This window comes from Anser anser, assembly GCF_964211835.1.
Source record: "Anser anser genome assembly, chromosome: 15".
Lineage (NCBI taxonomy): Eukaryota > Metazoa > Chordata > Aves > Anseriformes > Anatidae > Anser > Anser anser.
This window is the reverse complement of record NC_139736.1, coordinates 7,340,381-7,469,012: the sequence shown is the minus strand read 5'-3', so window position 1 is coordinate 7,469,012 and position 128,632 is coordinate 7,340,381. Positions and strand designations below refer to the sequence as shown.

Below are 128,632 nucleotides of genomic sequence, written 5' to 3'. Positions count from 1 at the left end.
TATTCATAAAATTGTCGCTACAGTGTGTTCCAAAACTCCACATCCCTTAACCAAGAATCTTAGCGCTTCCAATAATGTCATCCACGTAACTAACGAAACTCTGACCCTTAAATTGAATTGTGCTGCCTTACATATACACATTGATTTGCTGTCTGCTGAGGAAGTAATAGCCTGCTCATCGTCTGACGACAATTCGGGCATTCTTGTCATTTTCTCTGTTGGTTTATCTGTACCTACCTACTGCGTAATACTCTTGGAGAGGACTTTTGCTCTACTGCAGTTCTGCAGCAGTCTTCGTGTAGTTCTTGGAGTCCCGTTTGTACGCCGTGTGAAATATTTCCTGTCAGTAGCCATTTATGCTTGGGCTCTAGTGAGACTGCTCACCTTGTCAAGTGCTTATCACCAGGTAATATGAAAAGTTCTGTATTTTAGAGAGAGGACATTGATCACTTCAGTTTTGTGTTAATAATAACTCTTTTCAAATCACCATGGATAAAGGATGTCCCAATTTTTTTCATTGCTGGCAAGAGAAGTATGCCTAGTCATTGCACTTAATTTCCGCTATGGTTGTAGCATCTTATACTGATGAAGTTCAGTCTTAATTTTTAGTTATCTCTGGATGTTTAAAAATTTGTTTGAACAGTTTTTAATCTAAGGTTTTGGTGCCGTCTAGAAGGACATTGCTCGCCTTTTCCAAATGTTCACAGAATTGTAAGGAATTCTGTGCTTTTGTACTTTCTTCCATCAGCACAGCTATGTCTGTCACTTACATCCAAATAATGTACGACCAGCTTGCTTTGCAACACAGAGGATCAGTATAGCGTGCTTACTGGTACAGATATGAATATTCAGTAGGGAATGTATGTTCTTGCGGTTTCTGCGGTCCTTGACCTGCGACACTGTGAATCTTGTGGCCTACAGATGTTTTCCAAATTGTGTGGTCCCTGTTTATGCCCATTTTGTTTGCTTCATGTAACTCATATTGCATCCTTTTCATCTTTAGACTCCATGGAAATAATTCTGGGGGCTGTTCAAATCGTAAGCGTCAAATCAGCCTCACACTCAGTTCCTCTCCCTGCTACCTCCAGCGTCCAGGTCTCGCTCTCTGCAGGTGAAACCAGCAGTACCATGGGAGGCTGCAGCCCTGTGTTAGCTCATGGTCCGGCTTTGCAATCTCTCCTTCTCACCTCTCCAGCCCTGGTGGCAGGCACAGCATTCAGGCAGTAAGTCGGTTTGGGGAGTGGACTCGGCTTGCTAATCGGGATCTGTCGTATGGCCGCGTTCTGCTGCTACAGAAATAGTTGTGTCAGCTCCAGGGGAGATGAGAGGCACAGGGGTGGGAATGAGCGCTTGGGATTGAGAGGCACTGCCTCTTCCCATCAGCTTTGCTGTTATGAATGGATTTGTTAGGCCAACCAACAAGCAGGAGATGTTCTCCAAGGAGGCTGCAGAGGTGGCCGGAGCCGGGCAGAGTGGGTTCTTAGATTTGAGAATTGCTCTACATTGTACATCGGTACTTCAACAGTTTTTGCCATGGGCAACAATTGTCTGAAAACATCATGCTTAAGAAGGTTCTCTCTCTTTTTTTTTTTTTAAATGAAAACAGGGCTGCTGAGGTCAGATCTACAGCTGAGCCATTATAGCACTACAATGTAGGCAGGAAAGGATTATTTTTTCCCTTTGCAGTCTCTTTCCATTTGTTTTTAGGAAGCACAGAAGCGTAGCTTTATTCATACCCAAAACAATGTGTTGTACCAGTATTGTCTATACTTTAACTGTAATTTTGGATGATGTTTAAAAACATGAGCAATACCTTTGTTATTCACATGCTTATTCTTTGCAAGTTTGTTTTCCCATAAAAAACACTGTTAGAACATTGTAAGAAATAAAACATAGTGAAGTAAAGTAAAGTATCCAGAACTAGCATGGCTATGACTGCACTGAGAAAAAGATGCCATGTTCATTTGGGAATTACCCTGTTTCTATTGCTGTTAAGTCTCTGAACATGTCCATGGTGATATATATACTTACATTTACAGAACTCTGAACAGTGTCTAACTGAGTTTCAGACTTATGTAGTTAATAAAAAAGCCAATTCTCTTCAGACAGCCTTGAATTCTTATTAAATGTATAAGTTTCCTTTTAGGCAGCAGGTTTCTACATACTGGATGCCTCAGGCTAAAGCAAAAAGAAAAGGGAACTTGTATACGTTCGTAAGTATAATGCAGAAAGGAAAATCTCCTGCTGCTGCCAAGGCTTCAGCTAATTCAGTTGTAAGGTGTTACCCCCTTCAGGAAGGGCAGCTAAGAAATACGACTTGTGGAGAACATCATTCTATTTCAGGCTCTCTCAAGTAACTAGTGTACTTCTAATTAGAAAAAGCAGTGAAGGGGGGAAAGCGACTGCTGCTTCTTAATGAACAATTTTATATGTCCTGCACAAAGAGCAATGGAAGTCCAATTGAGAATTTTCCCTAGAATTAATGGGACCAGTTGTAGAAATGATACTTAATATAAGAAATGAAAAAACGAGGTCTGAACTAATAAAGCCTCGCAGTAATACTGTGCGTTAAGTGTTGTTTCTTACACAGCTTGGAAACCAAGGCAAAGAGAAGTTACACAACTTGAATATAGCATGGGTTTTGTGGTAGAGCCAGGAAGAGAATCCAGATTATTAATTCTTGACAATGTCTTCCATCCCACTTAGAAAACAACTTTTTATAATGCTTCGAGGCGGTAAAATCATTGACATACTTGTGATAAAATTGCATGTTGACAGCATTGTCTTATTTCAAAAGCAGAACTGAATCAAATGCAGTAATACAATAAAAACTGCACTTCTAAATAGGATGCTCTTCACAGCAATACCAGAGTACTTGTAAAACCTACTAAAATCAGATTTTTCTTTAACTCAATTCAGAGAGCATATTGCTGAAAAGATACTCATAAATGAAGTGCTGCTGTGGGCTTTGCCATTCAGCTTAATTGCTTTCATTTCCAGGCCAAGTGGCTCTCCTGAATTCTGCATTGTTTCCCTGTGCCTAACGAATAGCTAGTATTAATTCCTCATGGAACCAATCCTGTATACCTGAAGGTAGGAGGGCAGGTGGGGATGGATGTTTTAAAATGGCTCAACCCACCTGCTGATGGGTGGTCGAAGTGACAGCAAATGTCTTGCCAAATAATTACGAGATACCTGTGTATCACCGGCACTTCTGGCTAAGGCTAAATACTTTAAGGTGCCCAACACAGCAGCAGTTCTTGAAGCAGTTACTGCTGTGAATACACACGTGACAGTCCTTATCTAAAATGTAAAAGTTAAAAAGTGCTTTGGAACCACTGAATCACTGAAATACTGTACAGGGGTTTAAATGCGAGGAGCAGAATCATTGTTCTGGTAGAGACTTTGCAGATGACGGTAGCAGAAGAAGGAACACTCACGAAAGGTGCAGAGCCTTATGGAGTGATTTGCTGAGAAACTGGATGTGACAACACTAGTCAGTCTAAAAAAATAACAGCCCACAAGTTAAAACAGTGGAACAGCTTTTCCTTAAAGTGTGGTGATGAAGACAAACAGACGAATGTAGGAGGAATAAAATAAATCAGCTGTTAACACCCTCTTTGAAAGCACTTTTAAAAGAAAATAAAATTACTTTTTAGTGCTTTTGAGAAATACTTTCAATTTTTCATCCTTTTAAAGAAGAAATTAAAGAAAGTATCTCTTAATTCTGTACATAATAAAAAAAAAATAGTTGCCCAATGCTGTGAGTATTTTCACATAATAAGAAGTGTTGTGTCAAAATGACAGCTGTTAGTTTTGAGAACAGATATCCTTCAGCCCTATTTTTAACAAATGCAGTAAGATGACTTAACTGCCATCAGCTATCACGACTTTGGCCTCCGGTCCAAATCCATTTCATGCAAAACTTTGAGGAGGAGATGGGCTTTATGCTGGGAAGAGAAAATTAACAAATTTGGGTCAGAGAGTACTTCAAGTTTGAGGGTTCTGTGCCAAAAACAGTTTGTAACTTTCTGCCTAGACTTTACAAATCAACACCAGCAGCTATAATTGGACTAGCAAACAAAAAAGAGCACAGCATAAATAGTCCTGATACAAGATGCTCAATAATGACAGTTCACATAAACAAATGATCCCATAATCTTTTCTAAATTCTAATGGGATTTTTTTTTTAACCTTATTTCCTCTCTATTTCTACCAAAACAAATGGTAGTATTGTTTTGGTTCTTATAATCTGTTCAACCCCAGAAAATCAGGGTTGTAAGCAACTACAGCATACATAAAGTTTTTTAGATGGTCTGTCTTTCCATGAAGATACTCTATGCAATATTAAAAATTATAATCATGCAACTGAAGCGATGTAAACTCCAGTTCTAAAGAAACAAAGGACAAATAAAGTGACTACAGCAGGGCTCAAAGCAGAATACACTAATCAGAACTTCCCCAGAGTTCAGAAATGGGTATATCGGTAGGGTTTTGCTTACTTCAGGTGTGATGAGAGTACCTGTTTAATTTTGAAATAGAAAATACTGTTACATTTTATTTTTTGAAACAAACCATTGAAAATTGAGTATCAAGACAGTGATTTGCTTTTTCATTCTGAGTCCTAAACTCACAGATTGATAATTACTTTGCAGCAATTGTCAAATTATTAAGGAGTGGAATATTTTTACCTGCCTGTGCTGATGAAAAGGGAAATGGTTATATTTTCTGATTTTGAGTATCTCAGAAGCTGTATAACTCCTTTAAACAATTGTGTTGCTACAGCCTATTGGGTACTTACAAAACTTCAGCAGCTTAAAATTACTTTCCCATCTTCAAATGCTGTATTTTGTTGTAGTAGTTGTTTTTTTGAGGGGGTAGTATCTCTTGTTTCAGTTTGCTGTGACGCATCTGCATTGAAAACATCATTTTACAATTTGGGGTATTTAAGACAGTACTCCTTCCTGCACCCGTACTTCTTTTCGAATAATTAGTAGAAGGGAGACATACCAGTATCACAAATAAACGCCTTTTAAATGATATTATAGACTCAGTTTTCAAAGGACGTGGCTAAAAAAATTAATATTCAGGCAGACATAACCAAAATCTGTTCTTTATCATCAGGATCCCTGAAAGTAGAACATCATAGACTTGCCTGAGCAATGAGGGAGGTTAGAAAAAGGAAAGAATAATTTGTCTCTGCACTGTGGAGGCAGCAGTGGGCATTAGGTAGGATGACCCTCACTGTGCTCAACTCTGCTGGTATGGAAACTTCAAGGGAGCCTCAGCTCGCCTGACTGGCCTCAGCTTGCACGTGCCTGAGCAGGACTGCTATGCCACCATCGTACATTGAGTTCTTGGTCGTCATTCCCCTCTCTGAAACCAGCCTGCTGGGGGGCTGTGTGAATAACTTGGCTAGTGTGCTGCTCTCAGTGCCCACTATGTATGTAAACATCTGCAGTTATTAATCAGGTTCTGTGCTTCATATTTTAATTCTGTAGTTTGTCATTTCAACAGAGATTTTCAAATCTAAGAGTATATTCCGGTAATTTTAACCAAATTTGTTGCTTACTGATTAAAAGGATGTGTATTTGGTCATTGTGTGGCAGATAAGGTAAAATGCCTGTGAGGTTGTATTGTGTTTTTGAAGTAGTTATGTAGATGTTTTATCTGATAACTGCTGGTTTGCTTTAGCTACATAGGGGTTGGTGGATTTCTTTTTGTTTGTTGTTGTTTTTTGTTTGTTTGTTTGTTTGCTAACTTGCAATCAAAACTAGAGACCCAGGTGTATCAGATGGCACCGATTAAGAATTGTAAATTGTGGCCCTGTATCTTTTAAATTAATACACTTGATCATAGCTCAGAAATGCATTAAGAAATTTAAACCTATGAATTAAGTGCATGAAAACATTGCTTAGAAGATCTTGCAAACTCTGTTCCACTGTGAACAAACTGCACCCATTATTAGCAGTGGGAAGGGCTGATTCTTACAGTGCTTTCTGCCGGAGGATTTAGAAAAGGTCTTTACATGGGATTGTTGTACCTCTTTGCAGGTGAGAAGGTTGAGACAGAGAGAAAAGAAGCAATTTATCCAAAGTCACCTAGAAAGCTAATAATACTGCAGAAGAAAAACCAATGAATCCTGAGGTGCACGCTGTTTTCCTTCCAACTGTTCCAAGTTTCCCGAGGAAACACACATCTCCACTGAAGTTTCCAATCAGCGTCTGGTAAGCATTCAGAGAAAATAGTTACTTCTGCTATGAATTCCTAGTTGTATTGTTTGATTCAGGCAACATTATACTGTTAATCACATTGTCTATTTTTTTTCTAATTGATACCATTATAATTCCAGTGCTGTTTTTTGAAATTAATTCAGTTATTTTTTATTCAGTTATTTTTTGCCAATGCAAGTGAAAGCACTTTATCACAGACTTTCTACATTAGAATTCCTAATGTTTAGTCTTTTAAAGAGATGCCTCCTGCTGCAATATATCTCACAATCTCTTTATATAAATAGAAATTCTGTCAAAAGCAAAAGTAGAGGAAAGGCCTTAATTTTACATTAAAGTTCTTATTCAGATTCAATTTATTAAAAAAAAAAAAAAGAATTACTTTTGTCATAGTTCTTGACTATACATGAAACTGTTCAATTTATTTCTGTGAATGGTATCCTGCTCCTTGGAGACTTCCTAGAACTGCCATATAAATCTGAATGTCACAAGGTCTGTTTACTCAAGACAATGCTGTTCTTACTATGTCAATAACAAAAGCTGCATTTATATTTTAAACTTCTGATGGAAACGTTGGTTAGAGTTGATTGAAATTTTTTTAACAAATAATTTTCATGGATTTAATGGAGCTGATAACTTCTTTTTTAGCTAGTCTAGCAGCCTCTAGGTCTACTGAGACTATTCAGCTCTGTCACTCTGTGATTCTGAGTAGTGTGTGTTAATGGACTTGCAGATGACTTTGCTAGGAATAAGGTAAGGTTGTCCCTGTGCACTGGCCACTCAGCTGTTGTAAGCAGTGTTAGTAACCACAAAGATTTGTAGACTTTCAGGCGGGATTATGTATGACTAATCATGCTCTCACTGGAATTGACTGACATTTTGGTAATGGCTTCAGTGCCGCAGAAGTAAGCCTTTAAGAATGAAATATTTTCTGTGTTATAAGGATACCCTTCCTATTACTGCAGCAAACCTAACACTGAGGAATGGCTGCTCCGTGCACTGAAAAAAGAGATCATGTGAGAACAAGGTAACAATGCAGTGTTTCGGCATATCCACAAGGTTTTGCTGAGTAAACACAGACAGATCTAATTCTGATGCCGTCTAACTTGTGGATACTTGACTTTGCATGCCAATAATACTTCTCAAGATAAACTGTGTGTACAATATGATCTGAAATTGATTAGCTGCCTTTCCTCGTCTACAATAACATACACAGAAGCATCTGGTCTGGCTGAAATGTACACGTTTGCCAGACATTTGCAAATGATGCATTTTGTATGCTTTGGAAATATAGTCTCAAAGTTTCCTTTTCTTTATTTTTCTGTACTGTGTTGTTCTCAGATCTGTTTTCTATAGAAAATTACTTTTTTTAGTATTTTGTAAAATAAATAGCAATAAAATGAGGTGAGCTTTCTAAGTTACACAGGAAATCAACGTTGTTGGTGTTTTTTCATTGAAAACCATTTAATTACTTTTTAAAGCTTTTTCAGTTATCTTGGCAATGTGTAGTGTATAACTAGAATATGTGACTCAGGAGAAAATGTGTTGTTACTCATTTTGAAAAAAAAAAAAAGTATTCAATTAAAACCTGAGCTGAGACCCAGGGGAGCAAACAGAACACTGCTCGTTACATAGTGGAGAAAATCTATAGCTGATGTAAATTTTCATAGCTGGATTGACATCAGTGAAGCTACACTGATTTACAGGAGTCAAATATTTTTTTTTTTGCATGGTGGCGGTATTTTCTTTATTTGAAATCCAGCTCTGCTTAATATTGGATAGAACAGCAAAATAATGTTCCCTGACCTGGCTTCCTGGCTTCAGTGAAGTTCACCTGAATTTACATTCATCAAACTGGGGGCAGAATCTGGTTCAATATATACAATATACTTTTTTTTTTTTTCCTCTTTACTGCTTTGAGTCACTTTGTTAGATCAAAGCTAGCTGAAAGCTGAGGTAACCAGATGGTTGTGGATTTCCCTGTGGAAGACTATCCTGGGGAGACATAGAACTAGAACGAGGGATAACTTGACAGGGGAGGTGCTGAGAAGCATTTGGCTAGAGTAATGCTGTGCACAGGTGATCGTAAACTGCTAGGATGATCCGGGGGGCTGGCATAATATAGAGCATCCCTAAAGCTGTCTTTTATTGCACTGGGACTGAGATTGATGTGGGAGTGCTGGATAGAGGATTGAACGTGCCCCCTCTTCTCCTAGCTGTGTGGGGTGCATCTCGGCTAAAATGAAAAATTCAGTCTATGAATTATAATTTTTACTTGAAAAGCTAGAGCTTTATATTTTCATTTTGAGGAGTACTATTTTGTATGCAAACCATCTCAAGGATCAAGATGAGACTATTCTCTAAGGTGTGTTACTGCTGCTTCAAGTACATGGCTTTGCAATTCATTAAACTCTGCTCTCTTCCATGAAAATGTTCAAATAAAATTCTGCTATGTGTATTTATAAACTGGCATGTATAACCATGTTGCATCTCTATTAATTACATGCTAGTTGTTATGCAATTTGTGAACTTAATGGATATTACAGGAAAAAGAATGTCCTTTTAGTGCCACTGAAAGAAACCTACGATGCTTTAAATTATGATTATTGCTGTTTTATTAGAAGAGCCCTACAACTATTTCCAATACCAATAAAGAAGTTTTTTAATGAGTCATTTATATTATTTTCTAATGGTTCAATTGGCATACTATTAAATCTCTGTGTCTAAGTCAATGTGTGAATTTAATCTATAATGACCCCAAAGTTTTGACTGTACCTATCAAAGAGACCACCTTACTCACCATGGCACATTGTGAGAGCTGAAATGTTCCAATAGTTTGAGCACGTAGTTATAACATGCAAATGGATGCCAGCTAACTTTTCAGCGAGAAGCCTATTGAATTGATGATGTATGTCATGTTGTGGGATGATGTAGGAAAATATATCAAACACAAATTTGATATATTTACAAAATTTTCTTCTCCTAACATTTGCATTGTTAAAAATTGTGCCTAAATTTAGATGCAATCAGCCTGTACTTCTGGTGTTTATATGAGTGTAAATTGGCGCAGATGTGATGGTCCTACCCTATGTACAATTAACAGGAGAAAGAATTTTGTGTTTTATAAGTTGAGTAAATGTAATTTTAAAAGTTGCATTTGGGCTGCTGTAAATGTTTACTGAAAATTTTGGCCAAGCACCTTACTTGGTGGTAGAGGGAGGGTCACCCTTAGAATAAGGACTAATGTACAATTCAATATTTATTCATACGTGCTTTTACTTTTAGCACATATCTATCGCATATAAATTCTTTATTCTCAAAGCGTAACATGATGCGCATCTGCAGGCTGGGTACCTGTTCAGGCAATATTTTTAGCTTTCCTTGAAGAATACTGATGTTGGCTTAGCTTTGGGAACCTCTGGACTAGAGATCATGGGAATGATGTTGAAAGTAGGTTGAGAATTCCCTTGTTGTTGACAGGGAGCAGTACGTAAGGAATAGTTCTGGTAAGTTTGTAAGCTGTTGCTCCTGGACCTGTCTGGTGTTTGGTGTTTTTTCTGAAAGAAACTACTGGAAATATCAAAATACATTTTTGCTTCGTTGTCTCAAGGCTGTTAAATGAATAACCCTTAGTAAGTTTTTATTGTGTTTCTTACAAAAATAAACCTGTGCACTGATGGCAAGCAAATTTTATCATCTCCACCTCATGTCAAATGTCATTTAAATTGTGCCCGTATACCTGCTGACCATAAACACCCCAGCATCTAAAATATTTTTGAAAACAAAACACTCGATTGCCTCTAGGTGAGATGATCTTACTCTGTGTTCTTTAAAAGGAAGACAACATGTTTTGAAGGTATTCAGCTTGCCACTGTTCCTTTTCTCAAAGCACGCATCTTCAGAGAAACTCAGGGCAGTGTTATTGAAGAAGGTGCTGTGTTGACCTGTATTTATCTTCAGGCTTGAGATGGTTGTCCCCAGTAGCAGCAGCCTAGACTTTCCTTCCAGTTCGATGCTCTGTAACCACCTGCCAATTGCCTCTGCACGACTCATGCATTGTTTGCCATTGCTTTTGTAAGTCTTTTGCACAGAGCTGGTCTGTATTGCAAATATTTGGCCCGAGCTTCCTTTTTCATTATTGTGATTTTTCCTTCTTTTGCTTTGTTCTTTTTGATGAAAACAAAATAATACTGTAATGAATCCTATATTTATAGAATACTAAACTGAGTAGTAATGTACTGTCTTACACTGAGGTGAGATTCGTGTCCTTTTTTCAGTTTTTTTTGAGTTCATAAGTTTATTTCACATTGTAAAGCTGTTAAAATTGTTAACTTACTTAAAACCTGCTATTGGCTTGGTTTCTGTGAGTCTGAATTTGAATTCTGTCAGTTGTCACTAAGGCATGAACAAGATTCTGCTGTTAGCACTTGGAATGCTATTCACCAGGGTGATTCTCTTTTTTAGTTTGTATAAATTTAGTTTGTTCTTCATTGACAGACTTATTGCCATAGGTATCAAGGTCTAATAGATTATTTTTTATCCGGTTCCTTCCCGTTTAGTTGTCTAAATCATGTAGGCTGTGAAGAAAAGACTTCGTTTTGTACAAGTCTGGGAATTGTTTGACCACAGAGCACTTCCCATTGCATCAAAGCCCAGCTTACAGGGGAGATACGTTACTGTAGCTGACTTTTTCTTGGTGTGCTTGAGGTTCAAAATTAGCAAGTGGCTCTAAGGACAAACACTGGGAGTACTCTAGAATTATGGCATCATGATTCTTTTGTGTCATGGGTAGCAGCAGCTAGTGAATCCAGAGGAAAAGAAGGGAAAAAAAAAAAGTCTTGCCTTAAATTTACAGTCTCAGTTTATACATAAATATATATAAATATATATTATATAGTTAGCTTATCTGTCAATGTGTACTTATAAAGACAATAATACATTTTAACTTACCTCTAACATGTGTAATGACAAGGATGACCCTATGGGAAGCAGTACTTTCTGTCATTATAATGTTCTAGCTGTTTCAACTCAAAGGGTTGATTCTGCCCCCGCCATGTTTTTTTGACTGGAAAGTGATTATTTCCTTCTCTGATGGGCATTTGCTTACAAACAAAAGGCAAGGAACATCAGTTTGACGTAGCAACTCTGTACAGGAACATCAGCTTCCTTCTAAGTGCTTTTAAATCCCTTGATTACCAACAGTAGCAATGCCCTAAAAGCAAGATTATTTAGCTTTCCTGAAGTCCTGGTGTAATGGCAGTACTGTAAAGCACTCATTAAAACTCATGTACTTCTACAGTGGATTAGAAAAGCTACATGATTCCACAGTCACTCTCAGTCAAAACATCTGTCTTCATATTAAATGAAAGTGCTTCTGCTTGTTAGGAAAACAGTGTCATGAAATGTGAGGACAGAATAATCACATCTCTAATACAGCGTTACAAAATTCCCTGCATTGAGAAAGGCAGATTTATACTAGCTTTATCTTATGTGGGTGTAAGAGATAATAGGAGTATAAATCTCAGGAGGAAAATGAAGTGTATAATTTAGAATCTCTTCATGAGATTAATGCTGTACAGGGTGGGTTTTGTTTTGTTGGTGGTGTTTGTTTTTTTTTAAACTTCATGAGATTGATGTTTTCATTGGTTACAGTTTCTTTGTCAATCAAACTAATCAATGGAACATATTCTAAAATTTTGGAATTAAAAAAACAAACAAACAAACTAGGTTTATAGTTTTGTAGGAATAAAATTGTCCCATAATAATTTTAGTGTAGACTCTTAAAACTCAATTTTTTATTTTTATTTTTTGCTTGCCAGGATTTTTTAGTTTAGGAATTGATGTTTTCTAGAAATATCTTACACTATGATAATGAAGTGGAAATACAAGGAGTAATAGGTGAAGGAGGAACATTTTACAGCATCAGTGTAAGCACTGGTTACCAACATGCTGTAAAAATACAGTACTTGTGTGAGACACTTTGTATCATTAAACCTATTACCAGATGTTCATGCTTCTAAAAATAAAAGCTATTGTGTCAATGAACTCTGCTCAGAGTGACCGAACATCAGAAACCCCTTGAAGGCCTTTGTTACTGCTCTGTGCTAAATGCTGGAAGGCAGCCTAACTCAGCGCTTGGTTGCTAAACTGGAACACGGGTCACTAGTCCTGGCCCTCCTCGGTGGCTTGGCATTTCACCCCGTTTTCTGTATTTAAGTTTACTCTGATGAAAGTAAGGAAAGCAGTACCAAGCTGCTTGATCCCAGTTGATCCCAGCAAAAATTAGAGGATGCTGTTCTACAATTGTGTTGCTAGGAGTTAGTGTTCAATGCGCTTCTCTTAATAAGGCCTCGTCCTGATTTTATTTACCTGTGTTGCAATGCTGCCTCTCCTTGCATGAGAATAGCCGCAGACAAGTGGTTCTTGTGGTCATTTCATCTTAAACTGTGCATTGCTTATTGTCTATTGTCTAATTTTATAAATGCTTTGCAATTGAATTGGATCTATTTCCTTTTTTATAGTTTGACAGTGGTTTCCCTTTGAGGTTTGACTGCCACATTAAATTTATAATTATGCCCATCCTGGAGTTCAGTTTTTATTTCTGAGGACAAGATCATTAGTAGGAAACCATTTCAGAATCTCCTCCTATATGCTTGTTGCTTGCCTGTTACATGTTCATTTAAACTACTGAAAAGAAAGGCATGCTTCAGTATTTTCTGGAACTTGACAGAATTTTAAAAATTTGTTTGATATCGAGTGGGAAGTGTGCTGCGGTACTCTCTTCTTAAAATGTTTTTTTCATTACTTCTTTTGCTGTAATCTTAGAGTTTAAAAACTTTATTTTCAGAACTCAGTAGAAGTATTTCTTAAATACCCTTCAGCAGAAGTGGGTGTGTGAAATATGCCGCAAAACTTCAGCAGTTCCAGCTAGTGGGAAGTATGTTTTGCGATGTCCAGGAAAGCATCTGAGTTATTACTCATGTTTTGGAGCACAACCGAGTGGTTGTAGCGTAGCCTTACGGGTATTGTGCTGCCCTGTCCGCTCCACCTCTCACCATCTTGGTTCATCAAGTGCCAGTGCTGCAGAAATCAGTTCTGAACAAAATTAACTGCAGTTCTGGCTGGGACAGAGGCTGCTTTCCCCACCAGGGCTGCCTCCAGCCCCCAGAGGCAGCAGGCAGCGGGTGGGACCCGGTGGGAATGCAGGGGGCATGGCTGGGCAGCTGGACTGCACCGACCGCGGGGACATTGCGTACTGTACGGCATCACGCTCAGCAAGGGAAGGCAGGGAAGGAGACGGAGAAGGGGGGCTCTAGTTATGAGAATGCCTGTCCCCCTGAGCAACTGCTACATGTATGCTATGCCTTGCTGCCCGAGACGTGGCCAGACATTGCTCGTTGGTGGGAAGCAGAGAATAATTGTTTTTTTTTTTTTCTCTCTATTTTCTTCTGTGTGGCTTTTATTTTCCTCTTTCTTTTCTCTTTAATTAAATTATTCTTATCTCAACCTGTGAGCTTTTTTCTTTCCCATCATACTTTCTTCCCCTACTCTCCCTTTGAGTCACAGAGCAGTTGTGGTGGAGTTTTGCTGTCCATCGGAGTGAAACCACCACACCATTATAATCTGATTATAGAGCAAGTAAAGGGATTGAACAGTCTCCTTGTTTCTCCACTTAAAGGAGATACTTTTTCAGAACCCTAAGCAGTGCTGCAAAGAAAACATTTTTGGGTATTGTGCAGAAAATAGTCATGGTTTGCCTTTGATCCTGAGAAACATACAGAATCTGAAAGAAAAGTGAAGTGGAGTTAGTTAGGAGTGATGTGTCTGGGAAAATGCTTTGAAAGTACCTGGCACATTGTGTATGCTGCGTTATTACAAATACAAAGGTTTATCCTTCATAAGTGAGCTTATGTTGAATATCATTTCTGGCAGAGCCCAGCTAACAGGATTAGAAGAATTGGAGATGCCATTGCAGACAAACAAATCCCTTTTCCTAAAATGGAAATTGAGAATACTCAGGTCTGCCTTTTAAGCATTAACACTGAATCCTGTGTCCAGGAATTAAACCAGACTTGCTTTGTGATGTTCTTCCAAGTATCATCTATAATATAGACCATGACCAGAAAAATGCTTCCAAACCACACTACTCAGGGTCTGAAAGTGTTTTTTTCCCCTAATTCTTCAATGCATCTCTGTTTCACAATTGCAAATTGCAGTAGCATAGTCTTTTAATCTTTCTTTCTGTTTATTCCATAAATGTGTCAGAAAAAAGTTGTACTAGCTTTTTGATACAAATTTTGCAACCTTTTCTTCTTTGATAATCTCAAAATTGAGTAATAATAATGGTTATACTGAGCTGTTTTGTTGTACTTGGTAAAAAAAAATGTGGTACAAATTAATGAGGGAAGGTTTAATGAATAGCATTGTTTTTCCTTCTGCATCTCATTGTGATAATTAAAATGGGTTTTATTTTTGTACTGTGAGAAGACACTGCATCAAGGCTAACAGAGTGTTTACAAAGAAGTGATATATGAGCTCTGTGTACCCATAAAATACAGTGAAGCAAGCTGACATTGACTTGGTTCTTACAAGTTTCTGTTATTACAGGTTTGTAATTCTACTTGGGAAACTGTGAAAGTTTATTTATATAAATGCCAGAGATGTTATTAATAATTGTGTCCAGGATCAACATAGTACAACATCGATCAAACCTGCTGCAGCTTTGTTTTAAATCAAATGTGAGATATTTGACAAGCTCATAACTGTCTACTATAGATTTTTTTTTCTGATATACCCCAGATATCCAAGTTAGAATTGCAAAAACATTGAAGAAAGAACTCCAATTTACAAATCTGTCAATAAAGGCAGCCACATCGTTATGATTGATGTAATATATTATAAGATTACATGGGGGGAACTCAGCACAAATGATTTCTGTAGCACTTGTCACTCCTGGATTTTACAAGTAGTAACATTTAGAATAATAACCATCTAATGCATTTTCCTGCGAAAATACAGATCATAAATTTCAGCTATTGGTTCAACTTACGAATTGGTAGCTCATATTCAGATATTTTCTGTTGACAATTCCTTTGGTCCTTTTAAGGGTTGAGGATTACAGTGTTTAATTTTAATATTGCAAACCATGTATTTGTCTTTGTAGAAGAACCCTTCTAGTCCAGTTTACCACGCAAACTGTATTGTTATGAGTGACCTGTCTTCACTTTTTTCTATTCTATCCACCCCTGCTCTTTTTGCAAACATTATCAGCTTCAATTCTATATTTGTAGTAAAAGAATACGTTATGTCACAGGTTGAGAATCAGTTCTCTAGGTAGATCTTCATCCTAAATAATTGATAACTACTCATTAAGAAATAGTATCAACAAAGTCTTTTCCAATTTGATATTGCCACATACCTTTTGAGTGTTTCTGTCTCTCAGAATCAGAAACTTGTGTGATATTGAGTTCAAAGCTTAAAACATGTTCAGAAATAATTTGTTAACAGTTGCTGTCAATTGTTGGTAGGAGTATTTGATTTGACAAGACTTGTCTTCCTCCAAAACCTGTTGGGTGCTATAAAATATAATGAATCCTTTAAAAGTAAGTAATAATGCTTAATCAGATATTATGATGATTTTATGATGAAATGATTTTACTTGAAATCAATATTGAGATGACTCAGCAGTAAAAGTCACGCTGTTTACACTTTTTAAATAGTGACAGAACAATGAAGTTCTTCTAGTTCTATGGATTTTTCCAAGATAGATTTATTCTATGGGAATTACATCTGTTTTCTGAAATTGAATAAACAGGAAAAAATATATCTTGAGATATGTCTAAGATGCTGTCTCTTAATGGCATTCTGAAGCAGTTGTGAGCAGTTGGATTTTGAATATTAATATTGAAAGTTTATATTGCCATAATCTTAATTATGGGTGCCTTTTATAGACAATGAAAACAATAGCTGGAGAATACAGGGAAGAAAACTGGCGTTATATACTTGTGCTTATGGAGTGTCAACAGCATTTGGAGGCAATGTTTGAAACACATGGAGCTATGGACATCCCAACATATGTCACTCCTCTCCGGCTGCCCTAGAATGTCCAGCTTCCCTAGCTCTCTCCTTGTTTTAGTGTGTGTAAGAAAATAGATTTCTGGCATACTGTATTCTTTTTTTTACGAATGAGTAAAAAAAAAAAAATCCCTGAGCTGGAAAATCAGCTGCCTTTCTTCACTGGTGAGAAGTGTTATGTATAGAGCTGCTAAAACCTTGGCACCTGTAATTGTGCCAGACTTGAGCGTGGCTGTAGCTGAACCCTGAATGAATTGATCTGTGACCTCTGCTCAGCACTCCTGAGAGAGTACAGAAGGAAGCTTTAAATTATAGTCACAGCATGTGATCCTTATGGCATTCTAGAGTGTTGGACCTTTTGTCCTCTATTTGAAGCCTTGTAATTTGTACTAGTGTCAGCAATCCCATTTAAGGGTTGCAGGTTTTAGAAACACTTTTCCCCACTCTCTTTTCTATGGTCACTTCCTGCACAGAGAACTAGTCACAGCGAAATGCAGATGTCTAATACTGAAGAAATCTTCCTTGGGAAAGTCTCACTTGGGCTAGCTTAAGTTTTTGAACCACAGAAGTCACTAAGTTTGGAGGGCCAGTGTTTTTCACAAAGGTGTAATCAAATTGGATTGTTAGAAACCTGTTGTCAACATCCAGTCTAACACTGATATTTTGATCCCACTTTAGCCAATGCATATCCTTGTCCACACCCACACTGCGTTGCTTTGACTTACTGCAATGAGATATTCATTTCAGTTGTAGACAATAGACAATAGTCTTGTCTTTGTCTTCTAACCTGCCTACTTGCCTCCATTGTATTAGAGATAACTGGCTTGTAACTTACTCCCCAGGTTAGAAGTCAGCTCCTAACAGTCCCTGGTTAGCCAGCCAGGTGCTGCCTCCTTCCCTCTGCTCCCACCCTTGGGGCCCACATGTATACTGGGCTGTGTTAGTTGTTCAGCATCTCTCAAAATGCTGACATCCATCTTAATGCATACCTTTCTTTTATACCAAGAATGTCCCAAATACGTGATGCTTTCTTTGTCTTTGTGCTTGCTGGACTAGGGAGCAGGGAACCCAATTCTTTACCAAAGTGGACTTTTTTTTTTTTTCAGTTTGTCAGTAAAAGAAGCCTGTCTTCACACACATGCATGCATATGCATGTCTGTGGCAATGTGCTTTCTGCTAGCAACTTGCCTGTGAACTGAGTAGAGATCGTAAGGATAACACAGTTTGCTTGTTTCTGGTCTGGCAAAAGGACCTGTGGTATTTATAGTGACTTGCTGTGTGGTTGGGAAGTTAACAGTTCCAGCCAGCGACCGGTGTGGGGCTGACAGCAGGAGGAGCGATATTTCATTATCACAGCCAGTTCTTACAGCCCCGTGATTTTTTTCTCTGTGGTCTTCTACACATCTATGAACCCATGAAGGATGATCCTGCTTAGCTTGGGAGTTCATAAGTCATACTCTTTGATTTTGATCCTTCTGGTTTTAAGACAAATTTATAAACAATATGGAAGGACTACATACTATTACAATTCTCTGTTTTCTTTCTTTATTATTATTATTATTTTTGTCTGTAAAGTACCCCTAAGGGTTCACAAGAGCTTTAGGAGTGCAGCTAGTTACATTTAATGTGATGTAGCTGCAGGCTGCTCCCAAACCATTCTGCTCCCATTTCCATCCGTAGCATTTCTGTTGCACCCCTTGCAGGAGGCGACTGTGCAGTGTCTGGGGGAGGATGGCGGATTTGTGGTGAGGGTGGGCTGGGAACAACAATTCAGGTCTGTTAGGTTGGAGTAAGTACGTAAAGCCGTGATCTTAGTGCTGTGAACTTACCTCTGTAGAGTGTGAACTATGAACAGAGCCACTCTGGGGCTCTTTATTCAAGTAACTAGACTAAGCCATTTTTATCTGAAGTGCATCACATCTCTTTAGGCTAGCTCCTCTGTTCCAGTGCAAGAAACTCTGTGTTTGTATATATAAACGTAGCATGTTTTATGTACGTAAGGAGGGAAGTCCCTGCTGGCAGAGGGCAGTATGATCCGTGCAGCAGAGGAGACCATTGCAGCTACCTGCTTGGCTTGCAGGAGAGGGCTGCATGTGGGTTTGCTAAGCCAGAAGTAGGCTCAAGATGACTTGGCTCTCCCAGCTGCGGAGCAAACCCGTCTGCCCTGGGCCTGCTGCGTGTTACAGGTTAGTGCTTTAATGTAGCTTGTCTGCTGGTGCTGGCCTGATGGTGATGAGATCATGGTCCACAAACTCATTTCCTCTGGGCTGTTTCCTACTCGCCTGCATCAGTGTGGGAACAGCCGCTGTGGAAAGAGGTCCCTTTTCCTGCACCTCGAGCCCTTTTAGATAGACAGTGAGAGCTACAGCCACCTTCAGATAGCATATTATATTTGGAGACAAATTCTTTTTCATCCATTGTTCATGTGAGGGGAAGAATTGTTTCTGAGCATTAATGAAGCCAAACACAGTGTTCTTTCTTTACAACCCATCCTTCCTCTTTTTTTTTTTTTCTTCCCTAAGTTACATCTCTAAGTTAGTCCCCGATGCACAGTGTAGATTTTGTTTTCCAGCTAAGTATAATTTGGTATTTTGCCAGGAGCATAGGTATCTGTAAAGTACAGGCTCTGACTTTTTTGAGAGATGCTCTGGGGTTTTGTAAATCAGATTCAGGGAAACTATACCTTATTACGTGTTTTTTTCCTCCCTTGCACGCAGGCTGGTTTTTTTTTTTTTTTTTTCTGAAGTATATCAGAACTAGAACATGACAGGGCAGTTACCTTTAATTTATTCAGTAATAATCGATAAGCAAACACTTTCCCATACCCACTCCACATGACTTGTATATCCTTTACCTTTTCCTGGCAGACTGCTGTCAAGTTAGAAGCTTCTACACCATTAGTAGGATCTCTTAATTAACATCTATTCATCTATTGTTAGGACTTTTATTATATAGTGTTAGCTGGAGCTGGGCCTATGTATTGGCTCTGACAAAGTGTTAGTTCTTGGATATTTGTTTTGTTTCTCCAGCCGATATTAAATGTAAACTGCATAGTTTGACTGTATCAATAATTAGCCAATGCTAAAATAGTTTTAGATTTCTATTCCATAATTTATGAATAATAGCATTATGTTTGTTTTTTCGCTTTCATCTGCATGTCCTTCAGCCATTTTTGTGCAGTAGAGTGAGTGCTGTGCAGGCAAGGCGGAGGTGCCCGCTCCTCACGACAGCCAAAGCTTTTCCTGGGCCAGTGGGAGATGCACTTTGCAGCCTGTCAGGTTAACGACCAAACTGAATCTGGGCCTCCTAGTATTTGAAGGGGTTTTCTGATCTCCAGACTGTTCCTGAAATGCACATATCAAAATAAGCACCCATTTCTTAAACGAAAACTTCACCAACTGTTCATTATCCCTGGTAGATGCCTTGAACGTAGCCTGAGATCAGCCCCCTCAGCAAACTGGACGGTAGAGCTGCTCGGCCTGGGTAAGCTGAGCTGTCTACAGAGGAGAGATTCTAAGTGTCTAGAAGGCTTTAATGTCAAAAGTAAATTGCACAGGAAATAGAGGTTCATGACTGGTGAGAAGGCAACTATGGCAAGACTGTTTTGGTTGGAGTTTGATACTGAGGTGCAGAATATTGGCCCAAATAGTACGGACTTCTTTTATAGAGTTTAGTGTATTTCAGGGCTGTCTGAAGGGTCACAGGGGAACCCGCGTTTGCTCTGAACAGTCATTTGCAAAGCATGCACAGTCAAACACCCCAGGCAGGCTTTTATGTGGAAAAAACGCGCTCTGTTCTGTTGGACCAGCAGTTAAACGGAACGATGTGAAATGCTTTATGGTGGCTTTGTTGGTGTAGAATGCATTCATGACACCAACCTGCCTCAGCAAGCCTAAATGTATCGTAGCATTTAACCTCAGGTACACATCGAAATCCCAAACCAAAAATGAGAGTGTGACATAGCACCTACCAGCCTGATCCAAGCAGACCTTAACAAGCCTCTTGCATCTCTGCCAGTCAGTCAGTCACTCGAAAGGACGATTGCGAACGGCTAGCTTGAATATTGCTGAATTTGAAATTCATTGGAGGAAAAAAAAATCAGCTATGGCTGTTGCCTTGCCAGTTCATCTTCATTCCAAATGGTAAACATGTTGGTAGATGTGAATGAAAAGCCCTCTAGAGTGTAAATAATAAATGCTTCTTCCAGCTGCACTGAGAGCTTTACGTTTTTGAAATGATGCCAGTATTTTTTTGCTTTTAAATGGATTTCTTTGTTACATTGTACTGTGCTCTGTGCTAGGCTGTGAAGGACTTTGTGTTCATAACTGTTGATTTTTTTATAATTACTAGCATAAAGCATCATATGCTGCAAATTAAACACAAACAAATGAAATGAATATTCAGGGAACTCTTAGCAATTTGTAGTATTCTGTATGAGCTTTTAGTGCAAATGCTTAGGAGTTTCTCAGTTCTTAACAAGTAATGCCTGAGTTTGTTCAAAATGTCTAGATTATAAATATATTCATGTGTTTTCATACTGGGGTAGTGTTTGTGCACTTAGCGTATCTAAATTACAATTATTACATTAAATCTCCACTAGTAACAGTGGAAAGGGGTCAGAAAACCACAAAGTGAAGTCTTGGGAGCAAAGATTGTATTAACCTTGGGTTTTCTTGGACAACCCCTGCAGTACGCTTTCTTTGCATCTGAGAGTTGGTCAGCAGTGGAAGTAGCTCATCTTTATGTTTCGGAGTCATGCTATTAGTACCTAATACTGAGTATTCGTAAGTAACAGTCACTAAGGTTGTATGCGTGGTTTGCAGCATTTAAAAATAGAAACATGGGCATTGAACATCTTAAGAAAGAGTTAAAATTGAATTATTTTCTCAAAGTAGTAAATGCGTATGACTGATCTTTTCAGAAAGGAGATCCAGCTGAGGACTGTTAACTAGTATTTATTGTCTGTCAGCATCCTGCTGAGATGCAGTTCAAAACAATGCATATTAAGCCAATGATAAGTTTCTGGGGTGAACTCCTCTTTATTCTTTGGCTGAAGTGAGAAGAGATAAGAGAAATATGCTGTGTGTTGGAGAATATTTTGTGGGGGTCATTAAATAACCAAGTCATAGCAAGTTTTAGCTTTTGAATGCTTTTCCCTTTTTAATGTGAATGAATTTATTGACTGCAGTTTTTTTCCTGAATTGTCTCTGCTTTAACCCGTGGATGAAATTCCAGTCACAGACAGTCGCCTTCATTTCCTGAATAAATGGGCATATAATAGGACTCAGTATTAAATAGTATCCGCAGATAGAAATGTGATAATGGCCTGATTATTGTCCCACAGAAGTCAATGGGTATTTGAGCCATCTCTTTCACTGGAAGTGTGATTAAAGCCAAAGTTTCTCAGAGAGGGCAAAGCTTCGGTGATGAATGAAGAATCCTGGCTGTCAGAATGCATTTGATATACAACTATATGGTGAGTTTAGAGCAGACATTCGATTACATTTTCTTCAATTAAGAAAAAAAAGAGCTTTCTTCTCTCTTTCTTAGGTATAGGGAAATCTCATGAGAAATGGGTCATACTTAGACTGCAGAATGAGGTGCTTAGCTGCTGTTTTGCTGCATCTGCTGCTCTCTGGACTTGTATTGCCTCTGGCTGTTCATTCTCAGCTCACCAAGGCATTGCAGCTCTCTCACAATTTCTTATATTTTTTTTGAGGGCAAATGTATTTGTTCTCTGCTTTGTGCAGTGCAGTGTTCTGGCCCTGTTTCATCATCATGAGTTAAATCCTCTTCAGACTCCTTCAAAACCTCAAAGAGTCTTGACACAGCAGAACTTTTGCAGCTGAACTGTATTGCGCACCAGGAGTGCATCCCTTGCTCTCTGCAGGAGCTTTCTTTTCCAGCACGGGGAGGTCTGGAGGAGTAGACAGCGCCTGTGCCGAGCCTGAAGGGAGCTCAAGAGTACGTGCGAGAGTTACTGGAACTGAGGGGCGGTTGTGGAATAAAAACACACAGTCAACATAGACAGTAAAATAATAGTTGCTGAATCTGTGAACTCACTTAGGATTTGGCTCAACAATAGCAGCAAATGGAAGCAGATGATAATCAGCTCCTGCACTGCTGGTGCAGAGGGTAATGAATGAACATTTACTGCTTCTGCTCTGAGAAGCCATACTGAGTTAGCAGCAGCATTTGGCCAGCTTGGCTTTGATTTTATTACAAGTGTCAGGAGCTTGTGTCTAGACTGGTGTTTTGGCAGCTAATTGATCTCCAGCATTTGATATGCTAATTATTTCTTTCATAATATGCTAATATGTGTACAGTGAAAAAGCACCTTTTAAATGCTAGGCGGGTATCTCAGAGACATATTTAGAAATGGAAAGTAAGACCTGTAAATCCTGGTGTGTATCAGAACAACATACAATGACCGAATGCTTCTTGTGGTGGGAACTTAGCTTAAAAAAGGGAGTGTTAGGCCAAACAAACGCTAGACAAGAATTTCCTTGAGTGATTCCGTATAATTTTGTTGCTTTGCTTTTTTATGGAAGGAATACACTGTTTTATCAGGATCAGATATTGTTTTATCATGCAATGACTGGACAGGGCATATATAACAGGCCATCCAGTACAGCCCAAGAGCAAGAAAATTGGTTTGGATGAGGGATGTGCAGTCCTTCTGTTCAACACACTTAACCTTAATAGAACTTGGCAACTTTTTTGTTGTTATTAATACACGGATGTTCCTTTTTGTGAGGTCAGTAATCCGGACGTCATAGTTTTTATTGTATTTCCTGCAGTTAGAGAATGAAGAGTCATGACAGAGAAACGTAAATGAGTCATCTCTCAGTTCTCCTTTGGGATAGAACGTGCCTCACTGCATTAAGAGCAGTTCTCTAGGTAGCTGAATAATTTGCTGGCCTTCTATGAATTCCTATCATTTGGCCATCCAAAAGTAGGTTTACTTTACTGCTTTCTGATGTGCTTGTATGAGAGATAGTTCAGCCCCAGTTATTCTGTCTGTTCACTCGTTGGGGTTCTCGTCACACTGTGGGTACTTGTAAAATAAAGTGTTATGTGACTCAGATATTAGCTTTCTATAGCTCCATGTGGAATTATAATTGCACACATTTTTCACTCTTAGAGAGAAAGGCGCCGTCAAGGGGAGTTTTTGTACACATTCTCCTTTGTCTGTCTCTATTCAGGTATTTTCAAAAATACTTTTATTGAATACAGAAAAACTTAAACATTTTCGAAAGCTGTCAAAGCAAACTGTGGAACCACTACTATTGAACAGCCTTCCTAGGATCTGAGTCAGAGCTGCAGGAACACGTTATCAGTTTGGTACAGAGCCCGAGACAGAACCAGGATCCTCACTGACCGCTGGAGATCAGCAGTAATCAGTTGCTATGGTTGGTGAATGAAGAATTTGATTTCTGTAAACAAGTAAAAAAAAAAAAAAAAAAAGGGAAAAAAGATTTTCTTTGTACCTATACGCACATCTTTTGCATAGACTGATAGTCTGTCCCAGTGCCATTAAGTGGATGGATTACTTACCTAATTAGTAATTAGATTACTAATATGTACTTAAAGTTTTACATAGTGGGAAAATATTTGATTTACATTTGGCTTCAGCCGCTGACAGCAGATTACATGAACACCCATCAAGTATTATAAGTGCATGAGCAGATTCTACAACTATTACTGGAAAAAAATTCCATGGCTCCTGTAGTAAGCTCGCCTGTATGCTCAAAGCCTCAATCACCCTCTTGTTGACTAGAGAGGACTGATTTTATCCAAAGGGGTGTACAAAACTGATTATTTAGCTCTACAGACCAACCAACCTGAATAAAAACATCCATTGATTTTACAGAGGAAAGTTAGTGAACTCATTACTGAAAATGAAGTCAATGGAGCTACACTTACTGAAGATTAAAGTGAGATCCTTTCTTAAATCAAAAGTTACTACCTACAGTTAAATTCATCCAACTACAAAATCCTGCAAATGATGTGTAACTACAATAGTTTTCTAGGCAAAGAGGGGGTGTATTTTTTGTACTGAAATTTACTGTGTTATATTTAGTTTCACTTTGGGCATCTTTAGAAGTGATGTAATGATCCCGACAGTAGAATTTCTTATCCTGACACAAGTTTAAATGATAAAAGGATCTGGTCTCCCATAAATGTCATACATTCCTTGTTCTGCTAGCTTACTTTTCATACATTTAATTTTCTTCACATTTATAACTGGTTTTTGGAAGCAGCAAGTATCTGACATCTAGAATCTCCCTCTTAAGGTGAGGTTCTTAAGGGAATAATTTTTATTGAAATTGTAGGATAAAATGTATTTTTCAAGGACTCATTGATATATGTTGTTTGTGGCCCTTCACTCCTGGTTTAGGAAACGATTTTCTGCAGGCACTCAAACCCTACAGCAATAGCTTTGAGAATTAATGCTTGGAATACATTGTGGGCTTTTTTGTCTTTAGCCCCATCTGGTTGAGGCAATATAGTTATGCTATAACTGCTTCTTTGAGGCTCCATTGATGAGGCTAAAACCTTTGCCTCTTTCATTTATCTGCATAGTATATTATAGATACCACATCATGTCTTAATATGCTTACTGATTATTCAAACATAGCACATGGAGATAAGGTTATTGATATAGATTTAACAAGGAATGTGCTCAAACTGGTTAGATTATTGAAATACACTTTAATAAGGGAAATAATTAAAACTTGAGATTTAAACAATGAAACGCAGTGACTTCACTACGAAGAAATTTGATGTTTCAGAAACCTCATGTAACTGAGTAGACTTAAAACAAATGTGTTTTGTGACTTTGAATGTTGAGTTGAATTTATTTTAGCCATGTTGGTGCCCCTTGCATTTGCTTTCTATAAATATTCCAAACAACAGGACTTACAAGTGGGAATGTTCACCAAAAAAAACCACAAAACAAACAAACAAAAAAAACACCATCACGGCATAACCTTTGTAAGCACAGCAATAGTTTCCATAAGATACAGCATCCATATAGAAGATTTGGTATGTTACATCCCATCAATAAGAACAAGTGTTTGTTATTCAAGTAGTAGCTAACTATTGGCATTTGGATTAATGGTACTCAATGGATTAATTAGGGACCGTCGGTGCAATACAGTCAGTGCTTTCTGACAGTTCAGTAATGCACCTAGGATATAGCAGCTTGTATCCTGTGGAACATAATTCCGAAATAATTTTCTCACGTGTGATTTTTAAATAGCACTTGAATTTTTAAACCTCTCTCAACAAATGCTTCCAGGTACTCCAGACTACCTTCAGATAAATTAGGGACTGTTTCTCTTGCTAATTGAGTTTGGAGCTACTCTGCTTTTCTTAGATGTGTGTTTAAGCTCATTCAATGTCTGTTGAGAAATGTATACGATATACCGAGTTATTTTTAGAAGACTGGAGTACTTCTGGATGAATAACAACGAGTAAATCAACCACATGATAGAACGATGTGTCTCTCTGAATGATCTAAGCTATGATTTGAGTTTAGGAAAAGGGATTGTTGAGTTGGCCTTAGCCTCAGTAGCTCTGTCCTGCAGGGTGGTAGCTTGCAGCATGCTGACCCAGGGGCTCAGACTCAGGTGAGTGTTTGCTGAGTGAGCATGGTTGAGAGGTAAATAAGCCTCAAAGTTTTACATGGCTCCTCAGGACATGAGTGTCACATTTGGCAGTACTCATGGTTTTGGATCAAATTGAAAAGAAATACCTGCAGTATGATGAAACCTGTTAAGACTGAATTTTAAACCATGACATTTCTTCTTCTATGTCACTGAATATTGTATAAATTTTACCCACCCTCCTTAGCAGCCACAAAGAGCTATGCTCTGCATAAGAATTCTTAAAGATGACAGACATTTTTTCAAGTGGTTCTCCTTGTCATAATCCAAAGCCCTCTGGTTGCTGCTCAGGCATCCTTTTTATTTCAAAATCCCATTTGTATATGCTTACTATAAAGATCGAGCTATTCATTCCAGAATCCCAGTGCTGCGGTCAGCAGTGATACACAAATCTTGGCCTTACTGCAGTTGTAGGGAAACTTTGGAGAAAATCTGATTTAGTAATGAACCTCCCTCTCACTGCCTTGCTCTGGAGCAGTACCTTGCATTTGTTCTCCTTCTGTTTTACTTTGTCTTTGTAGATCCTAAGTATCAAGAGCTTGTATCAAATCTGCATAGGACAAAAAGAAAAAACAGTTACCCCTCACTTGAAGTGTCTTTCTGACTACAAAGATATAATACAATCTCTAAAAAGAGTGCTTTAATCATCAGGAGCTAAGATGTTTAGTTTTCCCAGAAATTAATTTCACTGCTGTTGCATTAACGCTATCCTTTGGCTTGAAAAATGGAGGAACAGGCTGGTAACTTGGTGATTGAGCCCAAAACAGTGTGTTATAGACAACAGCTCTGAATTGTAGCACTGTGACAGGTAAGTTAGAAAAGATTTCAAGTACATTCTCTTTACTTTTCCCTTTATTTTATGAATCTTCCCTTTAGTGTCTTTCATTCATAAAGAATATTTTATGTAAGTACAACTGAGCAACACTAAAAAGTAAATGGGGGTGCAAATTAGTAATCACTATTGCAGCCTAATGTTTGTGGCACTTCTGAAAATGTTATTTTTCTTGCAAAAAAATAAATCCTTACTATTTCTTCATCTATCAGGGAAAAGATTCCAAAATACTCTCCTGGTTTTAAGAATTTCACTCATCTCTTCACAGCATGGTGATGGCACATCAAACTAGGCACATCTGTAACTCGTGGCACGCTACTGTGCCTGGCTGTCTTTGACTTCCCAGCTCACGCAGCTACGTACTCCTTTACCACTGCTCTGACTGAGTGTGGTCTTTGACACACAACCTGGGATCAGGATTTGAACTCACGCTTTTGGATTTGTAACATTTCCTTGAACAACTCTGACTCTAAGCCCTTTATCAGATCAAACAGCAGAAAAGAAATTATTTGGTCCATTTGACTGCAGTAGCTTGGTGGCTATGTATTGAATTATTTGCCATTGATCCAGACTAAAACAGTATCATATAAAGCTCACTTGTGTTGGGTAACTTCAAGCATAATTTTTGGAAGATGTCTGATTGCTGTCATTTCAAAAGCAGAAAGAAGTGAAGGTGATCCTTTCAGTCTCCTCTTTAAAATTTTAACAACCTGTGAAACCATGTTATACTTCCAAAATCACAGATAAAAATGAGTTTGATATGTATTTGATAATTCACAGTGTTAGTGAGATAAATCAATTAGTAAGGCTCTTAACATTATACAAACAGATTGATTGGGTTTTGATGTATAGACATCTCATTAATTAAAACTTTTGTAGGTAAGTGCTCTAATTTATCTTTGTTCATCATTACTATTAATGTTCCAGATAAGTTTTATGAGAGCTTAGACTTTGATGCGTTAATCTTCAGTTGTTTTTAATCATTTCATTTAGAAAGGGTTTAGCTTTGTAAGAGCTGCTATGAAAGTGATCTTTAGTTAAACCTGTGAAGTGTGAAAATCATCTGTCAAAGCAGATGTACAACATGTCTACTGTTAATATCTCTTTGGCCTTTAATCCTATTTTTCCGGCTTGTGTGGGCACTGACAGTTGACTCAAGTTTCAATCAAACCTAGACGAATAGGATTTTTCCTGCCCTACAGTCAGCTAGTCAGACAATCAGTGATTTTTTCACACTATTCACAAACTCATTAGACCTTTGTTCAGACTGGCTGAGGCACAGAAAAGATTTAGAATGTGCTCTTTCATAGTCCAGGATATTTTTGTAATACTTTTATTTTTCATTGCATTTGAAAATGAAATTATGTAATTTGCAACTACAAATTTTTGACATGCGTTATATAATACATCTAATAGATACAAACACGTTGAAGCTGGAACTGTTTCACAAATGAATTACCACAATGCCATTCATTTCACAATTCTTAGAATATTGCAAACCAATTAAATGCAAAGTATTGACATTTTTTACATTGCATTACTGCTGTTTTGGTATATGTTTTTAAATGAGTATACATCGTTCTGCAAAGAAAAATTTAGTCTGTGGCATCATTTCCTGATGGCACACTGTGAAACATACTGAATGAGGCAATTAATGTAAAATTATCAGTGAATTCAGGTCTTAGATAATGCAACTATACATGGGGTAACAACGTTATTATGCTGAGTATTTGTAGTTTATCTTAGTGGGGAATTAGCTGGGTGCTATAAAACACACAGGAAATGGGCAGTTGCTTCCCCAAAGATCTTGTCATCTTAAAAGATTAAAAAATAACAATGGATGGGTGAAACCAAAGAGAGCTGAAGGCATGTGGCAGAAGGGGTAAAGTAACTCTGTAACAAGCATTAAAATCAAATAAGTTCATTTGTATCTACCCCTCTGAAAATGCGATTGCAGCCGGATCAAATAGTATTCGTACAATGACAAGTAAATGCGTTGTTGACAATTCTAATCTGAAAAGGTTTGGGCTGGTTAACTTTCCTCACAAGTACCGCTTAGCACAGATAACCTTACCAGGCCAGGGGGTGAAATACCTACACAGGTCCATAGCGGAGCTGCCATTGATTGCAGTAAAGCCAAAATACTTCAAAATCTAACTGCCAGTGTAGCTAAACTAATCTCCAGATCCTCTACCAAATCTGCAACCTGGCCCCAGGTGTTTTATCTGAAACATACGTGGTGCAGAATCCTTAGCTGAAATTGCAAACCCCTTTATTTTGTAATTTTCTTCTGTCAATCTTCTTTCATCTGTGCACATTGTAGTTTCTTGCAAAAGTACCTTCACAGATGATGTTTGGTTTTTTTTTTTTGCCTACCAAAACTCTGGAAACTCTCCATGGATTGGTACTTTGTCACACTCATTAGAACTTGAGATGAAACCTGTTGAGGTGACTTATCTCATAACACCAGGTGCTTTGGCATTTCAGATGTTGTATGGGTCAAGACAATACAGCATCTCTAATAGTCAGCCACAGAATCAGACACAAAAATAGTGAAAGGAAGAAGGAAATCCCTGTAGAGAGAACTCAAGGTTATCACTCTAATTCTGACAGAATTGAAAAACTAACTCACCGGCGTGAAAAATTTAGCTTCTTCTATAGTAATGTTCTCTAATGGAAAAGCATTGAAAGTCATTCTGCCTTTTGTCCTGGATTTCTAATATCTCATGTATTCTTCCTTTCCCTGTCACAAGGTGGGTACATTACATTTTATTCTGTGAATTCTAGCTCTGAATCCAAGTGTGTATTTCTGGTGTGGTGACTTCAAAACTCTGTTTAACATATATATGTGAGCGTGTGCTTGCATCTAATACACCCATGCAGTAATGTAAATGAGTGATGTAAACGTGTATTTGTGCTTTACGTACCTTTACCACAGAAAAAAACACCTGTCTGATATCATCATAACAGTGAACCATCTGGTCAAAGGACACAATTTCCATCAGCAATAAGGAAACTGAAACTATTCACCTACCACTGGACTTCCTAGTGTGTAGGACTGAATGGATTTGAAGGGGCTAGCATGAGTGTATTGACTCTAGAAACCCACCAAGGCAGGCCCAAGTGTGGCCTGTACTAACTATCCATACGGCAGTATTTGGGGATGTAACAGGAGGTAATTTATCCTGCTCTGTACAGAGCACTGTGGCGCCTGCAATGGAGTTTAATAACCGTGTGCCATAGCTACCGCACTGCAAGCTGCAGTCCCTGCTGGAGGTGGTGCTAATGGGCTAGCACAGAGGAGATGCTTCTCACTTGTTACGGAAGGAAGTGCAATATTTGGTCTTTTCACAGTAGCATCTTATTTTGCAAATTCAAATCTAAGTAGACTATCAGCTTTGAAAAGAAACTTGCACAATAACTATGCAGTTCTGAACATGTAAAAGCACTTGATTCTTTTCTGTATGTCCACATGTAGACTTTAAAATGCATTAACGTGTATTCTGCATATTTCTAGCCAAACTCTGTATTCTGTGTTTTGTATTGCACTTGGAATCGGGGAAAATTCTTTCACCTTCAGGAAGATATGCATTAATGACTATTGAGTAATAAAAGCCAGCGAAGGTCTCAGCGTTTGTTCTCCATGCAGGTAACCTATTTCATTTCTCAAATGTATTTCTAAGCTTGGCATTTAGGGCTAAATGTCTGTAGAGTACCAGGAGATAACGGGTCCTGCAGAAGCTGACCCACCGTTTCTCAGGTTGGTGATTAGTACCACAGGGTGACAGACAGCTTGTGTGCATTCACTGCAAGGTCTCCTACTCCTGGCCTCTAGTCACCAGCAGGAAATGGGAATGCTAGAGGCAGCAAGATCTCTTTTAAGTGTCTTGTGTTCTTTGAAAGTTCCTGCAGTGATTCTCCCTGACAAAGGTAGTATCTGCAGTGATTACCTCTAGAGTAGGTTCTGTTTTCCTTCTGCCAGAAGCAAGATTGTCCTAATTAATGATTCGCAGAAAGGTAATGTATCATCTAGATGATCTAGAGAAAACCTGAATTTATTCAGATCAATGGCAAAAATCCTGTTGAGTTAAAAGGGAATACATTTTTCATTTATGATTTTCATAGAACTGTCTAGGATATGGAAAGAATAAGGGAGTATGTCTCTTAACGATTGGTTTCTTCTAATATTCTATCTATCTTTTATCCATAGAAGCTTTATAAGATGGGAATATTAAGAACATCTAAAGTATGTTGAAAAAAATCCTCTCGCTGCAATATCCCTGGGTGTTGTGACTTTTAACTTCTGTAGCCAAACCCGGGTTTCATGCTTCTTTTCCTGTAACAGGTTCACAACCTCTCCTCCCCCACTGAATTTCCTGATGCCAACACTTGCTGGATACCAAGTTTCTTAAAAGAAATTTAACAGTTTCTGAGTTCAGTTTTGTGGCAGACCTTTAATCAGTAGCCAGATCTTTATGCAGTCAGAAGTAGATACTAAAGATTATGTCAAAGCTCATGTCTCTGATTTCTTCTCCAACTATATTAAGAAGGACACTGAACAAAGTTCCTGATTTCAGGCATTGTTGCTGGTGCATCGTTCTATAGTTTTGCTAAAGTTTTGATACGGATGAAGTTGGTCGTCTTTGACAAAGTGGCACATTCATAAGGAATGACACAAATTATGCAAGGTTGAAAGGACAGATTTGTTTGTTAATCAATTAGATCTTTGAGATCACTGCCCAAAGCATACCGAATGCTACAACTGAAGTCCATTAGTACATTTGGTGTAGACTCCTGTTTTGCTTTCAATGAAACGGGTTAGACAACCTAAGCTGTTTGTCTACACTTTTTTAACCACAATTATTCAGAGAGAGATGCCCATATTTCTCAGAGTTTCAAAACAGTTTATTCCCCATTTGGTCCCTGAAACGAAGAAGTCATTTCAATAATCAGCGCTTTGTGGCAATTACTGTTGTAGTGAACACCTCTGAAACTCTCACTACTTATCAGAAATCAATGAATTAATTGAGTAGAAAATACTTTTTCCTATCTGTATGTTTTCTAATTCTGTCTTTTAAGTTTTAAGCCTCCCTTCTTTACTTTGGATAGCCCAGCATTAAATTTTAGTGTCAACTTTTCCATAATCTTGACTCCTGGAGACAAAGAAATCAGATTTTTCCCAGTAACAGTTTACATTTTTCTTTTTTTTCTTCTTCTTCTTCTGATGTATTTTTATCTTATTTTATTTTAACTTCCAAGACGTAAATGGTAACTGAAGTAGCATTTTCTTAAAAGTGAATGTGCTAAATAAATTACTATAACCTAGGTGATATAAACAATGTTCTGGTACAAATAATAAGCATCAGGTGAGACAGTGTCCCATTGTGATGCACAGACATACAGGAATAGACAATTTCTGCCTGGTGAGAGTTTACAATTTGAGAAAGGCCAGAGAGAAAAAAATGAAAAATAGGTTCATTTTACAGACAAAGAAATGAGGCATAGAGAAATTAAAGATATTTTTCTCAAAAGTTCCTGGGGCCATGCTGTAAAATGTAGGTACTAACTAACAAAATTGAACATTTATCACTTTTGAAAATTTCACTAGGTAGTTAAATAACTTCCATTACAATAAAACCTGAATTTCCAAGTCATATATAAAAAGGATCTAAGCCTGGATCTATAGGTCCAGGCTAAGTTGAGCTTAGATAATTAGGACAAAATTTCAGCTGAATATCTGGACAATGATGAATGGAATAAAACCAGTGTGTCCAAAAAATAAGAATCCTGTCTGCTATCTGAAGACATTTGTATGCTGGCTTTTGTGTGCCTAAGCCATGCTTTAAAAATGTGTCACAGTCTCCTAATTCATTTAGAAGTTTCTGCAAGATTGTGTTAGTGATTTGGCCAGTATTGTAGACAGAAGTGTGTTAGCAGAATTCTATGTCAGATCTCCTGAATTCCAGACCTGCATCCCAAACACAAAAACTTTCTATACTTGAGAGTCCAACTGCATTTTACATTCATATTAAAGTTCCAGTATTAGATATTACAGTTGTGCATCAAAGATAAAGACAGATAGCAGCTAGCATGCAAATGCTGTATCCAAAGAGAATAAAGCCCTTTTGAAGGCAGCAGAACTGTCAAAGTTAAATTAAAAATTAAAAATCCATTCTGTGGGCTGCAGAGATGCTAGGCTGCCTGACAGCCCCAGAGCCAGGGAGTTTTAGCTGCAACAGTAAGTTATCTGTACTCGCTGTGCTTCTCGCTCTACCCTGATCAACTTTTGTACCGCACTGAAATATAATCATTGTACCTATAAAATGCTCATCTTGGTCATAGGGGAAAAAAACAACTCCTCGAGAGAGTGTTTTTTTAAAGATCTCAGATTATCAAGTATTCAATTTCTTTATGCCTTAGCATGTAATATATTAAGATGGCAGACTTTCTCCTTTTTTGTGATTAATGATTTATTATTTATGATAATGTACTGCTGCATGTTAGTCACTCAAAATGAAGATTGATATGGCCGTCAACATATAAAAACACTGGCTACATTCACAAGCAGCGTTTTCATAAATTAACGCCTCCATCAAATGTCGATCTCAGAATCTGGAAGTGGGGTAGAGTAGGGTGATTTGGGTTGGGTATTTCTGAAGGCACTGAAATGCTATAGAAAAAGACTGCGCATGTTAGGAAGGATGATGGATAAGATCTGCTTCTCTCCATGTCTGTCCACCCTCCCTCCACACTTATGCCCTCACTGCGCGGTAACTGACATTTCTGAGTCTCTATCAGGATTCTTTCTTGTTTTACTGTCCTCACCTGTCAAAAAGAAACAGTATAGTAATAAAGGACAATACTTCTGTTGTCATAAGCAATTTACCACCATATACTGTACAGAACTTTGGAAATCAGACGTGTATTGCTTGCTGCTGTTTGTATTACTTTTCCGCTTGCCTGAATAAGAGATTATGACAGAATCATCTATAATTAAGCAAAACTTTCAAGCCATAGGTTGCTTGAATCTCAAAAGGAACAATACCTTTATCACTGTCATGCCATAGGTTGCTTGAATCTCAAAAGGAACAATACCTTTATCACTGTCATGGACTAAGTCAAAATCTTTTCTTGATTTTACACCTCTGAATTAGAAGGTGGGTTTTAAAATCTGGATCAGGATTTTGAAATTCCTGTTTAAGTACAATGAAGTTATTTTCATGGGGTACCATCACAATTCATATGATAGGGTATGGAATCAAGCTGTATAAAAGCAATAGTCTACTGTTGCCCTACAGTAGGGTGATAGGTCTTAAAGGCAAAGCCAGCATTAGGCAATTATTTTATTAAGGTATTTCATACTGCTTCACTTGACATTCAAGAGAAATGAGAGAAAATGTGACACAGATGTGACTGAATGATCTTATATGTAGAGCAAAAGATGTGGTATGTTATTGCATAAAGGTTTCGATATCTCTCAGACTTGTGTGGACTGGAAAGATGATGTGTTGACAGATGAGATGTTCCCAGTATACTTGTGTGGCCCTCCTCATTGCAGCATCCAAAATTTTTGACTGGCTAAGTTATTTATCAGTGATACCCCATCAATTTCAATGGGAGTTAGATGTCTAACTAGGGAGTCAGAGGCTGAGTGCTTACATCTCTTCCATCTGACCAGGAAGCAGGACAGTCTCTTGAGACCTGCGTTCCAGACAAACGGAATTCAGGCAGAAATTGGAGCTTCTGGTTGCTTATTAAATGCCGTCCTCTGTGTTCTCTCCCTTTGAGTAGGCAATATGAGCTGCATCTTTCACTTGTGTGAGTTAACAGTGTCTGCAGTCAGCTTTCACTAATGTGATTTTCAAACAGGACGTTGCTGGAGGGATTGAACAAATTAACTGGACATCATGAAGCAAGTGATTTAACTATCTCTGTGATACACGCTCCTTGCAACTTGCTAACTCAGTCTGTAGCGTAAAGCAATTCACACATTCACTGAAATTTTTTTTCAATGACATATTATTCCTTGTTTTTATTCATTATAACTAAGCAAGTTACATATTCCATAGTGATAATTATTTGCCCCGTGGTAAAACGTCTTTCCATATATAAACTTTCTAAAAATGTGAAATTCTACTCAATGGTTTTAGAGTCCTAAGAGCAGCCTCTGCTGATGCATGAGGAAATTGTTTCTCCGTTTTTCCAACAGAGGCAACAGTTTGCGTTGCCTGTCCGTGAGTAGTTGGCGAGGACAATTCAGCTGAGCTACGTGTGGCACTTGGCAAAACAGGCAATCCTTCACTGACTGTATGTTTTAAGTAATTGTGGTCAACGTCAAAAGCGTCTGATACTGTGAATAATATAGATAAAACCGCAGTGGTCTTGCGGTCCTCTGTAAAAACTTCTGGTGATCCTTCTTAGAATAGCCCCATGCCTTTTCCATCATTAAATGTGAATACTGCCCTACTAAAACTTGAACCCCCCCCCGTTTCTGTGACACGATCTTTGAGCCAGGAGCTCGCTGCTCCAAGCCACCGCTGTCGCGGGCGGGCCTAGCCGCGGGGAAGCGACGTGACCTGCCCAGCCCCACCCCGACCTGGGCGCACGGAGCCGGGGGCCGCCTCAGCAGCCCCGCCTGGCCCGGGCCCCCCTCAAGCCCCTCGCCCGCCGGCTTCCCCCTCACAGCCCCAGCCCCCGGGACCAAGCGGCGTCAGCGGCGGCCGCAGCCAACCAGCGGCAGCCGGGAGCGCCCCCCCGTCCCCTCCCCGCCTCATAAAAGCCGCGGGCCGGCGAGGCGGGACGGGGCGGCGGCGGCTCCTGTCAGCGCCGCGTCCCCGCTCCGCTCCTGTCAGCGCCGCGTCCCCCGCCCGGCCCTCGCCTCCCGTGCCCGCCGGGATGCTGCCCGTGGTCGCCGGGCTCCTCCTCGCCGTAGCCGCGGGCGGCCGGGGGGCGGCGGGGGAGCAGGAGAGCCCGCCGGGCAGCCGCTTCGTCTGCACCTCGCTGCCGCTGGACACCGCCGGAGCCGGCTGCCCGCTGCCCCCCGTGCCCATGCAGGGCGGCGCGCTGCCCCCCGAGGAGGAGCTGAAAGCCACGGTGCTGCAGCTGCGGGAGACCGTCCTGCAGCAGAAGGAGACGATCGGGAGCCAGAGGGAAGCCATCCGGGAGCTCACCGGCAAGCTGAGCCGCTGCGAGAACACCGACGGCAAGCCCTGGAAGAAGGAGATGGGCAAGGGCAAGGACACCATGGGCGACCTGCCGAGGGACCCGGCGCAGGTCATCGACCAGCTCAGCCGCACCATGCAGACCCTGAAGGACCGGCTGGAGAGCCTGGAGGTAGGGCCGGGCAGGCAGCCTTCCTCCTGCCCTAGCCTCCTGTCCGAGGCCCTCAGCATGACACCACCAGCACGCTTCGGCTGTGTGGAGCTCTGCGAGCTGGCCGGTCGCTTGGCCGGTGTCCCTTGAGGTCTTGGCTCATCTGCTCGGCTTAATGGTAGCAGCCCGAAGGTCTCCTCTCCGAGTGTGTCCTCAGTGTGGGGGAGAGGTTATGGGATTTTTTCAGTGCTTGATTTCTGTACTAATATGCCTAATTTTCTGGGAATGTGGCTTCGTAGGGTTTGAGGTATAACGCTGACATCTGTAGCGATAAGACCTTGGCGTATGGTGCTGAGCCAGCCAGTGGTGACAAGGAGTTTGAGTAAGGCAGGTTGTGAAGATGAGGTGATGGATTTAGGGCTGGTGTTGAATAAAAAGGTTGTGATTCTGTGTGACTGAATACAAAGGGGACTTGATCCAAGCTCGCTGACAAAGGATTTCCATATGCTTTTGGACAGTGCCCATGGTTGAGTGGCACTTACAGAAACAATTTATAGAGTATCCCACATGAATGGTGCTGGGCAGTGTGTTTTGTCTTCCACACACAGAGAGATCCATAGGTGTCCTGTCTCCTACAAGCATTCAGTGGTGCTGGCGAGGATGGTAACTTCCTAAAGGTTATTCTCTGAGGTCTAAACACTGGGGACTGTTTTTCAGGTAGTTCTGAATGATCAGGTTGTGTAACAACCTCTTCATTAACATTGCTGGGTTTTCGAGGCACCTGATGTTGGCTTTTTTCTTTTTTTTAAAAGGTTGTAGAAGGGAAGCTCCACTAGAGTGAGATGTAGGTAGGTGGAACTGTTGGTTTCCTGGTATGCTTAAAGATACCAGTGTTATTTAACAAAGATTTTTGGTTGTTGCAGTTTAAAGAAAAATGCTTTCACTGTTAGTTTCTACAGTTGATCTAAAGAGCATCTGACTCCATACTCTGCAAGTCAAAACTGAGGAAACTTTAGTTTGGTAAATTTGCTTTAGAAGTTGTTAAACTTTTTTTGTTGAAATAATAGTTTTTTCTATTTACTGAAGTTGGTAATGTCATTTGCAGTAAGTAAAGCAAAAACTGACTTATGCACCACATGTACCCATAGTAAAGGAAATGCATCAAACCTGGCTTCCTACATTGATTTTATTGAACTTGAATTTATGAAGACTCCTTCATGTGAAACACTGGAAGCCTCTAACAAAAGTGCCCTTTTGTTTCAGGACCTGTTTTGCTACGGTGCTGATAAAAGCACTGAACATGACAAGTGCTAAAAAGCAATGCCTCTTTTGTACTTGCTGGAGAACTCGATGATCTTGCTTTCTTTCCTTTTAGTCAGAAACATATCCACATTTAACTTGTTGTTTTAGAAATGGCAAATTTTTTCTTCTCCTTTCCCCTAAAGCACCAACTCCGAGCCAATGTGTCGTATGCAGCACTGCCTAATGATCTTCGAGAGATGCTCCAGCGGAGGCTTGGAGACCTGGAACGCCAGCTCCTGACCAAAGTGGCCGAGCTTGAGGATGAAAAATCTTTGCTTCATAATGAGACATCAGCCCATCGGCAGAAGACAGAGACAGCCTTGAATGCATTGCTAGAAAGAGTGTCTGAATTAGAAAAAGGTAATTTGCACAGAATCTAAACACTTCCCCATGCTGATTTATTTTGTCTCCTCCCCCCTTCCACCACACTAGTTTAAATGTGTGTGTTGAGGAAAGGACAACAGTCTGCTCCTGGCTAAAGTGCTGGACTGAATATTAGGTAACAGTGCAAATACTTTCTTCCTTCCTTTCTTCCTTCTAACAGTGCAAAATTCCTTTCTTCCTTCTGTCAGAGGCTTCCTGCATGGCTTTGGCTTCCTGTCTCTTATCTTGGCATATGTGAGTGTTTAGAATGAAATACTCAGTGTTTGTGAGGTGGAAAGTTAAATAAAGAGGCAAGTGGAAATAGGAAGAAGTATGATATTGGTGTCAGGTAATTACCTGGGTAATGTCAAGTACACATCTAAGTAGAGCTGCCTTTATTTGGACTGAAAATAATGTAGGCTAAGCTAATTAGCACACTGCCTTTGATGTAATAAATGGTGTCTTTTGCCAGAACTGTTTCCTGCTACTTTGGAAATGTCACTGGTAGAATAAAGTCTTTCCTTCTATTGCTGGATATGCCATTGAGTAACTGCTGATACTTGAATTGTCCTATCTCAAGTACATAGCCTTTGGAGTTTATAGTAGATTACACATGGTGCCAATGGGGGACACTCTCTTAATCCTGGTCATTTAATCTGATACTTGGGTTAATTATTACTGAGATCTGTATGCTTGAGTAGGGTCCATTTATTTGAATTACAAATGTCTGTGAAAATGAGCTGAAGAACAGAACTGTATTTCTGGACTGATTATATACACCTACAAAGTAGACAGTGTAGGACTAGAGTACTGTTAAATATCACTGTCCAATCTTTAAATGATTTTTCCGAAGTGAATAGGCTCTGTCTGTAAAAGGAGCTTAATGGACGTGCTTTCAAAATGGCATAAACATGCATATCTCATGAATTTTAAAACGAAGCCTAATGGAACCATTTGTATAATACTGCATTAATGTTTTCATTTAAAAAGTGTGAAGGATAGGGAGAGGAGGAGGAAGAAGAACTCCGGTATTGACTCTGTCATTTAATGCTTTCCTGAGAGCTAAGATAAAACCTACACTGCAACTAAAATTCTGGAGAACTGGTGGCCTGTTAATGTCTTATGTGGCAAGTATTACTAGTCCATGCCTCTGAAAGATGTGACTCATATCAGTAAGTCATCAGAAAGAGAAAGGCAGTAGTGGGAGAACAAGAATGTGTAATTTGCTTGGGCTAAAAATAGCCCCTTCCCAGCTTTTTTTTTTGTGTGTGTGTGGGGAAGAGAGAGGGCTGTCTTCCTATAAGTCTCCAGGGAAGTGAAGTATTTGGGCCAGCAATCAAGACACAGGCTTTCTTTTGGTTGTGTAATTTGCTGTCTGTTACAACACGGTTTGCTTAGCTGTTCTGTGCCTTTGGCTCCTCAGTCAAATCAAGGTGAGGGTAATAATGACCTAACAACTTAATGAATCTGTAGATTAAAGGCAGTCAGTATTTGAAGTGATCTGACATTTTTTGAAAACAGCATTTCTACAGTGCTTTTATTTTAAATGACATGCTGTTTAACATCTATTCCTGCCAACTAACTAAAGTGCCATAAGCACCTGGTCGTTCTGAGACTAAGTAACTGGAGGAAGAACTAACCTTCCAAGGTGGCAGTATGAATTTGGGATTTTTATCTGCCACTATGACAGAAGTCTTTAGTTACCAGTGGAGCAGAAGAGCTTGAAGTTCATACAACTGTCCTGATTGCCAAAGTCTTCTGGTAATTTATACCAGTTGTCTCCTTCAACCGAAGTACGTGTTTCGATAAAAAGCAGGACTGATGGGAGGACTGATGCCGCAACTGATAGCGCCTGGCCTTAAATGTGATGCATAATTTTGCTGGAAACACGGACAAGTCACTTGCTATATTTAAATCCAAACCCCTTTAAAAGGGAATAACAATATTTTTTGCCCACTTTGTCCACAATCAATTGAGATTCTTTAGGAAAAGGACTGTTTTTCACTGTGCATGTACACATTGCCCAGAACAGGAGAATCTTGGTACCATTTGGAGCTGTGGATGTTTTTGAGTCATAAGGACAAACCTTAAAAGTGCAATTAAGATGAATATTGTTTGTTCTTTTCCAACCTATTATTGCTTCCTTAAGCTCTTTCACACAGTGACTAACGCTCTCAATGGAGTAAATTTTTTACTATTTTGACATGGGCTGTGCTAGCCTAGTGGAGGTTGCTCAACATTAGCCTTAAGACCCTACTTTTATTTGCTTATAAATTTGGAGTATTGCAGTTTTGGGGCTGTAAGGTCCTCAAGACAGACGCAAGCATCAGACAAGCTTTTTCTTCTTCCACCCCCTCTTTCTGTGAAAAATGCAGTCAAAACACTTCAGTTGCTTCTGAGAATCAGAACTGAAAGAATGCCAACAGTTTAAAAAATTCATATGAAAATTGTGGCAACCTTTTGTGACAGCAGCTCTTCATTTGGATTGGAGTGTGAAATTTGGCCATTTGGATTGAACTTGTTTTGGGAACGTGAGTAAAGGAAATGGGTGGGAATCAGGTTGTTAAAAGGTTGAGGTTGACACTCTACTACAGAACAATGGGGTTTTATTTTCTGGGCACAATGTGGAATTTCTCTCTTCCATTTAATATACTTAAATCTAAAAAATTACTTGCACATAACTACATCAGCATCATTTTGGTAGTTCACAAGTTTATATCACATTTTTCTTTATGTCACTTTGAACTTCAGCTTTATATTTGAGTTCAGAACTCTACTGGATTTGTCTATGGGTAGAAAACAGTTCTAAATTTAACTGCTTTTTGGAAGCTTTCTGGAATATATTAAATTTTTTGTTATTTCAGATTGGCCATCCAAATCAAGAGCATCAACCTGTTTCTCAGTCTGCTATCTATAAAATTGGGATACTGCTGCTAGCTCCCTGTGTAGAAGTAATAGGAAAAGAAGCATCATTTTGAAACACTGTCATGCTTTAATAATGAGTATAGTAGAGATTCACTGCTTAGTAACAGTAAATATGTTTTAAAACAGTTTGAATTGTGTGAGATAGGAAGGCCTCCAGCCATGAACTGAGCAATGAAGAAAGAAAATATTTAATAGCCTCTCATTAGTTGTATGCCATCTATTATTTTGCTCTGAGTGAGGAGGAAAAAGAAGTAATTAGCATGATGTATATAAAATCTAGTTGTATGCTCTAACTGTGCTGCAAAATCAACACTGACACAAAAAATATACTGAAGATTAGTATCCTCTTCAACATGAGTAAAATTAAAGTTTCTCAGTATAAATTATATTATTTTCCTAGCCTGAATTACATATATATTGTTTTGGTTGATGCTAAAGATTTTTCTTCCTCAATGTAATTCTAGGTAGCAGTGCATTTAAATCACCTGATGAATTCAAAGTGTCCCTTCCTCTTCGCACAAACTACTTGTATGGGAAGATCAAGAAGACTCTGCCAGAGCTGTATGCTTTTACTGTGTGCTTATGGCTGAGGTCAAGTGCTTCTCCTGGAATTGGCACTCCATTCTCATATGCTGTTCCTGGGCAGGCTAATGAAATTGTCCTCATAGAGTGGGGGAATAATCCGATTGAACTGCTAATTAACGATAAGGTAAGAATCCGTTTCACGTCTACATAGGCAGAATAACACTGTGTTTCTATGCCTGAACCCTGGGTACCTCTGTGGTAACTCATTCTCTCTGAGAGAACCGCCTCTGGGCCTTTGGGATGGTAGAAGAGTGTGTACCCGTCTGTTGTTGCCCATCTGTTTGTTGCAAATTCATAAAAGTACTATTAACAAAGTCAAATGGTATATGTATTTGTGTATTGAGGCAAGGCAGTGTGACATCTAGGTATGCTGTGCTTGTCCTCTCAAGTTACAAGCGGATCTTAGCCTCTTGAATTTTGTATCCCATCATTTCTTTTTTATGAAAAAGAAGCAGTGTTTGAAGCCACACTACTACAACACCTGTGAGATCTAAGCTAATTGCAGTATTCTTATCTTTATAATCCTAAAAGTTCTGTTATGTTACAGTTACCTTGGCAAAAAGTAGAGAGCAAAAGGCATGTAACTGTGGCTACTTTTATTATGTTTTGTGACAGAACATCATTTGAAACATAACTTTTTCAGACTTATGTCTAGATGCAGAAGGCAACATCTAATTGTCCCGTATGACTTCACACCACTGATGGTTTTTGAATTAGACCCGAGGCGAAACAAGACCTGTTGAAACTCTGCATTAAAACGGACTGGATACTTCCTTTTTCATCACCTTCTGTTTGGGTTAATTATAAAATGTAAATAGTTGAAGTGAGTGGATTTGAATCAGTGTGAGCAGAACTAGATTCTAAACTTTGCCCAAGCTGTACTGTAGTGTAACTTGCCTTCAGGCACATCCCTTGTTTTCTTGGGCCTGTTAGGTTTCCTAGTAACTCACTGTTCTCTGAGGGATCAGGTGTTTACAGATTTACAGCACAACTCAGCTGGTTCAGTCACATGGATGGTTAAGGACTTGTAACAGTCCTACCATCCTGCCAAATCAATAAAACTGAAATCAGGTTATTTTTAATGGCTTGTGGAAGAGAAGGAGACTTGAGCATGCTTGTTTTTTCACAATAACTTTTCTTCCGTTAAGTATTGTGTCAGTTGTACTAACATTTTGATAAGTTTTTCTTTCTCCCACATCACAGCTGCTTCATAGCCCACTACATTTATGTCTTTAGGTAAGCTTTTAGATCAAAGTCCTAAAGGAGCAGAATCCCTGCATAACAGCCTCCACAGCAGACCGATCTATTTGTCAGAGTTCTCACTGCAAATGGTGCAGGCAAACTGTAGACTTGAAGAGGAACTTAACATGAGCACTGGAGTGAAAGCTAGCAGTGAGATTTCAGTAAATGCTGCAGATAAATGTGCAGTATCACTGGGTTGATAGCAGCTTAGACTCTGGTACTTGTGTCTCGATTACAGATGAAACAAGGTCCTACATCTGGAATAAAAAGCACGCCCGTTTTCCTGAATACAGGAGAGCTGGGACAAAATAGGAAAATGTGGATTAGTATCTGCCCCTGAAGTTTATGCCTCTGCAGACAGTAGATAAGTACAGGCCCTTTACAAACATCATGCTTGAACTGCCAGACTTGGTTTACAACATTCGTTATTCTTTGGTTTTGTTGTTGTTGTTTTCATTGTAGGTTGCCCAGCTCCCTCTCTTCATTAGTGATGGAAAATGGCATCATATCTGTATTACGTGGACAACAAGAGATGGAATGTGGGAGGCTTTTCAGGATGGAGAGAAGCTTGGCACTGGGGAGAATCTTGCTCCTTGGCATCCAATTAAACCTGGAGGTGTCTTGATCCTGGGTCAGGAACAGGTAAGTGAATGATTGTGTGTTCCAAGGTTGTGTTGTTTTGTTTTGCTTAAAAAAAAACAAAACAAAACCCCACAACACACATGACCCCACAAACAAACAAAAAGCCCAATAAAAAAGACAAAAGGAAATAAAGACTCCCCAAGCAAACAGCAGCTGTGAGTCAATTTGCTTGTAAATGCTTGGTCTTCTTGTATATGTAGTATCTGAAAGATTAAAACAGCAACAAATACTTAATATAATCATACTTTGGTATAATATGTTTAATTTATTAAATATTCAGAATATTCATGTTGCAACTCATCCCCACTCTTAATGCTACAGGGTGCAGCTTTGTCAATGATCTGGGTAATACCTTAAATGACATCCTCAGAGCTAGGTTGCTCAGTGCTAGCAAAGTGGCCGCTGAAGTTAGAGAAAAGGACAGAACTGGCCAGTGCTGTTGTGTAAGCACAATCAAAAAGGAGCTTCCTGAAAGCAGACCAAGCCTACTTGCTTTGAATTTTTTTAATTGAAGCCAAATTGGCCACCCCCCTTAGCATATTGCTGGTTTTTTTTTCCTCTCCTCATTATCCCAAGAATAGTCAGAATGTTAGCCCCAGAGCCCCAGATTAGATGAAAGAAAGTGTTTATGGGGATGAGGGGACCAACAACTGGGCACTGGAGTTCTTGTGGGTGTATTGGGATCTTCTATCCTGATAACCTAAGTGCCAAGGGGAATTCCCTCTAGGCTGAGTTGTGTGGCTTTTCAGGTGCACACATCTTTACAGTAGTGGATTCTGTCACTAATTTAGAAGTTGATGTCTACTTTAAAGATAAGTGGGAAGGGTATGAATTCTACATCATATATTTGGTTTCTCGTTAAAGGTAGTGGTAAATAGCTCTCTTAATGCAAATGCTAATAAAGTTTGAATATTAGTATTGCCAACAGATGGTGTTCATGAGGTTGAGGGTAAGTCCTTTCTGAATATGGGAAAAGAATATTCAAAATCCTTTGTTTTAGGCAATAGCTTAATGAGATATTAACTATGAATTGTGTGGCTCTATTATCGTGATGTTTTTATCTGTTTGTTCTTTGGATGATTATATATATATTATTCTAATAAAAATAATTGATTGTAACGCATAGCAGGAAATATTCTTTCTCCAGGATTCCCAGGTTCACTACTGGGCAAGGCAATGAAGAATTAATTTTGTCCTGATGCTGATTTCAGTAGCTCCTTACCCATGACAAAAGTGACAGAATGGTAAATTCAGAATCCTAATACACTGCACGGCAGATGCTCCAGCTCACTATTAAATGGCTGGCAGCTTTTTCTGTAACTCTCTCTTGCCATTGCCTGTACTATGCTTGGCTCTGTCCTGTGCTACCAGTTCCATGTTAGTCTGATCACACTGTCCTTTAGTAGTGAGTTGAGCAAATAAACACTTCAGGCTTGCGCAGTAACAGTTGGCGTTACTCATTTGGTTCAGCCAGCAGAAGCCTGTGAATCCAGATCCAAAGATCCCATCTTGTAGTCCCTGTGGACCATTGGTCAAGGGCTGCAGTAACAGTTTAATCTATAGCTATGAAGCTTTGAGTGATCTTACGCATCTATGTAGTTCTTGCTGAAGCTTTCTTGTGCCAAGCTTGCAAAATGAGTCCTAAATCAGCCTCAATATTTAAAGCTGCCTTCCTGCTCTGTTGCTTGGGGGCAGGGTTAGTTAAGTGTAGCTGTAACTGTAGGTGACTGTATACCATTGTGTGATGATGTACAGTCACTACTGTTTGCTTTGAATTGTTTGGAACCATTTCAGACTGGAGCTTTTACCTGTTCCACAGAATGACATCTTGTTCAAAGTAGCCCTTCTAGAAACTTGAAGTTGCTTGTCCCTGTCACTTACCTCTGTGCCCCCTTTTAGCAGCGTGGCTGTGGGTGGGAGGGTCTTCAAGTTTGGTGAAGAAAATGCTGAAATAATCTTCTCATCTAATCCTAATTCTTGTGTGCCTGAAGGACACAGTAGGAGGAAGATTTGATGCAACTCAAGCCTTCGTTGGGGAAATGAGCCAGTTCAATATATGGGACAGGGTCTTAAAAGCTGAAGACATCATGAATATTGCTAACTGCTCTACCAACATGCCTGGCAACATCATACCCTGGGTTGATAACAACGTTGATGTGTTTGGAGGTGCAACTAAATGGCCTGTGGAGACATGTGAAGAGCGTCTGCTAGATTTATAGCTGCAATTGTTTCCCATTCAAGTGCCCCCTTTAGTAGGACAATCTTCTGTGCAATCTAAAGCACTTATTTTTCTTTGTCCTTCCCTAACTCCTTAAAAAAATGAAATAAATTGCCTCAGTGGAAAAAAAAACCACAACACACCGTAGTTTTGGGGCATTGAGCCTGACAATGAAAGAAGCACTTCTTGTCTAGAGCAGCCCTTCTTTTCTTATGGGCTGATCCAGAAATATGCTTTGGCCTGCAGCTGCCTTTGGGTTAGGCCCTACTTTAGGACATGAGTTCTTCTGACAGGGATGGGGAGCAGTTGTCAAAAGGAGTGCTCTAGTTAACATGTTAATGTGCAGTGCTAACACAGCACGAAGACTTAACAGGCTAAATGTGAATCCTTCCTTCCAGTCCATTGTCTCCCCTTCGAATTGAAGCCATTCTTTTTTAGCCCTTTTTAAAGAAATCACTTTATCCTTATATTACAGTGATTATGGTGCAACTGTGGATAGAGCAGAACCGCCACTGTCTGAGCGCAATGGTCTTGCTTCTTAATTTACAGTTCAGAAATCTTTATTTTATGATAAGGAGGCAATGTATTTGACACATGCTATTCTAGTTCAATTTGCAGAAAGGGCTGTGTAATCAGCATAGCTCCACTGAAGTAGAGAAGCTTCAGGTAAGGCTCTGTCCCAAAGCCTGTCTTTCCCTAGCCAGGATCCCTGTATAGATGGTTGGATGAAAGATTGTATTTGTATTTTCTGTAGGCTGAATGTACTGAATTTGTAGTGACCTGGCTTGTAAACTTTTCTCTATTGTTTCTCTTGCTTTAGTCCATGTCTCTTCTTTAAATATACAAGCTGTGATTAGGTGAATTTCTGTTTTCTTTTGCTTTGAAAGGCCTTTTTATGAGCAAGTGCCAAAGTTCAGTTTCAGCTTGCTAAGAATCACTATATATTTTTCCAACATAAGTCTTCTGCACTGTTTTCTATGTTATTATAATGGTCCTATGTAACATGTGCTGGTTCTTTCAATTCTTGTTGACTGTCTCTCTTCTGTAAGCACTGGGCTGACTACTATATTTTTTCATTTTCTCTAAATATTTTGCAAACAATGTTGCTGTTTTCCTTGGCATTGACGTGACTACTTAGTTTGTGGCTCGCGGATAGCAAATGCACTGTACTGGGAAAGAGTTAATACTTTTGTTATTTAAAAGAAAAAGAATTTAAAGGGGTGGGGAGGGGGAATTTATATAGCTAAATATCATATTTTATTTTTCATATGTTTGAATTGTAAGAATAATATGGTGACAGTCCCATTTGTAGGATAAAGTTACATATTTCCATTAATATGTAGTATGCTATTCTTAACAGAAAATTCTTATAATGAACTTTTAATTAAAATGCAATGTAAAATGAGTCTCATAATTACTTTGTGGTCACACAAGACATTGAATGTTCTTTTTCATTATTGCTGTGAGTTCTGCTAATATTTCTCTAGTCTGATAGAAGTACAGACCTAACAAATTGATTTTTCTGGAGTTGCCTTAATTCCCTACATGTCTTAAATCACAATCTGTGAACCAAAAGGGGCTTGGTGTGTGTGTGTGTGTGTGAGTTGTGTGTGTTACCTTGCCTGGGGACCCCGGGGTGAGTCTCTACATTTGGACGTCGGGGGGTGTTGCAAGCTCTGAGGCATCACCTCCTGCTGTGATCAGACAAGTGCTTGTTTGTGGGGTGGCTCTATGGGAGTGGGATGGGACAGAGTAAATGTTTGTTTTTCATTTTTACAGTAGTGAGAAACCAAAAGTATAAAAGTTTGCTGCTGGATGAAAGTGGAGCTTGTAGGCATCTTAAGAGTCCCAAGCCAGTGTGAGAAGAGCAGTTCAACAAACAGAAAGAAGAGACTTGTTGAAGTGTGGTAGCAGAGGCAGTACATCTGTGCCAGTTGTAAAGTGTGGCGTCCACAGCATCTAACAGTAAACAAAATGCTCTGCTTGGTAAGCTAACAAGCTGATGGTGTTCTCTGTAAGAGAAAATCAGCTGCAGCAGAAATGTTTCTCTGGCTCTGACATTCTGATATCCTTCTCCATCCATGGAGAATTTGAGGTTTCTATGGAATATTACACAATTAGATTTCAAAAGATCTCATTTGGATTTGTTAAACAAACGAAAAAATCTCCACAACAGGGTTGGTATTTCCCATCCCTGCAAGAAAAAAAAACAGACCTCAACATCCCAATGTTGTATGTCCTAAGGTCAAGGAGAGTGTAAAATTTCATTCTATTCTCATCTTGTGAGACCATCTTACGGGTCAGAGACCTGCAGGGGTATCAGCCTTCTACTTAATCCACCCTTCTTTATCAGCTTTTTTTTAAAATAAACTGTAGGAACTGAAGACTGGCATTCTCTGGGGTGAGGGCTGCCCTTTAGGAAATAGCTTTTGCAGATCTCACTCTGTTCTTGAAAGGATGCAATGGTGAAATTGTCTTGGACATCTTCCTGCATGGCTGGGAGCCTGCAGACAGAAGCGCTCTATCATTGGCAGTTCGGTGTTTGGGATTGGTTTGTTAGTAGGGAGAAGGAGAAGGGCTTTGCTCTTCAGTTGGCCATGCTGATCTTTATTTGGAGAGTTACTCAAACACGCTCACAATTTTAGTCCTGTCTTTGGTACTGCCTAGCAATGAACACCTGAGTGAGAAACTGCACCTGGGTGGGGAGGTGGTGGTGGTGGTGGTGGTGGTGGGTGGGGGCTGTAATTGCCTCGTTGAGTGCACCTTGAGAACACCTGCTCTGGGGGCTGCTCTTAGGTGGGCTGGTCCTGGGCAGCAGCTGCCTGACTTCTTTGCTTTGGCTGTGAGAAGTTGAAAAGATTCAACTACAGGAGTGTAACAGAGCTTCGGAATGGAAATCAATGCTAAAAGTAGTTGCTTTCTTCCAAGGTATGTCAAAGTGTTTGGGCAAGAGGGCGTTTGGGGATATTCATCCTGTTACAACCTGACCTAGAGCTTGGATGGATCTTCTCTGCTAAAGATAAACAGCATAGCCCTCTGGTTGCTTTTTATTGACTGATTACATAACTGAGACTGTAGGGATCTGGAGACAGGATTTTTTTTTTTTTTAAGATGCTTATTCTTTAGTAAAAACTATAGCTAAGCAGTGTTTATTGAGAAGATTTGTATATATATATACACACACACTAAATATTTTATCTTTTGCACGATACTACCTTTTTCATTAAAAAGAAGAAAAGATGTGTATTGATTTTTATTTTTTTACCTTTATCTCACAATGAAAAGCCATAGCTGTTATTTTGCTATTCCACGTTCTGGGAGTCACATGTTTTATGTGCGTCTATAAGCAGATGGCAAAACAGGAGTAAATATTACCATATTCCAGCATCTCGACTGTTTATAGAGCGTGGAAGTGACAAGACAACCTTCGGTTCCCAAACCGCTCTGAATGCACATAAGTAATAACTTATGGAAAGCTGACTGACAGCTACAGCACTTGGAAGATGCAGTAATGCAGATTTCTAGAAAATCTGTTTCTGTTTAAAAAACAGAGCTAGGACTCCTAAGAGTCGTGTCAGTGATCCTAACAAGTCGACCTCTTGGGAGCTGTGAACTGGCTAGGTCCCCAGCTTGCTTCTTGGGTGCGAATGCTGTTCAGTTAGTTTCTGCTTTGCACTGCTCTGTTTGTATGCATTTGCTGCATTTAATGGCTGTTGAATGACAAAGGATCTAGCTGTTGGTTGGTAGGTTTAAATCCAGATTATATTCCTTCAAAGATGCTTGGGAGGGGGGGGGGATCATGTTATCTGTCTGGCTGTTAGAAAGCGTAGATTGTGTTGTCCATTTAAAGGGCTTTGTCTCTGTGGTTGCTGCCTAACTAGAGCTGGGAGTTGCAGAGGGGAGGAGGACGGCAGCTGTGCCTCACAGCTGTGAGTGGGAGACCAACTCCTTTGTGTGGATGACTTGCTCCTGGGCTGTGCTTGCTTGTTAAATTGTTAATTTAGGTCTCAGAAAGGCAAGGAAGACCACAGTAATTCTTGCAGCGAACCCTTGTTTTTGCACACACCTCCTCAGTGGCTGAATGTGTGAGATTGCAAAGGAGCAGCTGAGTCTGTTTTGCTCCAGAGAGCTGGGTTTTTTTTCAGCCCTTTCCCAAAGGTGAAATGCAGGCTGGCAGTGAACCTGCTCCATTGAATTAGATGCTTAGAGGTGGCACTTCTTCAATCAGAATAACCATTGTTCTAAAAAAACTGTTTATATAACCTACAGAATAGATTTATTTCTTGTTTGCTAGTGGCACCTATCTCTAAGTATGAGGATTCTTCAACCAGTTGCTGTTGGTTCTTCAGGTTGAGAGGGAAGATCAGCCTTCCTCTACCACATCATCCTCCAGGGCAACTTGAATCTTGCTGTGGAGTGCAGATACAGAAGAAAGTAGCCTGGCAAAAGCTTTTGCCACAGATGATGCTCCCTTGATGTTGCTGTAGGAATCTGAGACTAGACACAGCAAGGAATTAGAGATCTGCTGATGGAGAGAGTCAGGTACTATCAAAGTCACAGCAGAAATGAAAGGTCTACTGGTAGCCAGGGACTCCCAGGGTTTTGGAGGTACTAAGGAATATTTTGCAGAGATCTTTCACCAAAACTCTTCTTTTTCTCTTGTGTGTAAAGGAGAAAACTGGACCTTGATAACGTTCACAGTTTAGTTATGAGGCTTAAATAATACATGAGTTTTACAGAGCTAAAAATCTTCTGGAAAGAATTGAATTAATTGCACCCCTGGCTATAGCCATTGCTAAAAGCCTGCACTTAGAAAAGTATAAATTTGCACAAGGCATTCAGAGGTCCATTTCTTACTCTGTAGGAGAGCTGGGATGAGTGAGGGCTGGAGTTTTAGCCAAGCTTCACGTACAGAAGCTCTTTGATGGCCTGATGCTACTGGGAGACCTTCAGTTTATTTGCTATGGAAGCCCTGGTGTTTCCCCTGAGGTGGCTCCCAGCATGTGTTTGTCCAAGCAGGTGAGCTCTTGGTGGTGTTTCCAACCTCCTGCCCATGGCTGTGGTGCTCCTGCCGTGTGAAGGGTGCTGAGCAGTGCTCTTCAACAGCACCAACCCATCCCCTCGCTCCTGGTCGGCTTGTGTGGGATCGTGGGGAGCAGAGCTTGCCTTACAGAGGCAGTTCTCTGTAAGTTCTCACTGATGAGTTCTCTCATCAGTGGTGTGGTGTGTGCTTTTCTTCCAAACTAGATGTTTTTGCAAATGTTTTGCCCTGATTCTTAGAGCACTAAGCTGTTCCTGACAGTGGTTCTGGAGTGCTTATTGAGATTAATGGATAAGAGTTCAGAAAGGGAACCGAATGAATATTTTGTAGAAGGACCTAGATGGTTTTTGAGGTACTAGAAGCTCTTTTATTTAGTATTAAAAAATAAAATTAAACCAGCTTATGGTTAATTTGAAATCCTTATGCTATTGCATCAGAGTTGGTCACCTAGGCTTATCACCACAACAAGAATTGCTCTCCTGATCCCACTGGACAAAAGGAAACCTATTTAAAGGGCATACTCCTGTGTTAAAAAGAGTGTGTTTAAACCTCCTGGGTAACAGCACTAGGTAAACAGGTGATTTATAACTTTCCGTTTTACTATTATACTCACTGATTGCTGTCTATTTGCAGTGGGAAGCCTGCTGTGCCATTGTGCTGTGGTCCCAGACATGGCTGTTTTACCTGTAATAGGAAGCAGTTGTTTTTCCCCCTATTTCAGAGGGCACAGAGCAGGCAGCTGCCTCCTTGCTGGCTCGAAGCTGGGGAGAGGTTGTCCTGTGCAACCTTCTGTCCCTGCAGCTGCAAAGGGGTCTTGGGAGAAATAGTCTGCACTGGTTCTTAATTTAGTGTGAGATTTCCCTCGGGAGATGTTTTTGGCTGACAGAACAGAACAGGCCTAGGTTTGCTTTCCAGGGATGATGTAGCTTGCAGGAAGGTGCTCTGTTTTAGGTTAGAGTTTCTCTTCTTGCCTTATTTTATTTTTTTCTTCTCTTTATGGCCAATTATAAATGGTTGATAAACACCTGTAATAAAATACAGATCTGCATTGGCAAATCATTTTTTTCATTAAAGAAAGCTGTTACTTACTGTGTGGAGAGTACATCTCCTCCTAAGAGATCGAATTATTTATGGGAGTGCATTAATTAGGTTTTTCAAGGCTTCCAAGGTCTTGGAGCTTAGCAGCCAGCTCCGGGGATAACTGCAGTAGGTAAATACCTCTCTGTCTTAAGTACAATTTAATAGAACTGGAAAACAGCTGTCAATATGATGTGCTTGGGACTTCTAGCCCATTGGGGGGCTCTTGTCAAACTGAAAGCTAGCACCTACAAAGCTTTTGCAAAGGGATGATCAGAACTTTCCAGCTGAGTAACTGTGCTGGTCCCAGGCATCCAGGCAATGCTGGGGGCTTCCAGAGCTGGTTTGGTTTCCAGTTTTACATCTGTGTATCTGTGTTTTCTTAATTCTGAGGTGTATCAGCACTCTTGCTCACCTGTTGTGACTGTCATCTTGGTAAACAGCAGATCTATCTCTGCTCTCCTGTTCAGCAGCAGCTCCAGTGCTTTCGCTAGTGGCGTTGTGCATTCCACCTCGAGTTTCTGTGCGTCTGTTCATGAGTATTTGGCATTGATCAAATATGCTGCTATGGTTACTCAGGTGCTGTTGACTACACAGGTCAGCTTGGAAGAGCTTTAAACAAAGTATTTGGGACAGAATGCAACACTCACTTGTGAATTTAAGACCTGGCACATCGGTTTGAACAAGTTATGTAGAAAATAATGTCTGCCTTTTTTTTCCCCTACGCTTGGGATTTGGAAAAAACATAAGAAAAATATTGCTTTGACGCCAGTCCAAGCAATGACAGTGGCTCCTGCTGAAAATAGAAGCCAGACTGTTTGTTCTGGGAATAGCCTGAAGGCCGGTAGGGCTTTGTGCACACAAGTGGCAGGAGGATGTACAAAGTGAGAAACCCACTGAAGAGTACAGGTGTCCTCAGCTGCGTCAGCACAAATCAAGAATAACTCTGATGTGGATGGGGCTGACTGCAAATCTCCACCACAGCAATACACCTGTACAAACATCTGAGGGCTGAGATTTGCAACCGTTTGGAAATGGAAGGGGCTGGAATAGGATTCTCAGACCTTGTGGTGCCATCTCATGGTTCAGGGGTAAGGTGCTAGCAGATCACTTTTGGAGACTGAGGCCTGGGTTTTTGTAACGATGAAGATTTGGGCTGCTATGAGGTTGGCCCACTGAGGGCTGTAGCCATGATTTTACTCTTCTAATCATGAGCTACTGTGAGCTGAATTGACAGGAGGTGGTGTTCAGGTCCTGGAAACTTAGTGAAGTCTGTTGTGTACTGCAGCATGCGTGGGGTTTGAAAAGGGACTGCTGTAAAGCGTCTTTACAGATGCATAATGGTACCTGCACAAAGCTATGCTGTTCAGTGCCTTTCTGCTTACTTTACCCTGAAGAAATGAACGTGACTGAAACAAGTCTGCATTTCCTCTTCTGGTTACACTGGAGGCAAAATTTCCATAGACGTGAATGGGAGAGGAGCAAGAAAGTGTTTGAGACAAGACTGAGCATGCTGGTAAAAATGAAATACAAAAATGCGGTGTGACTTGAAAACTATTTTAGAAAACACAAGCTGAAGTGGGTTACTCTGGTTACACTGGTCTGTTATGTCCTTTCTTTCTTTCTTCTGTAATTTTGAGGAGACAGTGAGGAGTCCTTAGAGATGGGTTTTGTGTGTTAAAGGGGGAAATGTTCTAGCATTTGCTGAGCACAATAAATATCACTGCCAAATAAGCAGGTCCCTATTTTGATATGGCAAAAATATTGCAAATGAGAATTCACGTCAAGCCATTACAGGAAACAAGAGTTGATTTATTACTTTTAATTAAAAATATTAACCTTGCTTTCTCTCTTGATTGTCTCCCCAGGAAACTGGGCGATGGTTGGCATTTACTAACTCTTGGAGCAACCTCTTTGGTGGGTGGGTTGTGCAGCGGGGTCTCTGTCTTCTACTTCTCTCCCCTCTTCCTAGATCTTGGGTGCAAGTATGCTGCAACTGAAAGCCTGGACAAAAAAAACTTATCTACCTTCATTGTCATAAGTAATAGCAGCATATTACTAATATTTCTTGGGTTTGGTCCTGGTTTTCCATTCAGTGCTTGGAATCCAAAGTCTGGGCATTCATATACTTGTTTTTCAGGTGAAGGATGCTAATTTGAATGGCATTTTCATTGAGCTGAGAATTGGCAGTTCTCTTTATGTACTTATTTTATCTTGGTTATTGTAGCAGACTTCTTGCACTTGCAGGAGGAGGACAAGACAGCATAACCCACTTGAGAGGGAAGTGGAAGGAAACTGTGACCATGGCAATAGGTGTTGTAAGGGGAAAAGTTGTCGTTGAATTCAGCAATAGAGATTGGAAATAATGTCTGTTGTGGTCATTGTGGACACGGAGAGAACCATCTTCCCCCTTGGACTTTGCCTGAAGGTCAAGTTCATATTTCAGTAGGTTATACTGCAGCAGCAACTGACTCCAGATATGCTTGTTTTCATCCTACTGTCCTGTGGGGTGTGTGTGTGAAGTCTCTTTTCATTACCAGACATAGTCGTTTCCCTTTCCTGATGCAGACTGCAGTGCTCTAGAGCAGTCTGAATTAAATGCCAAGGTGAAAACAGGTTGCTGTAGAAACCCATGTCAGATTTGCAAATGGTTCTTGTGCACCTCTGGGGCCATGTTACCAATAAAGACTCTGTTGTGTTTTTTTTTTTTAATGGTATTAAGAAATGATCCTTCAGTACTAAAAACCAGCTGGAACTACCAGAAGGCATATGATACAGCTTAGAAAGGGAGGGAGTTGACTGTATGACAAGTTGTTCAGGGAACTGCTGAAACTTTGGAAACCGTCCCTTGGCTTTAGTGGGCTCTGGCCATAGGTCCCCCTGTTCACTGCAATCTGTGCAATGTGCAGCGTGTTGTATCCCAGGTGGTCTTTTCATATCAACAAGCCCATGGTGGAAGCAAAAACTGTTCTAGAGCACTGCCTTCTCCTTTCCCTATGCAAAGCATAAAAGGATGTTGGTGACAATTGTACATAAATTGTGAGGCGTGTAGAGCTGACAGTACTTGATTCTGAAACATTGTTCTGGTGCTTCCTGAACATCCCTTTGATACCTCTGCATCTTCTCGGATTAGCAATGCTGTTATAATAGCACATGGCACAAATCTAGTTACATGAGCTCTTTGGTATTTGACTGTTTTTTTTTGAGCAGTGTTTTAGGCGTTATTGAAACATTTGTGTGCTTTTTGGCTCTGAAAAATACAAATTCAAAACAAAACCCTATAAACCTTCGTTTAATCAAATCATACCTCTAACAATAGTCCACATGCATAATAAGGTGGGTGAATGCCAAATGCAACTTTGCAAATCCTGCCAGAGCAGAAAATCAGGACAGGCGGGGGGATTTTTAGAGAGCCTTGCTTTCTTCCCAGAAAAATCACTGTAATATGTTGCGTTATTAATGCCTAGGTGAGAACTGCAAGTGGATTTAATTTGGAGCTATGCTAAGCTATATTGTATTTGCTAACACTTAGTTTATCTCTGACGATTTAAATGTTCCTGGTTTGCTGAAGCTGTGCTCGTTTCACTGACTAAAACTTGTCTGTCGACAACCTTGTCAACTGAAAGCATTAGAAGAGAATGAAATCACTTTCTGGGCCTTGCCCCTGATGGGAATTGCTGTAATATTTTAAACCTCAAAAAGGTTCGAAGTGTAACAGAGCAACATGACCACAGTCAGATTTATCAGTGCTGCTTTCATCTTGGCTTTGGGCCATCCCCTGTCCGCAAAATTCCTGTTGATGTCCCATCTGGATTTCAGTAGAAATTGATGGTAGGGTAAAGCTCTCTGATCCTATCAGTTCACATTTGCATCACTTTCGTTCTGGATGTGCTATGAAGGGCTGGAAGCGCCACTTGTTAAACTCTAATTAGCAGGCAAGCAGAGGAGAATACAAGGTCAATTTAGCACTCCTGGAATTTGAATTATTTTCTGAATTTGAAGGATGGGGGGAAAAGAAGTCAAAGCTCATGCCTCCGAGTTCAGCTGCCTTTCTAAAACAGCTCCTCAGGAGATTAAAAAAAAAAAAACCCCAAGACTTGAATAGAGCCCTCTAATTCTAGTTGTCTATATATTTTGCTGCCATAATTGTTTCATACTTTAATGTGCAAATTTGGGTTTGATGCATGTCTTCCCCAAAACACAGAGGGGATGGGGAAGAATGAAACTTAATTATGACTATTGAGAGCAAGTGAGTGACGTTCCCAAATGTCAGTGTGACAGGTCCTCTCAGTGTATCAGGTCCAAGACCTGATTTGTCTGTCTAAAGGCTTCGTGCCTACTGCAGGACTTTGTTACCCTGGCACTTCTTATTGGTACAAAAATCATGATAATAGTACCTGTTTCTGCTCTTTCCTTCCCTCCCTATTTAAGCTAGTTTTGTCATTATAATCTTCAACCACAGCAGATGATAAGAATTTGGAGAAAGCTACATGCAGACTAGTAGTTGAAAGGAGGCAGTCGGTAAGAGCAGCAGTCAAGCTAGCTGGGGCATGAAGCAAAATACTGGTCTAGTTTGACTGGTCTGGGGCTTGTTGAAGACAACAGAGTCTTCTTTGACTTCAGCAGACTCTGAATCTGTCCTAGCCCTGTTGTCTCAAGGGATACTTTAGCTCTTCTTGAGGATCAGTGGGGTTCCTGTGGATTTGATCACTTGGGCAGCATTTCAGAAGTGAGCTGCTGACCTCTGCTTAAGAGCAGAAATGTCACCTCTTGAACTGAAGGCACAGGCATGCAGTCCAGCCTGCAGGTGAGGTTTTGGGGCAGGTCACAAAAGTGGAAGACTGTGTTTGGGCATCCTGCAGAGAGCTGTGCAGCGAGTTTGCTGACTGCTGAGCTCAGTCATCCTTCAGAGGGTGTCCCCTCTCTGCCCTCTGACTATCTACAGGCCAAACAGGCTCCTAAAGCCCAAGTCAAGCGAGTTATTGTGAATGCTTTGCTCTCTTACTAGCTTTAACCAGGTGCCCTGCCAAGAAAACTGGCATTCAGGTAGCGTACTGCTCCGCTCAGCTTCAAGCTGAATTGCTTTGCATTATTGTCTATTATTTTCAGACTCACCCGAACTCTTTACATGCATCCTGGGTCACTGATGCAAACAGACTATTATTATGGGTCTGAATCAACATTGCAGTGCAGTCAGCGGCAGTTCAGGTCTCCCGGCGCATACCAATTTATTCTCTCAATGCAGCCAAAGTGAGTGAAGCCTCATTGCCCAGTCAAGGTGATTGAATGCAACTGCAGCTGGTTGATTAAACTGAACGAAGGGAAACAGTCATGTGTCACTCCACACGCTCTACCACATGAAACAAGGGGATTAGATATGGTGAATTTCTAGTAATGAAAGCAGGCAATCGGGTTCGTCATAAAATCAGCTTAAAAGAGCTTTCTAGATTCCAGAGAGAACTAAAATAACTTGACCTACCTTGGTGCTGTAATCTTTAAATGCTGCTTAACATCTGCTCATCAGCACTTGGCAATAATATTTCTGATGAAATTTGTAATAGGCAGCACTGTCTTGCGTTGAAAATAATAATGTAGAGGGAAATCGTGATGGAGGAAAAAACGTCATTACACAAGGGTTAAAAGTGGAACAGAATCGTTTGGCTTGAGTTTGAAAAAGAAAAAGTTTAGTAGAAAGGTGCAGCTACAGCAATCTCACTGAGGGCGCTGGCTGGGCACAAGCACAGTCCGGTGGCCTGGGGCGAGGTGAAGCATCCCTTCAGTCCCCTGCAGGAGTTTAGCATTAGAACCAGTTCTTAAGGGATCTCAGTTAACAGTACAACCATAGATCTCTGAGTGTGTTCTTAGCTGTGGTGGTACAGAAGGTACTTAACACCAGGTGGGCTGGATGTGAGCCCTTGCAGGCAGAGGAAGGTGTTTTGAAGGGCTGCATGCTGTCTTCGGCTGCATAACCAGCTAGGAACGTTTTGGGGTCTTTCTTGCAGCCCTTATAATTTCTGGGGCTTTTTTCCTTTCCTAGTGTGAGTCTTTCTTCAGCTGAAGGAGGAATTGGTTCCTGCCAATGCCCTGTAGAGAAGTCAAATATCATCTCTGTCCCAGATGCTGTTCTTGGATTCATATATTCAAGGATGATATTAATTGCTTTGCCACTGGGAACGCCTAACAAATTGCTTGTTCTTTATGTTGACAAATCCTTTATTCAGCTTGCTTTCCAGGATGTGGTTCCTCATGCAGAATGCTCATTGGTTCCTAGACATATAGCTCCGTGTCTTGGCTTTATTAAAATCTATTTTGTTGGAAAGATTCCAATCTATTAAGCTACCCAGGCCACACTGCTGGCCTCTTTCCATCCTGTTCTACTACTGTGGTGTCCTTTGTAGTCTGTAAGTTCACTTAGTAGAATATACGTTTGTTTCAGAATTAAAAATGGCAGTGAGTATGCTAGGCCTGGTATGGATTCGTGTGGAACATACAGCCACTTGTTGCTACTTCCCTGTAGACATACTTTTGGAAATCTGTTGCTTCCCCACTCTTAATTTGTTTACCATGGACTTTAATTGAAGCTACAGAGTTGTACAATGAATATATCAAAATTGAAATCCCAGTAGTCTTCCGCAGCCTAATTTATGTGTGGGCTTTCCTCCCAGCACTTCCCTTGGAGCTCATCAATATCTGTTCCCTTTTTCTTTTTTTTTTTTTTTCTTCCCCCTTTATTTAGGGGTTGAATCTCTTGGACTGTTCGGTAGTGTGTGTACTGTTTCCCTGTACACAGGTACTTCTTGACAGTAATATTCTGAGATTTCTACAGCAACCTCAGTTTTTGGCACTGAATTCCTCTTCAGTGTTTTTTTTTTTTTTTTGAAATATTCTGTGGTATTTTTTTTTTCAACTCTTGTGATCTACATGTTATCTTTATCTTTCATGGGAGCTGAAATAGAAGGATCACTTTGCATCTCTAATAAATACTCCCAGACTAATTCAGGGAAATGCTTCATAATCTCCTTAACTGTAGAATTGGACTGGAGATGGGTATTTTGTTAGGGTAAATGCATAAATTCCAAATTTTTCTTTTCTTTTCTATTTTTATTTTTCCCCTTCTCCTCTGAATTGCATTAGTATGAAGGGTGGAGGTGGGGAGAAAGTGAATCAAGTCTAGTGGAGGTTTGTTGGTTTGTTTTTCTGGAAGGACCAGCTTGGATTTTTCCTCTACATAGATTTTTGCATTGTTTTGCAGAGCATCTCTTCTGCAGAGTAACTCCACTGAGAGGGACAGCTTGTGCTGTGGCTTTCTGCTGCATTTCCTACCCTTGTAAGGTGTAGTATCTGGTTGTTGTCTCGTGTTCCTCTGCCCACGGGCAGTTCTCACTCCCTTCCTCCCTGCCCGACCCCTCTCCGGGATACTTCTGACCAGGCCAGCTCACCCATCTTGAGAAGGCAGAGGCATGTCCAGGGAGGGAGGTGCTGCAGCATCAGGTGAGAGCCAGTGGCTGTCCCTTGGACCAGTACCAAGTACGTGAATCACGGTGTTTTACAAGAAGATAGTTGACAAATCAATTATTTTAATAGCTGTGCTATCTTCATTTATACGCGCAGAGAAGGATTATTTTGTTCTTGTTAAAAGTGAATGTTTCTTTCTTTGCTCTGTCTCTGTGCACAGCATGTCTTGCTGTTACATTTAAGTTGCTATAAACTCTAAATCAATAATCCCATTAAGAAGAAAAAAGGGGTCTAGTAGCAATAAGCACAATTGCAGAGTTAATCAGATCATCTTTATGTGAGTTGTAGGCTCTGTAGAGTTAGAACATCTTTGGGAAGCAAAATCAATATGGACACAATGCAGTCGCTTTATTTTCTGGGTACCAACAGTACTAGAGTGGGGTCTGGGTGCATGCATGGGACCCAGGGAATTTGCTGCCTGGGAACACCACAGCTGTGGGAAAGGAATGGCTGCTGCTATGGGATCAAATAACAAAGCGGTGTATGTTTTGGGCACTCAAGTGTCTGGGAGAGGTATGGATCCAAGAATTTCTTCACTATTACTCCCTCCCCGCCCCCTTCAGAAAATGTCTAAAATAGCACTGCATTTTAAATGCAGCATGTTGTGTTGTTAACTACTTATTTTGCAGTGTTTAAAAAGAAATGCAAACACCTGATTTTATGAACAGATCCTTTGGAAGAGGTGGTCCTGTTTTTCTCATCTCTCCTTTCAATCATAATTTCTAAGCACGCTCCTTATGGCTGAGCTCTGGGTGCACCTGGCCGTGCTGGGGAGATCCCAGTGAGATTTATTTTTTCCCAAACCAGACTCTGCACAACTCCTTCCAAGTAGAGTTGCACCCTGTTCTCTGCAGCCACCACCACATAAATAGCTATTGAAGACGGCAAAATTGAAACCACAAAAAAGATGGGCCTTCTCGTTGTTTCATTATCGTTAAATATGATCTCTGCTGTGCGGTGGAATAACCAGCGCCCAACGCCGCTGCATCTTGATTGCTATTCAATGATCCTTTAAGATGAACCCTGCTGTATGTTCAACAGATTAGTGTACAGCCTTCTCCCTGCACTTTACATTAAGCAGTAGATCATGTAACTGTGCCTTAAATATTTAGCACACTTCTGTTTGCTAATAAAGATTTTTAGGAGAAATAATGTTTCATGCTGACACCCTCGCTAATAATCAAGTGCAGCTGGCTGACGATGTATGGCACCAGAGCTTGGTGCTGCCTGTCCTGGTAGGAAATAGTGTCTCTGTAGCATGCTGTGCAAACTGGGAGGGTGGTCAGGGCCAGCGGAGCAGCTGGATGCATGTTGGTGTTGTCCAGCAAGTGCTGCAGAGTGAGGGGGTCTTCGTGCACCCTCCTATGGAAAGGGGTAAGCAAAGCTTTCTGAAAGCAGGTTTAATTCAAATGGAGCTGTTGTATTTTCAGTAGCTCAGCATGTCTGAGCTGGCTTGTTAGCAGCTCCTGGTGCTGAAGAGCTGGTCTGTGCTGTATATCCTTACCTAGGCAGCTGTACAGCCTTTATTTGTGTAGTGAGAACCCAAAGATGTCCCTGGAGAGAGAACCAAATTTCCTCTTAGTTGGGTTAGTTTCTAAAATCGCATCTTGGTCTCGGCAAGGCTTGATTTGAGCTAGATCTTCATTTATGTAATTCCCCTACTGTCTTCCAGCTATCAAACTGTTTTTTAAATATAAACCATTTCTCAAGGATAATTTTAGACCTGGATCATGTACAAGAAGGCATTCACATGCTATTCTCACCACCTGGTCTGTTTGGATTTGATGGTTTGCCTGAATATTTCCCAGACCTGATTTTCCTCCAGTTAAACTACCGTGTACCAAAATGTCTTGCAGAATCAACTGGTTGTGCAGTATTTGGACACAAACTGCCTTTTTGCTCACATAAGGGAACAAAAAGTGTGGTTAAGGATAAATGCAAGGTTCATAGCTATCCACCTTTGAAGAGACCTGTCATCACAAGCCATAACAAGGAAATTTAAGCTGGATCTTAAGAACAATCCTTTAGTGGTTGGAGAGGGTTCCTCAGTGTTTTACACAAAGTTTGAAATGTTTAGAGAGTTTATGAAAGAAAAAGCATTTCAGTGAGACACGTGCTCTTTTGATTTTGGCTTAAAGAATAGACTTTTCCCAACATGAATAAAAGGATGCTACATACGTGAGATGGTCTTCTTGCACTTACGACTCAAAGGATTTATTGCTGCTCAGGTCTTTACAATTCTCCACCCAATACAAGCTCAGCCTAAACCTGAAGTATTTAGGAAAGTTTGTTTTCTTGGCATGAATAACATGGTCTGCACTGACAGCAGAGGTGAGAGGGGGAGCTAAATCTTGAAGAGCTTTTCTCAGTGGCAGTTTTGACTTTTAATTATGTTATTGTTTATCATTTTATGAATTGCTGTTTTTGTTTTGTTTACAACCTGCTTCTAAGATTTCTATTAAGCATGCTAGAACAACACAAATCCAAAAACCAGCTCTAAGCATTCCCCTTCAGATTGCATTTCAGTAATGTGTACATGAAGTGAGATACAGATAAATATTTAATAGCTATATAAGCAATATACTTCTTTCCCTCGCTTTTTTTTTTGGTCTGGGAAAGTAACTTGTGTACACAAACATTGCGTGTGTATAGTTGTGTAAGAACACATTTTATCCATGTTTACTTGTATATACGCACATAATTGTGCATACACAAATATGCACCCACTTCCCAGCACATGAGAAGAGGGGGTGACTGAAATCGAGATTCAGTGTAGACTTTGACACCACTGTGACAGTGCAAACCTACCCCCAGAGTTGTCCCGAGCTTCATGGCAATGTTTCAAGATAACTGCAGGAAGCTCATCCTCTAGCATAATAACCACCTTACACTGGTGTGTACTTGGTGTCTGCGCACATGTAAATTCTTCATTCATACAGCATAAAGTCTTTCACCTTATTTCAGTCTTGCAGCTGGAGCCGTACTGACTGCTCAGAGGTGTCCACGTATCATCTGATCAGCCCCATAACGTGTAGAACAAATAACAGCTTGGATGTTCCCGAAGAAAAAGCACTGACTGAGATAAGAGTAAAACTGAATCTTAGGAAGGAGGGAGTGGATCATTGGTTGGGTCATATTTTTTCTGAAGATCTAGGGCTGGAGCAGCACTGAAGGTGACCGAATGTTGTATTTTAGAACACTTAACGTGGATCTTGCCCCAAGTTGCTCCAAGTGCACAGACGTGTGGAGCAAAATCAGGGTTAATCTTCTGTGGCATAAATTAGTTAGAGCAGTGCAAAGGAACGTTTCAAAAACTTGCGTGCTAAATAAATTACTGGTCATGTTTTATTTAAAGTGCTGGAGCTGCCGGCGGAGAGCATAGCAAACAAGCGGACTTTCAATTAAAGTAGCAGCCAGGATTTTCCTCCCGGCGCTCCCGTGACTTCTTGCACTTGTTCAGCATTATTGCATGGTGCTAGCAACTGAGCAGAACCGCATGTACGCACGTGGTCCCCATGCACGCTCCATCACACAACCAAGCAGCTCATCTCCCATGTCCAAAACTCCTTTTAATAAACACTGTTAGGACATCTAGCTAACCCCGAGTCTCTTTGCTTAGATCCTATGGATGCCAGCCTGGGTTTGCATTAGTGATACCGGGCTGTTCCTGGTGCTGCGCATCGCTTGAAATCCAGCGTGATGCTGGTTGCTGTGACGTGGGAACTGGACTCTTCCCTGTGCCTGCCCCCACGCTGCGAGACTTAAGGGTGGGTCGGTGCCAAGCTGCAGGATGGCAGGGCTGGGTGTGGAGGATTTGTGCTTCCAGCAGGACAGATGTTTGCTTTCTTTTCTCCAAAACATCTGTTCACATGCTCTATTTTGGGAAGCTGGGAATGTTGCTTTAAGGGCACGCTGAGGTTATGGCAGGCCACCGGGCTGATGCCATGAGAGGCCAGCAGGATGTCTGGCCTGCTGTTGAAATGTATGGAAAAGATGTTTTTTACCAGGAGGGTGCTTGAGCTTTCCTGGAAACTTGTCTGTTGCAGGACAGCCTGTAGCATCCCCAGTCATCCTGGTGACACAAACCTTTGCTTTCCCTTCCTTGGGTGTTGCCTAGGCTTCATGTTCAGAGATGATCACCTTGTTGTGGGGTAAACCCTCAATGCTAAGTTTTGTTCATTTGTAGGGTTTTTTTTGTTTGTTTTTTTTTGATCTGTTTGATGCCCCCCACCCCACTACTTTCATATGACATCCTCCCAACTGCTTGCTGCCATCAAGGCTTGGAAGCGTCTGTGCTGCCTTCGGGAGGTGATACAGATCAGCTCTCTTGTGCACCAGCTGTAGGCTCTTGCGTCCCCCAGGACACTGCTCAGTGCAAAAGTGAGGCTTCTTCCCAGAGAGCTGAAGGTGGTGGGGAGGAGTGTGTGCAAAATTGATTAAGAAGAAAAACGTATCTGCGCGCTTTTACCCTGAACGTGGTATTGATTAGCTTGTGTCCCAGCTTCTCTGTGAAAACTGAATAAAAGGGCTTGTTGAAAGGGCTGGAAGGCAGGGCACAGAGTGCAGGAATTTGTTAGGAGCTGGGTGGAGAATTAAAGTGTAGCGAGATGGTGTGGTCCTTTCCGCCCAAGGTGCTGCTACTTGGAAATATCTGAAGGAATGGGCAGGAGTCTGACAAGCTCTCCGGGGCTTTGGGAGCAGGATCTTAAAGCACGAGGAGGAGAGGTCTTTGCAACTAATCTCTGCTGTTGTGCATACCTTGTGATAGCTTTTGCAAATGTACTGGGATTGTGCTAGCAAATTTCCAAATGTCTTTGTATTTAACAGTCTCCCAGTCTGAAGTGCAAGCTGGGCAGTCTCTGAATTGTTGCCTGTAGGGGAGGGTGCAACCATCCTCTTGCTCACTCATTCAATTAGACGAGCAAACCTTTGGTTTCTGGTTTTGCATCCTGCACAGAAATTTGCGCTAACCCCTGCAAGTTTTTAGTTTGCCAAGTGCCAATGTAATCCGGAATGATAATTAAGTGTTAGTCCTTTATTTATTTATTTTTTTCTACCGTGGAAAGAATCACAGAGAGGTCGTGTTAGCTGCTTCGGGACTTCTGGAGCACAGCCGCACCTGAAGCATCGTCATCTTCTTGTGTGCTCCTAGAGGCATCCTGCACCTAGGGAGTTTAGAGGCAGATAATTCAGATAATTATAGTTGTAGTTTTGCTGTTTGTATGCTGAATTTTCTTTACTCTGGCTCAATCCAGCCCCCTCCATTGTCTCTTTGTCATAAAAGAACCCAAATTAAGGGTATATTGAAGGAGCTCATTCCCCTTAAGAATGGAGCCCTTTGGAAACGCTTCTGAGCTCGTTTCCTTGAGCTCAGGCTCTGCCAACTGGGCTGTCATTGAACACTGGCATACGTAGTGTAGTTGCTTAGCCAGCAGTACTCATTATGAACACGAGTAAAACATTTTCTGCTGCTTTAATAACCAGCCTTGACTAAAGCAATGAGGATGATAGTGTTCATGGGTAGTGTCCATGTCTTGTCTGCTCAAAAATGGCATTGCAGTGGTGGCAATCATGCCCTTGCTTGTTTGTTTTTGTGTAATGAAGTACAAGTTGGAATCCTAGTAAAATAATTAGATTTATGGGGAGAAATGATTTTGCTGTAGCACAGGGTCTGATATATGCCAATCCTTTCCTATGCTCCTTATGGAACAAAGTGCTATGTGAGAGAAGCCACATGCAAAACCAAGAAATCTGTGTCTGATGGCCTGTGCTCCTGGTATGGATCCCTCAGCAATGCCTTTCAGCAGCTGTTGAGAAAGCTATTCAAAATTGTGAATGTTTACATACGTTTTGTGTGTGTGTATGTTCTTAGCATTACGTACTCTAAGGAAATCACAAGTTCAGTTTTAAATGCAAGTGTACAGATTATACATATTAGGATTTTATAGGGTTTCTTTCTTTAAGTTTTTCAGTATTTGGCCATTATCTGAGGCCTCTTCCCAGCTAGAAACTCATTTTTTTTCATTTGGGTAGTCTTGAGGCTTTTATTTAATCACACGTGTCCATTGAGCTCTAGTCCTGGTTAAGCATTTGGGGATTGGTCTTGGCAATAACTGAATGAATTATACTCAGGACGGGGGATGTCTCATATCTATGGAGCTTTACAAACAAATATCTAGCAGTACACTAATTAATCCGGGCAAATTGACTTTAGTTAGACTGCACCTCTTTAATATTTCTCAGGTTTGTAGTTTTGTCTTGCTTATATAGGGCACAACTTATTTTAAATGCTCCCAGAACCGTTCTGAGATCGTGCAGTCATTTGGAAGATAACACATGTTTTTAACTACATTTCAAAAGCTTCAGCGCTTTGCTCCCTCTGTCCCTTCAGCAGTAAGGAGATTAGGTTCATTGCCAAGTGACTTGCATCACCCTCTGTCATGGGATGCGACTGCCTCCGTCTTAGCAGTCCAACAAAATGATTCACCAGCACAGTGTGGTTTCGTGGAAATGCAGATATGTAACGAACAGCCTCGTGAAGGTAAGGGCGAGCGGGCCTTTTCTAAGGACCGTGCTAAGATGTATGAACATGCAGGGTGGAGCAAAGCTCCAGGCCAGTGACAGTGAATATGTCCCCCAAAATGCTGCCTAAGTAAGGAAATCTGCCGTGGATATTTGAATGCACTTGAAGGTAATGCACATGTCATTTTGGTGGCATCTGCACTGGCTTTAGCTGGTACAGCTGTTCTGGTCAAGGATAATGGAACTGCCTAACTGAATCAAGCTGCAGGAGTTGAAATGATTCAAAAACAAAAATCCCAACCACCAAAACAAAAACAAGAACAAGAAAAAAAATAGCAGAGTAGTCTATAGTCCATATTTACAGGGAAAAATATGCTATTTAGGGGAGTAATTTCAATTTTAACTAATAAGTTGAGAGAAATCTTGTATGTAGCACCTCTAGTGCATAGCAGCATACAACTATCTCTAAAATCATTCTTCTTTGGAAAAGCAAATGGCAGATCTCTCTCAGAAATTACTCTGCACAGACTCTTTAGAGAACAAGCAGACAAGTCAATTTTCCAGCATGGAGAGAACGCATTTTAAACTTCACTTTCATTCAAGGCTGATTTTAATACTAGTTCTAATGCTGCAGGTGTCAATCTTGACTTTACAGCTGATGGAGGTGGTGTATCCCAGTGCTGTCTCAGTCACATTCTCTCTGGGTTCTCTGTTCCTTAAAAATGGGCTGGAATTGGGTTGATGAGTAAGTCTGATAGGGTAATCCCCACTTAAATGCTGTGGGTCACACTGATCTCTGGTGTAGTAGGTGTGCACTAGAGAAAATTGTCCCAATGTATTTGTTGTTTGCCCATGTCAAAGGACACAGCTGCAAAAGATTGCAGTGGGTTTTCTGCTGCATTAGGAGAGCTATCTATTATTTACTTTGGAAGTAGCAGTTTTATTTAATATTAAATTCCAGATTTCCTTTAGGTGTTTACCAACCATCCAGAAGATGAAGTACACTACATTAGTGAACAGCCCTTTTTCAGGAGTCGTCTTCTACCTCTCTTGGCTTGTGAATAATGGAGTCAGTGCCCCCACCCCCCCCTCGTGCCCCAGCACATGCTTGCTCAGAACCAGCATATTTTTCTAGTTTTTGAACTACCTTTAAGGAATCTGCAAACCTTAAGCAGATTTTTAAAAACAGATGAAGCTTATCCAATTATGAAGAACCAAATTCACATGGGAGGTGGTATAGCCTCACTTTCTTCTCTGTGGTACAAGGTCTCTTAGTGTAACTAATTTTTTTCAGACAATTGACAAAGCTGAATGGAAAATATGCATATCAGTCTTCAAAAATGTAGTCTTCAACATTATTTAGTTTCTGACAATGAAAATGAGAAGTGATTTCAGCTGCTTCCATTTACAGGGAGTTATGGGATCTTTACTCCATTATCCAAATGTTATCCGTGTCCTATTTACTGTCTCACACCTCCCTCCAGGCTGTGGGACCACCAGTTTTCAGGTACTGGGTTTGGTCTGCGTGTGACCTGGAGGCTCTGGAGGAAAAGCTAAGGTTGAATGTTGATCAGGAGATTGCACATTCAGGGCTTTAGGAAGGTGTCGATGAGGCACTGACACCAGACCACTATCCCAGTGCCTTTCTAAAAGCATCCCAGGTTGCACCAAGGAGGGTGCTCAATTTTTGCAATGTGCTTGGAGACTTTTCAGCTGCCAGTTGCATTTTAACCACATATCATTACTGACTTGGGTGAAACTGTCTGCCAAAAGCTTGGAACATGAAGGGAGCAAGCCAGGTGTAATCCACGGGTGCCTGGGAATCTCCCACCACCAGACCCTTGTGAGCTCTTTGTCTGAGTTCTCTGGAGCTTCCAGGCTCCTTGTTGGACTTGTGGCTAACTATGCAAGTGATGCAACCTATTCTTATCTACTAAAGTATGCAAAGACATGGTATTTTATTTACACTCTCTCCCCACCCCTCCATAAGTGATGTGTTATGTGTATAACACCATCTGTCCTGCCCATGTGTGGGTTTTGTTTAAGTGAAGATCTTCAAAATCTGAATCATTCTTATCTGAAACCAACTCAAAATGTTTAAAAAATAATTAACAGTGGAATTTGACTAATGGTTTGGTACATTAGGGGGAAAATATATCTTCGGACCCAGACTTTCAGTCGCAGAGGGTGGAATTCAATTATCATCAACATCTAAGTATTAAAACATACCTTATCCAGCTTCAGCAGGGCTATGTAAATTTAAGGGTCTGGAGAAAATTTCCCCTTGTGCTTTTGCCAAGACCCCTTTGCATGTTTCTCTGCACCCCTTGTTCTTAACAGCATCAGCAGGAATTATGATGGATAACTGAAATAAGATCATTCTATTTCCAGTCAAAGCCTTATAACATTGATTTTATTTTATTTTTTTCCTTTCCTGTGATGCTGTTCATCAAAAGCAACCAATGTACATACTTCAGGTATTGCAGGGAATTCTACCTGTTGCTTCTCTTAAATTTTGGCTACTTCTTATAAAATGAAACAATTACTGTACCACCTAGTTTGTCTATAATGGGTGAGTGTTAACGCACTTGGTGGAAAACCACACAACATTAACTCACATTTCCCATGTATAACTCTAATGACACTACTTTTATGGTATAATGCTATGTTGTTATTGTAATGTTTTGTGCTCATATAACTTTTTATTGTGGGATCTGAAGTCCTAAACAATATTACTTGCGCTCCAGTAAGCGCTATCATGTTGGTTTACTGGGCAGCTGAGCTGGAGCAAAGGCAAGCGGAGGTTTGTTTGCACAGAGGTGTACAATGAAGGCTTGGCGTAGCAAAGCACTGTCTGTGTGCATATTCCAGAGCACTTGGTTAATTCTAGCCATGTTCATTCTGTTAAATATTTTCCTAGACCTAGGTAACCAAAGTTCTTGGCCAACTTAATTAACTTTCAGATCATCCACTCTAAAAATCACTGGCAATTGAGGGGATTTATATACCTGGTTTTTGCTGGGCTCCAGGTGAACTGTTTTGCTGGATGGGAGCGCTGATCAGCGCACAGATGAGTGAATGTCCTTGAAAGCAGCTTGTGGTGCATTGAGCAGTGTCTGGCTACTACTGTTGTCATTCTGTAACTGTGGACAGCGACTTTCGTGGGCTTTGAACTCGCCGACTAACAAGGAAAGATCTCTTTTTGGTCTATCTAATGTAGCTGTTGCAGCAGCAAGTCTGCCTCTGGAGCTCCAACCTTGCAGAGTAAATATTACCTGTAGGTGGTTGTTACTAAAGTACCCTTCATGCTTGTTTACCCTGGAAATGCACATTGTGATTTTGTTGGCAGGTTTTGATTGCTCTTTATTCATGTTATTGCAAGAGGTCTAAGTCCACGGAAGCCAAGGTAGTAGGGAAGATGGTAATTTGGAAAAATGTTGTTAATTCATTCACCTACCTTCCTGGAGTGCTGGTTTGCTGTTTCTGTTCTTAAAAATACTAGAGAGCTATGTAAAATAAATAATTCATTGTGCAAGTATCACATTTCTGGGAATGTTAGCATGAAAATTGCTAAATATGCATTTAATTTAAGCTTGATTAGACAACGGATTCTGTTCTAACGCAGTTGTAATTAAAATGTTGCCTTTTGAGGTTTAAGCCATTACCAATGTGGTGTGCTCCATGTGCAGCATTGCTAATTAGGGCAGGCAGGGTAGGTATGGAGTCCTGGGTGTGGACGAGCGAGTGGCTGATGGCTGTGAGAGAGCTGAATATTGAAGGGGGAATTGAGGCATCCCCTACTGCACTGCTCCTTACCCTGCAAGGGGTGCCACTGCCCACCCGTGGGCTGCAGAGTGGCCGCTGCACGTCTCCGTGGGGCGCTGCTCTCTGCCCTGGTGGGGATTTCTGCTGCTTGCTCGGATTGGGAAGATGGGGAAATGAACCTTGGGCTGGAGAAATCTGGTGAGAACTCCAGGCTGGATCCTCTGCAATGGCTTCAGCAGGACTTGGGCTGTGGACCTCACTGCCGGACCCATCAGCTGTATAAGCTGAGTGTGGTTGGGAGTAGACCAAGGGAAAGGAATTTCCTCAAATGACTCAAAATCATGGAATGGTGGTGAGATTCTCCTGTGTTCTAGGGTGTTCGAACCTCAGCTTACCTATGGGAATTTAATAGCACTATTATTTGATGCAAAGCTGAAATGAATGCTGTGTCCTGCAACCCCTCCTTGTCTGAGACAGTAGATACGCCCTGGAAATGCAGATAGTGTTGGAGAGCTGGGTCACCGAGCCCCTTTTCTGGCTGGTGGAAAGGTGAGACCTGCAACCAGAAATGGTGAGGGTGGTTTTCCTCTTTCCCCTCTCTAATCACCACAGCTACCTGCTGACTCCAATTTGTCTGGCAGCTCTGAGCCCTGTTGACCATCTCTGAGAAAGCTAATCCTAAAAAGATTTGCTCTGATTGAGGTTTTTCTCATTCCGACAAAGCCCTTGTTCAGCTGCATGAATTCCAAGGAGGACCAGTCTACTGCTTTCTCGATCATCTGGGGACCTGCTTACCTTCAGTATGCATGGAGAGTTTTGATATATTGCTAATTCATAATGTAGAAGCAAACTGTCTTGTGGGGGAAGAAATTCAGGGCAAGCACGAACAACAGCCCCATGGTGCTGCCCAGGAGCAGACCCACAGGTCTGCAGGGTGTCCTCTGTGTTTGTCCTTCAGTTCTGTGGACTTTAGCCACAGTTTTGGTGTCTTTCATTCCCTTTGCTGTTGCAGACCAACCCGTCATGCCTGTGGGAGCACTTCACTGTTTTCCCTGTGACCTATATCACCCGAAATAGGGCAGTGCTGATCCCCAAAGAGCCTTGCTGAGCTCAGCAGGTTCCCAGAGCATGGGGTGGAGTTTGTCCCTGCTGCTCCCAGGAAGGCTGAAATGAGGCAGGCTTTGGGGAACTGCGCTAGTTTCTCCTCATCCTAGTTCTTGTTTTATTTCTATTTTTTCTTCCTCCTTTGATCCATGGCCCGAAATATTATTTTCTGGTGTACTTAATGGAAGGCTGTGCATGAGGGTTTACTATCAGGCTTTTGTATATACAAATGTCAAATGAAATGATGAAAGGTATATTTGTAATTTGAGTTTATAACCAAAGTGGGTTGGTTTTCTCTCCCAGTGTCTAATTTACTCCTGCACATTCACTGCCACATCTCACACAATTTGGAAGTGATCTTTTAAAGCCAGGATGCTTTTCTTTTGCAGGCTGCTTATTGTAGCATGTTATATAGTGTCATTCTGTTCAACAACGCTCCGTTCTGTTGTGCAAACAACAAAAAAATAAAGGGGGGGAGAGGGAAGAAAGGGAATGAATAAGCAGACACACCAGCGGAAATTTTCCTTTGCTGGTACCTGAATTGCTCTCAGGAAGCTGACGCATTTGTATTCCCTGTCACTGCTAGCATGACCAAAGAGATCCCCCGGTCCCAGAGCTCCAATTTATAAAAACTTGGTATCTAGCGCATTGAAGACAAAAAGGGGTTCTCAGACAAAAGAAACCGATGATGGAAATGAATGGCTGATGACACTGCTGGGGCTCCTGGACACCAGGAACCGGGCATGGTGCTTGCCCTGCCGAGGGCTGGTCCTCCTGCCCTGCTCGTGGCAGCACAACGCCTGGGGCTTTCGGTGGGTTGGTTCACACCAGTGAGAGCCTGAGGACCGGGGGTGAGCGGGGAGTGGGGCGAAGGGGCTGGCCGCTGTGACCTGGTGGCCGTGCAGCATCCCAGGTGCCTCCCTGGTGCTCCTGTGTCTGGGACGGGCACGGGACAAAAGCGGGAGGAAAAGAGGCAAGAGTTGCTTTCTGCAGCATGATCCTGCAGCCCCTGTGGGCACGTCCTTCTAGCCAGAGCAGAGCCTGCGTGGTGATACCCAAGCTGGGGGCCTGGAGTTGTGCTCATGCGATGTGACGCTATGCATTTGGGCAGAAGTATTCTGCTTCCTTGCTGTCCAATGTTAAAGAATCTTGTTTTGCTTCAAACTTGGGTTAACCTCCGTTCCCTAAGTCGTCTTGTGTTCCACACTCATTATAAATTATTTAAATAAACAGGCAGCTTAAACCACAATGTGGGCAAATGCTGTCGATGCTAGAGGAATAGATGCCAGTCATGCGCCCTCCAGAACGTGTGGAGGTATTTATGTACATTGCTACAGCTTTTTTCCTGAGAAGGTGATGTAATTGTGAGTCAGCTCTGTGATATGTCTGGTCCCAAGGACCTCACATGATGCATCCTGAAAAGAGGACACTCCAGTTTCATGGTTTGCCAGTGTTCCTGTGACTTTTTTATTTTAAACAACCCTCACCCCGCTATAGTTCTTTTTCTTTTTAAACAAAATAATCTAGTTCCTTGGCACCATAGAAACGCTTCCCAAACCCTGAGGTCTTGCCCCAAAGAACGTGTAGCTACAGTGTGCCGGTGTCAGGGCTAAGATTAGAGCTCAGCTGTTTTCATTTCCCACTGCTATTAATTGTCAGCACCTCCTGATGTTGTGTGAGTGCGACGAGGCATCCATGCAGTGATGGATGAACAATAAGAATTCAAGAAGCCTAGCAAAAACTAAACCATTTTCCTGAACTTTTCATTGAATAATGGTTTAAAAAAAATAAAAAAAGAGGCACTAGATTCAATGATGTCAGGAAATGTGAAACCAGCCAGCAGCTGCCAGGGTGCCAGAGAATATGCAATCTCCAGTGGGTTGCAGTATAGCCAGCTCTTTTTTTGATGGCAAGGAAAGATGAAACACTACAAAGATATTCCCAGAGAGAAAATAGATGTCATACAACTTTTAAATAGATCCTTTCAAGAAGGAGAGCTGCAGCAACCCTTATAAGTAGCTCACAAGTGTGAACCTGCTGCGCTTTTTTTTTTTTTTTAGGGACTGGTAGGACAGACAGTGTGGTTTAAATACACAGCTCTGTTGTCTTGATAGCTTAATTCTATTGTTCAGCCTTCGCCTGAATGTACTAGCTAATAATAAAAGCAATAGAGGGAAGCAGGTCCGTACCTACAAAATGAATATTTAGGAAAGCTTTGTACTCTGCAAAGTGAGATGTTCTGAAATAGGGCGCTGGTTAAAATGGAGGTTTTGAAGCCTGCACAGTGATCCATGGCAATAGAGGAAACGCAAGTAGCCAAGAAACTTTTTGTGTAGAGGAACTGAAATATTGATCACTGGGAGGTGGGAGCAGAATATAAAAAAACTGGGAGAAAGCCTGGAAACAGTGATTTCTTTTCCAGAAAACTACATGCATTATAGAGCGACGGTTCTTGTCCATTTCTAAGTCAGCACTAATGAACATCCAATAACAATTCTTTACAACAAAATATCAGTTGATGCAAATGGTTGATTGCCATTTGACACAATGCAAAGCCTCTGTCTGAGGCTCACTGCTGCCTTCTTTTCCCATGTAATGTTTTCTGAGGATGGATTTGTCTCCAAAGCTTTCTCTGACACTGATATGAAAGTCAGGTCTGGCTGATCCTGCGTAAGGCTGGGGAGGGATAAGAGGGTTGCAGCAGAGTTTAGGGTGTTTGTTATCAGAGATAACAACCACCGGCATGCCACAGCATCAGGAAGTACACAACTGGTGGGGAAAGCTGTCAGCAGCTTTGCAAATCAACCCTTGGGCACCCAGAAATTGCATGTAAAAAATCTGCAGTAGCTTTGGGAAACCGAGTGCACCCTTTCTGTGAACCCAAGCACGGCTCTGTTACACAACCTGCCGTGAGAGCTTGCTGGTGACGGAGGGACCTGGCTGAGGTGGCTCCCTCCGAGCACAGAGCAACTGCTCGCTTGCACTGGTCATGCTTAAAATACATCTCTCCTTATTGTAAAGCTGATAAAATTTTGAGCGGTTTCTTGTACTTACAGCCTCAGCTGAGCAGATTAAACATTACATAATGTGCCTCTCAGGGGCACTACATGATTAATGAATGCTTACAAAGTGCTTTGTTAAATATGACATAGTAATAATGTCTCTCTTGTAAAAGAAGAAATGAAGAGGCGTTAGTAGAAATTGTCTTCTCTGAAAGGCATTTTCTAAGTTTTTGTTGTTTTCCCCCCTAAAGTAAACTACTGAATGAAGAAAAATAAACTGTGAATGATACGTGTGATAAAGCAAAACACCTCTTTTTTTCCTTGTGTTGGTAGAGTGACTTATAGCTGCTCAAGAAATCAGCCATAAAGTCATACAAAATTCAGAAAAGGCAATGCAGAGGCCAGTGATTTAACTGACAACTTTGCTGTGCCACAAGCATAAAGATGGAATATAACCTGGAGCTAAAGGGAGGCTTGCTTGAAATGAATGCTGCCATCATAGCTGAGCTCTGATTTATTTTTATTTTGCATTGACAAATGAACCCAAGTGAGGTTTTGGCTTTCAAATTTATTTTTAATAAAAATGTTTAACACAATAAATCTGGGGAGCCCATTTCAGATAAGCGGCAATAGTTAAGGAAAAACAAATAAAGGTGTGTATATGTATATGTATGAAGCTGGAATACAAATTATAGGTCTAGTCAACTAAAATTATTTATAAAGGTGCTGTTGTGGCTAACTGCTTAGAGCCAGACTGATGCAAATCAGCAGGTATATAGTGCCTTTCATTTGTGGCAGCTGAAACTCTGGCCTTCGTTGTCGATGCCTCTTACTTAAATTCTAAATAATATATTATTGAGGTTACATTTGCCTTCATGTGCCATTTCCCAGAGAGGACGTAGATGGTATTGAGAAGAAAAATCAACACAGATTCATGTTTTGTGTCTTTATGACACATTCTGGCCATGGCTGTCACAGAGCAGTGAGGGCTGAGGGCAGAGGAAGGGGCAGCAGATTAAGCTCAGTTCTCTTACAGGTTTAAAAATGGGCCCTGTCCACGTGGAGTTTCAGATCTCTCACCAGATCTCTCACCGACTCTCTTCCAAGGTTATCCCATTACTGCATCAGATTTTTCTAGCTGCTTTAGTTTTTGATTGTTACGGATTTATGTATTTTTTTTTAAGCATATTTTCTCTTTTCTTCTTTAAAAGAGAAAAGGGACAAAGGAGAGTGGATGGATTTGTGCAAGTGAGAGATTTAGAATGCTGGGACTTTTTCTTTGCTTGGTAATTTTGCCCAGAATGGGTAGAATTGCAGCATGGTGATGTTTTCCACCTGTATTGCAGTAAGACAAATGAGGACACGAGGCAGGATGTAATGGGGAAACAAGCCTAGAGGCTAGCATCAGACCAGACTCTGGTCTGCTTTACTCCATTGTTTCCCTGCTGCAGTCCCAGATTGATTTCCAAGTCTGACTGGGACCAGAACTTGAACCCAACTACGTTTTGCCACCAGCCTTTCGAAGCACTTTATACCGGACTTGCTGTACGTGGAGTTTGGATGGAGGATCAGTCTGCCGTTACTGTCGGGCATGCTGTGCCCTGAGAGCAGGGTGAGGGATTTCCTGCTTTGAGCTGCTGCTTGGAAATGCAGTCACAGAACGTTTCCTTACCCAAAGCTATGACAGGTGAGAAGCTCAGGCCTGAAAAATCTGGCTTTCCTTTGCTAGCTGGATGGGAACAAATGGACTGGCCACGTACCAGGGGTTTGCAAGCAGAAGAGAGGCTGCTGGCTGCCTACCTTCAGCTGGGAACATGCCAGAGTGCGCAGGCAAGTGTAGGTGGCCCTCTGGACATCTAAGGAAAGGTAATGAGGTACGTGTATGTGTAAGCATAGGCCTGGAGATCCAAGAACCCTTAATTGCTTAAAAGGACAAGCAAAACTGGCAATAATGGCAAAAATCCTCACCGTGTTTCCATCCTGGTATATGAGGAATCTTACCTTTGGGTTCAGAAGTCACTCACAGATTTCAGGGCATAAGCTTTCTTTATGATTTGTATGCTATAAGATTCTATAGTACTTGTATTTATTTTGTGTCATATATTATTGCCCCAAATGCTAAGCAGCATTTATTTTATTGCCTGCATAAACTATGCAGCAACATTGATTTATTTTGTATGCATTTCTTGGAAAAGCAGCAAAAGTTTATGCATTTTTTTAAACTTAAAATTATCATGTGCAGATTTGGTGGCATATTTTCCCCAGAAAAACAAATTGCATGTTTCTGAATATCTCATCCTCTAAGTGTCACGTACAAAGCCAAGTAGTCAACTGACATTTGGTTTATAATTATGAAATCTCGTGCAGGATCAACTATACGATATTGTTCTGCTCGTACCACTGAATCTTGCATCACTTCTGCTGTGCTGTGTCCAGGTCCTTCAAAGACCTTGCATACGTGCATCACTGCTGTAGAAGTTTATGCCCCTGTGTAAGCCTTGTGGGACTGAAGCATTGCTAACTAAAAATTGGTTGGTTATTGTGACGTTAATGCTTTCCAAATGGAAAACTTAATAGCAATTAACATTGCTATGCCTGAAGGTATTAGTGGTCGCTGTTATGCAGGGTGTATTTTTTGTTCATTTGCAGCGCTGGTTAAAGCTGATGGGTGTATTAACCTCTTTCATTTATGATGAACAGAAGGGACAATTAAGTGCTCCTCTTTGTTTGCTGATGGAAAAAAAGCAAACTGGTACCAAGGCAAGGAGCAAATGTGCTGAGTGGACGAGGGTTTTGCTGCGCGTTAATGGCGAGCTCTGTTTGGGCTGGGTGCTGTTATATACCTCCATGTTTTTGAGAAGCAAAAACACTGCAAAAAGGGAGAGAGGCAGTGCTTAGCTGGGGAGAAAGCAAAGAGCCAGAGCTGCTAACAGGGATAGCACTTGCTGGGGAGGCAGCCTTGGATTTGTGAACAGTAAAGGAATTTCTGTGTTTTTCTTGTGTGTTGAGGAAGCAGGGTTGTACATACAGACTCCCTCTTTCCCCATTTATTTATTTATTTATTGTAAATAAGTAGGACTGCACCAAAGAAATGCTCGATTTAGCTCAGCTTGTCTTCTTCCCATGGGGAGGCAAGGGAGCTAGCTAGAACTGCCCCCTCTCATGCAACCTCCTGGGGAAAAAGGAAGCAACAATGCCACAAACTATGAAATGTTTTTTTTTCCTTCCTGTTTCCAGATGTCACAACCTAGACCAGGCTTCTGTGATGGGCAGAGTGGGTGTAGGGAGGGATCATCAAAGGTGAGAGTTTATATTCTTGGAAACAAATCTGCTTGTTTAGCTTGCTTACAGGAGGTACCAGCAGCGATGGGTGTGGAGCTTGCGTGCAGCTTGATTGTGTAGGACATGGTGGACACATTAAAAATGATGAATTATAGCATTTCAGTGTTGTTTTTCCACTGTCACTGCTGAAAAATAGATGCAAGGGTTTCTAGGATGAGGATGCAAAGGATTCCCTGCAGGGAGGAAAAGTCTCGAAAGACTTTTTTTGACATTGATGGGAGAAAGTTGGACACTTGGGATCTCTGGTAACCTTCTGGCAGCAAGATAATGCCCCGGAGAGATGGGCTAAAAATTGCCAGCAAACCCTTTGTTAACTAATACTGGAGTGTGTGAGTCAGTGGAGGCTGAACACAATAGAACTGTGCTAGTTTTCAGACAGCAGCACATTACAGCTCACCAAGTAGGTTCAATGGCTGTCCTATTGTAAAGTTTTCTTCTCGTGGATTTGAGAACATCTTGTTCGTGACAGCTTAGTCACAGATGTGTCCTGGTACGATGAGATGACTGCGCGAGTCCAGTTGGGAGAGCTGCTGGCTGTGTCTTTGATATGCATATTGCAACTTGATTTTTTTTTTTTTTAATAGAAGTCATTGTTATGAAGTGTTAAGCACTTGGAAGTGTTAAGCTGTTCCTGTTTGTTCCTTCAGAAATGTCATTGGTGGGAAAAACACTGTTTAGAAGCGTGTAACATTTTGCTTTTCTATGGAGTGGTCTGTCTTGACTGTTTGTTAGTTGTATAACCATGTACTGGTGCTGAGTTCCTTTGTGGCCATGTGAAGGTATACAGAGCGCTGCGGCAAGTCTTTCCTTCGTATTTATATGATTTCCCTGGATTTCTATTTATATGGCTTTCTATTTATACATTTTCTTTTTCCAGTAGTACTGGAAGAACTCCAAAACTTTAGGATGAACAAGCTGGAGACAAACCTGGGGGTAAAACTCTGGGAAGAATATGCTGGTTTGCAATCTCAATAATGACACACAGAGCTGCATTCGTCTGCCAGCCGGCGAAGAATTTCCTTTCGAGTAGGGAAATGGTGTCGTAGTCAAAGGCACTGCCTTCTCCTTCCAAGAAGTGGCTGTGGAACGGGACAACCTCCTGGTGTGCTTCTTCATACCCTTCTTGTAGGAAAAGAAGGCTGGGAAAGGAAAGGGAAAGAAAAGAAACTGCTGCTGATCAGCTTGCATAGCCCTTGTATGTGCTGTTTGCTTAAACACCTGCAAGTCAAGCTGACCAAAGGTGGTTAGGTAACGACAGGGCCTCAGGACAAAGTGCTTCAGGATACCAGCAGGAGTTTGCAGAAAGAAAAAGAGCGAGATTTTTCTAGTTGCTGGCTTTATTTAAAAAGCAAAACAAACGTGACATCAAGAGAATACTGGATTTCTTCCTTTTTAATTGAACAACATCAACATATCTTCCCCCCCCGCCCCCGTATACTTGCATGTGCCTTTATTTCCCTATATGCCATGCTGCAGCTCCATTCCCCAGCCAGCACACGTGTCCCAGTCCAGCAGGCAGCAGGGATGGATTCTCCTGCTGGCGAGCAGCCTCCTTGACACGAGTGTTGGCCTTCTGTGTGAGGAGATCAAGGCTTATGGCATTCACGGAGCCCTGGGCAGTGCAGGTTTGCTTTGAGCTCTGCCACACAGGGAGATATTGCAGAGCAACATGGGGAGGGATTTTCATTGCGGCACCTCGTAGCCTGGCATGCACATCTTCAAGGAGAGAAGCCCTAAAGGCAGGCACTGAGAAAGGCACTCACCTACTGCAGGGATGCTCATTTGGGTGTGCGTTCCCCTTGTGCTTATTAACTCCGAGCATCCCCTTCCATGATGTATAATATTCAGGTCTGATTTCAGGATGCTGGAGACCAAGTCAAGGCCAAAAATCCCATCTGGCCGCTCAGCCCTGGCCGGGTTGCCGGGAGAAGCTGGCATGGCCGAGCCACATGGCTCTGTGTCTGGGTGGCTTGGACGCAGGAGCGGAGCAGCTCTTGATCTCTGCTGGGCTGACTGTGGTGTGACAGCACCGCTCGGTGCCGCAAGCTGGAGGGCTTCTGCTGGCGACTCGTTTTGATGTGTGTTGGCTGTACAGTGGTCATCCTATACAGAAAGCTCAGTGGTGGTGGGGATTGAGGCTGAAAACTTCAATAGCACATGTGCAAGCCCTGAGATCTGAGCGAGATCTCAGACTGACATATCAGCCGCTGCCCTGTGTGTATTCCAGCTTCCAGGGCTTGAAATAAATTCTCATGTCCTGTGCAATACTTTGGTATAGGCAGATATATACTCCCTGCTATTGTAGCTAAACAGCATTCTGTCAGCACAGTGCTGAGAGGGGCGAAGGACAAAAGATGTTAAATTTGGAGAGGCTTTTTGGTGTCCTAGCTTGACCCACGTCTGTTGGTCCACGGAAGGTCACCCTTTGCTCCCACTGGTGCCACTTCACATGGTCTGGACCTGCCTGGTGTCTTTTCTGAAGTGTGAATTCAAGTCAATACGTGAGAATCTCGCTTTTCATTTCACAGGAGAGTGGAGAGTGGAGGTGGGAGAGAAAAGCACGCTTTTAAACCAGCTTGCACAGAAGGGCTAAAAATAACAATCAGAAAGTGAGTAAAAAAACCCATACCCCACAAACTTAATATTTTTAAAACTACGTGACTTTTAAAGCCAGCCACACAACTTCAGGGGGGCTGACTCATCATATTTGAATACTACAGACTGGCGATACTGAGCCTCTCTGTTTTCCGGGAGGCGTAATTACTGCTCGAGAGTGGATCGCCTCCCTCGAATCTTGGAAGCGAGCAGCGGAGCAGAGGAGGAGCCGTGACTCAGCCGCGGGGCCGTGTGTGAGTCACTGGGACTTGGGCTGGTGGCAGCTTGCTGGGGGCAGCACCCGCAGTCTCCTGGTCCATCCCCACCAAGGTGCGTGTTTGCAGCAGGTGCAGCTGCAACTTTAAAAGCAACATCATTGGCGGCTCGGAATAGCAATGAGCCACAGCATTTTGCTGTCTTACAGGTGAATTAGAAACTACACGGGAATGCTCTGGTTCCCTTCCCATCATGCGGGCTGATTTCAGGATACTGACTCCTAAGTGCTTTGGACCTCCAAGTATTTGGGGAACACACACCAACATGGCCAAAGAAAGGAGGAAGGCTTGAAGAGGAACGATAGTTTGGGGGCTAGGGATTTTTGTTGTTATTTTCATTGCTTTTATTAAAGTATTTGGCAGTCATGTTTGCAGAGTGGGAATTCTAATGAGCAATTGGCGTTGCCATTGTTTATTGCTTCTGATATCAAATCTATTTTATTTACTTGTTTGGAATTTAGCCCAGCAGTGGATTACTGTTTTATCCATGTCCGGTTTAAAACATTTGATTTAAGCTTTCAGCATGCAAATTAATCTTGATGTATTTGTAAATGGAGAAACTGCACAGGTTTCTATTTATATGATATTAAAGATAAAGGATAAGATGCAGTGAAAATGGAACCAAATATTTACAGTTGGGAAAAAGAAATAGGAACATCTATGATGATATTCTACATGCACCAAGCTAGAGAAGAAAGGCCGTAAGAACATAAAAGTAGTTGTCTGCCTGCCTCTAGGAGATATTTATAGATGTAGCAGTTTAAACTGGAATACAGTTTGAATAAATTTTAGGCATGGGCTAGATGAGATCACAGAAAGGAACGTCGGTGGCGTTTGCTGTGTGTTGGAGGCCGTTGTATGTGAAAGAGGCATTGTCTGGTCTGTGATGTCCATGGGATCGCTGGCTGGGAGAAGCGGGGCAGGGACAGCAGTGGGTGCCGCACCAACACGTGTGTCGCTGCTGGGCACACGGCTTCACCCAGGAGCCCCTGCCCTGTGCGTGCGGCAGGAAGCATCGTGCAGATGTATCTGAGCCTTGCACTGCTGTAATCTGGCAGCCTGATAGCCTGGTGCTTCTGCAACATCTGAGCTTGTGTTGGCCACACAGAGATCCAGAGCTGCTGCTTGGAGCATCTGCTGTGCTTAGTCCTCAGCTCCCAGTCGAAAATGAGCTGCTGGGCTTGCAGGGCATCCTCAGTGGCTCAAAAGCCCTAAATAAGCCTGGGCTGCTGCCCAGGTTTTATTTCAGTGAAACTCCATGTTTTGGCTTTCTGTGTGTGTCTGAACAGGGGTTGAAAGCCACAGACTTGGATGACATTTTGTGGGGGAAATCGCACAGCTTTTAAGTTCAGGAACATCGTGTGGATGCTGCCCAGAGCGACCCCAGCTCCTGCCAGCCGGGGCTGCCTCCTCGTGACTCCCAGCAGTCCTGGTCCCTGCACCTACAGCGAAATGTTGGGAAGAGACTAAAAAGAGGCAAGAGCATCTCCTCAGCTGCGTTCCCTGCTCCTCTGACAGCAACATCTCAGTTGTTACAGCTGTTCATTGGCATCACTGTCAATGAAATTGTTGTCAAATCAGTTGATCCCCAAGTGATCCAGTGATGTTTCAAGATGAGAAGAAAGTTGAGGGAAATTAGAGAGGAGCTTTTACTATCAAAGGAGTTTTGATCTTTTTAAAGGTTTCATTGCTTTAAAAGCTATCGGGAAGCAATCTGTCATCCAAACAGTGCATCGTATGATTGCTCGTTTTAGTGGTTCAGAAGGATGAGTTGGGGAGCAAGGTCTGTATGTTTGGAAAGTGAAGAGAAAATATTGAGTGCCTTGTTCCCAGGTGATCATATTACAGCCTAAATTCTCTTATTTTTAATAAAAATACTGGTTCTGTCTGAGGTGAGGTTTCGCGGTTACTATAGTGCAAGTGGCACTGAGAGGCGAATAGTCCCAATTGTCTTACTACTGCATCTTTTAATTTAGAGAAGTCTAAAAATATGTTTTCTTAAATAGGTGATGTTTGGGCTGTTTTGCTCCTGCTCTTCTTCCCTTCTCTCTATTCTTCTGTCCTTTGTGTATTTTAATAACATAATGTTGCGCATGTTTCTTCTTGCTCTGTTCATGCTGTACTCGGTATAATTAAAAGGAGCTGTGTCCTTATTTTGGTGTTACCCACTCACTGGGAATCTCCTGTGTGTGTAGTTATCTCAGAAGTGCTTGCTTGGTGGCCCTAAGATAAAATCTTGTCAGCAGGAACAGCAAACCAAGGTCCTCGCGGAGTTCAGTGAGGCCGGAGGTTTAATTTCACCAGGAAAAAGCTGCACAGGCAGCTATTGATCCTGGCGGCATTCTGCTTTCCCCTAAACTGGTGATAACTTCTGGGCTGCAGAGGTCCCTTGGAGCAAGGGGTCCCCACTTAGATGTGGCAGCTCTGGCCGACCTCCTCCATGGCAGCAGGAGGTGAGCACTGAGTGTCTCAGAAAACCAAGTTTTTGGATTTGTTTGTGGGCTCTAACTCCCATCACACCAAGTTTTGTAGGAGCTGAACGAAGTCCTCGTGTCTGGAGCCAAATTAACCTGGGAGCACGTCACTGGCTCCGAAGCCCAGTTTGCGACGTGTGTTGGGTTGTAACGTGTCTGGCAGTCTGTTGCCAAATATTAGCTGCACCCGCAAAACACAACAATGCTGTTCAAAACACAACAATGCTGTTCTATACAGTAATAAGTGTGGTTAAAATCAATGCAGTAAATATGGACTTTACCATTAATTGCTTTTCGCCCAGACACTTTAAAAATACGCTTTAAAAGTGTTGTGCTGATAGATGGCTGTCCCCTGCAGTGCCATTTCGAGGGTGACCCTGCTCTGCTTTGACACTCAAGCAGCTTAGGTTTTACTCTGGAGTAAAATCAACTTTTATAGGCAATATTGTTTTAGAGTTTTGCCTTTTATTTGAATTAAGCTAGGCTGCCTTTCCTGAGGCTGCTGCATGGCGAAACCACCAAGCCATTGTAAAGAGGACGAGCCTTGTCAGGAATCCATCTACCAATGCCGACCAGAGCAGAGTTAATGGCACTTCAGTTAATACAACTCCTTAATCACTGCGTGCAAAATGCTACTGTGCTGGACCCCGGCTTAGTTTTCTTTTCTGTGTCCCAGTTTACTGTATCGATGCATTTTCACATCTAAAAATATCTGAGCTGTTTCCATGATACGCCATACTTCAGTCTGCACAGAAAAGGAGTGTCTCACAAAGGAATAGCTGCATCACGTCCACTGGCAGGGAGAGAGCCTCTGGTGTGCTCACCAGGTATCCGTGAGCAAGGAGAGGGTTTGGTGCGATGGTTTCTCATCTCAAGTGATAAACAAAAGTCTGGAAAAAACAAGTTATGAGGGCAGATGTGCCCATGACCTCCAGCTTACAGGCTTGTTTCTCTCTCCTTCCAGCCTGGGACAAGCTCGCCCTGGTCTGCGCTCTCCTCTGTGTGCTCCCTGATTATAACTCTGGGTGGGTGCTCAGCTGGAGCAGGCGAGTCAGAAAATGCTAAAACGGAAAAGCTGTTGTTTGGAGAACATGATAAAGTTGTAAGGGCTTGGAGGATTTCCCAATGGCTTCTGCACTGATGCAGTTTTGGCCCTGGTAAGAGAATCAGAGTATTTTTTTCCTCCTCCTCTGGCAGCATGGGCTTTCAGGAGGTGAGCTGATCAGCTCGCACAAGGAGAGCTATTGCAGTCTCCAAGATGAAATGCTTCTCTTGGGTGTCACATAGCAGGTCAGTAATAAATAGGCTGTTGCCCTTCAGATGAGCCAGTTGTGAAACCAAGCTGCCCAGCACTCCTGTTCCTGGTAAGCCTCAGCGGGGAATAAGATGTAGAGGAGGCCCGGAGGGTCTGGTTCCTGGCCCCGATGTGTAGGCAGTTATTTTGCAGAAGCAAACAGGGAATTTTGACAGTTGGCCAGGAAAACATATGTGCTTTTGCTGTTGTAGTTTTGTTTTACTGCATTTTGGGGGGTAAACTTTGTACCCCGGTTATCCCAAGGAGGCAGCAAGGCTGGACAGCACGTGTTGCTCCAAGAGCTGCTCTGCCGTGGTCGCCCACCTGCCGAATCTCAGCCTCGGGTCTGTTGTGCTCAGTGCGCGGTCTGTCGGCACCATGTGGCCTGTGAAGCTGTCCCTGCACTGTTGTAGATCCGCGACAACTCAAGCTGAGTTTAGTGGAATTAATTTGGATTTGCTCCAGGATGGTTGGCAGAATAACGTGGTCTAAAATAGCATCGTTATTACCACCTATGGCAAAGCCTATTGGATGCAGTGCTTTGTTTTAAGGGTTTAATAAGGAGCAGAGTTGGAAAGAATTTTCCAGTCCCCAAAAGTCAACGTGAGCTCCCTCCCTCAGATATCTTTCTTTGGTTAGACCTCTTAAGGGTCTCTTCTGGGAGCACTGGGGAGTACCAGAGGGTGGTGGAAGTAGGGGGAGATGTGGCAGAGCAGAGAAGTGAGGGTGTGGGGCCTGGACACCCCGGCCCAAATCTGTGACTTGCCACCCTCTAACGTTTGAGTCCATTTGTTGTGGCAGGGCTGGTTGCTCAGACTTTGCCATCCCACTGGAATTACTGACTCATCCTGGATGAAATGAATGTTTCCTGATGGAGATTTATAAAAACTGCCATCGGTCCCCCTGAAAAATTTCAGTGAGTTGACGTGTCAAACGGAGGTAAAAAGCCTCATCAGAATTTCTCTCATTTTGTTATCCCCACACAAAGCATGTATTAGCTACTTGCTTGCTTCTTTTAGTTTGGGATTTATAATCAAGACTGAAGTCAACGTCTTGCCCCCTTTATGAGCAAAGGCTGGTTGTCAACACGAGCTGGGTGATCCAGAATTTTGGATACCTTTAGCGAACCTACAGTTGTCACTTATGAACCACCTCTTCCTGTTGGTTAATACAGGGATGGAGTTAGAAACTACGGACTTAAATATTTATATAGGTGCTGTATCTTAGTGAGTAGTTCTCAGTGGTACGGAAATGCTGTCTAAGAGCAATACATTGCAATTCACTGGGAATGACTGTGAAAGCTGTCAATGTTTGGAACAAAATCTGTGGATGACATAAAGTGGTAGAATTACTCATTCGCCAAAATCTGTGCTTTGGGAGGGAGCAACATGTTTGTTAATGACACTTCAGTAGTGACAAAGAGTTTGTCTAGAAAATTGGTACATCGATTGAGACTCTTGTTATAGAGGTTAAACATTTAGGGGTTCAGCATTTCTTCAGTGCATGTGTTTATTTCCAGCTAAAGTGGCAGAATTTGGGCATGCTGAATAAAAAGCAGAGAGCAACTACTTCTCTTGCCACCATATATAACGTGGAGATCTGATGATGCTCAACTTTCCTCGTTTGCTAAACTTGATAATTAGAATTACAAATGTCTTTGCAGAAGTTCCCATTTCCCTCCTACTGACTGATGGCTGCCCACTGGATTTGAATGCATAAATCCACTTGCATGCGAACACCTCAGATGAAAAAGAGTCTCCACAAAAAATTTGGATCTGCAGTGTGGCAAGAGTTGCAAGAATTGATTTTTGTCTCTGCTCTTTTTTGCTCCTCGCACCATAGAAATAGCTAATAAAAAGAGAAGAATACAGATTAATAAAGCCTTGTGGAATAGATAAGAAGGAAATTAATCAGGAAAATTATCTGCCTAGTGTTGGTTTTATTGACACTTAATTTTTTCAAAGAGACTGAATTACAATGTACTGATTGTATAGTATTATAAATTTAAGAATATATAAAAACATAATGAAAATGTCTTAAATAGCAATCTGAAGAGCCAATGCTATCTAATACATTTTTGTCCAGTGCATCTACAGTTAAAATCTCTGTGCATCTTTCCCTTGTCTTTAATGGATATCGGGGCAGGCTTTTAAAGGAGCAGGTCTGTTTACTAAAGGTCAGACCCATTTGTAATGAAAATTCCATTCATCAAGATGCATTTATACTGTGAAAACAGCTTACTGCTTTTGAATGGATTTTCCTCCCTCCCTTGTCCCTCTTGGAAAAAAACAAACTCCCCTGAAAAGAATGACGGCAACATTTCTCATGGCACTCAAAGGTCAATTCATAATCTAACAGCCCGGAGGGCTTACTCAGCTGGATGAGGAAGCTGCGCTCCTGCAAACTGCCAATATATGGAGAGGTAGGCAGGCATTAATATCTGTTTGAAATCACCCATCAAAGCTAGTGCTTACAGTTTTGATAATAAAATGAGTCTGGTGCTGAAGAGCCTTGTACCGGGGGAGGATTTGTTTTGAGTGGTTGAGGAGATCTGGCCTTGTCTGTGCTGGTGTCTGTAGGATCATGCAACTTATCCATTTTGGGTGGAGACTGTATTGTAGGCTTTCATCAGAAATGGGTTTGATTAGTTTTCAGAAGTGGATAATATTTTTTTTTTTCCGGGGAAAAACGCTGTTGTTTTGTTGGATTTAGAAAATAATAATAAAAGATAAATCAAAGCTCACAAACAATCCCCAGAATCTTTCAGCAAAAACCTGAAATCTCTCAGTAGACATGTAACCTGTGCATTTTTTCCTCCCCTGCCCCACTCCTCACATTCCCTTTGCAAGCTCTCTCTCCAGCTGATGGAATGGGCGGGAGGGGACGCACTATGGGGCACTCAGTCAGAGGAAGGAACGTGGCATTAGGGTAGAATTAATGAATGAAGCCCAAACTACCACTACTAAGTGCTGCGGTGGCGTTTCTAAATTAATCTACTTCTGATAGCTGAAATAACTCCGTATCCGCAGTAGATGAAGTGGAGGGTTTTCAGTGACATTTTCTGTATGTACCTGGGGAAAGAGGAACCCAATTCATGCCTGTCTCACACTAAGCCAGTATTAAGAAAGGTGAATTATTTCCAAGCCGTGCTGCTCTGCCCACCCTCCCTGTCCCCGCTGCAGCTGCCAGCACTGAGATCGTGGGGTCAGCCTCCTGCACGTGTGCAGCTGTGCAACCGTCTCCTTCCTCACACGTGTGCATGCCTTCGTGGAGAAATTCTGTAAGAAGGTAAGCGATGCTCTAGGGTAGTGCTGAGTCTGCTGATGCTGTGGGCTGGGGTGGGAGGGGAGTGCAGGGAAGTTGGCCCCATCAGAGCTCTCCGAGCTAACACTCCTGCCAGAGGCACTGGTGCTGGTGGTACCATAAAGCTGCTTGGCTTAATGCTGTGGATATTGCAAGGCACCTCTCCCTTTAGTAAAGGGAATATTCGCTATGTGCTTTATTGTCTCAGGCATGGCCATCTGCTAATATAGGCAAGGAGACACAATAACGGAGGTTTGTGTCTTTTTAGGTTCTGTTACTTCAGGTTCTATTTTGGAGGCAGTAGGAGCAGGCACAGCTGAGCTGAAAGACTCTCAGAAACATGCCATGCATTTTATAGTGGATGCAACTCAAGAAAATTTGCTGAAAGACTAAAATTTAAGGTAGCACATAACAGAAAATTTGAAATTGCTATTACCCTGCCTTTTGCCAAGGGTAGTTTAGAAGCTCTTTTTTAAGTAAGAGTGTGAAGATGCTTTTATTCTGACATTCTGTAGTCTGCACAGTGCAAGTCTGTGTGTGTGTGAACCACACTGAGAAGCAAATACTCAATACTAGCACACCTTTTACCACTACAGCCATGAAAAGCTTTAATGGCAGTATCGAGGGGGTGTCTGTCACGTTCAGTTTCTCCTGACGCATGGTAGAATTATATCTGAATAAAGTAAATGCCAAAAATTACTGGTGTGATTTATCTATAGATGAAACTTCTGATGTAAGGAGGTTCAGTTTCTCTGCCTTTAGTGTAGGTGTTGCTTCTCAAGGGTGGGAGCTCAAGACTGGAAAGGACTCCTGGGTGAATGTGCTGGGTGTGCTGCTCTCACAAGCAATCACAAGGTTTGTTCTGCGTTTGTCAGAGAATAAATGCCCTCAAACCTCACTTTCCAAAGAACTTGCAGTGGGACTGTTCTGTCCAGCGTGGGACAGGCTAGCAGGAACATGGTCCTTCCATGGTAGAACAAGAAGTTCTACCCTTCTTGACATCCTGTAAGACGTTTCTTTCTTTGGTTGGCTTTCTCGTTTGCACTCACTATATACAGTCAGCTGTTCCCTAAATGCTTTTTCTTTCTATCTATGATTATTCAATAAGGAATTAGGAAGTGCCCTCCTAACCATGAGAATTAGACAGGAGTCAGGCCAAGAATTAAGTCTTAAGAGCTCCAACTGAACTTTCTGGAGTATTTTGGGAAAAACTGTGGAGGATGAGAAAAACTCACCTGCTGAGAGCTGTAACTTCGGTGTGCAGTTTTCATTCATACCTGTCTTTGCCCCAAATTGTTGTAATTCAAAAACTTTTGCTACCTTGACACCTCTCAAACCTGTCAGCCCTTTTTACAGAAGCTCTTCCAACTTCTTTTGTTGTTAATTTGGGTGGGTAACACCGCTCAGAGAGCCTTTCCTGGGCTGGCAACCTTGTGCAGAATGTGATGTTCCTGAGAGAGGCTTCGTCAGTGATGACAGGAGGAGAGAAGATAAATGAAGCAGGATCCTGCCCTCCCGCTTTGATTTGGTGTAAGCGGAGGAGCTGTAGGACCGTGACTCCTGGCTCACAGCACTATGGTGCGATGAATTTCAGCAAGTTAATTATGTGTGACCAGCTCTCCCTGCCATGTGTCTAATTAGCTGCGGCTTATGCCAAGCCTTCCCCATCTTAATCCTCCTTGGCTACTGTTTTGAGACTTCCCCGATAACCAAAACAGATGAGTTGGTGTATCTCGTAATATCTGCGTCTCTGCACGTTACATTTTTTCTCCCCAATACCATGAACAGCACAGAAGGATGCAGGCCTCTGAAACGAGGAAAGAAAGAGTTGAGCGCAGAAAATTGCCTTCTCTTTTCTGATGCTCTTTCAGGATTTCTGCATGCCTGGGGGACAGGTCCTCATTTGCCTTACTTTGTTTGCTTTTCTGATTGTTTTCTAGCAAGCAAATCCTCTGTAGTGTTAATTTCATGCGTTGTCCTGTGTTTTTTGTGTTTATGTAGCTTTTTCTTTCAGTTGTATGCTCATCAAAAGGCTCTGCACTTTCCACTTCTTATTCTACAACAGTTACACAAGTAGATAGCAAGTGTTTAACTAGACTTTGGCTAGTTAGCTATGTATCTTGGCATTTGTAATGCGCGTCTGGTCGCAGTTAATAAAAGGGACTATTTCCATGTAATTACATAATTTTATTTAATCTTATTTAAATATCCATGACCATGAGCAATGCTAGCAATGACCTAAATAAAAGTATTACCTCTGTGAATGGAAGGACCTTCTTGGAGTTATATAGAACAACTCAGCATCACACAGTAGAATAACAGGTGACTGTGATTAAAATTTTGGGAAATAACTGGCCTATTTGTTCTTTTTAGCTAATGCATTTTACAGCAAATGCAGTAAATACTTGCAATTTATAACTTATGTTCAGGGAAAAGTCTACAGTAATAGAAACTGTTCCATTATCATGTGCTTCAGATATTTTTAATATCCCCACGCAAGGTAAGTACATTTGCTGAAGTCACTGCAGAAGTGAATGATCTTGGTGGAACCAAAAATAGCTGGAGAGTACTCAGGTGATGCAGTAGCCCCCTGCGTTATTAGGACATAATTCATTTCAATATCGCCATGAATAGAAACAGCAGTTGGAAAAGCAAATGTACAATTCTGGCGTTGGAAAATTGATACTGAAATGACTGTCTGTAGAGACATTTTGAAATGGTTACACTTTTTTTTTCTCTTCTGTTGTCTGTCTCCCATATCTGTTGGAGGCATCCCAATGCATCCTCAGGTGCAGATCTTGCTTTTTGGGCAGCACCTGCATGTTGAAAAGCTGATAAAAAAGTATAAAACTAAATGAAAGGATAATTATTCCAGCTGCAGCTGTGAAGGTCTGAATGAGAGTGGGCACTGCTGAACAAGCACCTTGAATGAAGTGTCACCTGGTGACCAAACCTGGCTGGCCCTGTGGTCAACGTTCCCCATTGCCTGAGGAAACGTGGACTGGGATCATTATGGGCGCAGGGAGAGGTGCTGCGGAGCGCTGATAAGAACAGCACGTGCTTAAATAGTCTGGTTTGAGCCTCCTGTATGAATCAGGGATAGTTTCATGTGGAATAAGGCAAGTGCCTGTTCCAACAGGCTGCATTGCTTTATCGTTAGGGGCACGCGATTGGAGTACGTACAGAGCTGACTGGAAAAATACTTGTTTCATCGAGACCCGAGTTGTGGGGGTTTCTTCATGAGTTTAACTATTTTGACATATTTTCCTGAGGGGAGAAAATTATCCGAACAGAACGTACTTGGCTTGAAGTAGCGATAAATTCTGTCTTGAGCAGTTCAGCCTGCTTCTGAAAGTAAAATGAGACTAGTGCCATCGCCCCATGTGTGTATGTCACTGCTGGGCTCCTCGGCATCCCTAAGAGCTCTTGAGCTGGTGGTCAGTCACGGCAGGGGGGCTGTGGTTTCAGAGGTATGAGATAGCTTTGAATACTATTAAAAGAAGAAAGTGGGCCTCAAACTAGTTTCCACAGACAGTAAGAAAGTATTCATTGTGCAACTGCATGGTGCAGTCGAAGGTTCTCTCTTTGTATGTGCTCCTGTGTGGTACAGGGGCTAAGCTTATGCTGCAGCCTTCAAGTAACTCAGCTTTTAACATTCATTAGAAACCAAGTTTCATTAATTTTGGCAGTTGTGGACCTAAAAGTTAGGTATTGAAATGAAGATATCCAAACTTTCTATATTTTAGCTTTTCTATTTTGTGGAGGTTTTTGAAAAGACGCTGTTTTCCATCTGGTCAGTTGGAGAAAAATGCAAGTTACAAATGTTCAGCCCTTTTCTGTGAAACTGAATGTCTCAGCTTTGAGCAGCTCTGCTCACTAAAATGGAAAGGGAGGTAAGAGCGAGGAGTTCTTGAACTAGAAATAAGAAATTCCTCTTGACCAAGGAGGACTGAGTGCTGATCAAAGTGGGTCGCTGAACCTTTCAGTAAATTATGAAAGAAAATTATAAAAGTTATATTAAATATATAAATTATAAATCATTGCGCATAGGCCTTGAAGATGAAATTCCCAGATTTGCGAAGCACACACCATGAAGGCTGGCTGCAGTTACAGCCAGTGCTTTTGGAGAGCGAGGGGCTGCAGTGGTGTGAGCCCTGCCCTGCTGGCATTGCCTGCAGCAGGAAGCTGGGCTACGGCTGCTCTTGCTGAGGACCAGTTGTGAGTTGTGTGACTTTAAAGAAAGGATCAGCAGCATCTTGCTTTCCCCCGTCTTTCATTTCTCCAGGGGCAGTTGTAAAGTCTTGGTTCTTGGGAGAACTTGGTGCCATCTCTGCTGCTCGGCTGACAAGGTACGGGCTATGGGAAGCCTTGGGCTGCCTCTGTGGTGGAGGCAGAGCTAGAGGGCTGCTGTCACTGAGCAAGCTCTATAATGTCTATCTTGATGCCAAGGCAGTCAGTTTTGGACACAGACATAAGCATTAATTATTGATGGATGAGGAAAAATCAGTAATTAGGAGAAGGGGAGACATTGACGATACAAATGCTCATAGAGATGGCTTGCAGGCAAAGCACTTACTGTTTGCTATGTGGGTGCTGAGAAGTGCACTATCCTAAACAGCCTTCCTTTTTGCTGTAAAAGCTCATAGAGTACAGACAATGTTCAAATTACCTTCCTTAATTGAAACTTAAGCTTTAAAAGTTTCTGACTTGAACATGAGGAACCAGCTGCAGTGTATGAGAGTAAGGACTGAGATTAGCCCTGGAAAAAAGACAACTGTAAATCACAGGAAAGCTTCTGCTGTGGTAGAAAAATAGAAGAGAAGAAAGTTCTGCTATGGTTTCCCTACTGATCCCCTTCACAGCAGCTTTTTTTTTCTGTAGGAGAGGTGCAGAGGCCTAAGGACAAGACGTAGGCCCATCATTCATTTTCACAGCTCTGTCTCCCTTCTGACGTCCCTCCTCTTTGGATTTTGGTGCAATGACATTACTCTCTTACATGTGGCAGTTATGTTTCTGTGTGTCTTCTAAGTGTTTCTGTACAAGTATTAAGTACCCTCAGGTAACTTTTGCCCAAAAAACCAAACCAAACAACCAACAAAAACAACCAACCAACCAAACAGAAAAAAACAACACCACCTTTGCATCATTACAGTGAACTGAAATTTCAAACCCTACTGGAATATTTCGATTTTGAAAGGAAAATATTACCCAGTTCTTCCAAAATCCTGTTTTTGAAAGTAGCAGCTCCAATACTCCAGAGAACTGTGCTGGGCTCCCACGTCCCCATCCTGCTGCACCACCTCTGCACAGATCCTTCAGGTCCTCTAAAGGAAGAAAATTCACATTGCAGCACGCTGGGCGCTTCCAGCCAAGGTCTCTGTGTCATCTACTTGAAATGTTCTCTCTGGCTGTCTGAAGATGCCTTTTAGCCTTGAAATCCACCTGGGCAATTCCATCCTCCTTGGGGCTGTGCATCATCCTCACATCCTCTGTTTTGGCCTCATTGTTTCAGACCTTCCTGGGGGAGTTCTTAGCCTTTTTCTGTATTTTTTTTCTTCTGTTTTGTTTTGCATTAACAATATTGGAAGGGGCTTGGGGGTGGGGGGAGAAGGAAATCTAAATTCTGCTGGAGCTTTTCCAAATCAGTTCATCATCATTAATTTTCCAATGTTGTCTCCTTCCCTCAAAACTTCTTGGTTTATTATTGGCCATGAAATAAAGAGGAACCCTTTGTTCGGTATCAAGGGAATTTTTGTGTCTGTCAAGACAGCAGCTTTTTGCTCTAAATTCCATATCTAATTTAGCAGAAAAATATTGTCAGCAAATTGCTTGAGGTATTGCAGCGAAACACAGGGCTTATGTTACCAGCAAACATTCATGCTATTATGTAAATCTTTGCAGAGCTGTAATATCAGAAGAATAAATAAATGGTCTGACCAGAGACTATATCTGGACTCAGGATGTGACAGCCACAAAGAAGATCTGGATGGTTAAACCATAAAACAATTAGTTTTCTGCTTAAATGATGCTTGCATTTCATCGCATGCAGAGAATTTAGCTTTATTCCTTAATTAATGAAAAATAACTTTGAACAGAAGAATAATGCTTTCCCCCTATGTGTAATCTGTGCTTGCAAAGCAAAACATCCCAGCGGTTCAGAATGGAAATGTGTTTGTTGGCATACTTAGCAGCTCTCTTCTGCCAATGTGTGGAGTACTCAGTGTTTGATTTCCTACATCTGGGCTCCCCGGCTCAGTTTGCTCAGGAATCATAGCAGCGGTGTGTTCAGCAGCTCCTAGCTCACTGCATGTGGCTCTTTGGTGCCCCTTGAAGAGGATGGTGCAGCAGCACCTGTGGTGGCTTGCATGGGGAGCCCTGGGCTACCTTACTCTGGGCTTCCTTTGGCCAGGGCTGAAGCCTGGGTACTCAAAAATATCCACAAGACGATAAAAGCAAAAGATAATTTCTGGTTGCACAGAGAGAAATATCGTTATTCTGAAGTTAGCACTTTCTCCAGCTTCTGGAAAATACTTCTGTGACCATATCTCTGTTCCAAATGATGCTACATTTATCATAATTGGCATTAGTTTTAGAAACTGGGTTGTTATATTCTAGCATTTTGAACAGTTTGTCTCCTAGTCCTTTGGAATCTTGCACAGATCCCTGGAAATACCTAGATCTGGAAAATGGAGCAGACATCCACCAAAACACCACTTCTATACCACTGAAGCTCCAGAAAAATTAGTTCGAGTTGCACTTGGGTTCTTCTCCAATTATCTTTTACTGGATGGGGCCCAAAGTGCCTAGTGTCCCGAGGACTTCACAAATCCAGTAAAATACTCACTCAGTACAGCCCACGTCCTACCAACTGCCTCCCCCAGACATATGGCTGTGTTTTTTGATATCACTATATAAGGTTAGAGTAGGGCAGAAATGCTTCCCCCTCCTGCTCAATGGAATAAGTGTGATAGTTTTTCTAAATTAAAATGAAAACAACTTACGCTCGGGAGTGTGACTAATGCGACATAATCCGAGTGATTTATAAGCTATGCCAGTGGAGTAGCTGATTCATTGACTTCACTATGTTGCGCCGTCGATGACTGCGGCTTGTGTTTCTCGTTGTGGCTCAGGTGTGTCTAGAAGCTCCATCGCAGGTCAGATGTCTCCGTGCACATGGTGAGACGTGATCTGGTAAGATGGAGACCAGTTGTCACAACTCTTGTAACTTGTTGAATTTTCAGCACGTGTTGCTGTCACCTGAGATGGAGCTCTCTTCTCTTTTCTTCTCTAGCAGTAAGATTCTTCCAGCACCTGCTAGTGCCTCGTCTGCCACACTGGGTGGCAGAACCAGAGGGATGGCAAGGATGATGTTTACAGCAAAATTTTGTTTTGTTTTACTCTTTACTGGAATTTATTTGCTGTAGTATTCCCTTGAAGTCCCAAACGCTTCAGACGTGCTCTATATAGGAATTGCTGCTACTGCCATTTAAATTCTTTTAACAGTAAATGTGCTGCTGTCCTAGAGAGCGAGTGGCACCGGTCTCTGCAGGTTTCATGACTCAGCTCTGTTCCTGCAGCAATGTTTCAAATATTTGGTCTTTTACAGCTACTGGGTTGGCTTATTCCTGCAAGCTTTAGGGAACAAAAGATTTGAAGGTGGCTGCTGTTATGATTAAGAGGGTTTAGGACTGGGTTTGAAGGTTTGTGTTCTCATTCAGCCAGGGTCTTCCTGTGCAAACTAGAGATCTCTCTGTCTTGATTCACCTTTGTAGAAAGCAGATAATAGTCCTTTATCTTTTCTATGAGGATTAGAAATGTGGATATGGACTTAGGTATATGTAAAATGCCAGTTAATGCAGATTGCCTAGTCATGACTGGGACTTCTAGCTGCTCATGTCCTACTATTTCTCTCAGATGGCTATAATGAGATCCCCGTTGTAATTTTCTTAAGACATTTTGGGGTTCAGTTCTGTTTTTTGCATGCTGGTTATTAATCATGCTAATGTTTCCCAGTCAGGGCTGCCCCACTTGAATCTTGAAAACATCATATGCATTGGGGGTTGGAGTGGGGGGCGGGAGAAAAAGAGGGATTTAAATTTTCTGTATGCTTAAATAGACGGTGGATCGTGTATGTATCTCATAGGTTTCACTTGGAACTCATCATTGGTTTTAATAGATCTGCTTAACAAGTGTTGGTGTGAAATGCCTTAGGGTAATTAATGCTAAATTTTACATGGTCTTGACAATTCTGCAAGAATTCCTTCTGAAAGAAATGATCAAGAGAGAAGTTATTATTTTAGCATATATAATGATCCGTTCCAAGAATTAGGGTGTTAGAAACTAGATAACCAAGTTGAGAGGAATGTCTTACAAGATTAAAGTGCTTTGGAATGAAAGTTCCCAGATATCTTTCTAACCAACCTTATGAAAATATAATAGGACCAGAAGCTACTTTCATATTCAGCCCATAGAGCAAAGTAAAGATTGTTGAAAGAAAACATCTGGTTCCCTTCCACTGATAAATACAGGCCAAATTAGGAAAACGTTGAAGCATGCACTTAGAGGAATGCTTAAGAGTTTTCATCAGAATCTAAAGTGAATTAGAGCAACTCTTACTCTGTTCAAACCATACTGATGTCAGTGGAAAGACTTTCATTAACCTCTGAGGATTTTGCATTAGATCTGTGGGTAAAATTCAGGTTCCTTTGAAGTCAGTGGTGAAGCTTCCATTAACCTGTGTCTGAGACTTCATTTATTTTGCAAAAGGAATGTTTCCAGCATAAAACATATGATCATGTCCTGTTAAATAGAAAGAAAAAGTGATGCTATTCATTTAGAAATATCTAGCATTACCAATTATTAGGAAGTTTGAATACATAAAAAAGCTAATCTAATTACGTGAAAATCCTTGCTGTGTAATAAAATAGAAATGGTTTCTGCATGTCTTTCCACAAATGAAAGAGATCAGTATTCAGAAGCATCTGCTTGAATTTATTTTAATATGTTTTGAAAATACTTTTGGCTTTCAAACTACTTGGTAACTGTTAGAGTCTACTTTTTACCAGCCATAAAGCTCCCTTTGCCTAGCTGTCTTCAGTTGTGCCTCTGCTCCCAGTCGTGTTTTATAGGCAACCTGTTCCTATTTTGTGAGGTGTTATAATGAAACCTGAAAGTTCAGTTCGCTCTGTTTCTGAGATGTTTTACATGAGAATCTGTGAAAAAGAGAAGGAGTCTGAGACTTGAGGACAGAGAAAATTTGTCTTTTAAAAGTTCAAGAACAACAATTGCATCAATCTAGAAGAAGCTGGTTAGGGCAATAATTTGCAAGGACAGACTGAAAGAATTGAGTGCATTTAGCACCCAAGAAGCCACGCTGAAGTGATGAAAAGGCACCCTGAGTTATTGTTTTCCTTCTAACTGAGGGGAAAAATATTAAGTACCAGTATAACAATAGAAAATGTATTAAGAGCTGTAAAATATTGTGTAGGGAATAGAAAAACTTTCTACCATGAATCTAGAGGGTGGCTGAGTTATGTGCTTGTATACCAAATTATATTGCAGGGAAAACAAAGTATAAATATTCCAAATTTCTTTTAATCTCTATTCAATTAATTATCCTAATGAAGAAAATGCTATTCCATCTAAGAAGCTGGATTAAAAGAAAAAACAACAAAGCTCTCTTAAAACATCCCTTTAAATGAGGGGTTTGAGGATACAGAGCTGCCTTCTCGTGCAGTACGTGCTTACGGAGGAAGATGTGGGTGCTGGAAGCAGCTCTGCATCCTCCAGAAAGGTAAGCCAACGTGGCAGCTTGGCTGTGAGCACAGGCCTCCAGGTGGACGTATTTTATAAAACACAAGCAACCACATCAAGTCATAGCATGTTTTGTCTCATTTTTTACGTACTCTGTTGTTTCAAATAGGATGATACACTTTGTGCCGTGGTGGTGAACTACCTGCAAAGTATTAATGCGGCTGCTGAACTGGAAGACTCATTCACTGAATCCCGTGAGTCACATACCGTCAGGTCTGGGAGCTGCTGAATGCCCTAAACTGATACTAAATTTGTTGGGAATCAAGGGCACTTAGCCCCAGAGATCATGTTGAAATGGTATCAGATGAGTTTATTTTGGAGGGGTGTCTGTGTGGCAACCCTCAGTGGTAGCTTTCTGACTTTCATTGCCCGCTCCACACTCCCTAGTGACTGCAATTAGGAAATCTACATCAAAACAGATGACACACGTGACTTTAAAATGCTGCAGGATTTTTTTTTATTTTTTTATTTTTGAAGGTGAGGAGCATTATCTTGTGTGAACGAGAACCTTTTGTACCAAGAGATCTCCTTGTACCTCCTCAGCATGTGCTAATAAACTCACAAATGAAGACATAAACGCAAGTCTTGAGAGAAGCCAAACAACTGAAATAAGACAGCCAATTAATTTGAAAGTGCATTTATAGTTAATGAGGTGTTCCTGAGTGCTTGACTGCTGACAAGGAATCTGTTGGGAAGTGTTTCTTGCTCCAAGGTATCTATTTGCAACAGAAGCCCTGAATAGCAGCATCTGTTGAAGAGCTTCTCAGTGCATCCTCCCAGTTCAACTGTATGTTGTTTGTAGTGTGTTGTCTTGTCCAGGCTACAGTAAGTATAACGGGACCACATTTCCCAAGGTTACTTATAAAATATCAAGTAAAACAACATTTAAAAAAATGTTGGAGAAGGGGAAATTACATTTGTTTCACATATTTGTTCTTCACAAATCCTTGTTGGATATTACTTATCTTCAGTGTCATCTTCTGCTTTCTTACAGGCTATTTATTTCAGTATTTCTCTGCATACTGAATAATATGTAAATCCCTGGATCCTCCCTTACTTGTTTCCTAGGAGTCTCACCTATCCTGAACTTCTGCTCCCCAAATTGTACAACCAGTTCCCTTAACACGCCTTTTTAAAATTTTTATGGCTATCAAATGTAAGACCCTCCAACCTAGCTGAGTATTTTCCAGTCTCTTCTGATTTTTGTCTTAGTTTGTACACTCGGCATCTGAGCCAGCATCAATCTTGTTAGCCATCTGATCACAATTAACCTCTTTAGTGAGGACTGAGGCAGAAGAGGGAGGGAGTAAACACTTCGGTATGCTCAGCATCGTTTACCGAGACATTCTTTCCTGTTGAGTATTAGATTGACTTTCTTTGACCTTCCCTTTCCTACTAATATAGCCTGTTTTCTTGTTTCACTTGTTGTCTTGTTAGCTGCGCCTTTGTCTTTGTTCTCTTCTTTACATGCTACAGCAGTTCTTGGACTCGCTCTTAAAAATTAGATGAGTAAATTGTATGTTTTCTGACACTTGAAAAGACAGTTGTTGCAGAACTCTAGAAATGCTCCAGCTGCAGCTTTAACCATAGTCTACTGTGAAATCTTATGCATTAACAAGTAAAAAGAGTAATTATCAGAGGATCAAGTAGTATTTGATTGCTCTGTGGTGGAATACTGCTGTAATGTATAGGGTACCATAACAATTACTTGTTAGGCCTGTAGAGGACAAAGCCTTTCCTGGATTTCTAGACTGTATTTATAATTTAAAAGAGAAGCCTGTTCTATCTGAATATTTCATAGGCTTACCTAAAGAAAAATCCTAGCTAGCAGACTTTTTTTAAAACAAAAAAAACAAAAAACTGATCTTTTTATCCTTTATCCTTTCATTAGTGTTATGCTTGAAAAGCTACTTCAAATGTTATCTACACTATTATTTTTCGTTTAAAACAAGCATTGTAAACCCGCGAAACACACTAGAGGTAACGGATACTCTGTATGGACAAATGTTAAAAGTTGCTTGCCTAAACGTAATGGTAGCCGACATGGGGCTCAGAGACACGTTGAATATCCCAAGTTACATGACTTCAGAGGGGCTGGCACAGCACAGTGCTCTCTTCTAGCAGTCAGGCTGCCATTGCCTTACATTTTGTCTGAGCAAAGGCATTGGGAGTTATAAACTGCTGGATTTTCTCTGCTGACAACCATGTGCCATCAACAGTTCTGGCCTCTCCTCTCACTGGAACCATCATTTGTCAATGGCGTGGCCAAATGCCGTGTAACTATGGCCGGCAGAAAGTCTCTGCACCCCTATGGGCACACGAAAGTCCAAGGCAGAATGAACCATTTATATGGCCACTGAAAGTCAAAGGTGCAATTAGGAGTTAGCACTCAAATACTTCTGAACCCATCTAACTCTTATTTGTGGCAATGAAAACCTCTTCCTAAGGAGAAGAATTGATATGGGAGGTTATAATGAAGTGAGTGTTACCTGCTTCTGGTTCAGGTTTTGAAGGTGTTCCTTGGGTCTCCCTGGCTGGCTGAACTCCAAACACCAGACCCCATCCCGTGTTTCTTTGCTACCGTATTATGTCTGTCCTTTAGATGGAAACTTTTTAGTGAAGCTATTATTACAGAAAATGCCGATGATCATTTAACCATAGCTTCCTTCGACAGTATGCTTTTGGCTTCTCAGCGGTGCTAGAACGCCACATGTTTTCATGTTTAAATCTTCCGTGGGCTTTTAAAATGTAAAAGGTGTTATTTGCAGATGGAACTGATGTGAAGTTTAGACTTGCTCTATTATCATCGCACAAGAAGTGAAATAACAGCTATTTTTTCCCCGTAAGTGCGTGGTTAGTCATTGTAAATACTGAACACTAATTTGTGCTGTTTAAACAGGAAGGCTGACTAACGATTTAAATTAGCCATGTTGGCATCAGTCTGAGAGCTGAGGTGCAGGACTGGGTAAGTGCTGCTGCAGCTCGGGGCTGGCTCACGGTGGGTGGCTGTGAATGTGGGGGATCTGGGCTGCTGCACCCTACGTCCCGTTAACCGTGGGGTTAAAAATGGTAAAGTGCAACACGTGTGTGTCTGCAAATAGTTGCTTTTGGAGAAAGATGGGGATATTTAGTAAGAAGGAGCGTGTGTGGCATAATTGCCTACAGGCACCTCCACAGGTGTGCAGAGAGGGCCCTTCTCTAGTGCCTGTACAATGTGGGCCTGGAATTGTTCTGGACCTCAAAAAAATAAATAAATAAATAAATATATATAGTTGCAGGACTGAATCCAGCAGAAATAATCACCTGTGTGAAAACAAGAGCCCTCAGGTTGACTGTTGTTAAAAGGATGATGCCTTTGGGTATAAAACCTGCAGTGCTTCTGTCCCCTCTCCTGTTGCCACACCACCGCTGATATTTAATGCATGAAGCAGGACCTGTGCCGCCGTGAAATATCACTCCTGTCACTTAGGCAGGTGACACAAGCCGAGCTGGGGGCAGCGGACTGTGAAAGCACCAGGCAGGAAGAGTCATCCTTTCCCACCTGATGAAAGGAAAATTAAAAGGGGACGCATAATCACAAAAAGCGGCTTCTCAGGGACCAGAGGTTGCAAAAGTGACAAAGAAAGGGCTTGGGCTGAAAGGCGCACAGAGTGACGCGCGCAGCCCCAAGTGACACAGCGGCTCTTTCATCGGCCTCCTGCGCCCTGCTCTTGGTTAGAGTTCCCCCAGTTGGGATCAGGCCCCTCTCCACTCATCAAACGCCATGTGCTGGTTTTAATAGGCAAGATGAAACAGAAGACAGCTCGGTATGGGTTGTAGATTGAGTCATGGTTATTGAATTTGTCCAGGGTACAAAGGTGCTGTTTGCAGCAAAATGAAATAAGTGATAAAAAAAAAATAAATCCACAAAGAACAAAAGGACCAGGGAGTAATATTTGTCACACACTCACCAGTCTTCTGCTGTTTCTGAAAGATTTATATGAGAGAAAAAAGAACATGAAGCGTGCTGCAAACATGCAACAGTGAGGGGCCTGAAAATAAAAGAAGTTTCCTGAAAGTGAGCGTTGCTTTTACTCAGCTTTACAAAAGATGCGGGGGGTGTAGGTATGTGAAACCAGGGAGGAAAAAAAAAAACACGAAAGAACACAAAGAAGAACAAACAACAAAAGCATTAAAAACAAAAAACACAAACGGAAAGATAGATCATGGAAGAGCCCCCTTGTGGAGGAAGCCCTCTGGACGTGCTTGCTCTGTTCTCCGGGTGCTGGCCCTAGTTCGTTGTGCAGGTGCCACCAGAGGCCATGAGGTTCCTGCCCCTCTGCTAGTGTATGCCTCTGGACCTTGTTTTGAGCAAGTACTGAGCATCTGAATTTTGGTATGTCTCATTTAGCCCTTGGAGATAGGAATAGTTTTGTCTTGGGTATCTGTGATGATAAATAATTGGCAGATTAGGGTCTATATTAAGGGGAGGGAGGGAGGTACTTCAGTGGTGAAATTGCTGTGGTGAGTAAAGGATGTAGGTGCATCAGGGCTTGTAGGTAGAAACGTCTTGTACTCAGTACTCTACAAAGCACAGTTACCTTATGAGTACTCCAAACTTCTGTGCATTAAGTTTGCCCTTAACGTGGCTGTTCTGTAAGTTATTTAATCTTGTATGAAGCATTTTCTTCAAAAGAAAATGGCAGTATCGAAAGAAATGAGGACAGAAATCATATGAAAGGTACTTAAGGATGAACCCTTTGCCCTCTCTTCTTTAAATGGATATTTAATCAGCCTCTGCTAACCTCTGCCTTTCAATTTGGTAGCTGCCATTACTTTCACAGAAGAAAGCAGCCGTAGGAAAGAGACTCGTGGGCAGGCGTGTGCCTTTGCCTTGTGCCCGTGGGTGTAGCATCAGCAGAGTGGCCCAGCAGCCTGCCCTCCTTTGTGTGTGGACAGAGGACCACACCTCGACCACAAACCATCGGCTGCTGTTTCAGTTGCTGTCTGGAACAGGTAGAAATGAATAAACCTTATCAGGAAAGAGCAGTAGAATGAAAAGCCAGCTGGAGTGAGACAAACTTTTTTCTCTTTCCAGCGAACCTTCTGCATGAGGTGCTGCTGAGCACTGCTGCTCCCTGCCCTGTTGCCAAAGCTACAAAATCCGATGCTCTGGCTGAGAATGAAACAGAATGAGCTTTTCTCGTAATTTACAAGTGGTTTGATTCAGGGTCTGGGCACTGCTGCTCTATCCCAATCTGATCAGCTCTTCCTGGCTCTTCTGCTTTATTTGTTTGCTCATTTGTCACCCACCGGCAGATAAGGACACTGAGTGTGGGTTTGCTCCTTGTCCCAAGGCAGGCACTGGGACCGGAGGAGGGTCACTGGTGAGGGAGGAAGCTCAAACAGGAAGATACGGTGCTAGCCTTCAGGAACAGCTCTTGGCTGTGCACAAACTACATTTGACTTGACAGATCTGCTGTTGTCCATCCGGAGACTCATTCATTCGATTTGATGCTCTGCTATGAATCTGTGTTTCCGTGCTTCCCCTGGAGGCTGCTGGTCTGCTGACTCCTTCCAGTTCAGCACAGTCCTCTGGCACTCGTGTCAAGACAGAACCGAACCACTGCAGTTTCATAGGGTTTTTCCTTACTGTTCTGGGGCAAATTGTAGGGTGTGTGTGTGTTTTTTTTTTCCTTCCCAAATTTGATATTCAGATTCAACTAACATAATTTTTTACTGACATGAGTCAAAATTCAACCACTCTTTCCAAAATAACTGTCTGTATCTTGGACTGACTGCACTGAAATAACAAAATAGAAGAATCAAACAAGTCCTGTTGTTATTACACCATTTTTGCCAGTAAATCAGCTGTAACTGTGTTTCTGTCTGGTCTATTATTTTTATTCCAATATTATGGATCTGAAGCTGTCTGTTCTTACTCCAGGGAAGCAAATGACAGTTCTGCTGTGCCATAACTGTTAGTTAAGTCTTTTCTTACTGAGCCATCACACCGGGGCTCACTGGTTAAATGCGGTTAGTGAAGCACTTGCTATGCGTCTTCCTCGAACTGTTAACACCTAATGCAAATCAGGACTTGAAAAGCAAATGAAATGCAGTTCTGCTGTTGTGCATGTTTTCCATTTTTATGTCCTAACCCTTATAAGAGCAGCAAAGTTGGGTCCCATTTTCTTTCTGTGCCATTGTACTGCCACTGCAGTGGCCCAGAAGTGCCTGGCTCTCTCGTCTTCACTGCCCTCACCATGTTAGCAGAGGAGGTGAATGTAAAGTAATTTCAGAAGCCTTCTTGGTAAAATGTCAGCTGCTGATATTGCTTTTCCTGCAAAATGCAGCATTTGGGTTATTTAAAATATTTGGAAATAATTTTTGTCAGAACAAAAAGTGGGGAAAAAAGTCTAAATGTTTTATTTTGCTATTTCAGAATGCTGCTCTTCTTTCCTTCTGGGTAAACAAGTGATTAGAGGTGTAAGGACTTAGCTGGAAAAGAAATGTCTCCACCGAAATGTGTGACAGCTGTGGAACAGCTGAGTAGATACAGATTTCTGTAACTGAAGACCAAACATCTGTCTCTTTATCTTGGCTTTGCTCTGAGTAGGCAGGGAGCGATGTTTAGATGGGGGTGTTATGGGGGGAGGATGTCTGTCACCATTCAGGTGGCCCCCTCTATAGTTGTACAGTTACTTCTCAGGGTGAGTGAAGTTTCTGAGCACACTGAGTATGAACAACCTCGATCTCAGCTGGGTCATGCCAAAAATATTTAGAGATTTATTTATTTTTATGAGAATAGTGCAGTTAAAAAAAATCCCACCAGCCTCTGAGCCTGAGTAGATTGATAAGTTAATGGCTACTCTCCAGGGTCCTGTGCTTTTCTTACTTCCTAATGATTAAATTTTCCAGATTCAAGTTGGATCTCATGCTGTCTGTTTTCTGGAAGATGAGAAACTGTAAATATGTCCCACTTACAAAAATTTCCTAAAATCCTCAGTGTTAGTAAGATGCATATTTGACCTTCAGACTAAGACCCACAAGTCCTCTTTGCTGGATTTCTTAACTTTTACTGACATTTAGTTACTTTTTTTTTCTTGTAGGGAAAATAAGCAGAGACAGGCCCCTTTCTTGCAAATACTTGCACGTGTGAGTGATATTGCCTGTCCTAGAAGGCCCATGGTCTCTCTCCAGCTTAAGGATGCTTGGAAATTTGCTCTCAGAGCTCCCATTTGGAGATGAGCTACACAATATCCACCCACAAACTCTGTGATACACACACTGTTCTTTATCTTATCAACAGTAGAAATTAGAAATGAGTAAATTAAAATAGAAATTAGAAATCAGTAGAAATTTCTTATAACATTTCCTATGTGGAGATTTCATTATTCTTGTGAAATGTAACGTGATACTTCTTGTTATACAAACCAATGTATTATCACACTGTAAATAATTGAAGAAACCATAAACTACAGTTGACAGCCTAAATGAAGCAAGAACTACTTGTGTGTGTGTGTGTGTGTGTTTGTTTCCTTGCTGAATTTTGCAAATTAGCAAGTAATTTGTAATGGGTATCCTGAACATTATGTGAATTAGTGAGGGCTCATTGTAATTAGATTTTTAAAAAACAATTAGCAAGTGACAATGATCTCATCATTTACTTAGAATTACTCGGAAAAACAGAGAGCATAATTTTATTTGTACTGTATTTTTTAATATTTTAATGCTTTCATTTCCTCCTAATGCAAGGCGTTGTACCAGGGCAAGGAGAAGAGGAATAGTGAAATCCAAGGCTGTATTCTTTCCAGGTAGCAACGCAGACCCCTTCTATTCTCAAAGGTTTCTGGATCAGACCTGGCATGATTTATGTAGTATTTCACCGGGCAGAGAATGAATTTTGCTTTCTGCAGATGCAGTCTAGTGCCTTCGCCATAAGATCATTCCTCTTCTGCATGTCTCTGCACACATCACACTAGAATATTTTTCATTTCCGGTTTAGTAGAAACTGAAATCTTTTCATTTCTTTCTCATTTAGTAGAAACTAAATTGTAATATGCATGAAATTTCATGGACTTTTCAACCCCATGCAAGGACATCTCTAGCTTTGTTCTATTTTTTTTCTGTGAGGAGCATTGTGATAAGAGCAAAGCCTTGTTTTCCTTTGCTATCGCCTCATAATGTCAAAGGGAAAAGAGATTTGGCTGCTGCATATTCATTAACTGCTATAGGAGATTGGATGAAGTACTTGGCAGAGATTCATGTAACAGCTGAGATGTTGAGTTCTTGGCTAGTGCAAGGATAATATGGACGTTACACCACTTTGCACAGCAGGCCTGCAGTCATCAGCACTGCGAATAAGTATTTTCTGTAACTTCAAAATAGAGGGGTCAGTCATTTCCTTGTGTCATATTGCTGTGTGCCAGAACGCGAGGTGATAATTGGAAATTCTGGGTGCTGAAGGACTGGTGATCTTTTATGTGAAAGATGTGACCTGTGCTTGAGGTACACTGTGGTGGAGATTTTCAAGCTGCAATGCCTCTGTTTGCATGGGAAGACCAAGACCAGTGGATGTTTCCCAGTATTCATGCACTAGCTTCTCTGCAGATGCCTCTGCTGTGCTGCAGTGCAAAGTCTTCTTTTTTTTTTTTTTTTATTTTGTCAGATCTTATTTCCAGAGATCCATAATAAGAGGAAGTCCTCTGGATTTTAAGTGCATTATTCAGTTGCAGAAGGATTCTCCTTTGTGCATGGTATTCTCTCCCTCTTTGAGTTGCCATTGTTTTCACGTTTTGCAGTTTTCTTGTGGTTGCAGGGTCTGTGTGTGTCCTCCTGCCTGCATTGCTGTTACCTGGCTCTTCTCTTGAATTTTCAGCCATCACGGATCATTCAGTGGAAGAGCTCAGATCAGAGAGGTCTTGTAATTTGCAAGCACTTTAGCATGATGAGGGGCCTGAACTTAGAAAAGCCCAATTAATAACCAAAGTGAGCATTGCTTGGAGCAGACATCAGCAGGAGTGGAAAGACCCTGGCTGCTTGCAGGCAGCACCTGGAGCTGCCCCAGATCAAGCTTGGCGCCTGCCCAGGAGCTCTGTGGTGGTGATGCACAGCTGCTGAGAGCAAGACTTTAGCAGTGTGAGTTGGGCAGTTTAACTAGCCTGCTACTTCTGGGAGAAAAATCCAGAAACAAGAGGTAGAAAGCTGTGGTGGGTCTGTTCTCCCCCAGTCAGAGCACCTGTAAGAATGGGCATTAATTAGCAACATAGAAAATCACTGGAGGCTGCATAAAATTGTAAAACAGAGCAGGTGCCTATAAAAAATCCTTATGCCGGGCTAGAGCAAATCTGAACCACAACTGCTGTAGCATATTTAACGTTTAAGTACAAGATGACTGACTGGCGTCATTTCTTTGCTTGAGATTCCTTCAGTAATGAGACTTCAACAACTGGCTGCATCTGAACATCTTGTACTCTTTGAATGTGGTGGGGTGTTTGTTTGTTTACAGCTTACCTTTTTTTTCTGGGTAATACAAACAATACTATTTTTTTACAAGTATCCTTTGAAACACTTACCGGGAGTTCTAAGTGGTTTGGGGAGATAGAAAAGAAGTTCACTGAGTACATCAATAATAGCAACATCTATAACCTTCCTCAGGTTTGGGAGGGAAGAAAAGGAGGCTTAAAAACAGCTAATTGTATGACGTATGTAGTATTTAGTAGAAAATCCCAATAATTTCCTACTCTGCTATATGCTTGTAAATATGGATATGATCTAGTTCACCAGCCCTGGACCACTTCTTGTTCTGAACATTGTTAAGATCTGGTTTAAATAAGAAGAATAAATAAAAAGAATAAATTAACCATAAAATAGGCAAAAAACTTCAGAAAGATAGTATATATGTCCTCCCTCCATTTTCTTAAATGGAAGTTTTTTCCAACTTGAATAGGAAGCTTAAATTGAGTGACAAGTGTTTAAAACACTCCTGTCTGAAACACGAGCTTTTAAAATCTGATCAGTGCATGAAAATTTTGAAGACAGCAAGAAGTGTTTGAGTTCTGATTCTGAACTCCAAATTCCTCTTGCACTTGTCCTGATTCCTAGCAGACAAAAGAGCACAACCCAGGAACTTCAGCAGGATGTGTCCCCTGGTGCAAGCAAACCAAGAGATTCCCTGTCATATGAATTTGCATGGTTTGCAAATGTTTCTAAAGTAGCCTGTTGATTACAGCTCCCATTACTGAATAACTGGTTCATTGCAGGGCCCTTAAGCAAGCAATGTAAGGTATTATTTTCAGTAATATATTTCTTATGTAGAAGGAAAAAACTATTGACAGAATATGGGCACAGCCAAAGTATTAACTGGGGATATAAAGGTAGGAATTTGTGTCTGAGAACAAGGCTTCCCTATGCCTACTGTTCTTTTTAAAAAGAGATTTTTGCTTCTCATGTCACATTGGTAATAGTGGCAGCCTCTTCTTTCTTCTCAGCAGGAGTATCTATCAAAGATGAAAGTACCTTTGTAGGCTGGCATGAACTGATTTCCTTAGTCTGATGCATGATAATATTTTAATTAGGCAATTAATTGTGGTGGTAACTAGCCCTTCAATTAACCCTTTTAAAAAAAAGTTTTCTCACTTTCTCTAATTACTTTAATTTCGTAGGGAAAGAATAAATCTCAACAGACAGGAATTCATTCACCTGAATTTTTCATATTAAAAATCTGTAAAAAATCCAGAAAGCATCACACAGTGATTGAAATATTAATGACCATTCTGTTTCTTATGCAAGTAATTTGTGATTAGGAAAATGGGTGATGCACAAACTGATGTGCAGGATATCTAGGTGATTTTGCTCTTTAGAGGATTGAAATATGAAATATTTCTTATAACTGAAAATAATGTGATGTGTATTCCTCAGATCACCATCAAGTAACTTGCCAGTTTAGACCTTAAAGAACCAAATTAATTCCTGATCAGTAGAATTGAATGTTATATGAAGTTACATGTTACCTGAAGATCATTTCAAAATGTTTCTATTAGCATTTCATCGATGTTATGTAGGATTTAATAAATCACTGAGAGATGCCACAGGTTTTACTACATGACACATATGTATTCAAGTGCTTGGTGCATCCATAGATGTTGCAGAGGACTCTAAACTATTGGTAAATGAAACTCCTTAGATTCTATAGCAACTATTTCATCAAAAATCCATTAAGCACATGTAAATGTTTTATACATTGCTAAAATGACTCTCTTAATATTTACCTGTCAAGGTAAATATTTCCATTGTTTCAGCTTTCATGTATGTGTAGCAGCTTAACTACTGTTGTGAAACCAAGGAACATTTCAGAGGAGATGAAATTAAAACCAGGTATTCTTAGCCCAATGGTTATTGAAGCTTTTCGTGTTGAAGAAACCGCCCATTAATGAGAAAAATCTCATCAAGCAGATTCATAAGCAATTGGCTGTGGTTCAGCTGTTCCTTACAAAAGACAAATACAAAAGACAAAACTCTGGAGATGTTCAGATAGTTGTTATTTCATGGTTGTCCAAAGAGCCAGGGTCTTTCTCATATTGGCCATAACTAGAATCAAATTTCATGGATTTTATCCCTATTCATATTTTAAATAATATGTAAAGATTGAAAGCACATATTATAATAGTAATGTTGTTTTATAAAGTTTTAGCACTTTTGAAACAACATATTTCCAGCGGTAGCAAATCTATTTTATCAGCATTCTGCAGGTAAATAAAAATTCAGATTTTATGTTCCAATTCAAAAGAAAACAGATTTTTGAAATGGCAGCTTTTCCTGTGGAAAGAAAATCCATCTTTGTAAACAGATGTACATATGTCTTAATATAGTTTCAATACCACAAAGATTTTCACTGCAATTGACACTAATTGGAGGGGACAGGTGGCGATGGCAGTGGCAGTGGGGAGGAAATCTCTCCACGATTGTGCAGGATTGATAACAGGATACACAAAACTAGAGGCGGTTGAAAAATGCATAAATATCAGTTATGTAAAAAATTGATTAGCTAATGTAAAAACAAAAACAAAACAACCACAGGGAAAAAAAACTGCAATACTATTAAGAGGGATTTTTTCTTCTGTCTTCATGAAGAATCCCTAGAAGTGTAAATCTAAAATAACACCTAATGGCCTCAGTGACTGTAACCAAACCCCTTCCAACTAAGGAAATTTAACACAAGAAATGGAGAGGTATTTGTGGCGGAATTTTATCACCATGTTGGTTATGGATATATGTGTTTCTGCTTTCCTAGAAAAGGCTGAATCTCTTTCCGTCTCAGAATATGAATCTTTAGGTGGAATAAATTCAGAATTTGTGGTTATAGCAAGTGCAGCTGGTCAGCAATTCTTTTTTAAATTTCTCAGTAGGTTTCCAAGAGCACAAAGTTGTGAGCTCAGTGAGGAAGAAAGCAGGAATTGCTTGCCCCTGCAAGGTAAGAGCCTGCCAAGTCCAAGCTACTGTAGCATACATTAACATGAGAGTCTGAGATATCTCTGTGCCATGTACACGGTGGCAAGCTCTATACTGCCTCTGAGGAAATGAGGATTTTTCCCAATAAGACGTAGACTGAGAGAGAATAGTAAGAATAAACTTAAGGTGACTGGAACAGTTCCATCTATTTTGAGGATCCCCTGATTTAGCCAAAGGAGGAGGTGAATTACTGAGTTCTCAGGCTTGTGAACCAGTGGACTGACTCAACAGAAATTAAGTAGACACTGATAAGAAGCCCTGTTAATTAACTTTCCAAAGTTAATATCTATTACCAGAATTCAAATGAAATATTATTGTTTGCATTTAATATTCATAAAACAAGATGCAATTGAAAATTATCCCAATGCTGAGATTTTTTTTCATGTTATGGATACTTGGCTCTAGAGTGCTTAAAAACAAAACAGGTAAGAGAAGTATGTAAAGTTGTACGAGGAATTGAAACAGAAGTAGTGGCCCAGAAACCACAAAGAGCCAATGGTTGTCTGATGCCCCATAAGAAAAGCTGCTTTCTGAACACAAACTCAGCTGGCATTCCCACAACCACTGCCTTTCCTTCAGGAACTTGGTCCAAGTGAATCAGCTCACGGATTAATATTTTGTACAATTCTTTGACAAACTGGTGCCACACTGTATGAGCTTGAGCAGCGCTGAGAAAGGCATTTTGCAAAGGAGCAATGTAAGACCTTGGACCTTTGATGTTATCCATGGAAGAACTTCAGACCCTTTCAGCTGTGAAACAGAAGTGGCATCTCTGTTTGAAATACTGTAGAGGAAAGCACAGAGAAAGGAAGAAAACATTTTCCAGCAGTAGGTTCTCAGCATTCCAGGTTTCTCTATTTCAGTGATGCTGTTGAGATTGGCCTTGGTGTAGCTGGGGTTTCCAGCAAGTACAACCACTTTCTGGTGGTGATCTGGAGTGGTTTGGGTTTGCTAGGGCCAGCTTCCAGTTGTGATACAGAGAGATGGTGCAAGTGCGTGGATCTAAAAGAGCCTTTGAGCCTGCGTCTGGTCTCTGTCAGCTCTTTTGGGATGAGTTGTGGCTGAACCCCACAGGGAAAGTGGTCTGCATGAGCTGTGCCTTTCAGGGCTGCCCTGCAGCTAACCCAAGGTCAGAGCCCCTGATTTTTGTGACTTTTGTTGGGCAACTGGATGGGGAGAGGGGCTCAGCTGAAGGTAAGGCAGGATGGAGCTTGGTGCAGTGCTGTACTGCAGTTATTTATCACCACTGTATCTAACCTGCAGCACTGAAATAACATTATCCCTGACTTGGACAGCGATTGCGTTCTTATAACGCTGCTTTTTACATACAGCAAATGAAAAGTTGAGATGAAAAAGAGAATTGTGCGCTCGGCTTTCCAAAGCCGAACTGACAGGTCGATGTTCCTCCAGGGGTACAGCTCCCTGCAGCAGCTTCCTCTTGCATATGGAAGAGACGATGATCTATCAGTGACTCACTGAACGCTTTTCACTTTATCAAACGATCAAAAAAAAAAGGGGGGAGGGAGAACACAATTTCAGTGGCCTTATAAATGTGATAGGAGCCTGTGATTAAAAATAAGGAGCTTAGCATGTGAAGGGTAAGAGCACGGCAGCAGGAGCAGCAGGTTAGGTGTTATTGCTGTTATTGAAATGGAACACAGGGGTGACCACACTTTACAAGAGCTTTATTGCTTCACTCTAGTAAAAATGAATCACATTTTTCTCTCTCAGCTCCTCATTTTTTTTCCCCTCAAAAGAGTGATTGAAAAAAAAAAAAAGATAATACAAAGCTCCAACACGAAAAGAAATTCAGCTTTACACGTCAGTGCTGTGTACAGATGGATGATTCACCAGACTCCATCTCTGTGTTTTTAAGCTCACTGTCTGTTTGAACTATAAACATATCAAACTTTGTAGAGATTCCAGGTATAGGACCTATGCTAACACTTGCTTTTATCAGCTAAAGTGTTACGCGATAGCATGGAAGGGACTGCTGCAGAAAGTGCTCCCCTTTGCTGGTTTGATGGGAAAATAAAGAGAAATCTGTTAAGTCCCTGTTTGTGTGTTCTGAGAGATTATTTCCATAAAGGTTTGTACTGGGCACTTAATTGGCATCTAGAAATACTTTTCAATATTTGGCGATGTCATTTGCAGTATTGGAGAGGATGAACTATCTGCTTTCCCAACTCTGAATCATTTTCGTGCATGCCCAGTCTCTATTAAGTGCCTTTCAACTTTTGTTGCAGTTATGGTCACGTCAGGCGCAGCAGAAGACCCTGGCCAGGCACTGCTCAGCAGGCTCGAGGCTTTGCAGCAAGTGGGGCAGGGCAGAAAGGCTGTCTTCATGAAGCCATATCGCAGAAATAGTTGCAGAAGTAAGTACGTAGGACAGTGTTCCAGCCTGCAGGCTGCAAAGAATTGAGTTTGTGGTACTGTTGTGTGTTTCTGTGTGTATCTCGTTGTTCCTAACTGCAACAAAATGGTGCTAGAGCGCAGCCTGCCAAGGCAAAGCTGTGCTGTGACAGGAGTGCTCTGCATGCCCTGCTGCCTGTCCTGAAGCATTTTGCAGTACAAATGTTAACTCAGCTTTGTAACAGTTTTGTGAGGTAGGTAAATGCTATTAACAGACGTTTCAGCTCAGGCACAGGTGTCAGGGTGCAGGCATGGATCTGGTCAGAGGGTGGCCCTGTGTCTGAGGCCGGCTTTATGCTTAGGAGAGCCAGTCTTCAATCACCGCATAGCCTTTCGTGCTAGCAAATTGGGCCCCACATCACAGCTGGGCCTCTGGTATCACTACAGCAGGGAAGCTAACTATGGCAATATACCCGGAGATTGGAGGAGTGCGATGGCCTCTCTGCCAAGGAATTACTTTGGATTTCCCCCTAAATGAGACTAGAATCTGGCTTTCGATACACATAATAGCTTCTCTTGTTCCCACTTAACACGAAGCTCTTACTGGTGTCAAAAGCATGACCTTGCACCACGGCAGCACCATGGTGCGTGGGCTCGCTCCCTGCAGAGCTCACAGCAGCGGCGTGCTGCCTGCCCTTTGCTCTGGTGTGAGCCTTGGGTTCATTCACACGTTGGCAAAGCACTCGCAGCCTGTCAGCTCTTCGTGTTCTCCCTTCGGTGCTCTTTGTTTGCTAGCAGGAGGAGAAAATGCTCCTGGCTTGTAGCTGAAACCCTTTGCTGCTGCATGTCCTTGCACAGAGCATCACCTCCAAAGGGCGAATGTTCTGCCTGGCTGCCCACCTCCAAGCTCTGACCTGACCCCCGATGGCTGTGCCGGGCATTATTTGGACTCACCTAATTCTGAAGATTAAATATAGCCAGATCTCTTTGCAAAAGGGTGGGAGGGAGGAGGAGGAGGCAGACAAAATGCCCAGTGCCCTACTTAGTGAAAGCCTGAAGCCTGGCCCAGTGCACTGCTTTGTCAGACACTGTACACTGCAAAACTGATTAAATCAGAATGTAACATGCTGGGGCCAGAAATTGCCCAGTGCAGTGTTAGCTTTGTGTAAACACTCTCCAACTGACTCAATTTTAGCAGCTCCGAAAAGTTGCCAGAAGCATTTTAATGCTTTCCCCTTCTGCCAAAGCTGCGATGGCAACTGCAGCTCCATGGCTGTCTCGCTGGGACTCATTAGCATGGCGCCGCCGTCGCTTTTGCTTGCGGTGCTCATCCGCAAGGGACGGTGTCACACGTGCAACTAATGGCAACCTTCACGCGGGAACAAAACCATGGAGCAAAACTGTAGAGGAGAGGAAGGATCATGCTTAATGATATGCAAATCAATGTAGCATCTCACAAGGATGTGATCTGAGTTTTGAGGCAGCTGCTAAAAATGTTGTTTTAACCCCTCTTGGGAGCGTAAATATATCCAGCAGACGCAGCCTGGATAGAGGGTGATTACATTTTTGAAGAACTTTAATCTTACAAGGTAGAACACTTTGAAAGCCGCCGTGCCTTTCGTCCTTGGACTGAGTTTGTTGGGGAGATGTCCGTGTAGAGGTAATTGTATCAATAGTAGTATGGCAGAACTCTGCCAGCTCATGCAAAAACTTGCACTTAGGAATGCCCTGCAGGTTCGTCAGGATGTGAGAAAGTTTTGCTATAAATAATGAAACATGAAGTATAATTTTCAATGCAGAAAGGGCGTGCTTTCTCCTTGCTTTTTATTGTTTCATTGCAGGCATCCCAGTGCTGCCTGGCCTCCTTCATTGTGCCATCAGACTTCGTAGCCTCTTCACTGAATCTAGTGCTTACGTGCTACCTTGAGAAACTCAGCCATGCCTGCTTCTTTTCCCATTTGTAAGGGCAAATGGTGGGTCCTTTGCCTTCCTGCAAGCAATTCCATATGTTGTTAAGCTTGTGTCGCTCAGGTGGCTTTTTATTGCTGATGTGTTTTTTTTTTTCTAATATTGGGGTGCCAAGGGATTATGCTGCAAATGGAAGTAAATTTACCATGCTACATTTTTTTTTCTAGTTTATACATCTAAGGATCACTTTTTAGTTATTAGTGCCTTATTCTGTAGCTGTGCCTAGGAACACTTCTTATTCCTAGATATATAGCTACAAATTTGGCTTTAAATGAACTTGGTGAAAATGAATTAATTTCTCTGAGATATCAAGGTTTATTAAAAATTAAAAAGGTCTCATCTAACTCTGCTCCAGTTCCTCTGTGCAGGCTCTCCATAACTGCCTTTATATGTTTATTCCTAGGTCTTTAACATCCTCCTCAGTTACTCGAGGATTGGAAGGCATTTTGTTTTCCTCTCTGCCCTTTTCATATATGCAGTAGAAATATGTATTGAACAATTTTGCCTTTTCTGCATCATTATTGAAAACTTTGCCATCTGTATAGCTGCAGTGCTGCTGAGGTTCTGCTCAGTTAAAACTCTTTGTCCTTAGCCAGACCTGCGATGGCTTTTTTTTTTTGTCTTTAGCTTTCCTAATAAATATTTCATCTTTCCTATCTTTGTTTACAGTAATTTCTATCGATTTCCTCTTTTCAGTCATTTTATATTGGCTTTTTGTTCCTAATTGCCTCCTTCACTTCACACCAATTGAGAATGTGCTTTTAGCCAAACTTGCTCTTTTTCTTAATTGTGAAATTGTGGCTTTTGGCCGTCTCATGATTTTTTCCCAAAGTGCTCTCAGTTCTCACCCTACTTGTTCTTTTCAGACAGTTTTTGTGCATTTTATATTCTTCAGTTTGGGGGCAACAGTCTTTTCGAAGTCTCAGACATAGATTTTTCTTTTGCTTTCTGTTCTGTCCTCATTTTTTAATATCCTTTCCGTTATGATTGCATATTATGATATTAGAGTGCAAGATCTGGATCAGCAGCAGCTTTAGTGACATGCTGAATAGTACCTGGAAGGTCGTGTCCTGTATCTTTGGGGTCCTGAGCCTTTACAGAGACTATTTTCTGTTCCATAGAGACTGTCATCCTTTTCTCAATTAATGCAGTGATGTTGATTGTGATTTCTTCTCAGTTTGTTGCTTCCATCTCAGTCCTGAAGAAGTACTTATGCTCTTCAGAATATATGTGTTTTTGTTGTTGTTTGTTTTTTGTCTAACCTGCATTTATTAATTGACATACTAAAGGTGATTCTTTCTTCCACAGACCTTGCTTACATCCTTAGATTCTTAGCGCTACACTGTTGAAAACCAGGATTTGGTTATAATCCTGTTTGGGAGATGGCTATGCCAAGCAAGGTCTCCTGATAATAGTCATAAACTTCTGCAATGGTGATTTTGTGTGTGGAAGGATCTATCACATAGAGAGCTCCTAAACTTCTTGTTTGGGGTGCTGAGTTATGAGACCTGTTGCTGAGAGGTGCTAGGAGAACTGGCTAAAAGCAGCATATGCTCCTAGATCTGCATCCAAAGCCGCTGCTGAACCAATTGCTATGAACCAATTTGCTCCTGCTGCGGCAGCGATTTTAGGTAGCGTTTGGCAGCTAAGGCTGCCAGAACAATCTTGTTCCTATCGCATGGGTGTCCAGCGAGCTACGCAGCAAGCTGTAAAGCTAAAAATTGACTGTTTTGCAAGAACGTGGCAGTTGGAATTTGCGTTCCTAATCAATCCCTGACTGAGTCACTTTGCCTTACCACGGCTCTGAATCACTGGTGCTTAATTGATGGGAACGCAGTTTTACGCAGCAGATGCCAGGCCTTGTGCAGGGGCCCAGCGAGTGGTCCCGAACTCCACGTGCCAGCCTGGAAGGTTCCTCAGGTCAAACTGATCTACGGAGAGACAACCCCACTTCCTCCGTGCTGTGCCTGGCCACACGCCACGAAGGATGCTTTAGTGATTCAGCATGGTCTGATCAAACACCATGGTCATAATTTCCTGCAACAGCCTCCCAGAAACATCTCTCTTGAGCAACTTCTCTGGGATATGAGAGGTCACCATGACAGAGGACACCTGGTAGGCTTTAGATGTGAGCGAAGCCGTCGTGCTGTGTTGTGGGAAGTGTAAACCTGCCTACAGGGGATCCTGAGGCATGGTCTGTATCTGCGAGGCTCACAGCAGCCAGCTCAGCCCTACATAGCATTTGCAATGTCGTTTTGTAATGCCTGGGAGAGCTCTCCCTTCCACACAAAATTTCTTGGAGCCCCAGAATTGCCGAGTGTCCCTAACCAAGGTCTGCTGGACAGGCAGGAGCTGGCACTCCTGGTCTGTGCTGATACTGTCTTCTCCTTGCCATTTCTGCAGTCTCTCTCTCTCTGCATTCTTCCTTCTCTGAGAACACGTGTCCCTAGACCCTAGATAGCTAAACACATCCTACTAAGACCGCTCAGCAAGCGTGGAGCAGATTGACTGCGAGCCCTTCTGATGCTGAATTCAGCTGACAATCAGCTCCTAATGCCAGCAGCTAGTCCTGTGGTGTTTTTTTTTTTTCTTCTTCCTTCAATCTGATGTCGACAAGGTCAAGTCTAGAAACTTCTAACAAATGTTACTTTCTCATTAACAGGCAGCCTGTTGGGTGCTAACTCCTGTTTTGTGTATACCAGTTGCTGTTTTTATCAGCTCTCTTTGTAAGCTTTGTGTCTGAACAGCTAGTAATGCTGGAGTGGTGAATGGCATTACAGCCCTCAGGGCTCTCTGCACATGTTTTTTAGCTCTGTGTATTTTTTTTGAAGCAGTTAGTATTTGAATCCCACTTCCAAGTGACCCTGGCTGCTCTGTGAGTAGGAAGGGCTGAGGTGGCAGAGCAGGGGAAATCAGGGGACAGATGGGTGGAGAGAACCATGAACAGGTTGCAGCTGGTCCACAGAGCTGTGAGGTGGAAGGGAAACTTCTTCACTGGGGAAGAGTCCTAGTTCCAGGTCCCGTTCCTGCAGTTTTCCCATCCTGCACCTTCAGCATCCTCTGCTGGCCGAGGGCCACGCAGGTGTGCTGGGATGCCAACTCGGTCATGTCGTAAAGCCGCGTATCCCGTGCAGCAAGGGCAATGAACTCCCTGGGTGCTGGGTTTGGATAATAGGCTGAAGTAGTAGGAGCCCTGTTTTACCATGACTTGAATGTTGGCTCTTACCTAATTATCTCTGCGATCTCAAACCTAGTGCTGCGAGCATGGATCCAAATACGCACTCAGAGCAATTATGTAAGTGAGTGATATCAAATATAGAAGATACATAAATACGGTGATTTAAAATTGCAGCATTAACATGTATGTGGAGACTCACAGTTCAAATCAAGTGCCTTTAAATCACTGGGAATCTCTCCACTGCTATCAGTAGCCTTTGGTTTAGCTTCCTAATGATTTGTCTTCGGTACTGGCAGTCACAGAGCGTGTCTGCCTGTGACCAGGTCAGGGCTGTCAAGTCCTGGTGGATGCTCAGCCTGAGTTGATGGCACCAAAAGTTAATTCCTGTTAGCGATGCAGTAAGGTACCTGAGATTGTTCCTCGAGTCTTGCTAAGTGGCAATGTTAGGGCTGATTAAGGATGGGTGAGCGTGGGATGATTTTCCCTAGCTTGGAAAGGCGATCTCCAGAGGAGTGCTCTTGTCCGGCATGCTTTGGGATTGATAGCTGGCATCAGCTGCAATGAAATGGTCTCTCGTTAACACTAATCATGCGTAGCTTTCTTTTCATATTAGATAATGAACGCAGTTAAGTCCTGGAAAGCCTGCCCTCTCTCTTTCTGCTGACAGCATTGGATTACTGTGATTTATATTCTTCATATAGGAAGTAATATGATTATTCAGTTAATCTATTATTCATTTCACTCATGATCTATTCTTTTCACATTCGTATTCTGTGAGTCAATTTCTTTCTCTGCTGTTTTAATAGAGTAGCATTTTAAATTGTGAGAACACCGCATTAAACATGTATAAGATTTAATCTAATTTAAAATGCCTTCTTCTAGCAGGATATGCCTAATAAGCATAAAAACAATAATGTTCAAAATGCTACGGCATATTAACGGGACGCATTGTGAAGGATGCATTTTTCAAATACAGCTAAGCACTAATTAATGAATGTGTTTATAAAAAACAAAAAACCCACCCTTATCCTGAAGCTGTGATTGACATGGAAGAAGATCTTTTGACAGAACAGCATCACATACAAGCTGCCTTGAAGTTTACAAATACTATTTCTTGCTGTATACTGTGATAGCTCCGGAGTAACACATAAAATCAGTGATATCTCACAGTATTAATGTTACACAGGCACCGAAGTGCTTGTGAATAATTAATCTGCACTTGATTTAGTGCTGGATGTATGTGTGACCCACCGGTTCAAATGGTTTTAGGTTTCTTCTCTGCATTTTTCTGCAGAGAACGTGAGCCTGCTCCAGCGGCACAGCCTGGTGCTTCCAGTACTTCCAGAGTTTATCCATCAGGGCAATAATTATTTTTGCCAATGATTTGCTTGACAGAAAAATGGAGTTTTGGCTTGACTGAAAGCTTGTCTGAGTGCATTTCAGCCCTCTCCCTGCCCCCTTAGAAGTGTGTAATTTTGATGGGTTTTTATGGGAAATGCTTTTGTTGCCTGCTTTGAAATGCTGTTTCCCTTCAGAAAATTTCGTCAATGCACTCCTGCAAAAACGTAGAACCTGCCCCATGCAAAAAGCATATTTTGCCATCAGCTGAATAGACCCTAGTCTAGCTAAAACTAAACTGTTTAGCTGTTTTCTGTTTCACTGACTACTTTCTTGAGCCTTCTAATGCGAAGGTTTTGACCATGCAAGCAGCCGCACTCTGAGGACACGGAAAACAAGAAAGCCCCGATCCCCCAGCAAGTTACACACAGGCGTCCCCCAGCAAGTTACACACAGACGTCCCCCAGCAAGTTACATGCAGACTTCGGGTCTGGTAGGGCTGTGCCTGCCCCGAGCAGTCCCCAGGAGCCTGCTTTTCCTTGCTGCACAGAGCAAAGCAGAGGGCAGGAGACAGCAGAGCCTGCTCCCACGCCACCAGCTGGGCCATGGCCAGGAGGAGCCCCTGCCGTGCGCTTTGGGAAGCATGCTCAGCTCCGTCAGTTTGGACAAAAAGCTGGTGGAAGCTGGTTTTGTAAAACCCAGTGGGAAAACTCACGTAATTAAGCACGTCCCTATGTCTCTGCAATCCCCGAGTCTGCTTTTTAAACCTCCTGTTCATTACCCTTGTATCAGTTTAATTATAGATTTTCAGCAGAGGCTGACATGCAACAGGAGGGCTAATTGTGCGCTTGCTTTCCGGGATTGCTCACTCCCAGCAGGTAACTCCGGGCGCATATGGTGGAATTAGTTGTGTGCTCCCGCTGCTGACCTGCTCCACGTGCCTGCTCTCGGTGACCGTGAGCCTCTGCCCTCCCACACGTCGGGAAGGGTGAGTCTGAAGTGATGCAAAAAGAGACGTGGACGGTCAGATGAAGATCACTGAGACAGCTTGCTGGAAGCTGTGCCTCAAATGATGTAGAAAAATGACTAATGCTGCAAGTTCCAGAATACAAACTTGTGGTATCAGGAGAGTTTAGAGAAAAACATACTTTCTGACAGCAGGTCAGAGGGATATTGCTTCTGATTGTGGTTTGGATTCAGCAGCGTTTCTCCTTGAGCATGTTTCGGTTCTTGATAAGGTCAAAGCTTTGCTAAATATTTCTATTTAGTATTTGTATTTTGGTAGTTGCTAGGTACTCCACTTGCAGTCCAGGATGCATTGTGCTGCTGGTGTTTGAGCATAAGAGAAACACGAGAGTGCTTTGTATTTGAGGAATGTAAGAGGAGCGTACTTAACTCGACATCTCTCTGCCCTGGAACTCGCGTGAAGTAAATAGTTACAGGAGAACAACTTCTCTGAATGTTACAAAACCAATATTTGAGAACGAGCATGCATGTATGGCATTTTGTTTAAACTGAGGAGGTCCAAGCCCACTTTGATGTTCTCCGTCCCAGGAGGAGCATATAGAGACTGTATTTCAGGTGTTCAGGAGACCCAGGCTGAGATGCCAGGACTTCACTGACACTTCTGGGTGCTGGGAATTGGTAAGCTACGGCCATTCTTGTGGTCAGATACCAAGTGCTGTGGGTCCTCCTGCTGCCAGTCCCTAGTGTTCCTCTAACTCCCTAATCCCAGTGCATTAGGAAGAAAGCCGTGGGGTAGATGGTTCAGCTTTCTGTGGTTGCGGTGGGTGGCATCTGCACCTCTGCAGCACTGTAGAGCACGGCAAGTGGCAGCTCTCTCATCTGCTCCACATCAGAACGTGCCCAGAATCTTCCAGTGGTGAAAAATCCTCTTATTTGGTCACACTGCTTGGTTTTACAAATTGCTGGCCTGTAGGTGACCCCCTTCAGACAATTAAAAGGCTTTGATGGGTAAAGCTTTTCCTGGTTAGGATCCTGGATGCCTCAGCAGTGACATATCTCAAGCTGACAGTCGGCGTCAAGGGCTGTTTGGGCAGCTTAGGCCCTGGGCACACAAAGCAGCAGCATGTTTTTTTCCATGTCTACCTCTCTTCGCATCCATCCATCTTAATAGAATTGTTATTTCTAGCCCTCACTGTTTTGTTTCTGCTTTTGGCAAATAATGGAAGAAAAAGGTCTGTGACAATTTTGAAGGCTTTATATATATATATATATATTTTTTTTTTTTTTAAAGGGTTATTGATGGCTGCTACTTTCTCTGTGGGCATTTGGAAAAATCCTTGAAATGATGTTTGGTGGCTTGGTGAAACAAATTATTACTATGGAAACAGTTGCTGAAATGTTACAGAAAAGTTTCTCTCTAGTTTTCCTTTTTTTTTTTGTTGTTTTTATGCTGTCATGAAATCATGTGGCCTTACTGCTGAGATGCTGGGATACACCTGTCAGTGCTATTCATTATACAGCTCAAAAAAAGAGAGGAACGAGCATGTCAAAATCTCCAGATTCGGGATCTGAGTACAGCAGCAGAAATAAACACCCATTTACCGAAGAAAATTAAGAAACTAGGAGAAAGAATGTACACATATCAACTGGAGGAATCTTACTTTAAATGCTGGTGATTTTTTATAAACCCGGTAGGAAATAATATTTTAAATATACCAATTCTACATATACGAGCTGCTATTTAGGTACAAAACCCCTGCCTTTACAGTAGAAATTTTCTAGTTTGACCAGCATGCCCATGTCTCATGGTGGCTGAGCTCTGCCTGCCCCAGGGTGGTTTGGCACAAAGGCATCGTATTTGTCTTGGCATAAATGGCCCTAAACGTTCAGAAGTGTTGATGTCTGTCTGGCTGTGCACAAAAGGCAGTAGGAAAGTAAGCTCTGAGCTTGGAAATCTCGGTTTAGTTATCACAGTGTATGCTAAAGGATGCAGAAGTGTGGAAATTCAAACTGAAAATTAATGGGAGTTTACTGAAACTTTTCTTATGGGGGAAGAAAGTTTTGTTTGATTTCTAGGGTGTGAACAATCAGGGCACTGAACTGGCACCAGTGATTTACAACACAGGTGGGCACAAGCCTTAGGGGTCAGCCCAGGTTTGAAATACCACTACAGCATGTCCCTGGGGAGCAGGGCACACTGGAGTCTGTTCCCAGGGGCTGTCCTGAAACTGGGGGTGAACTGGTGCACATCTTCAAGTGATGTATCACAAGGTTCATGCTGAAGCCTTGGCCTCAATGGCCTGATCCTGATGTGCTGAAAAACCGTCAAGGTGTTTTGTCCTTCAACTCATAGTGAAACTCCAGCCACTCACTGTGCAGACAAGTAGAGGGTTTGAGCTCAAGGAATGACTTCGGTCTTTTTCAAAAACCTGCCTTTGGCATACTTTGAAACATTAATCCTTAAAGGCGATGGGCTTCACTTGAAACCGCCAGAAGTAATACTTGTTTTGGAATAACCCCTAGCAAACCTGGGGATGTTGCTGTCAGGTTTGTCCTAGCATTTGGGATTGTAGCCCTTCTGCAGCAGCACAGTGGCTGGGGTAATTCTGTGCAGTCGTGGCTGGTCGAGGCTGTCTGGCTACTGCTAATTTAAGAACTGGATTGAAGAGTCTTGTGCATGGAAAATGAAAAGCTACTTGTGGATCAGACAGTGGGAGGAAAAGTGGGTTTGCATTTGCAAAAACCCACTCAGCTCCGAAGCACTGATACTAGAGATGTTTTTGTCAAATCCTGGTCCTTGTCCCGCATACACCAGTGGAAATGAGGAACTGCTCCACTGAAGTGAGTGAGGCTATCCACGTAAACAGAGGTGAGACCGGATTTATGCTTCTGTGTGACTCCTCTGAGCAGGGAGCAGATCCTGAGCAAGACAAAAGACTTGGGTCTGAGTGCATTTCTAACTTTAGTATTTTTATTTTTTAAACTACCCTTCTCCTCACTCCTGCCCCTTTAAATCCAAAATAAAATATTGCATGGAGTGCTTTCATAAATAATTTACTTTCTGCCTGACACTAGTCAAGGAGGCATAAAGCTTCCTGTGTGTACATGCTGCTTCTGGAGCTCAGCAGTAACTAGATCTGAATTTAAAACAAAAATCTGAAGATTTTTGTTTTTCTATGTGGATGGAAGAAGCTCGAGGGCTCTGAAAGAGCCGGTTCAGGCCCCACCACATCAAACCCTCTCTGTGGGATTTGGAAAGGCGCCGGTCATTCATCCTGACCCCTCCAGGTTGACCAGGGGTGATGTGGGCAGGACTGCCCTTGTGGTTAAGGAACTGGGTGGAACTCGGGGGATTTTGGCTCAAGCCTCTGCCCTGCTCCAGGTGACATCAGCCGGGTACAATGCAGCCCTGTGCTGAGGCTTCCAGCCTGCCTCGGAACAAGGCGGGAAGCAGAATGACTGCATTGATGTGCTGTGTCCAGGCAGAGAGATACCCGCTGCCCAGCGGGGTTAGCTGACACAATAGGTGTGTCTTGTTTTCCCAAATGACCTTGCGAAATTGCCAATTTGCCATCCCGCAGGTCCACAGAGAGAGGAATTATTGAGCAAGCTGTGGGGTTTGGAGCTGTTTTTTCCAAATGTCCTTTGTGACCTTGGGCAAATCACTTAGGCAGAAATTTAGCAAAGTATTAAAGCATTTCAGTCCTATTCTGGGACTTATCTCTGGTTCATCTCAGTGGGATTTAGGTTTCCACTTTCTATTTAAGTACCTAAATCTCATTGTGATCCATACAAATCTTAAAGTTTCTCTTTGAAAAAAGGGGTTCACAAAATATCTTGTCTCACAGGGATGCTGTGAGGAGGAATTAAAGATTGTGAAAGAATTAAAGATTTGATGATGGTGCCGTGTAGGTGTGATGGAACTATCACGCGTTCCCTAAAGTGAAATCCCAAGCACGTGCTTGGCATGAGCATTGCACAAGCATTTCCAAGCTGGCAGGAGCACCCAGTCTCCATCTTGCACAAAATTCGTTCTGTAATTTACTGCAAGCCTCTGGAAAATAATTCTTTCACAACAAAAATAAAATAAAATTCTGCCTGTGGCCTGGCATCTGTAACATGCTTAGCAAGCAGCATGAGCTCTTCATAATTCATCAAAAAGGCCACACGGATAATGAGAAGAGGCTTCCTTCTGTAGCTGAGCATTTCTTTCCAGTGCTGCAGAATGAAAATCGGAGGTGGCTGCCGAGGGGAGGACCGGCTTCAGCGCCGGGGCCAGCGTGTCCCGGCAGCGCTGTGCCTGTGGCTGGGGGCACCACTCGTCGCCCATCCAAGGGGGCTTCCACCCAAAGCCTAAACCGCCGACCTCTCCTGCCCACCTCTGGCAAAGAATTTGGGCTGAAATAGCCAAGCTGTGGTTAAATGAGCTTCAGAAAGCTGCCAGAGCTGCCTTGGTAGCTTGTTTTCTTTCTAGGTGACATTGCGAGCGGGATGGAGCTGAGCCATCCCAACGTGTCCCTGGGAAATGACTCTTTCGCTTGGCACCGTTTCCAGCGGGAATCAGGGAGGATTTCAGAGATGTTCCCCATGATGTGCTAAAGCTTAGCTTAAAAAAACCCTCAGAGATGAAAGGACAGCCTGCTCCAGCGCCAGATGAAACGTGACAAGGCGAGTGGCTGCTGTGGCAGCGAGCTGTAGAGAGTTCCTGTGAGGGAAGTCGCAAGTACTGGAAAGTCAAAGGAGCAGAATGGGGTGTGCAGAGGGATTTCTGCCATGTCCATACGTGTGGTGCCGTCAGCTCTGCTCCCTTCTAGGGCTGTGTAATTCCCTTGGACTTTGGGGAGACGTGCAGGATGTCCGGGGGGAAAGGGAGAGTTGCTGCCCGGTATGAACTTGCTCTGCAAGCAGGCACCTCCTGCGCTTGCTGTTTGGTTTTTGTTCCTTCTTTGCAATGTAAACTGCAGAGACTTTGATACGATAACAGAAGAGGAGAGTTAGGTGAGTGTACTCTGCTGAAAAACTGTTAGGTTACATCCTGGTCTTAGTGCAATCCTTCCCAGCTTGCTGTAGCTGGCTGAAGCTGTAACGTGAAGATGGGATTTCCCATCACACTGCACGAACCTATGGGGACTGCCAGGCTCTGTGCTTCCAAAGTTCACAGAGCTGCAATCTCTTCTCAGAGGTCAGGGTCTGTGATCTGCCGTGTGTATTACAGCAAATTTGCAGGTGCAGTGTGAGTGTTTATATCAATGATTCCATGGTTTCCTTCTCCCTTCTCTCATTTTTGGTTTCACAAATTGGCCAGAAATTGGTAAGGAAGACTAGGACGTGATGCCCCTTCCCTCTGGCTGTGGGATACAAAGTCAAGAAGAGGGCACTGAAGGAGAAAACACTGCAGTGAAGAGTGGCCAGACTGGAGATACCTCTGCTTGCTCTACCTTCACTGCATCATCTATGAGTTTTTTAATTGCAAATTCAAGAATGAGAGAAGCAACATCACGTAAAAGTGAACGAAGGGTTTGCTAATAGGAATTAGCAGAGCTCTGCTCTCCTCTCCCGTGTGCAGTTTGGGATATGCCCTATGGTCTCAGTAAGGCGCTGAGCGAGGCGTGCTTCTGGCTAGGGGCTGATGAATGGTGTGCGGTTCCTAGGAATGGGGCTGCCTACATCTGCCTGAGTCGGGTGAGCAACCCAGCTAACTCCACACGCAGTGGAGATGTAGGAGTTATTGTGGCAATAACCTGTTGAGTCACTGTTTTTTATTGTACAATTATTTGTGTTCAGATCTGATGGCTAAATAATGTGCAATACTGAAACACTGCAGAAAAGGAAATGAATGCAGAGAGCATTGCTCCACACGGCAGAATGTCCCTGCTGAATAAAATCTATAGCTATTTCCCTCAAGCTCTAGTTAATAAGGTTCTAAAAATGCTGGGTGAAGTCCTTAGGGGCTGGTGCCCGAGTGCAGTTCAGAAGAGTAGCCTGAAGTTCAGACACTTCTCTAAAGCTTCTCTCATCCCTTTGAATGTCACGAGTCTTCAAGCCTGGGCTGAAACCCCTGCCAGGACGCTCTTCTCAGCAGTGTTTCAACTTCCTAGGTTCCCACTGGAGGATGGAACTGCACAGGCACACAAAACTCATGTCATTTCATGCTTAACACCAGAGGGTAGTGGTGTACTGGGGACAGGCAGAGATTTGGGGTGGTAGGAGCACCGTGGTGACTGCTTTCAGAGAATGGGAATGCTTGTCTGGTGCAACATGTGGAGTGGGGGAAGCCTCTGGAGAACAACTGGAGGAGCACTTTGCAACCTGTCCATATTTACTCTATGGCCATCTCACTTGTGAAATACCCCGTCTAGTGTAATGCAGGCCAACGCAGAACAGCCCCCTGCCATTGTCCTAACACGTGAACAAAGCATGCTCCTGTGTTTGAGCTGCTGGGACTCCTCTTCTAGCTGAAATAGCCTAGGCAGATCCTTTTATCCACAGAGCTGCAGGGCTCGGCCCTTTTACATGGGCTGGGAAATGGGCAGGTCCCTCTTCTGGGGGAGCATCTGTAGCCAGCTCCCACCCCACCGCTTGGAGGTGGTGCGCATATCCCTGTGTGATGGGACCTAGTCTGCCAGGTCCACAAGGCAGCACCCCTAGGAGAGATGATAGTTTTCTGTAACAGACAGGATTTCAGTATGAAACATCTATTCTTAACAGAAGTAGCATTTTTTTATTTTATTTTAGAGACAGTGAGCCATGCGGAGCCTAGCAGCTCTGGATTTCTGGAATGCATCCCTCACTACTAGAGCTGGCAACCTGTCCAGGACACTCTTACAGAACATATAGATATATTTATATATTTTTTCAAACTGGATGTTAAGCGTGCTAGTGGAAATCTGGTATAAATGGGAGTCCGTGACATCAGCAGTACTGTGCTGATGCAGCTCATCACAGCATCTTGCTGCAGGTGGCCATTCCTGGCACCCATGGACTGACCGATAGGGGAAGCAGGGGCTGGGGACTGCTGAGACTGCTGCTGCTTCTTGGCACGTGTGCCTCTGAGGACAATGAGGCTCCTTTCTGTGGCCTGGCCCTGGTCCATCAGTTTGCTTTTCAAGGTGCAGCTTTAGCTTCTTTGCCACCTCTGCCTTACCTCGCTGACCACCAGCTTCCTCTCTTTTGAGTCCTTTGGCATCAGTGTCAGCTTTGAAAAATCTAATTTTTGTCTGAACCACACAAAACTATTTAGAAATTGTGTGGCTACAGTGCTGTGTCAGATCTGTGAATGTTGTCTGGTTTGGGCTTTGAAGGGAAGTACACATGAGGAGAGAGGAGGAAGTGTATGAAAATCCCCCACTTGGCCTTAAAACAATGATGACTAAGGGCTGTCTACACAGGAGTTCCCTCTATGAAATTATGAGGTAATTCCCTGAATTAGGTAATTCCTGAAGTGAAGTGCTTTACTCAGCTCCCATTTCCGTCTGCAGTGCCTGCATCCATCGCATCCCTCCTACAGGTTTCTGAGGCAGTAACGTCGCTGTGTTACCAGCAGCAAGAGATGGAGGGGCCTAAGGTGACTGCTTTAATGGAGACCTTGCACAGAACGTGTAGAAAGCTCAAAATGCAGATTCAGTGTGTGCTGTCACTGTACATCTGCAGAGCTTCGTGATCTAAGAGCATCTGTGCTACTTGGCCTGGCAGACCTCCAGTGCTACTAAATGCCTGAAAAGATGCAGCTAACACAATATTCTGGCAACCTTTATTTGTAACAGAGCTGCTATGAAAGTCTCAGCAAAGACCAAAACCAGTAGTGGTAGATTAAAGATGAGTGAAATTCTGGCAGCGATGCAGCCCTGGGTTACTTTCTTCACAAAAGCCATCTCGATAAGCAGGAATCCAGCAGGACAACTTCCAGAAGCAGAGTGAGGATTGTTCCTACAGGGCCCTGTGTGTCAGTGCTCATTTAGGCTGTGATAGTGAGCGTGGCATTAAATGCTGTACTAAGGTGTTAGAGAAAGGAGAATAATGGATAATAGCTATGAACGCTTTAGCTTTTAGAGCATTTTGCAGGTTTTCAGGCCAACAGGATTTGTTTAAGCTGTTGAGATGCAAGGACTGTTTTCCTCCTGCCCGTCATGGTGCCTCTGGCTCCTGCGGCGTGCTGAAGCTCGTCCCCCTTGAACGTGGGAAGCTGAGGAGCGGTCTCAGTGCAGCTCGCTGGATCCTTGCTGCGCTCTTGAAGGCTTTTTGATTGCAGTGTTGTTTCCTCTCAGAGCCACCGTGATTCCCTTTGTGCCGTAATAAAACACTTAACAATCTTTCCTCTGTTTCAGGAGAAAGGAAGCCATTGAAAAAATACATAGCCACATATATTCCAGAATTTCTAGGCTAAAAATTGCAGCACATTTAAGATGTGACTGTGGCTCAACAGGCTCTCACACCTCCGAACAGTGCAATGTCACGCTCCAGAACTTCATGGCTTGTAAGATTCAGTGCTGGGCTTCTAACACACATTGCATTTATTTATTTTAAAAGTTATAATGCTGCACATCACTGGAAAAAGAAAATACTTATTTACCCTCCAGGGTCGAGCACTGATTGGTAGCTGTGTCAAATCTGAATTAAAAATATTTCAAATAGTGGCATTTGCCAGCAAATAAAAGGCATATTAGATTATTTGAGAATGTTTTTATGGCTCCATGTGAGTAATTCAACAGATGGTACAAAGGCACTTTGTTACAATGTGAAAGGAATATGAAAAATGCTCTTACTTAAAATGTGAAAGTCAGCTCTCAAAAATTTCTACGATGGTTTTCCAGAAGAGTGTGGCATGTGCAGAATGGATACAGAAGTAAAAGTGAATCCTTAATGGCATAGCCTGCCTAAAACCTTGAGTAAAATCAAGTAGTAATTGTGTCCACATGCACGCTGGTGAAAACATTTGCATTCCATGGGTCTCTGTCCCTCTTGGAGCTATAGGGGTGTTTGTAGATACAGGCTTTGCTCATGGAGCCTGCGAGTTAGGGAAACAGATCCAGCTGCTGTGAAATCACGCTAACTTTGAGGCATAAATTAGGTGGAAATTTTCCAGATTTGTATTTAAAAATTGAGATACTCAGGAGCTTTGGAACTAAACAGGGCCCATCTGTTTTAAAAATTATACAGCGTGAAGAATGCACCCCAGTATGCATCAAAATTTGGGATGTTGTAGAGAAATAGCAACTTCTAGGGTAACAGATTTCCAAACAGCGATTTTGTATGTCTCTTCTTGAAGCAGTCTGTTAAATACACTCATTGCCTAATCTACTGCTTTTAGGCTAATAACGAACTGCTTTAAAGTCTGATTTTCTGACAGAAGTGTTTCATCTCATCTCAAGGCTGGGCCCTATGACCTGGTAGGTCCTGCTCGCCTCGGAGGGGGCTCACTGGCCCGCCCAACCCATGGCCCGCATGCTGAGCAGTGTTTCTTTGAAACAAAGATGCTCTGACTGTTTGTACTTCTCAACCTTGCTTGTGTTTGGTGCTGCTGAACGGGATGTGTGGCCGTATCTGAACACTGTATGGCCTTTGCATCAAGTAACCGTTCTCGTTTTCTTTCAGATTTCACTGCTGACCATTGGGCACTGTGCTGCGTTACTGTAGGAAACAGCAGAGCAGCAGCCCCACAGCTGGGGTCTGCGAGGGGCTCTGTGTGCTCGTGGTACCCAGGAGATGTTCCACTGCCTGCGTTACTGAGTGAGGGTGCTGCTTTAGGGAAAGGGCATGAAAACAGAAAGCTTGGCTCGAGGCTTGTGTAAACGCTTGATAGAAAGTAAACCAGGGTGCAAAAGGA

General features: G+C 41.9%; 2 protein-coding genes across 3 annotated transcripts; both read left to right on the top strand.

The window, feature by feature from the left end:
• The first annotated feature begins 35,579 nt into the window (after positions 1-35,579).
• NPTX2 (neuronal pentraxin 2) lies at positions 35,580-46,798 on the top strand. The gene is made up of 5 exons (XM_083800386.1): positions 35,580-36,140; positions 37,565-37,781; positions 41,174-41,418; positions 42,999-43,178; positions 45,170-46,798. The coding sequence occupies exons 1-5, from the start codon at positions 35,703-35,705 to the stop codon at positions 45,395-45,397; spliced, it is 1,308 nt and encodes a 435-aa protein (XP_083656512.1). The 5' UTR covers positions 35,580-35,702; the 3' UTR covers positions 45,398-46,798.
• Positions 46,799-46,952: 154 nt separating this feature from the next.
• Positions 46,953-128,376, top strand: LOC310882121 (uncharacterized protein). Of its 2 annotated transcripts, XM_083800418.1 has the most exons (5): positions 46,953-48,324; positions 108,902-108,969; positions 111,254-111,382; positions 113,201-113,332; positions 113,731-128,376. In XM_083800418.1, exons 1-4 carry the CDS (start codon positions 48,287-48,289, stop codon positions 113,284-113,286), a joined length of 321 nt encoding a protein of 106 aa, XP_083656544.1. In that variant the 5' UTR covers positions 46,953-48,286; the 3' UTR covers positions 113,287-113,332; positions 113,731-128,376. The 2 variants fall into 2 exon arrangements, with proteins under 2 accessions (XP_083656544.1, XP_083656543.1); XM_083800417.1 differs by having other exon boundaries at positions 113,201-128,375.
• Positions 128,377-128,632: the final 256 nt, after the last annotated feature.

Bases quoted from the DNA above. Each gene is read 5' to 3' on its own strand.
- LOC310882121 (XM_083800418.1), top strand. From the start codon at position 48,287: ATGGAAATCAATGCTAAAAGTAGTTGCTTTCTTCCAAG. The intron at 108,970-111,253 runs GTAAGAGCCTGC...CTTTTGTTGCAG, and splicing joins GAATTGCTTGCCCCTGCAAG to TTATGGTCACGTCAGGCGCA. The intron at 111,383-113,200 runs GTAAGTACGTAG...GTTTCATTGCAG, and splicing joins TCGCAGAAATAGTTGCAGAA to GCATCCCAGTGCTGCCTGGC.
- NPTX2 (XM_083800386.1), top strand. From the start codon at position 35,703: ATGCTGCCCGTGGTCGCCGGGCTCCTCCTCGCCGTAGCCGCGGGCGGC. The intron at 37,782-41,173 runs GTAATTTGCACA...ATGTAATTCTAG, and splicing joins AGTGTCTGAATTAGAAAAAG to GTAGCAGTGCATTTAAATCA. The intron at 41,419-42,998 runs GTAAGAATCCGT...TTTTCATTGTAG, and splicing joins AACTGCTAATTAACGATAAG to GTTGCCCAGCTCCCTCTCTT.